The 136320-nt window shown below is 41.6% G+C and overlaps 2 protein-coding genes across 2 annotated transcripts; both read right to left on the bottom strand.

Moving 5' to 3' along the window:
• Nucleotides 1-14760: 14760 nt before the first annotated feature.
• On the bottom strand, nucleotides 14761-47872 carry LOC127052399 (cytosolic phospholipase A2 epsilon-like). Its single transcript, XM_050955997.1, has 21 exons — nucleotides 47846-47872; nucleotides 47063-47149; nucleotides 43948-44020; nucleotides 42925-43061; nucleotides 42377-42508; nucleotides 38679-38719; nucleotides 37871-37913; nucleotides 36795-36867; nucleotides 33788-33951; nucleotides 33579-33665; nucleotides 32305-32342; nucleotides 31489-31624; nucleotides 24746-24882; nucleotides 24075-24297; nucleotides 22912-23026; nucleotides 22386-22523; nucleotides 18968-19075; nucleotides 18148-18339; nucleotides 16462-16628; nucleotides 15905-16091; nucleotides 14761-14969 (listed from the first exon to the last, which is right to left on the bottom strand). The coding sequence occupies exons 1-21, from the start codon at nucleotides 47870-47872 to the stop codon at nucleotides 14761-14763; spliced, it is 2514 nt and encodes an 837-aa protein (XP_050811954.1).
• Nucleotides 47873-59134: 11262 nt separating this feature from the next.
• On the bottom strand, nucleotides 59135-98049 carry LOC127052398 (cytosolic phospholipase A2 epsilon-like). The gene is made up of 19 exons (XM_050955996.1): nucleotides 97974-98049; nucleotides 91256-91392; nucleotides 87522-87653; nucleotides 86332-86372; nucleotides 83721-83763; nucleotides 82817-82874; nucleotides 80889-81055; nucleotides 80682-80768; nucleotides 78907-78945; nucleotides 76172-76306; nucleotides 74052-74188; nucleotides 70508-70730; nucleotides 68021-68135; nucleotides 66285-66422; nucleotides 63264-63371; nucleotides 62426-62617; nucleotides 61719-61885; nucleotides 59678-59864; nucleotides 59135-59343 (listed from the first exon to the last, which is right to left on the bottom strand). Exons 1-19 carry the CDS (start codon nucleotides 98044-98046, stop codon nucleotides 59135-59137), a joined length of 2388 nt encoding a protein of 795 aa, XP_050811953.1. The 5' UTR covers nucleotides 98047-98049.
• Between the last annotated feature and the right edge of the window lie 38271 nt (nucleotides 98050-136320).

The following is a 136320-nucleotide window of genomic DNA, read 5'->3' as shown; positions in this document are numbered from 1 at the left end:
CAACTTCCAGACAAGAACTCAATCTCATGTGGGGAAAGGGTGGCACTGTGAGCTGTACAATCATAGTAATTCTTGTTCGTTGCAGCCAATTTTCTGGAGTTTTCGTTGCCTAAGTCAAAAGTTTCTCTCATCTGTGCTTTTTACTTTTGCAGGTAATCACCACCATACTCCACTAATTCCTGATTCCCCATTAAACTAAATATAAAGTAAATTGGCAAATGAGGGTCTCTCCCATACAAAAGGAGGAAATGTCTTCAGCTTTTCCATACTGGTGGCCTGGATCCTTTGGATTTTGCTTTTATCATCAGGTTGGCTTCTGGAGCTTTACATAGTTCTTCCCAAGAGATGGGTCTAAGTGTTGAAGATGCACTTGTTAGTTTATCTCCTCCCATCCATAGGGATAGCAGTTATCCCGGATATGAGCCCTTCCTCCTGGGCCTGTACTAATTTTAGTACAGCATTTACAACAGCAATAGATGTTTCCTCAGTACACTCTTCCATGAACTGACCCATATCAAATAACATGCAGGACAAAATATCAGCATTAATGTAAGATTTTGCAGGCCAGTATCTGATACAGAAATTAAAGTCAACCGACTATCCAGTCACTGCTGTCCAGCGGCATTCAGGTTAGCTGACATAAGTCAATATATCAATGGGTTATCTGTATAAACAGGAAAGGATGACACATAATATAAATAATCTCAAAATCACAGTGTAATTGCCCAATTAAAGCCAGAATCTCCAGTTTCCCAGAATGCAAATTATATCTTTTATTCTAAAAGAGAAAGGGTCCTAGAGCCACAGCCTATCACTTGGAACTTCTCTCCTGTCACAGCTCCCCACCCATGAGAAGATGCATCTCTATGTAAAATGAATGACAGGGGAAATCTGGATAGGCTATTACTAGGGGTTGTATCAAAATGTCAAGCAACTTTTCTAATATTTTCTGATGTTCCTCAGTCTAGGTGATTAGTTGGCTAGGAGGCACTTGACCTCTCTATTCTTTTTCTGCTTTCTGCAAGGCACTTTTCCCACAGATACTTTGACTGGTGATCTTATTATGAGGCAGAAAAGACAACAGGTCATACAAAAGCCTTGCCACTTTTGAAAAGTCCATAATGTACTGGCAATAATAATTTAGGAAGCCCAATACCTCCCACAACTTGCTCACATTGCAATGTTTTCTTCTCTTCCAATGTCACTACTGCAAAGGTGTCAGCTGGGTCCATTTTATATCCCTCAGCTGTTACAGTCACACCCAGATATTGGACCTCCCTTCTGAATAAAAGTCACACTTTTCAGTCTTTAGTTTTATACCATATTTTTGATATTGCTGAAAGACTTCCCAAACATGCTTTAGGTGTTCCTCAAAAGTTCTACTGGGGACCAGGGCATCATCTAAATATGGGACACAACTCTGATCTCTCAGACCATCAGGACAGTTTTCCAGACACCTCTGGAAGGTGGCAGGAGCATCCATAATCCCAAATGGAATGTGAATCCATTCATACAACCCATAGGGTGTAATAAAGGCTGTGAAGGGGTCAGCTCTCAGCACTCTGGTAGGCCTTGCCCTGGACTAGAACAAAAACCCATGACTTCCTACCATGCCATCTAACTCCTCTATGGGGAAAAGGCTGACAATCTGGCACTGTCTTTTGATTCAGTTCTCAATTGTCAATACAGAGCCATAAACTATCCTCCTTTTTCTGCATACAGACAACCAGTGAAGAATAGGAAGACCTGAACCTAATGACATATCCACAGTTCAATAAGTCTTGCAAATGGTTTAATTCCTAGTAGAAGGGGCACGGGACTGCTAGACAATCCCTCTTTATGTGCATTTTTAAACTCTCAACCTGACTTATGTCTTGATCATTGCAAAAGTACCTGACACCTCTCATAACATGCATTGGATGGCCTCCTGCTGTTCTTTACTAAAGTGATCAAGGTCAACTAGTGGTATCCTAAGGCGTTACAAGGGTGTGAATTCCCAGCTGGCTGATTTGACCTGGTGTTATTACCACTAGGAACCGTGTCACATCCAGCTCTCTTCACTTTGAACTTGGCCTGGTTCAGAGCTAGGCCTGGTACTGGCAGTGGAATTACTGTCTGGATCATCTGTTACCATCCCAGCACTGTGTGCTGGTGGCAGGGCCGGCTCCAGGCCACAGCACGCCAAGCACGTGCTTGGGGCGGCATGCTGCGGGGAGCGCTCTGCCAGTTGCCGGGAGGGTGGCAGGTGGCTCCGGTGGACCTCCCGCAGGCATGCCTGTGGAGGGTCCGCTGGTCCCGTGGATCCAGTGGAGCATCCGCAGGCACACCTGCGGGAGGTCCACCGGAGCCGCGGGATCACCAGACCCCCCCCACAGGGAAGCCTGCGGGAGGTCCACCGGAGCCCTGGGACCGGGGAGTGGCAAAGCGCTCCCCGTTGTGTGCCGCCATGCTTGGGGTGGTGAAATTGCTAGAGCCAGCCCTGGCTGGTGGAATGTAATATCCATGTTGGACTGAAATACTGATGGGAATACTAACTTTCTGCCATGACCCCTGAGGAATTCTGAGTAGCATCTCCCTAATCTCTAACCTTTCTGGTCAATAACCCCAAATCCCTGGCTCTAAAATGGTTGGTACTCCAGCAGAAAGGCAATGTATATAAGTCCAACATCTCAAGTAAATCATGTCCCCTTTTTAAATTTTGATCCCACATTTACCTATGCATGCCATACCAATGTCCGCAGACTTTGTGGCTTTTCAGAGGTGAACTAACACATTCATTTTTTTCTGATGAAATGGGAAAAGGCAGTTGACAAATGACTATAGAGGGCTAGGGGTACTGTATCAAATGGTCATTCGTGACAATACTGTTTAACATCCTCTTCAGTAACATTATATCCAGTTACAGGACTCTCCATCTCCTGAGTTGTGACCATCATGTTAGTACTGAAACTGTGTTGCAACGCACCCATTATAGGGAAGAAGGGTACAATTAGCATCTGTGAGCCTCAGGCTTTGATCTCTCTCAAGCAACTCTCTGAGCTCTCTGGCTAGTACATTAGGAAGGCTCTCCACTCACTGGCATGGCACTATGCATACCTGTGCATCAGTGTCCCACAAAGATGCTACTTAAACCCATTCAAGATACACCAAACTAGACATTTCTTTCCCACTGTGTTAGGTATCTTAGCATGCTGCTTTGGTGTCAATGAACAATTTCCTTCTATCCTTTCAATATTACAATTATACTCATGGTTACTGGTTCCCTGTCCAAGTACATCTATACCAGATTTTAACATGTCTCACTTTATTAGTCCCAGAGGTTTCTCAATTTCTTATTCATTTCTGGCAACTGTCTCTCCGTGGAAACTTTGGGGCTGGTTGATCACTCAAGATCCCTTTGGAGTGACTGGGGATAGTTTCCCTTCCAGTCCACTCCCTTTGGCCTCCTGATGAGACAACATCCAGACTAATTGTGTTCTTCACTTCCACATTGAAAGCAGGGGTTGCAAGTATTGTCCTCATCCTTCTTCTGGTAGGGAGGAGAGCCCCACCTCTGAGGTGCTCTCTTTGGGGTAAATTGGCATGGTCTCCTTCCTTCTGTCATAATGGGGTGCTCTCAGAACTACTTGGGTAGCAGTGATCTCCATTTTTAGCTAGATCGTTTAATGAAACCCAAGAGAAAATCAGTCAATTGGTAAACTATAATAATGATCAGGACAGAAACCCTTTTCTTGGGAAAGAAATTATTTTTTTCAGCATATGGAGAATAGGTAATCAACACCATTGAGAATACTTTACAATTCTTGGAACTGAAAAAGGTACCAGAATTTATTAGAGACTAGCAAATTTTGAACTGGTATTGTCCACAATGTATTCAAAAGCATGGAGGAGAGAAAGTTGAATATCAAATGGAATGTAAAAAAATATCATTGGGGCAATTAGAATCCTAGGATCTGTGACACCACATTCAAATCATGACACATGTAATTAAAAAAACCCTGTGACATGAAACAATCCTTATATGCTTTGTTCACTCTATTGCTACCTGTGTTCAATCCAGATAAAGATGTATTTGATCTGTAAGGTGTTTTTTGGTACATGATTATATTCTGTTAGGAATGTTGCTGCAATTCAAAATGGAGATTAGAAATTCAAGATGGCGCATATGTTAGGGAGGGTTTGAACTCCATCTTGGTGCCAAAACTCTGTTTCCAGGCAGAACTTGAGGGACTGAGAACTGTCTGGAAACAGTTGGGGTCAGGGCCTGTAAGTGTGTGCCTATCGGAGTGTGCCTCAGAAAGGCGCACCACAGAGAGCATATAAAGGGATTGTCAGCGGTGACGCAGGGGTTGTCCACCATCGAGACAGCCACGTCCAGGTTCTTTGTGTGGCATCGGATCAAGACTTTGGCTACTAACATCTGTCAAGGACTCTGATACTTACCTGATTCCTGTAAACCACCAAAGGATCCAGTGAAGCCTTGCCATCAGCTCAGATCTGTTGATCTCCTGCTTCAGCAGTAAGAGAACCAGATCCGCCCATGTTCCAGAGATCCTAACACGAACCATCCATTGCCAGTGTCCTCCATCTGCAGTTAGAAGAGAGACAGTAATTATTTTGGGCATTTATTAGTTCAGCCAAGGGAGAGTTTAAAGGCCTGGGCTTTATGCCCCCTTACTGGAATCTATTCTTGGGTAGTTGTATTTGTAGTGTTCCCCATAGTGAATCTTCCCCTAGTTGTAACTATTCCTTAATAAATCTTCTTTCTGTTAAGGTTATATTCTTTCTATCCTTCATTTAAATGCAACACGGGTGGGAGGCACACAGATTTCTAATTCTCCCAGTTGATAGATGCTGGTAGGAGTCGAACCTGTTGTACATGTCACCTCCTTATTATTCTACATAGAGATTTGGAGTAACTGATCAATTGGCTACTATCCAGTCCATAGGCCACCCAGAAAATGACATTTACAAGGAATGGATTCAAGTACCTCTGCTGGTACTACCTCTTGCAGATGGCTTGTTGCTCTCAAAAGGGGCATCAATGGATCTGTAGGTATGATGTCTTTGAGCAGGGGTTGGCAAACTACAGCCCGGGGGGCCACATTCATCCCTCAAGCTCTAACCGGGAAGCAGGGTCGGGGGCTTGCCCTGCTCTGCACAGCTCCCAGAAGCAGTGGCATGTCCCTCCTCCAGCTCCTCCAGCTCCACCTGGCTGCGCCACCATGTAGGATCTGGAGGGAGACTATGCCACTGCTTCTGGGAGCTGCTTGAGGTAAACGCTGCCCAGAGTCTGCACCCCGACCCTCTCCTGTGCCCCAACCCCCTGCCCCAATCCCCCTCCTACCCTCTGAACCCCTCAGTTCCAACCCAAAGCACTCTCCTATACTCCTAACCCCTCATCCTCAGCCCCACCCCAGAGCCCACACTCCCTCCAGCACCCCAACCCCCAATTTCATGAGCATTTATGGCCCCAATTCAATTTCCATACCCAGATGTGGCCCTCGGGCCAAAAACTTTGCCCACCCATCTTTGAGGTAATAACTCCACTATGTGGTCAGCTGGAAAAGTGGCAATGAATGCAACACAGATATCATGTCCAGTACAACTAAGCAAATGGAGATGTCCTATGGAACAAATAGCTTATGCAAGACAAAGATAATATTGCATAGTAACCAACCATAAAGAATTCTATCATGGTCAACATAGATGTATGGTCACAAATCCAAATTTTTGTTTTAAACCACGAGTGCCAACAATGATTGGTCACACAACAATATCTGTAATACCCACTTTTGAAAATGAAACCACTATTCTGAGTAACTCTGATTATCAGGATTTGATCAGACAAAGTACTCCAGTGTTTCATGCATATATACCACCACTAACCTTACAACTAAAACAATTATTAGAAAGAAAAGATTCACATTTCATTGAAATTAGTAATGACATGGATAAAGCAAATCAAGCAATAGTTACAATTTTAGGTAGTGTCAATTCACAAGACAGTACACCTGAAGGAACAGGAATTGGATGGAAGGGCTGGATTACTGGCCATAGTATCTTTACGATGTGCATCATCTTTGCCCTATGTTATATGGGAGGAAAACTTAGAACCCATATGTACAAGAAGTGTTAACTCCCTGCCACATATGATTCAGCCTGTTTCCTTTCCCTTGTTGTCAATTGTCACATCACCAGAAGCAGGCAGATCTAATATGAGGGAGGTATATGAGAATGTTGATACTTATGAAGAAATGTGAAACATAGGTCCACATCAGGTTCCATATGATTATAATTATGTGCCACAATGCAGAGGAGTAATTGATCTACCACTTGAAAGGATCCCTAGAGAAAAAACCATTCCCTAGTAGTACAGAATAATGGCATGCAGATAGAGTTAAGTTACATATACCCTTTACGCATAGATTTAAGTTACACAAAAGATTTGAGCAATATATCAGTTACTATTGTATTAATCATTGCTGTATACTGTCATATATATGTGACAGGGCTCTGATTGTCTAATTATCACTTGATAATGAGAAAACACTCACCCTGTCAAGGGGAGGAGATGTAACCAAAGATTTTAGTTTATTATTCATTTATTGCAGGAGGTTATGGTTAATCAACATGTTATATCATTTATATTCATTGAATATTGATTAGAGTTAATTTGTAGGATTATAAAAATATCAGTAATTAAAAGAATCGTATATTAGACATAAGTAAGACAAGCTGAAATGCAAGAAACTGTAGGATGAGGCCTGCAAGATTTCAGGCCTTGGAGACAAGAAATGCTGACATAAGTCAATAATCAAGAAATAACCCAATGCTCTAAGGCCTGACCTATACTACTATTTTAGGTCGAATTTAGCAGCATTACCTCGATTTAACCCTGGACCCATCCACATGACGAAGCCCTTTTTTTTTAACTTAAAGGGCTCTTCAAATTGATTTCTTTACTCTACCTATGATGAGGGGATTAGCGCTGAAATCGGCCTTGCCAGGTCAAATTTGGGATAGTGTGGACGCAATTCAACAGTATTGGCCTCAGGAGCTATCCCAGAGTACTCCATTGTGACCGCTCTGGACAGCGCTCTCAACTCAGATGCACTGGCCAGGTAGACAGGAAAAGTCCAGCAAACTTTTGAATTTCATTTCCTGTTTGGCCAGCGTGGCGAGCTGATCAGCACAGGTGACCATGCAGAGCTCATGCAGAGCTCATCAGCATGATGTGTACATTGCTGGGGCACATTGCCCGGCCCGTACCTTGTGAGAAGTCCATGTTCATGTCTATGTCCTCATCACACTCATCACCACGCTGCTGTCGCCGCCTCACCTGGTTTTGCTTTTACAGCTTCTAGTTCTGCATATATGCCAGGATAACGTGAGTGGTGTTTACAACGCTCATAATTGCCATGGTGATCTGAGCAGGCTCCGTGATCCCAGTGCTATAGGGTCTGTGCTGAAAATAGGCATAAAACAATTGTCTGCCATTGCTCTGATGGAGGGAGGGGTGACTGATGACATGGCTTACAGGGAATTAAAATTAACAAAAGGAGAAACACAAACAAATGTCACACAGAATGGCCCCCTCAAGGATTGAGCTCAAAACCCTGGGTTTAGCAGGCCGTTGATTTCACAAAACAAATCTGGTCAATTTCTTGTTTTGATCCACTCCACCTATCTTTTACAATTTAGGCTGACAGCAGATGGTGCAGTGCAACTGCTAGCCATCGTCATCTCCTGGGTGCTCGGCAGAAGATGCTGCATTACGATTGCTAGCTATCATTATCTGCTGGCTGCTCTCCAGAAAATGGTGCAGTATGAGTGCTAGCCATCGTCATCTTCTGGGTGCTTGGCAGAAGATGGGAATGACCTGGCTGAGTCACTCCCATGTCTGCCTAGGCGCCCCTGACCGACCTCACCGAGGTCGGCTAAAAGAGCACCCAGGAGTACGATGACGCTGGCTACCAACCATAATGCACCATCTGCTGCCAAAAGGCAACGAGATGCTGCTGTGTAGCAATGCAGTCCCAGGCCTGCCAGCACCTAGGAGACGTACAGTGACGATGAGGTGAGTGGGCTCCATGCTTGCCGTGGTATGGCATCTGCTCAGGTAACCCAGGAAAAAAAGCGCAAAACGATTCTCTGACATTGCTTTCATGGAGGGAGGGAGAGAGAGGTGGGCCTGACGACATGTACCCAGAACCACCTGCGACACTGTTTTTGCCCCATCAGGCATTGAGATCTCAACCCAGAATTCCAATGGGCAGCGGAGACTGCAGGAACTGTGGGATAGCTACTCACAACTACCCACAGTGCAATGCTCTGGAGGTCAATGCTAGTCTTGGTACTGTGGATGCCATCGCCAACTTAATGCACTTTGAGCATTTTGTGTGGGGACACGCACAATCGACTGCATAAAATCGTTTTATCTAAAAAATCTAAAAAAACGACTTCTATAACTCGATCTAATTTCGTAGTGTAGACATACCCTAAGATTATGGGAAAAGAGGTACCAACTGGTAATATTTCAAACATCTAGCCTGAAGATTCAATTTTAAATTCTAAAATGCTGTAACAGCAAATATTGTCTCCAGCATGTGTCTTAACCACAGGATAAAGGTGGTACATCAATGTTAATGTCAACCTATGCAGCCTGTAGAATTTTGGGTATCTTGTGTTTCTAGGGGATACAGACCAATAAGAAATAGAGGGTTGACAGTTTTACGTACATGCCCAGAATGTAAGTATAGACAAAATCATGTTACAAAAAAGAGTGCCCAGAGCAGGAAAACTGAGTTTCTTATGGGAAACCTCCAACAGGAATTACCCCCATATTAATCATCAATCCATGAGAGGGCCACCAGATTCTTACATCATTTAGGAGGATGTGAGTATGTGTGTAGTTATAGCTGGTACATGGATATATTTAGGAATTGTATATGCTGTGACATTTATAACTTTGTTGGTAACTTTAATAAAACTGCTAAAAGATAGTGGACCTTGTTCTTGTGATTGTATGTGTTACTTGCCTATAGTTTCATGTGTTCCTATGGGCTCTAGAGCCAGAACAAACAAATGACTCTGTTGACCTTGAAACTGTAGCTGCCAGAGCTGAAACCAGAGTAGTATAATTAACATTAAATACAATAAAAGTCTACACACTCAAGAAAGAGATCTTGGAGTCACTGTGGATAGTTCTCTGAAAACATCTGATCAATGTGTAGCAGCAGTCAAAAAAGCTAACAATGTAAGGAACCATTGGGTAAGGGAAAGGTAATGAGACAGAAAATATAATGCCATTACTAGGGCTGTCGATTTATCGCAGTTAACTCACGTGATTAACTCAAAAAATTAATCGTGATTAATCGCAGTGTTAAACAATAGAATACCAATTGAAATCTATTAAATATTTTTGGATGTTTTTCTACATTTTCAAATATATTGATTTCAGTTACACCACATAATACAAAGTGTACTGTATTCACTTCATATTATTTTTATTACAAATATTTGTACTGTAAAAATTATAAAAAATTGTATTTTTCAATTTACCTCATACAAGTACTGTAGTGCAATCTCTTTACCATGAAAGTGCAACTTACAAATGTAGATTTTTTTTTATTACAGAACTGCATTCAAAACAGAACAATGTAAAACTTTAGAGCCTACAAGGCCACTCAGTCCTACTTCTTGTTCAGCCAATCACTAAGACAAACAAATGTGTTTACATTTATGGGAGATAATGCTGCTGGCTTCTTATTTACAATGTCACCTGAAAGTGAAAACAGGCGTTCACATGGCACTTTTGTAGCCAGCATTGCAAGGTGTTTACATGTCAGATATACTAAACATTTGTATGCCCTTCATGCTTCAGCCACCATTCCAGAGGACATGCTTCCATGCTGATGATGCTTGTTTAAAAAAAAAAAGTTAATTACATTTTCAACTGAACTTCTTGGGGGAGAATAGTATGTCTCTTGCTCTGTTTTTCCTGCATTCTGCCATATATTCCATGTTATAGCAGTCTCAGCTGATGACCCAGCACATGTTGTTTGTTTTAAGAACATGTTCACTGCAGATCTAACAAAACTCAAAGAAGGTACCAATGTGAGATTTTTAAAGATAACTACAGCACTCAACCCAAGCTTTAAGAATCTGAAGATAAGGCTCTGGAATGCCTTCCAAAATCTGAGAGGGACGAGGTGTAGAGAATGCTTTCAGACGTCTTAAAAGAGCAGCACTTCAATGTGGAAACTACAGAACCCAAACGACCAAAAAAGAAAATCAGCCTTCTGCTGGTGACATCTGACTCAGATGATGAAAATAAACACGTTGGTCTGCACTCCTTTGGATCAATATTGAGTAGAACCTGTGATCAGCATGGATGCATGTCCTCTGGAATGGTGGTTGAAGCATAAAGGGACATATGAATCTTTAGTGAATCTGGCTTGTAAATATTTTGTGAAGCTGGCTACAACTATGCCATGCGAATGCCTGTTCTCACTTTTAGGTGACATTGTAAACAAGAAGCAGGCAGCATTATCTCCTGCAAATGTAAACAAACTTCTTTGTCTGCGTGACTGGCTGAACAAGAAGTAGGACAAAGTGGACTTTTAGGCTCTAAAGTTTTACATTGTTTTATTTTTGAATGCAGTTATTTTTTGTACATAATTCTACTTTTGTAAGTTCAACTTTCATGATAAAGAGACTGCACTACAATACTTGTATGAGGTGAATTGAAAAATAGTATTTCTTTTCTTTTTTACAGTGCAAATATTTGTAATAAAAATAAGGTGAACACTGTACATTTTGTGTTCTGTGTTGTAATTGAAATCAATATATTTGAAAATGTAGAAAACTTCCAAAAATATTTATATAAATGATATTCAATTATTGTTTAACAGTGTAATTAATTGCATGATTAATTGCAATTAATTTTTTTAATCGAGTGATTAATCATGATTAATTTTTTAATCGCTTGACAGCCTTAGCCATTATATAAATCTATGGTACACCCACATCTTGAATACTAAGTGCAGTTCTGGTCACCGTACCTCAAAAAAAATATTAGAATTGAAAAAGGTACAGAGAAGGTCAACAAAAATTATCAGGGATATGGAACAACTTCTGCAAGAAGAGAGATTAAAAAGACTTGGACTGTACATCTTAGAAAAGAGACAACTAATGGGGAATATGATGGAGGCCTATAAAATCATGAACTTGGTGAAGAAAGTGAGTAAGGATGCATTATTCACGTAACACAAGAATCAGAGGTCACCCAATAAAATCAGTGGGCAGCAGATTTAAAACAAACATAAGAAAGTATTTCTTCACATAATGCACAGTCAGTCTATGGAACTCTTTGTCAGGGCATGCTGTGAAGGTCAAAACTATAACTAGGTTGAAAAAAGAATTAGAAAAATTCATGAAAGACAGGTCTATCGATAGCTATTAGCCAAGATGGTCAGGAACGCAATCCCATCCCTAAAATTCTGACTGCCAGAAGCTGGGGCTGAATGCCAGGGGTGGCTTATTCAATAATTATTCTGTTCTGTTTATTCCCTCTGAAGCATCTGGCACTCATCACTGTCAGAAGACTGAATACCGGGCTTGATGAAGCCTGTCTGGCCAGTCTTATGTCATGTTCTTATCTTTGTTTCCTGTGCTCAGTATCACCACTTCCAACTGCAACTACTAGCTGTGTTGTCTTCTAAGTTCTGCTCTATGGAAGAGTTGTTTTTTAACTCCAGGGGCCAGCAGCTAACACCCCCTTGTAACTGGCTCACCAAATGTAACATGCTTCAAAACGCAAATTCTGTCCTTCAAAAACACTCTTTCATCATAACCATTCAGCACCCCCCTGTAACACAGAGCAGAGATGTAGGGGCCTGTGCAAAAACAGTGCTCCAAATCAAAGTGACTGCATCCATACCACAGCACCCCAACCAGTGAGGTAAGGGAGTGACTAAAAATTACCACCTCTGGGGAACACAGTTGGGTGTTGTCCAAAATGTTCAACCGCTGTGCACTCCTTTTTGTGTACGCCTTATAGCTGCAGGCTCTGCCAGTTCTTCAAAGCATTTCCATTGACCAACCAGCATTCCCTATGCTCCCCCTGGAAGGAGCCTGTGCTGGTTCTTCAGTCATGTCTCTATTCATGTAGGCACTAGGTGATCCAATATTCATTCCCATAACATAGCTGCAGCCATCAGAAGTCTGATGACATCGAACTCAGGGCAATGCTGAAGGGGGAGACCTACTGATTTTCAGTGAAAATGCGAGAGTTTGAGTTTGTTCTATGGTTTTGGGAGTGGTTCCCAGATTAGAACCTCCTTGTCACTGGTGCAATATAGCAGGAGGATCAAGTGACTACTGATAATCAGAGAGAGCTAGACGGAGCCAGCCAGTTTTACTGCACTAATATGTACTGCCTGCTTCTCCTCCTACTGGCAGCACTCCAGAGTTCTGTGGCAAAGCTGGTAGCTTCCTCTATTATAGTCCTGGGGAGAGAGCTAGGAAGCACAGACCATGGATGGAATAGAATACAAGAAGCAGCAGTGGTGACAATGTGACTTGGGAGAGGAAGAGATAAAGGTGTTCTACACATTTTGGACATTGTTTCTATATGGTGTCACGTCTGGGTTGAAACATAGGGCTGAGTGACGTGTTTACCCACGTCTATTTCAATGTGCTAACATTCCTAGTCACTGATGCTGCCTGGTTCTTGTGTGGGAATGATACTTGCACTGTAGCAGCTCTCAAATCTGGAATCTCACCATATACTGAAGCCCTTCCAATGCTATGATGACTTACTACATTGTGACCCATTGTGCAATATGCAGAGCTGTACACAACACATCATGTAGGTGGTGGCTAGCAAGCACAGGTTCTGCTAAGAATTACCCTGTATTACTATGCCATATTGTGTCTATATCACAAATACAGTCAATCATGCATTCCTTGTATACTTACTGAAGCAAAATGCCTGACTCTTCACAGATACTATCAATAAAAAGTAATTCCTCTGAGTGTGCCAGAACACTGCAGTCTGCTATTAACCTGAGCATATGAGTTGGGAATAGGCAGGCAGTCGAATCTAGTCATCATACCATAAACTCACACAGGGTGAAATTTACCCCTGTGCTGAAGTCCAGTAAGAGATCAATGCACCACTTTGGTCCTCAAAATCAGGCTGACCGAAAGGATTAAATTGTATTAATAACCAGACAATGAAAGACTGTATCAAATCAATGGCAAAATCTCAAAGGGAAGTCTCTCAGAAATGCATGTAAAAGAAAAGCTCTTACGTAGCTCAAGACAGATAAATATATAGGTACATCCTATTTCATGCTGGTTTTAATCACCATTGTGCCTGAAATCTCTTATTTTTCAAGGAATCGCTCTCTGGTCTGAGGATTTACAAAAGCTTGAAAGTGCTACTAAAACTCAGACATGAAAGTCAATTTCCCCTTCTTCCAATGAAGAAACACATGCTTAGGGGAGACAAATTTGAAGGAGTCAATATTTCTGGGTCTCCATCGCCAGAGCTGCAGAAAAATCAGAGCTACACACTTGAAGCTGCCATTAAACATATCGATGCCAGATTGAACAGGCCATGCTAACTAGCACTCACACGGTTTTAATGTTTTAACTCTCCAGCTCCACACAGAAGAGTAGTGATAACAAAGAATTGTCCAATTATGTGGTTTTATATGACCACCTGCTAGGTTGCTTTACACAGGTAAGGAGTGAAGAAGAAAAGGAAAGTGCACTCTAGATCAGTTTGCCTTTAAAATTACCCTTAAATACCATCAAGTCCCAGACAATGGTCAAGTCAGGATATGTGTTTATTTTAAATTCGAATTGTTGATTAAAAACATACTTAACAGATAATAACAAGGGCACCTATGTTATTTTTAAGATCAGGAGAAACATTCAGTTTATATGTTGAAAAACCAATGGGAAGTAGAAGTTCAAGATAAACTTAAGCAGATTGTGTTGCAACAACTAGGGACCAGATCCACAAAGGTACTTAGGAACTTGAACTTCAGACAAACCTAAATCCCAGTTTTAGGCTCCACTGCAATCCACAAAATCCCCACTTGGCTGCTGCCTAACCCTGTAGGCACTGAGCGGGGGATCTGCAGCAATCTCAGATCAAAAACTAGACTATCCCTTAAAGACTGCCTGTAAGTATCTAAGAGAGCGCAGTTCCTGTGTTCTCCCCATCAGAGGGATAGTAGCTGTCCTTGAGCCTTGAATGGGTTGACTGGCAAGATTCCTAGTCCTCTTCCTAACAGTGCACTTCAGCACAATAACAGTCTTACCCATGGACAATAGTTCACAGAACAGCCACTAAAACAAGGCAGAACTACTATTATTTCAAGATTAATTGAATCCAGTGTGTCCACTGTAGTTTGGACTTATATATTTTTAAACTCACTCTCTAGGTATTTAGACCATGCCACCACCACAGCAGCTCCTTGTATATGGCTACCCATGTACTGTATTTCCAACATATTGCAAATTGCACTTTTTTCTCCTAAATTAATTTTGTAGTAATGAAATTCTTTGGGGAACAAGGAAGGTCTCTATTTGGTGACCTTTGTTCATCAGGGACAGCCAGTTAATAGTGTCAAACTGGAATCCATTGAAGACTGTTGGCCAATCTTCAGAAAAGTTGTGGTTCTCCATATGCCTGAGGATACAAAAACATTCTCCCAGGAATAAAGGCACTTGGCTTGGTAACTATTTTTTATGTCGCCTTTTCCGTTCCACTGCTGTATGCAAGGCTTGAAGAATCAGGTGTTTGTTATTCAGGATGTTGTACTCAGTCAGTTTAACCAGCTGATCATAATCTTGCTCCTTGTATGTGACTGAATATGTAGAATAGGGGGAAAAGCGACTGGTGAGATCAACTTTGCCCTCCTCCATCTCTGAGCTGGAGCGCTTCACACCTGGGGAAAAAATTCAAAAGGACATTGCTGTAGTACTGGGCTTATTTCTGTCATGTATCACCGGTAATAGCTCAGAGAAGGAGATTTCTCTGTTGTAAGAGCGCTCACCCATTTAAATGCTCTGGGCATGTTTTACAAATGTTTCTGTTGCAATCCAGTAATTTGATCCCTGGATCAGGGGAATGTCAGTTGCCTGATGTGCTGAAGGGAGAGGTGTAGGTGACTATCCCTATGAGTGTCTTTTGTTATCTGCTCATAACAGCCTTAGAGAAGTCTTCACATCTGTGACTCAAGCAGGAAAGGGAAATTCTGACATGGCAAATGGCAGAATTTAAAGAAGGGGAATGGAACCAAAAGAAGAGTAAAAGCCTCAAAAGATATTTAATAAGTGAAACAGTGTCCTGTCCAATGGAAAGGCTATTCCTACTGAAAAGAGGAATAGTGATCCAGTCAGTGAATAGGTTATTTACAAGGAAAGCAAAGCTCTCATACCCATCAATGCTCAGAGTTGTGACACTGGTCTTTTTATACTTGGGACAGAGACCCAACATTAGAGACACCAAAAGAAGGAAAGAAAAGTCTGCTAAAAGAGAAGGAAGTTTGTAATTATTTTGGGTTTTCTCCTTAAATGTACATTTCCTTTGACTTAGTTTAAAGATTTTGCATTTTTATTACAACAATTTACACTAATATACAGCAAGATAACTAGGGGTATGTAACAGATGAAGGTGAATCTGGAAGTAAAACAGGATCCTATTCTTCTTAACAAGAAATATTTAGTAGAACTAAGTGAAAATGGTAAGTTAGGCAATGGAGAGGTTTGTTGTAAGGAAATGAACAAGTGGAGAAGAATGAATTAAAGAATGAAATTCAATCTGTTGATAGGCTCGCCAGGGTGGTCTTCATTGAATGCTTGGCTACCGTTGATAACTTACCAGGTGCTTTGTAACTTTGGTAGGTGTCATTCACTAATGGGAAAAATAGCAATATAGGAGCTCCGGGAGTCTCAGCATCGTCAAAGAGGTAGCACTCCTTTAGGTTTTTCCTCTCTTCTTCACTCAGCTCAACTTTGGGGAATGGGATTCCTTGTTCTGAGTAGTACTTACAGGACTGATCCAGAGGCTGGATCAAGGAAGAGAACAACATGAGAACCCAAAGAATAGGCTGAGACCAGGATTTCCTGAAGTACAGCAACTAATACTAAACTGTGCTAGGCTACCTCTTGGAAAGAATGTGGTTCAAGAAACATGCATTATATGAAAATACATGGACAGGTTTTTTAATTTTCCCTGGAGTACTCAACAAAAAACACTGAGTACCACAAAAGAAAATGGTTAGGTTACAGGTTGTGAATACAATTTTAAGATACAGCATTAAGCTAAAATACTGTGGTTCAGAATACTCAACACAGGGCTTTTAATAGGAACAATATCACTAAAAACTTAAGACAAATGACTTACTGGAGAAAACAGAATAATTTGATTTCTCTCACCAGTATCTGTGATCCTGCACTGTAATTTAAATGCAGGATAACATCCACTTTCCTCTCTGGCCTCAAAAGTGGAGGGCAGCTGGTATTGATGAAGAATCCAGTATCTACCAGGGACAAGTATTCTGTTGTTTCAGTCAGCTGGTTGGGTGATGTGTCCAGCACAGTATCTAAAAGGAAAATATTTCTTGCTATAAGGGAAATCGCAGAGGAGCAGTTTGCTGATGCTCTGATGAATACACTGTTCAAGAAAAAAGGGTATTCAGCCCCATTCCACATTTCTAATTTCATTAAACATTTGATAAACTCTTTACATCACTGTTGCTCAGCCTTAAATTAGAACAACTATTTTCTCTGATGTCAAACTCTCCATGTTCTTTCTATTCCTGGCTCATTCAAACTGTGCTAGCCACCCATTCTCCCTCTCACTTACCCCCTCTTTTTCTTTTGGATGCATTGTGTGTGTGTGTGTGTGTGTGTGTGTGTGTGTGTGTGTGTGTGTGTGTGTGTGTGTGTGTGTGTGTGTGCGCGTGTGTGTGTGTGTCTATTAAGGCAAAGTTACAAGAAAACATTAACACACTACATTGCACATTACTTGTTCAGGATCAGATTAATATTCAAAGAACTTGGCTAAAGATTCTGGCTTGGGAGCCCTTCTCCTATGAGTACACTAGAAAGGGTGACCAAATTCCTAAATACCTATCCTCTTTTTGGTGTTTCTCTCATGTACGTACTTGCTTTGAAAGCTTTTCCATTACAAGATCAATCTATATTTTACTTTACCACAGTACCATAGGAGGGGTCACACTTTTCCAATAATGTGCAATACAGTGTATATCTACACTGCAATTAAAAACCCGTGGCTGGCATGTGCCAGCTGACAGGCTCACAGGACTCAGCCTGTGGGGCTGTTTAATTGCAGTGAAGACTTCCAGGCTTGGGCTGGAGGCCGGGCTCTGGGACCCTGTGAGAGTCCCAGATCCTGGAAGTCTTCGCTACAATTAAACAGCCCCGCAGCCCAAGCCCCATTAGGCAGTACAGGTCAGCCACAAGTGTCTAACTGCAGTGTAGACATATCCACAGAATTTAGCTACTAACAGTAGAAAAATAAATTAATTTGTTGTTCTGTTTAAAATGCAGATCCTTTACTGGAGCATTAAATAAGCTAGTCACGGGTCTCTAGGAAGCCGGCATTTGGTCCTTTTGATCTGAAGTGGCACTCTCCTCTAGTGATCAAATATTTCTTCATTCTACCCACTAAGGCCCAGATGCTCAAACTCCCATTGGAGTTAGGTGCCTAGATACCTTTGAGAGTCTGGGCCTTAATGTCTCCTCTCTGTTCATAAAGACTGGGAATGCTGCCAACACACTGAGCCAAACTATGGAGATTTAATCAACTGGCTACAGCCCAAAGAGAAATGAGCTTGAATCCCATCAAATCCATGTCACTAAAGATTTTCAGCCCTGCATAGTTCAATTGATTGATCAAACAATTCTGTTTAAAAGTAGATTCAAACTTTGGCATATCAGGAAGCGGGGCGGGGGCGGGGTTTGAGGGGGAAGTGGGAATTGTTTGTTTTGTGATTAAATAAAATCCATTCATTCTCTCCCAAGTCACGCAGATCTCCTCACTATATCACAGACCTCAAATTCCTGCAAAGGATGCTGCTGAAAGGCAAGTGCTATTACCTTTCCATCTACAAAACTTGTCATTCTCTAGATAGTCATTATGCAGCTGGAGGCCTTTCAGGAAACTGTGGTACTGGGCAACTGACGTGCGCTCTGTAATGGCACCACGAAGAACACGGGAAAGGAGGCTTGCTGTGGTGAATACTTGAGTCTTCTGTTCGTGTGGCCTCAGAGGTAGGGCAGGCTCTTCCTCTGCAAAAGAAGTAAATAAAGGGTTTGCCTAGATAAATGTTTCTGAGGAGCCCCCAAAATAGCAATAATAAACAATAACAATCTCTACGCTATTAGCTTATGGTGTCCATGATGAAAGGTCTCACGAGCACCTTAACAAAAGGTAGATAAACTTTTTTTTTGATCTATTAAGACAAAATTTCTTAAGATACCCCAAGGCTGGATTAAAAACAAAGCCCTAACATCCAATAAGCCATACAACGTCACACCACCTACAAATCATAATCCTGAAAAATAAATCAAGTTGAACTGTATTTTTCAAATTAAAAATTCAGCAAATATTCATGTGTTGTTTTTGGAGTGTCTAATTAGCTGCAAACCGGGATCATTATTCTTGAATATATTTACTCTCTTACACATTCAGTGATTATTGCTAGTGATCAAAGGGCAGTCTATGAGTTATTCAGAAATTATCCCATGATGGTAGTCAATATTAGTCTTTTGAAACTGGTTCCTTCCAGGCAAGATATGATGCCTTTGCAAATTTTTAAAAATAAAACTTCAAAAAGCAAGTGCATGGTTTACACAACAAATAGTTGTGAAGCATAATGAAAAATAAATGGTAAGGCAGAGGTACAAAGTAACTTACCAATATCATTTACTCTGTCTCGGGTCCACCTCTGCCAAAAGTCCTCTGAAGTATGGGACAAATTCCAGATATATAACAGATTCAGGGAAAATAAACTACTCCACATGCCTGTGAAAGGAGAGATAGATCAGTATTGCCAATCCTAAACATTAAAAAATCATGAGTCAGGCCCTCCAAAATCATAAAAGATTGGATTAAAAATAATGAGATTTGTTTTTAAATAATAAATGTTGAGTTATTTATATTTGTTTTCTGCTTTTTAAATCTTCAGGGCATTCTTGGTGAACATTTTCAAGCTTTGCTCTAAAACCATGAGGGCTAAGAAATATTTTTTTAAATGAAAGTTGCACTTCTCACGTACTCCCATGATTCTAGGCTTCAAGAAAAAAAAACACCAAATAACTCAAGACTTGTGATAAAATCATGAGAGTGGGCCATGCTAGAGATTTTATGGGGACCTATCTGATCGAGTCTTGGGAGTATTTAATTGAAAATTGCCTTTTTATCCTTTCATCTGAAGTTGTTCCCTTATCTTCTATTTTTTGCAGGCATCTGTCTCTGCACAATTCCAAACTTCTGCTTTTAATATCTGACTTGAGGGCTTTAGATACTAAGGACCAGATTGTGTCTGGCTTTGTGTGGGTGTGCAGGTAGGATGCAAAGAATCTTCCTCTCTTGTGTATGCCTTGAAAGGGGCCAGGACAGTGCCTGTGCTCTGGGAAATGCAGGGATGCTCTTTTCTCATGTATGCTGCTCTCTCTGTAGACCAGGTCTGGTGCACCAAGGGAACAATTTTAACCATTTTTAAAGCATGGTGAAGCTTGCATAGTCATGCACAACTGAGAGCTTGAAAAGGACTTTATGATTCCTAGGGCACAATGCCCCTCCAACCCCCACCCTCCCAAGTAATTCCTCGGGCAGTGCAGTTCTTTACAGGTCTCTGCCTGAATGGTACAATTTTGCTCAACTCTAATTCAGATAGTCTGTCACAGAGAGGGTTATAGGTCATATCCATCATAAGATGGAAGCCTTCTTGTATCTCTCCAGATCACCCATTCTCTTCCTTCCTATGTCATCTTTCTTTTCTCTGTTGCTTACTGCTCTTAATTTCTCTTCCTCTTTTGAGGAGTGTATTAACTCTGCAGAATTTTGAAATATGGGCAGCACTGGTATGTCAGATTCTCAGAAGGGTCAGTTTTACTCTATTATTTTCTACATATCACTGGTGTGCCTGTGTTGCAGAGCATTACAGTTTCACTGACGGTATGAGGTTTTGTCACCTTTTGTCACACTGTTACAGCGATGGAGAGAGGTTTTTAAGGTCAGGCTTGACAAAGCCCTGGCTGGGATGATTTAGTTGGGGATTGGTCCTGCTTTGAGCAGGGGACTAGACAAGATGACCTCCTGAGGTCCCTTCCAACCCTGATATTCTATGATTCTATGATCTCACTGACTCCTTTCCTATTTCAAATGGAGTCAGACAAGGCTGTGTCCTTGCCCGTGTACTGTTCAACCTTTTCTTCACCCAAGTTCTCAACCATGCTATAAATGAGTTCAACAGAGGCATATACATCAGATACAGACACGACGGCTCAGTCTTCAATTTTATAAAGCTTAAAGCAAAAACAAGAGTAACTGAACTACTAATAAGAGAAGTACTCTTTGCAGATGATTGTGCCCTCCTAGCACACACAGAGGGAGATCTCCAGTTCAGTGTAGATTGCTTCTCTAAAGCATCAAAATTGTTTGGCCTTACAATCAGCCTAGAGAAAAATGTGGTGTTGCATCAATCATCTTCACTGCTTTGTGTGGTATCCCCTTGCATATCCATTAGTGGAATCCAACTAAAGCAAGTTGACAGTTTTACACATCTCGGCAGCAATATCTCCAATGATGGATCTCTTGATAAACGAATCACTAACAGGATACAGACAGCTTCTCAGTCATTAGGAAAGCTACATAACAAAGTCCTGAAATCCCACAACATAACCCTCTCAACAAAAATAAAACTTTATAATGCTTTTGTGCTCTCATCTCTCCTCTACGACTGTGAGACCTGGACACCATACAAATGGCATATCAAACAGCCAGAGGCCTTCCATATATGGTCTCTGCTCGCCATTATGGACAAAATAACCAACCTGGATGTTCTCCAAAAGTCAAATGCCACAAGCATCGAGACCATGCTAATAAAGCCCAACTACGCTGGGTTAGACACATCATTAGGATGCCTGAATATAGACTCCCCAGAAAAAATGTCTATGGAGAATTGGCACAAGGATACCAGAATCAAGGCCACCCCAGAAAGCACTACAAGGACAGTATCAAGAACAGTATACACTTTGGTGCAATAAAGTGGAATGATCTTGAGAAGGCTGCGTTAAATAGATCAGCAGGGCAGCACACAACACTCAGAGCTTTTCAAGCCTTCAAAGAGGACAGAAATAATCGATTGTTAGCTGCCAGGGAAAAGCAGCATACTACTGCTATAGCTACCAAGATGCTCCCCAATGACCTTTTCTGCCCTATATGCTCATGAGCATGCGCATCACACTTAGGACTTCAGAGTCACTGCAGAATCCACAAAAAGAGATAGCATGAAAACGTCATCATCGCACCGACGGAATACACACACACACACACACACACACACACACACACACACACACATATCCATCTGAGTTAAAATTCTGGATTAAGACCATGTTTAAGAGATTAAACTCAAGACGTGTGGGCTACATCTGCATTGCGAGCTCAGAGTGTGAGTCCCAGCTTAAGTACACATACTTGCAGTAGCTCTCATCTGAGCTAATGCACTGAAAACAGGACTGTAGCCACAGTAGCATGGGTAGCGGCAGCACAGGTTAGTTACCTCAAGTACAAACCTGCCTGAACCCCCTAGGTATATATTCAGGGTGGCTAGACCATGACACCGCTGCCACTGCCACTGCCCATGCCACCGTGGTGATACTATTTTTAGCATACTAACTCAGATGAGAGCTAGCATATGTGTGTTGAGCTAGGAATCACACCCCTAGTGCACAGTGTAGATTTGGCCTCTGGACAAAATCCTGGTCCAGTTGAAATAAATGGCAAAATCCTATTGACTTCACAGGGGCCAGGATTTTACTCATGGACTGGTAGCAAACTATTGTTATGCAAAAACAGTTAGAAAATTTCAGATAGAAAATGTTTAAAGTCTAGTAGTTGCCATTCACCTATTATTTTGTTTTCTGCTTTAACAATGCAAAAGAAAACACTTTATTAAATATTAATTCATATATGGTACTGGCAAAAATTCTGGCAGGTGATACTGTACCATTGCTGCCAATCACACAGCAGTGACTCACCAGTGGCCGGTTTATGTAATCAATTATGTTTTTTATTAGTTTGGCATTTTTACAGGACAATAACTCACCTTCCAAGTAGCAGATCCGGGATTCTGGGAGCCTCTTCATCAGCCGACCCATGAAAAACTCGCTTCCAAAGTCCTCAGAGCGAATGAAAGCTCCATATTTCATGAATCCAACTTCATAGGGGGTGAATTCCAGCCATTCTGCAAACAGAGCCACAAACAAAAAGACAAAAACAAAACCCCAAAAAATCTTTTACAGCAGACCCCTGGCTGAGGATAAAGAGTTATGCTGTTATCAAATGGATATAAGGCATTAGAAAAAGGTTGAACCACTGAAAGTTATTTCCGATCCAGCACAAACACCAGAAATGTAGAAACACCACAAAAACTAAAACTAGCCATTACAAAAAGCCAGCTGGTGTAAGCTGATGTAGCCCCATCGACTTCAGTGGAACTATGCCAATTTTTACCAGGCCATGGTCTGGTTTTTAATTTAGAGGGGGTTTTATGTAATCTATATGAGGTCTTACACACAATACTGAGTCACCTCCTAGATTTAAGATCAAATACATCTCTGGAATATCTTTACCTTTGAAATCCAAAGTGCTATAGTTGTCCTTGACATTGATTGCCACGTAGATGGGCAGTGGGTTCTGACCCTGATCCACTGCCTGTTGCTGATTTGAGAGTTTATGGTTGTCTTTCTGTTTTTACAAGAAAAGTAGCTAAATTAAAGGGGGTGGGGGAAAGGAACTGAAATAGGAACCTACTCACTATATCTGTACTTGGAATGCAGTAAAATGCCTGCATTTCAGCCATGTTCTCCATGGTATGACTGAATTGTGTGCAGCAGTTAATATGTCTGGGATCTTCCATATTTGCCAAAATTCCCAGGAACAGCTGACAACCATGGTGGCTGCAAGTTCTTGATAACTATATGGCACATGATTTGATGGCACTTTCAGACCAACATGATAGGAGTGGCTAAAAAGGAGAAAGAGATGCCTACAGTGGCCATTTTCATTACCACTACAAACAGTTCTTTTTCTCTCCTGCTGATAATAGCTCACCTTAACTGATCACTCTCCTTATAATGTGTATGGTAACACCCATTTTTTCATGTTCTCTGTGTGTATATCTTCCTACTGTATTTTCCACTACATGCATCTGATGATGTGCACTGTAGCCCACGAAAGCTTATGCCCAAATAAATTTGTTAATCTCTAAGATGCCACAAGTGCTCCTGTTCTTTCTACAGCATAGAGGCTCTGGAGTGGTCTAAGTTAAAAATGAGCCTAACATCCTAGTTTAATGTACAATACTGCAGCTATACACAGGATTGGGCATGCATGTATCAGGAGTAATGCAATTGCATGTGCTGTGAAAAATGAGTGGATAATAGTCTATTGTTTGCTGTTCTAAAACACTTATAATTTCATTATTTCTAAAGAAAACATCTTTAAAATATACCTACAGCACTTAACTATTACTTTTTCAAAATGTGATTTTTCCAGTAAAAAGCATCCAAAAACCTACTAGTGAAAACAGTCATTCCGCGCCCCCTGCCCTCTGCTGCATTCAGAAGAAGCATGAAAAAATATTGTCCCAAATGGGTCAGTGTCAGAAAGTTATAAGCCTCTGAAAACTGAGTGGCTTTTAAGGGAAGTGTTTCCTCAGCCATAAAGATAAGATTATTAGTGCAATATTAATCACCATAATGATTTAAGAAAGCCATGCTTTGACATACTGTACCCCATCATGTAACAAATATTCAACAATAAGCCCCCACAGATCTATAGAAGATGTCCTGTGTCCTTCTTGTTTCCGCTGACACAGCTGCTTGTTATAATACTTCATACGCTCCATGGAAAAAGAGCCCATTTTGCATTTGGTCACATGTTTTCGAGCTTCATTGATTTTCCCAGACAGATCGTGCTGTGACCAATCAGCATCTCTGTACAAATTTGCCATAGTCCTGGGAAATATATTGAAGGGGAAAAAACAAATGGAGGCTTTTTTAGAGAAGGTGCTAAATTTAACGTTTTCAATTTGAAGGGTTAATGTAAACTTCAGAAAAGGTTTCATGTCCTAAATCTAAGCTGCCTTTGAGTTCTAGATTCCCCAAAAAACATTACATTTTTTTAAAATCACAAACATTACATTTCCCCTGCCTGGTAAATTTAAAATCGCTGGCCAATTTCCCTAAAATATTTTTTTAAACATATACTTCTGTGCTGACACTAACTATCAGAATTTCCCACTCCAAAAATAAATTTTTCTGGCAAAGTTATAAATGGATCAAAAATAGGCCTTGGGTCACAATGCTGGCTATGGGGGAGCTGCTACTGGCAGCTCCATAGTATTTCTTTAGCATAGATCATTGTATCAGCAGCATAAAGAAACTCTGCTCATGTCTTCCTTACCATGTCGTGCCAGACAAGCCAGTCAGGTACATAGCACAGTCTATGACATTTAACTTCTTGAGACCCAGTAGACTGCCATATGTCGTTGTCAGTGATCTCATTCCACCACCTGTTGTCATGATTGCCACCACAGGAATCTGTTCAATACAAAGACAGCAAGTTACTGCAAAGCAAATGATATATGAACATTTAGAGAATCTGAAGTGGAACACTAGACTCAATCCAGTTCCAAATCACAACTGTAGTCTCTCTTCTGACAAGGTCAAAACTGAAACACTTACACACACTCCTGAACACTCGAGAAGTTTAGAATCTGATTTGGACCCAAACTCAGTAGCTCAGGCCCTCTCTATTTGGAATAGAGAAGGGAAGGACTTATTATAAGTACAGTTGCTTTTGATTCTACTAAAGAGTTTTTGTGGCCAAGATGGGTTGAAGGATGAGCTCTGCCTAGAACAGTGGTGGGCAACCTGCAGCCTAGTAACCTACTGGCAGGCCGCAAGACAGTTTGTTTACATTGACCGTCTGCAGGCGTGACTACCCACAGCTCCATGGCTGCAGTTTGCTGTTCTCAACCACTGGGAGCTGTGGGAAGTGGCACAGGCCGCAAGGTCATGCTGGCCACCATTTCCTGCAGCTCCCATTGGCCAGGAACGACGAACCGCGGTCACTGGGAGCTGCAGGCAGCCATGCCTGTGGATGGTCAGTGTAAACAAGCTGTCTTGCGGCCTGCCAGTGGATTACCCTGACGGGCCACATGCAGCCCACGGGCCGCAGGTTGCCCACCACTGCCTCATATGGCTGTCTCAATACATAGCTTCTAACAGTCAACCCCTTACCACTTGCCTTCTCATGGCAGAGGCATTTTTAACTGAAAGTGGGGGTGTGAAGGATGAGGGTCTGGTGCATTATGAGTGGCTTGCTCCAGGCAGATGGGACTCACTAGCCATGCAGGCAGTCCACCTAGGAGAAGGAAAAACTCCAATTTCAAACCAAGTATGTCAAGTGTGGCTAGCCAGTTTGTAAAAGTTGTGTCATTTGCACATGTTCCACAGGTCTTCATCTTCAACAAGTATATCAGTACAAAGGGTAAGCTGGTCATCCTACTTCTGGGGGACACATGTCCCATTTTTAAAGGGACAGTCCCATATTCCTGCAGGAGTCCCAACTTTTTCTTAAAAATGGGCAAATTGCCCCATATTTTCTATCTCCTCCACATCAGTACTGGTAGGTCCTGCTGCTGGACTGATCCTTGCTTGCCAGCCACCTGCCCATCAGCAGTGAGTTGGGGGTGGGGGTCCAGTGACCGATGATGGGGGCAGGTGTGCAAGGCTGGTGACGGGGCAAAGATGCAACACAAGGGGCCAACTGCTTCCCCTGCTAGTCTGTCAGGGCAGCCACTGCTGTGCGTGGGCTCTCAGCCAGCACGGCTCCAGCCTCCTGACATGCCATTTCCGGTCGGTGCTGGCTGTATGCTGCGAGCTGCAGTGGCTGGTGAGTGTGGGCAGGCACCAGGCAGTAGCCAGTTACATGTTGCCTCTGCTGCCCACCAATCAGCCCTTTACGTGCTCCCACTCTTGCTGTCCTCTCCCTGCTTTGCCCCTTTGCCCCCCCGCCCAGCCCCTCTGCTCCTCCTCAGCAGGGCACATCCCACTCCCAGCGCTGTGCGGAGAACCAGCCCCTGGTCAGAGTGCTCAGCTCACCAAGAGCCTGGCTGGCAGGCTCCTTCCTTCCCCCACAACCTCTGGCTGGACCAGTGCCTGGGGAAAGCCCAAGACCCTCTGGCCCAGGGCACTGCCCAGGAGGAGCCAAGCCCTGCATGTGCCAATGCCCTGTGCAGTGCTGGCAAGGAGAAGCCTCTCCACCCCTTAGCCAAGCTCTGGAGTGTGTGTGTGGAGGGGGGGAGCAATTTCCAGCCTGTTCCCACCCTGAACCTACAAGCTTCACAGCAGCCCTGGGAGCAGGGGCTTAGCATCTTCTTCATCCACCCACTCCCACCCTAGGTCTTGCCCCCAGGGAGCGCAGGGCTGCTCTATCCCCTAGGCACCCTCCCCTGCTGAGCCATCTCTCTGACTTGGTTCCATGAAGCCCCTGCAGTCAGATTCCCTGGGCCCTGGTGCACAGTGCATCCTTAGGGCTTAACCCCTTCCTGCCCACGCTATAGCTGGAGGCATCTGGATTATGTTGGTGGCCAGTAGCAGCCTGGAGGGGTTACCTGCCTTTTGACACTGTGCAAGCAGGAAACAACAAGGGGAGAGAAGAGATGAGCTCTGCAAAGACATTTGCCAGGTCATCCCTTCCCCCTGCTCCTCCTCCCCTGTGTCTGGAAGCAGCTCTCATCCCTTCCTTCCCACACAGCGCCGAAAGGCTGTGGCTGGTCATGTTCTGGTGTGAACCCTGGCAGAAATCTGGGGTGGGGCGGCATGTCACCCTGCGGTCCAGTCCCCCCTCCCACATGCCAGGAAAGGCGGGTCCATCATAGGGGCCCAGTCAGGCATGGAGGGCAGAAAGCGCCGGTCAGGGAGGGTTGGGTAGGTCGGTCACTCTCTCACTCCCACTATGCGAGAGAGGGGTACGGGAGGGTGGGGGGGGAGTGTCACCCCTCCACGTATTAACCATAAAGCCTTAATGATAAGAAGGTAAATAAAAAGAATCCAACTACACAGTAATTCTTTTCAACAGGAGCTCAGTCAACTTGATGTTAATTTGAATGTTTGTATTTGCATAGTTCTGACTGATTGCCATTGAACTCACTTGAGTATGAGTAATTTTACCAGGTGTTCTGTATTCACCATAGGGAAATATGGTCACCCAACCCAGAAGTGACACACAACCTCTTTGTCTGACGACTGTGGAAAATGGCCAACTTACCACATTGTGGCACATATGGCTAAATATAGCAAGCCTCAGAGTAACGTTGGTTTCCCTGAATGTGGGAACAATGAAAAGGAAACAAAAAGTAGTAGTCGAGATGATGAAGGGAAGGAGAGTGCACATTGTCTGTATACAAGAGACAAAATGGAAGGGATTGAAATCCACGTGCATCAAGGAGGCTACAAGATGATGTACAGCAGCAAAGAGGAATAAAGTAGGAATAACAGTAGCAGAAATATTACAGGATATGATAGTGGACATCCAACGAAAGAGTGACCAGCTGAGGAAAGTTAGAACAGCACTGAGTGGAAACCAAAACTTTTATGGTATATGCTGATCTGTTCCACACGTTGGCTATATGAGAGAGGAGAAGGTAGAGTTCCACATAGCATTGGGCCAAGTGATGAGCGAAGTACCACACGCTGAGTACCTGATTATCAGAGCAGATCTCAATAGATATGAGAGAACACAGTGAGAGCTATAATGACTATCAGAGGATGAAGTTTTGGTACCAGAAATGAAGCTGGTGAGGGTATCTTGGAGTTAGCCAGAGCCCATGGCCTGATTGTTGCCAATATATATTTCACAAAGAGGGAGAAGCACTTAATTATATACTGGAGCAGTGCCAACAGGTCCCAGACTGATTACTTCCTGACAAGAAGAGATCTAAAAAAATGTGAGACTGTAAAGTGATCCCAGGAGAGCAGATTGCAGAGAAACATAGGTTGCATGGAACAGACTTCTGGGTGAAAAAGGCAGTGGGCGGCGAGGGGGCGGGGGAACTAAAAGATGAGCTGTGGAACAAAGGATAAAGTGATAGAGGCCTGCAGACAGGGAAGTTAGTCTGAGATTTCTATAGAGGTCAGGCAATGACCAAATCAGCCATGATGATACCAATGAGGTTTGGAGAAAAATATCCACAGGTAATACAGAAAGCTCACAAGCTGTGTGTTGACAAATGAAAGAAGATATGGTAATGGTCTAATAATGTGCAGGAAACAGATAAGAAAAAAGGAGGGAAGGCTTAAGTGATGGCAGAAACAAGAATAGTGGACAGTTATGAGGAATACAGGCTGGTAAAGAGAAAGGTGAAAATACTGGTTGCAGAAGCTAAGGGTCAGGCACTTAAAGCTTTATATGTAGGATTATTGAGGAAGGAAGGGCAAACAGGAATATAGAGGTTAGCAAAGAACAGACAAAGAAGCACTAGGGATCTGAGAGCTGTGAAGTGTATCAAAGACAAAAATGGAAGAGTACTGGTGGAAGATAGCAAAATCATTAGGAGAGGTCAGTGGTTTTATGAGAAACTGCTCAAGGGAGAGAACCTGAGGAAATCATTGTGCTAAGTATGGGCAAACAACAACCTCACAAGAGCTATCACTGTGTTAGTGAGTCAGACAGCATTAAAGATGATGACACATGGGAAGCCAGAGGGATCAGATCATGTAGCAGTTGAGGTATTTAAATCAGGCAGTGGTGGTGATGATGAACTTCCTTAAATTAATCCTCCAAACTGAAAAAATATCCAACTAATGGGGGAAGAGCATATTGGTCTCTGTCTTCAAGCATAAAGAGCACGTGGAAGAATGTAGTAATTACTAATTGTAATGGGGAGGGGCACTCACTTCTTGCGCAAGTCCTGCTGCTGCTGCTGCAGTACCACAAGCTTTTTCTGCTGCTGTCACCTCCTGTAGCTTTGTCGACCTCACTTGGCAAGTCTTCCATGGCTTGGCCCTCCAACTGAGTCACAAAGCCCAAATGAATCCCTTCAGGGGTATTAAACTATCTAATAAATGAACAGTCTATTTGTCCTGACTCCGGTCTCCTTTAAATGAAGCCCTTTGTTTGGGTTCCTAGCTCAGCCCTGCCCCCTTTGTGGGATTTATGCTGCTTTGTTTGTGGTCGATAGGGGCAGGAGTGGCAGGAGTGGCAGGAGTAAGGCCTTGCAGTTAACACTGCTCTGTACTCCAGACACCCCTAATGAGCCAGCTAAGCTGCCTGATAGACTGACTGTAGGAGGGTGCTCTGGGCTGAGACCGAGGAGTTCAGAGGCCTGGAGGGGTATCAGGGTTGGGGCAGGGGGTTGGTTGAGGTGAGGGCTCCAGCTGGGGGTGCAGGCTCTGGTATGGGGCTGGGGATGATGGGTTTGAGGTGTAGGAGGGTGCTCCTAGTTTGAATCAAGGTGTGCGGAGTGCAGGAGAGGGATTAGGGCTGGGACTGGGGATTGGGGCATGGGACGGGGTCAGGGGTGCAGTTTCCAGGCAGCACTTACCTCAAGCAGCTCCCAGAAGCAGTGGCACATCCCCTCTCTGGCTCCTATGCGGAGACATGGCCAGATGGCTCTGCGTGCTGCCCTGTCTGGCAGTTTGGGGCAGGGGCAGTGTGCAGGCCCCACTGGCTGCCCCTACCCATAGGAGCCAGAGAGGAGACATGCTGGCTGCTTTCTGGGAGCTGCGTAGTGCAGAGTTTAGCAGGGAGCCTTCCAGCCCCGCTGTGTGGCGCCGCCAACTGAACAGTCAATGGCCCGGTCAGTGGTGCTGACCGGAGTTGCCAGGATCCCTTTTCAACCAGATATTCTGGTAAAAAACTGGACACCTGATCATCCTACCCACAGCCGCTCAGAGCTGGTCCCCGTGGTACCCCGCAGCTCCCAACCACCATAGATGGCAAAGAGACCCTGCAGCTCCCAGCCGCTGTGGGCTGAAGTTAGAGGTTTCTGGAAGTCATGGATTCCATGACTTCTGCGATCTCTGTGACACAATTGTAGCCTTTCCTATTAGTTGTCTCTTTTGTAAGATGAATGGTCCCCATCTTTTTAATATCTCCTCATATGGAAGTTGTTCCATATTGTTGTTTCCCTTCTCTGGCAATTCTCATTTATTGATTTTTTTCCAAATTCTTTTTTCCAATTCTAGTATAACTTTTCGAGATGGGATGACCAGAAGTGTACGGAGTATTCAACACTTGTGTGTACCATGGATTTATATAATGGCATTATGATATTTTCTGACTCATTATCTATCCCTTTCCTAACAGTTCCTAACATTCTGTTAGCCTTTTTGACTGCTGCTACATATTGAGCAAATGTTTTCAGAGAACTACCCACAATGACTCCAGATTCTTTCTTCAGTGATAACAGCTAATTTAGATCCCATCATTTTGTATGTACAGTTGGGATCATGTTTTCCAATGTGTATTATTTTGCATTTTTCAACGTTCAATTTCATCTGCCATTGTGTTGCCCAGTCACCCAGTTTGTGAGATCCCTTTGTAATTCTTCACAGTCTGCTTTGGACTTCACTCTTTTGTATCATCTGCAAACATTGTCACTCACTGTTTACCCCCTTTGCCAGATCATTCATGACTATGTTGAACTGCACTAGTCCCATTACAAATCTTTGGGTGACCCTGCTATTTACCTCTCTTCACTGTGAAAACTGGCCATTTCTTTCCTATGCTTTGTTTCCTATCTCTTAACCAGTTACTGATCCATGAGAGGACTTTCCTTCTTATACCAGGACTGCACAGTTTGCTTAAGAGCCTTTGTTGTGGGACCACAGGCTTTTGGTGACATGGGAGCAGGAAAGGAGGAAGCAGATTTTTGGAATACGCCACGGCTGAGGTTTATTGGGATGGGCTTTGTGTGGCAAAAGAGTCAAGTGTGTTGGAGACAGAGGAGGGGAGGGATAAGACAACTGAGTCTACTGATGTGATGGATGAGAATGCTGGTATCAGAGGGCCACCACTTGAATTGAGGGCCTCCTGACCATTCAGAAGTTTTGATAATAGTAAACGTGTCACATTAGGTGTCCAGTTGCTGAGTGGTCATTTTAGCTGAGGAGGAATAGCTGGGATTCTGTCCTACATACCTCATCATCCTGCAGGTCCTCCTCTAGCTGGAGAACCTTTTTCAGAGCAGCAGCAACATATTTCTTCCTTTTACAGAGGAAATCCTGTTCCTCTGTGCACAAGTCAAACCCTAAGCGCACGTCTAGGTCTTCTGAGCTGGAACACAGACCAGGAAAAACACAGGCACACAAATTGCATGTTGTTACGGATAGTCAATTTTAGAACTTACAGTGCAGACAATCAACCATTTCCAAACAGAGTCAATCTGACAGAAGAGTCTTTCCCACACTCCTATATAGACAAACTGATGTAACATGAACAAGAGAGAGAGAAAAGCAAGAAAAAAAAGGAGGAAATTAATTCCTATAATAATTTCTGAAGCCGCTACCAGGAGGATCCTGCTATATTTTAGACATAAGCTGATGGCTGTTATTAAAGCCCAATGCCTTTTTGAGAGCTGTAGTAGAACAAGCTTTGCTGACTGTAACTGATCAACTTTATAGCTAAACAGCATCATGATAGATTATGGATTGTGCTGAACAGGAAACCAACATAACAGGACAAATACAGATTTGAAATTGCTAACTCTGCCACTACTTCTATCACATACATGAGTCTCATTAAACTGATGAAAATATTGGGTACAGTATATGCTGTGTTCTTTTTATATATAAAGTTCCAGCTTTTAGTCTAAAGGAATTAAAAGTTGTGTGCTTTTAATGTCTTTGCATGAATTGTTGACATACAGTAAGCAGACTTTTTCTCATAAAGAGACAGGGAGAGAGCAGAATTTAGCTGACAAAATCATTAACATATAAAGAGGATGGATCTCTTACCAGTCTGTAGCCTTCACATACAAATCAAATTTTTTATCCTGAAAACCAAGAATACAAATACTTTCAGTGCCATCACATTTTTAAGGTTTCTCCTCCCTTCAGCTTTTGAGTGAGTTTTATCTTGTCTCTTTTCAGCAATGCAGACACGTACCTGAGATGCTATGTATATGGATTCAACATCACTAATTTATTCTCTGTAAAGCTGCACAGTAATTCTCAGCATTTTCCAGTGACTGTACCATTTTAAACAGATGAACTTCTTGGCAGTACTAGCTGGTCTTAGTCTCCTCCAAAGGAGACAAAGTGTGTGTGATCCATAACCCACCAAGAAGTCTGGTGCTGCCAAAGTTCCATGGTTAGTTAGAATGCCCCCACCCCCACCCCTTGGACAGGAGGAGATGAGCAGCAGTGCTCCAAGACCTAGCACAGTGATTTATCATTAAGATCAGGATGGAATGTCTAGACTGTCACTCACAAAAGCCTGAAGAGGCAAGCACTGGTTGAGAACTGGTGGAATAAATGACAGTTCAATGTGACTTGTTTGGCTAGTCATGAAAATCTCATTATAGCTATTAGCTTCTGTAGAATCCAGGATTTTTGTGAGTAGTAGTGGGTTTTCTTTTCCAAAGCTAAATTTTGGCTCTTAGCGACATCACTTAACTGTGGCCCTTTAACATGGGTTTACATAATCATAAAGCATATTGTTAATCCCCATAACATTTCAGAACCATAGAATAAATCAGGAGTTCCCAACTTCCCAGCATTTTCAGGCAATGCACCAGTGTACTGGGCCAAGAGCTCTGCTATATCAGCCATTGTCCTCCATCTTCCATTCACTTAGGCCCATGAGTTTGGAATCTTGGAACTCCCAATCCCAGGTACGTAAATACAAGATTGCATTCTGGAACAATGCAACAATGGTTCCAATGATTCTATTCTGGAGCACTATAGTTGCATGGCTACAGCTGGAGGTCCACTGTCAGAGACAACAGAACACATGGAGAGTCAGTTGACCCTTGTGGGACAGACATAGATCTGGCTCCCAAGATTCATGGAGGTGGGAAGGGGCATAGCCTTTGAAATCAAATTTCTCTAACCTCTTTCACCATAGGAATAATGCCAGAAAAACTCATTGAGGGGATTACCTTCGTTCTTCTCCTCCTCTTATCCCCTTTCCATTATTTTTTCCAAGTGAGGCAATCTAGGCCATTATTGTTACACGGGTAATAATCCAGATCAGTGTTTACTCCTAAAGACTAACAATAAGCACTCACCTCTGCTATTGTTACTTTCTCTCCTGTGGGAAGTGAATTGAGAGCCACATTTGGCGAGTCTGCCTTTGTGTTATAGGAACAGCTACGCTGAAGAAATACATACAAGTTTATATCACAAGGAGTAAAATGAAGATAGATTAATGTTGCTATCTAATGCATGTGTTTCTTTAAAGTTACTGCTAAGTTTATTAAGGCCAATGAAAACTTACAAAGGAGTAACGTGGTTTCTGCTTTGGTAGAACAACATTCAATGCTGGCTGCTTATACTTGACATAGTGAAACTTAGTGGGACATGAGGATCTAATGATGGGATCAGAGGCCAATGTAAGGTCTTGGGTCTCTTCATGGGATCCTTTCACTCTGAGGGAGATGTCTTTTCCTAAAGGAATGAGACAAAGCACACACAGAAGTTACTATTATTGGACTGGAAACATAGCATTATAAGGGTATTAAAAAAAACCCTTCATTAAACTGATTAGAAGTGTAATAACCTTAGTCCCAGTTTTGGACCTTAGCGTCCAAAATATGGGGGTTAGCATGAAAACCTCCAAGCTTAGCCACCAGCCTGGACCTGGTACCTGCTGCCACCACCCAAAAAATTAGAGTGTTTTGGGGCACTCTGGTCCCCCTGAAAAACCTTCCCTGGGGACCCCAAGACCCAAATCCCTTGAGTCTCACAACAAAGGGAAATAATCCTTTTTCCCTTCCCCCCTCCAGGTGCTCCTGGAGAGATACACAGACACAAGCTCTGTGAAACTACACAGAGAGACTCCCCCTCTCTGTTCCCAATCCTGAAAACAAAAAGTACTTTCCTATTCCCCCAGAGGGAATGCAAAGTCAGGCTAGCAATCCAACACACAGATCTCCCCTTTTTTCTTCCTCCCACCAATTCCCTGGTGAGTACAGACTCAATTTCCCTGAAGTAAAGAAAAACTCCAACAGGTCTTACAAGAAAGCTTTATATAAAAAGAAAGAAAATAAGTACAAATGTTCTCTCTGTATTAAGATGATACAACACAGGGTCAATTGCTTAAAAGAATATTGAATAAACAGCCTTATTCCAAAAGAATACAAATCAAAGCACTCCAGCACTTATATTCATGCAAATACCAAAGAAAAGAAACCATATAACTTACTATCTGATCTCTTTGTCCTTACACTTAGAAACAGAAGACTAGAAAGTAGAACTACTTCTCCAAAGCTCAGAGAAAGCAGGCAGCCAGAAAACAAAGACTCAGACACTCAAATCCCTCCACCCAAAGTTGAAAAAATCCGGTTTCCTGATTGGTCCTCTGGTCAGGTGCTTCAGGTGAAAGAGACATTAACCCTTAGCTATCTGTTTATGACAAGAAGTTCTCTACACTGAGCTCAAAGAGACCATTTATTGGTCAATATTATTCTCTTATTATATTTAGAGAAATAGGGGTTGGGTAATCAAGGAAATTTTGAGGTAGGTAATTGACCCTAGAGGTATTGATAGAAATTAGGATAAAATGAAGTTTCACAAGAAGGGGCTCAGATACATCGGGTTTTATGAGATATGAGAACCATTTATTTGCTTCTATTTGATTCCAATACAGCAAACCTATACTAATGTACCATATGTAAGGCTAAGATTTAGTCAGGGGTATTTTTGGTAAAAGTCATGGACAGGTCAGGGCAATAAATAAAAATTAACAGCCTGTCCATGACTTTTACCAAAAATATCCCTGACTAAATCTCTACTTCTGGGGCCCCACTGCTCTGAGATCCCCTGTTGGGAGGGCCTGCTCCAGTGCTGGGAGTTGACTGTCCCCCAGCTGGTGCTCCCAGGGACCACTCTTCAGATGGCCTTTGGGTGCCCCTCGGGTTGCTTCAGCCACCCCGGGAATGCTGCTGCTCGGGGGTTCCCAGGGCACCCCCAAGACTGCTGCTCAGGTGCTTCCCAAAGTCAGCCACACTGGCTGCTGTTCTGGTGGTCCCCAAAGCCAGCTGCCCTGGGTTGTTCCAGTAGTAGCTGGTGTGGCTGGACCTGGAGCAGCCCCTGGGATCGCTACTCAGATGCTGCCCAGGACTGCTGCTCAGGCAGCCCGCGAGACCAGCCGCTACTCAGGTGGTCCCTGGAGCCAGCTGCCCAGGGCTCCCTAGCAGTGGTCATTGCAGCTGTCCCCAGGGACTGCTGGAGCAGCTGTCCCCAGGTCACTCCAGGAGCAGCTAGTGCAGCCAGTGCGCTAGAGCAGCGGGCCCAGCTAAAATAACACATTTTAAAACACAACTTAACACTGAGTATAGACAAGATTTCGCACCTGTAAAATGGTCATGATCAGCCCAGGACCAAAGGTATTTAGGTTCTTGATTTCAAAGGGAGTTAGGGACCTAAATACCTTTGAGCATCTGGGTCTAAATGCTTAATGGGCTTTAAAAATATGTTAATTAAAATGTCTTAACTAACACGTGTTTTTAAACTAGCCTTTTCCCTAGTTTAGACAGGTGTGTTTGTACAATGCCTAGCACAATGGCGCACAATATAAAAATGAACAATAAATTTGAGACTAAATCTGTAAAAAGGCCTCTAAAGGAGACATTCTGAGGTAACATACAGGAAGTTTTCACTGATTTTGTAATATGTTTTTAAATAAAAAACAAAGGAAAGAATATGTAAAAACAACATGACTGCAACACCATGCTTGAGATTTTAATCACAGATAGGTCAGACAATTCTAGTTATAAAATCAATATTAATTCTACACACTTGAATATTTGCCCTAGGCAGATTTCTCTCTGATTACATTAATACCGGATAATATGATTCAATACTTGGAAAATAGTACAACACAATGTAATGTAAAGAAATTGTACTTTTTTCTATATGTTGTATTCTGAATTATTTCCCTTAAGCTATGTAAGCATTTAGTGAAAATCCTTTTGTAATGGACATCGGCTCACACAAGGAAACAAAATGAAGGTTGCTGTCAGAATCATAACTCTAACCCTTATGTGATTAAAATCTCAGCTTCAGTGTTACTTTAAAGGAGTTCACTATACAGATGTATGTGATGCAGTCCATGTAACCGATAACAGTGATTACTCATTTTAAAGTTGATTTTACGAAAGTTGAATCATGTGGAAATATTATTTTATTCCATCTATTTTTTTAATGATTCATAGAATGGCCAATTGCCACAGTAGAATCAATATCTGGTTACTTATAGCCAGTTAATGAAGCAACAATCTCACGTGATGAAGGCTTCCTCTTCTTTTCCTTCTTCTTCTCACCCACCTGAACGTCCAAACAGCAGACTTTGCGAGACTTTAACAGAGCAGAACAATAAAATAATTCATGATCAAGATTATCATGGTTTGAAGTTCTATTTCCCATCCTAGTGTATTACTACTGATGCACAGATTGAGTGCTATGGAGGCAGCATGCTCAGCCCCTAGGAAAACCAAATGTTCTACAATGACCTTGCTATTTGATTATGAATTAAACAGAATGACTGTAGGGAGCCACATATAGTCATCAGCTGTAAGAATGGATGGGTGGTTGTGACTTACAACACAGCTCCTCTGAAGAGTGTGAGGCAGGCCAAACTAACAGCATTCTCAGTATACAGGGAGGGCCACAAAGGACTAATTCAGGTGAAAAAAGCAAATAATGAGAGAAAGCTACTAAGAGAACCAGTATCTCTGGCAAGCAAAGCCCTTGTCGGAAGTCTTATTGTTATGAATGTTTAAGTGCCAGTAAATTGGGGGAATAGTATAGGAACAGAGACTATGCAGAAGCAAATTATTCCTCCACCATTTCATACAGTTTCAGAGGATGGGACTGAATAAAACTATCTGTGGAGGAGCTCACAGCTTTACAGATATCAGTGCCTCCCACTGCAGGAAACAGGGTGAGAATGCTGGCTGTGAGGCAGCTCACCACTATACCACGCCAAATTTTTGCCAGGAGCCGTAACTCTGCAATATTGTAGGAGAGCTAGCTTGGCGGATCTCACAGCTGCTCCAGTCATAGCTCTCCAAACATAATACATGGGTGGAGATGGTGTGAGGCAGATGACTAAGAGGGGAATCACATCTATTTTCAGTCTCAGCCTCTCTCTGAAGGAGTGTTCCTTGGCTTTAAAGCAGCTCATAGTTTCTCTCGTCCCACCGAGGGTTGGAGCCTCTAGCAATTAAAGTTTAATCTTTAATTAAAGATTATGCCATGTGATGAAACCTCCAGGAATACCTCCAATTGGCAAACCTCATCACACCTGCATTATGAGTATTGCTACAGGACAAGAAAGATAACAGAACATAAAGGTTACCACTAGAACTCCATTAGTCACAATGGTTTCAGAGGGATCCGAACTAGGAAGCAAAATGAAAAGTGCTTATTTAGTAACTGATGCAGTATAATTTAACAAGACACTTTTCTCCTGACTGCTATCTGGCTTATCTTAGTTTTGTGCTAAATTCTGGAAGTATTGTGTCTGAACAAAGGAATAATTCTAGAAGCTTCATGGTGCAAGTCTCCCTATACCACTTTGCCATGACACGACCATTATAGCTCATGCCATTCTAGTCATCAAGTTCTGCTAACAAAGATTTCCTACTGGGCCACACCATGTAATTGTTTTCTGACATTCACTAAAATGAGATTACAGTTGGCTTCATTGGATCAAGATTCCAAATGTAAAAGAAGGATTCCAGATAAAACACGGATGCATTCATCAAAGATCCCATTATACCATTAAGAGGACAGTATTGCCCCATTTTTATCAAAGACAAATTATGAAGCTAAAATGAAATTTGAGTTAATACCAGATGCAGGGGAAGACTGTCCCACTAATCACACCTTAATGGATATTCAGCACAGGAAAAACTTAACTAGCTTTTTTAATAACTCTTCCCCCTCTGTGAAATTCTCCTGCCTGTCCATGATTCACTGATGATTCTCCCAGAATGCTCCATTCTTTGACATTACAGATACCATAAATCTCACTGTAAATTATGCTTATTAGTAGTAGTGTCAAAGAATGATGCATTCTGGGCCAATGAAATGGATTAATTCATTAGTCTCTGAATTGTTGCTTCTGTCCCTTACAGATTCTATATCATTTGGCTTTTACTTACATATTCTCCAGTCTGAATTCCACCTCCAACTCCTCATTTCTCTGAAGAAAAAAAGTTAACGTGATTATTATACCAAAGGTTCTCAAACTATGTCCCATGCATTGATAGTGATCTGTGGAGCACTTAGTGGTGGCCCATGGATACCTGTCAGTTCACTTGGTGTTGGCTTCTCCTCCTCGCTTCTAGCTGCTTTTACACAAGCATTACAGCTGTTCATTGCTAAGAAGAGCCTGGATGTCTGTAAAAGCAGCTGTTAACAAAGAGGTGTCAGCTTGCCTTCCTCTACTGGGAACTGCTGTTACATAATAGGGGCGGGGTGAGAGGCGAGGAAGGAGATGTTGTCTGGGATCACTGCCACCAGTGGGACTGGAGTTGCAACTGATCAGTGGGAAAGGAGCTAGAGGCTGTCAACAGAAGGAAGCCTTCTAGCATATGTCTACACTGTAGCTGGGAGGTATGATTTTCAGTGTGGGTAGACAGACTCACACTAACTTGAGCTGAGCTAACATGCTAAACATAGCAGTGTGGATGTCACAGCCTGGGCTACCCATCTGACCCCAAGCCTCCCTGACCCCCTAGGTCTGAGCTTGGGTGGCTAGCTGTCATGGTATAAACCCCTACTCTGAACCTTAGCGTCCAAAAGATGGGGTACCAGCATGAATTCCTCTAAGCTCAATTACCAGCTTAGTACTTGTAGCACTGCCACCAACCAGGAATTCCAGTGCCTCATACACTCTGGTCCCCCCAAAACCTTGCCCGGGGACTCCCAAGACCCAGACCCTCTGGATCTTAACACAAGGAAAGTAAACCCTTTCCCTCACCTTTGCCTCTCCCAGGCTTCCCCTCCCTGGGTTACCCTGGAAGATCACTGTGATTCTAACTTCTTGAATCTTAAACAGAGAGGAAAATGCACCTTCCCCCCTCCTTGTCTCTCCCACTCCCAGACTCTCCCTGAGAGAGACAGTAATCCTAACACAGAGAGAAATTAGCCTCTCTCGCTCTCTTCCCTCCTTTCTCCCCACCAATTCCCTGGTGGATCCAGACCCCGTCCCCTGGGGTCTCACACCAGAATAAAAAACAATTAGGTTCTTAAACAAGAAACTTTTAATTAAAGAGAGAAAAAACAGTAAAAATTATCTTTGTAAATTTAAAATGGAATAGGTACAGGGTCTTTTAGCTATAGATACTGGGAATACCCTCCCAGCCTAAGTATACAAGTACAAATTAAAATCCTTTCAGCAAAATACAAATTTGAACTCCTTCCAGCCAAATACACATTTGCAAATAAAGAAAACAAACATAAGCCTAACTTGCTTTATCTACTTAGTACTTACTATTCTGGACATATAAGAGACTGTATCAGAGAGATTGGAGAGAAACCTGGTTGCACGTCTGGTCACTCTCAGAACCCAGAGAGAACAACCACCAAACACTAACAGCACACACAAAAATTTCTCTCCCTCAAGATTTGAAAGTATCCTGTCCCCTGATTGGTCCTCTGGTCAAGTGACAGCCTGGCTCACTGATCTTGTTAACCCTTTACAGGCAAAAAAGATATGAAGTACTTCTGTTCTATTAACTCTTAACTATCCGTTTATGACACTAGCTCAAAATGCTGCCAGTGCTGCAACTTCCACATAGCTATATTTAGCACACTAGCTTTTAACTAAGCCTATTCCTGCATTGGGAATCACACCTCCCAGCTGCAGTGTAGACCAACTGCTCTGAGGATGTGTCTATACTTCAAGCAGGAGAAGGGGGATGTGAGTCCCAGCGTGAGGAGACGTACTCTCACTAGCTCCGATTGAGCTAGCGTGCTAAAAATAGAGTGTAGCTGCGGCCTGGCCAAGATAGTATGTACATATTCAGAGCAGTTAGCCCCTCATGTATGATGATCAATGGAGTGGAGTCAGATGGCCATGTTCCCTTAAGGGACTGTTCTTGAGGGGACAACAGGAAAGGAGGATGTGCTAGGAGTTAGGCTGAAAGCAACTCAGCCACATGGACAGAGCAGTCCAGAATGTTTAATAGAGTCCTACTTGTTCAACTTAACCTGCATTCAGCTACACTCAGTGGAAATGAGATATTTCCCACTGCTCGCGCTTCCGTAGGTACATTCTCCTTTTAGTGCACTGGCTTGAACAGAGCTTGGAAAGACACCCCCAGCTTTAAGTGTAGACATACCCTGAGAAACATGCAGGGGAACAGTGGAAGAGGACAAGGTCACTTGGCAATCTGCCCAGAGCAGCAGAGTAGAATAGAGTAGAGTAATCTGGAATTAGGGCAGCATGTATGGGGCCTGGAGAAGAAGGGGATCAGCTGGCAGGAAACCATGTCCAAAGAGTGGGAGGGTCAGATGGGAAGAGAGGAGATGAATAATTGAAGAGTGAAAGGATTCTGTGTGATTAGTATAGTCTTTTTAAAAGGACAATACACTTATCACATTAAAGACAGCTAAAAACATATCTACATTCTTTCCAACTATTACTTTTGCATATAAGCAATTGTTGTAGCTCTCTAAGGCATGTTTTGGGATCAGAAATGGGATCACGACTGAGATGTTGGGAGGTGAATGTGACAGTCTCACCAACAGGTTTGGTCCATGATATGAAAAACATTAAAAACCCCTGAACAACATGATAATGCTTCCAGTTCAGAAAAGCCCTGTTGCATGTATAAACTTGACCCCAGAACAAAAAGTGCTGTTGCAAAGTTACCTTCAATTTTTTGCAGCAGATGCAGACTACCACTATTTTTTAGTCTTAAAACGCCTCCACTATACCTGACATTATTTTGCAATGCAGGAGCTGCTCTCACTGTTCGTGTCTGTGTGGGGATACTTTATATAAATACTATAGTCCTGTGCTCCTTTTGCTTTGACCTCTCTAGGCATTGTGAAAAGTACACAGAGATTCTCCACATGAACACACAAAGGATATTCTCATCTCTCCTACCTAGCCAATACTCTTTACCTTAGCACTCATAGTACCAATGCCAGTGAGGTGGCTTGGACATAAAACACCTGCTATATCTCTTGATACTAAGCTTTCCTGTTAATTGCCCCTTCACACCAGCTGTATATTACATTGCAAGTGATCATTTAGGAAACCTGTTAAAAAAAAGATACAACTTTCCAGATGTGACTTTCAAATTTGCATTCTAAATAGGAATTTATACAGCTAGTTGTCAATTTAAGTGATCGGCTGTGCAATTTAGACATCTTATTTAGGTAGCCACGTGCCAAAATTAGTGTCACAGTGTATAATTATAAGCTATGCGTGAACTAGTACTAGATACAATTGAGTATTGGTTCCAGATCTCAGAGCTACTACCTCATAATTGCTGGGTTGGTGCCAACAAGCTGTGACAGAGAACTTTGAGTGATACTCGTTGGAGGGGAGAATAATATCCAGTAGGGTCATCTTTGGTGGCAAACTCATCAAAGAGACTGCTTTGCAAAGAGCATCCCACTTTCACCAGCCTCCATTGCCCAAGAGCGCGGAGGCAAAACCCTTGAGTATAATGGAGGAAGCAACAGCAAAGAGGCCTTTCCAGCGGGTTAGAATGACAGACTACTATGGTGGGAAATCCAATACACAGGAAGGAAAACAGTAATACATTCCAAATAGTAGCGGAGGCAGAAAACCCAGGAGAGTGTGTCCCTTTCTCCCAGCCCTCCCTGTTATTTCATACATCACCTGTGGGTCAGACTTAAAGTACATGAGAACTCTTTCTCCAAGTGGAAGTTTAGCCACATCAAAGCGCACAGTAAAGAGGTGATCGTCCTGGGTAACATCATCCTCATCGTAGACACCCAGCTCCAGCACATTCTGGGAAAGGAGGAGAGTGATTTTAGAAAGTCTGCATTCTGGCTTTCACAGAGCCCAGAAAGCAGGAAATCCTGGGGAAAATCTTGTGACAAAGAGAGGGTGAAAGAGAAAGAGCGTGTATGGTGGGAGAGAGGAGGAATGAGGAAATGATGCAAAGATCTACCTTTGAAAAAACATCTTCTACCTCTAAGTAATGTGGGTTTTCCCCAGCCCAAAGCTAGGCATGTGGCTGACTGATACATTTGGCTTCCACAGCCTGGTGCAAGATGACAAACTTCTGAGTCGAGATGTGTCATTTCACATCTTTCTGCATCTCTTCCTGCCAGCCAGGAACATTACCTGCATCCTTTCTGCAGGAGAGATACCTGGCAGGAACGCTCTAGAGCACAGATTGGAGGAAGTTCTCAGGGCCTTACCTTGACCTGACTCTGGATCCTGTAGTAGAAGGTTTCATTCCAGACTGGGTCTTTGCAGTTGTTGATGGTTTTAGTCCAGAACTTTTCGGCTGAAGCTGTCGGTAGCCAGAGGGTCACATAGCAATCAGATTGGCTTACTGCATATTAAAAACAAAAACAACCTTGCTAAATGACAACACAGCAATTTATGTAATGCTAATTGGCACTAGGTGAATGAACACACTGAATAAAATTAAAGTCTTCATGTCTGTCCAACATATCCAGTCCAGTCCAAATAATAGGGACAGAGAAGAGGAGGAAATTGATTCTTCTTTGTAGAACTGCCACAAGAGCCACAATAAACACATTGTTTAAAGAAGATTTTCCATTCTATACAATGAAGCAGTCATTTTTTTAATTAAGCTTTTTATTTTATTTTTTTTTAAAAGCATGAATATTTTTTATAGCTTGTGAGAAGGAACACAGCTATATTGTACCAATTTATGCCTGGCCCTAACATATGGGCACAGTGTGGGGGAGAGCACAAGGAATCTCCCGCACCCTTGCACAACCTACATAAGGTCATCCGACGAAGTGGGTATTCACTCACGAAAGCTCATGCTCCAAAACATTTGTTAGTCTATAAGGTGCCACAAGACTCCTTGCTGCTTTTACAGATCCAGACTAACATGGCTACCCCTCTGATAATAAGGTCAGACACAGTTGCAGTCCTTGCTTTCAGTGGAGAGCAATAACTGCTTTCTCAATTTCCCTCTGAGCATGAGGAGAAGTGTGGAATAAGTGCAAGCAATTGCCCTGTCTGCTCCTCTCCACTCTGGCACTTCACCCTAGATCAGCACACAAAGTAAAAATGCTGCATCTCTTAAAAGGGTGCAGCAGTGGGTGGATTCCCTCTGGGCACTGGGGAAATCTAGGAGTCCTTATTCTTCCCTGGAGGAGTTCAGGTCCCCCTGGAGCAGAACAGCTCAGCACCATTCCCAGCACAGAACTACGTGGAACCTCTAGATCAGTAAAGTTACTCACAGGCATCTGTCTGATGGAGATTCCTCGCCCTTATGACTCTTACAGTGAGCAAGTAACAAGGAGATGATTCTGTCTGCAGAATAAACATACAAAAGGCAAGGATGAATGTTAAAATGTGGGATTTATCTATTAGATCAAAATGGTCAGGAGGAAGGGAGAAATACACCTTTACTCTGATATAATGTGGCCCAATATAACATGAATTCAGATATAAAGCGGTAAAGCAGCACTCCAGGGGAGTGGGGCTGCGCGCTCCAGTGGATCAAAGCAAGTTCGGTAGAACGTGGTTTCACCTATAATGCGGTAAGATTTTTTGGCCCTTGAGGACAGCATTGTATTGGGGTAGAGGTGTACCTAACATATGAACAACCTGCTCAGGCAACTTCTGTATGATAATAAAATGATCAGCAAATGTATTTTACTACTAATCATCTAAGCCAGGTTCTGTGATTAAAACAATATGAGACACAGATTCATACAATTAGGGGAGCTTGGTTTGGTTTCTAACTAAAGTCCAGTTGTGTTAGATTGTATAATTCAGGGCCTAGTTGGGAGCTGGATTTTTCACATAGCTTTTAGGTGAGAAAAGGGAAAATTGAAGAGGTTTTTACAAATGGTACAGTTTTAGTTCTTTGAGATTCAGCTGCCACTGGCGCAGCACATGTGGTTTGGGAGTCAGGGAAGTGGCCGCTATTCTCAGCAGAGCTCTTCTTAGTGCGTTCAAGCCTGTTACAGGCAATATTTACTGCAGGGTCCCCAAGTTGCTTCTAATCTCAATTTTGGTTCTCTCTACTTTGATACCTCCCTTATGCTACTCCCCATGGCATATTAATTCCTTTGAAGTGATGTCTTGTAACTGCATGAGAGCACTGAGCTAAGCTCTGTGATTTCAGTGTACAGAGATTTGTGAGAATCTTTCCTTTAATTTTGAATCACCTGGGTTTGGACCCTTGGAGTTCGCCCCAGAAATCTGAAGTGAAACTACCATGTTTAACCCTGTTTCACATAAAAATCCTTCATCTCCTTTACCCAGCTGTTTAATTACTTTTAACCAGACTGCATCTCCTAGGGTGAGATTTACCATTTCTCCCCCGAACTCTCACATTGCTCCCCTGATCCTTTCTTGGGGTCCTCTTCATTTCCCCCATTTTATTTATTCTTTTCATTCAGTTCACACTTTCCTTACTACTAACCCTCCATTTCAAAGGTTCCAGAAAGGAAAAAAACAAAATAGGACACAAAATTAATTGGCAGTAAATCATAACTAAAAACGTTCCAACTTAACATACTGAACATAATGCAAGTAATATACTCAAGAGATCTCAAAAGATATTGTGAGGGCTTAAATAATTAATGGACGGAATGAAACAGTCTTTACTAATGCAAATCTACCATTTAAATCAATGGCAGTTTTGCCTAAAGAACGCTTGAAGGATTTGATTCAAAGTTTATAAAGCAATTTTTGATCCGTGGATGAAAGACTCTAGGGAAGTGCAGCATTATTTTTATATTAATGTATTACATCCAGTTAATGAACAGGAGGTGGACATTTCTTAAACAATCAGTATGATGTTTGTAACTCAATATTTTGTGATCCCACCTGACAAAAAGAAGTGGTGTTTCCTAAATAGTTTAATAAATGCCATCATATTAGAGATAGATTCTCTTAATTCTACTAATTTGCCCATGGAGATTCAAGAGAAAACCAGACAAATCCTTCATGATCTGAGAAAATATTATTCAATGTTAGCATATTCCCTTTATTGCTAACAAAGTCTGTCATTTACATATATAATTTTTAATCTATTCAGCCATGCCACATTCAGAGGCTCCATAATAAAAGTGTTTTCTACAGTGGATGGACAGAGAGCAATAGGACAATTTTTTAACTCTTTTATGTACTATGGATAGGGTGACCAGACAGAAAGTGTGAAAAATCGGGACAGGGGATGGGGGATAATAGGAGCCTATATAAGAAAAAGACCCAAAAATTGTGATTGTCCCTATAAAATCAAGACATCTGGTCACCCTAACTATGGATTAACCAGCACCCACTGCAGTCAATGGCAAAACTCCCATTCACTTCAGAGATGCAGGATTAGGTCTTAAATATTAACATACATAAAATATAAATATCCAGGTTTGGTTTGTCCTGCGCCTGTACGGAGGGCTGGACTAGATGACCTCTCCAGGTCCCTTCCAGCTCTACATTTCTATGATTCTACAGTTAAGTGGCACGTCAAATAAATCAGAGCTGTGTTTAACAGATTGGTTTATAGGGCCTGATTTTCAGTCATCAACCTCCACTTAGGTAAACAAAAGCACTTTTGCAGGTACAAACAAACTTGAACAATTCCAATTTGCACCTCAGCCAAAATGGATAATCAGCACAGACACATGAACGCTGTATATTCCTCAGAGGAGATCATCAACTAATGAGACCAGTGTGGTCTCTATACCATGCCCTGGTTTAAAGCCAGGGACCAAGTGATATGCAAGGATTCTGGATGACACTAGCATCACCTTCTCAATACACTTCACCAACAAAAGGGAAGGTTAGAGACTAGATGAAAACTGGAGAGTTTGCCAGCATGAAAAGATGTCTTCTTGAGTAAAGCTGGTACCTTGACTTCCCCTGAAGGATTTAATATAATGTGTATTAATTCCCCCAGAAGTTCTGTGTTGTGATGACTTTCCCTCCAGCAGAGGTCAGAAGTAATGCTGATCCATAAAACTGGGGTTTGCACCATTTGAGAAACTGATGAGACACTGTGCCAGATTCATTGAAGGTGCAAATAGCTTCACTTCATTGATGTCAATTACCCCTCACACCAGCAGTAAATTTGTCCTCGTCTGTAGTAATACATATTTTACACTAGAAAGTTTGTTTAAACCAATCCCTTTTCAAGTAACAGAGATACTAAAAATTTTCCATGCACCAAAGCTACAAAACTTTAATATCAACAAAGAATGTTTCAAATGTTTAACATCAGCATGTTTCACTCATGAAGCTGGGATTGCTTAGCCATTAAGGATCTATTCAAATGATCAATTTCCCTCCTCCAGCATAAATAACCCTAACATGGTTTGATTTTGAAATTCTCTTTTATAGTACCTTATTGTCAACAGTCCCCTCCACTGTCCACAGATTCCTCTCCTTGGCCTCTCCCATTCCCAATGGATTAGTCTTAGCATTCAGGTCCTGAAGCAAGAGAGGGAAATGGTAACACTGAAAAGAAACTTCTCAACATCCAGTATCATTCACCATTATAAATGTGTAACTGCTATAACAAAGGCTGAAAAGCCCAAATTCAGAGCTGTAGATCACAGAGCCCCAGAATGTGGCAATGCTCATCTGGTGCACTAAGTACTACGTCATTTTGTACACCCTAGTTACTTTAATTGGTATGATTGTAGGCACAAAAACCACATCAGTGCCACTGTACGAAACAGCAGAGGATGACGGATTCTCTCAGCTGTGGCTATAAAAGGAACAGTAAACCTGCTCCCTGTAGACTCACCTGCCTTGCTTTCTACTGAATCTCAGCTACCTGCTCCCTCCCTAGGGGCTAATCTTATCACATTTTAAAATAACATTTTAAAACAAGAAAAACATGAAACACACAAAAAGCCCCAGGTGATCTGATATTTTTGTAAGTGAATCTCTCTCTCTCTCCAAAGAGGTTTCCCCCTCCTCCCAGCCTGTTGTCATTTCTCATTGAGAGTGTAAGTTCCCTGAAGCAAGGACCTTCTCCCCTGTCTGGAAAGAGCCACACACAACAATTAATGTAATAATAATTAATGACCAAGCAGGATGAACAGCACCTGCTTTGTGCTGTACACACCCCAGTGGGCTGGAATTTCAAGCAATCTTATTTTGTCGTAGGGGCTTTCTTACCTGAGGTAAACTGGCACATAATTCCATTGTGGTATCTGTAACATGCAAGTCGGATGTGACCAATGGCACTTGAATACCACATCCAACACTCTTAAGACGTATTTATAGTTTTTAAACCGGCAGAAGCAACTGAGCAGCTGTTTTATAAACTGACTCAGAGCTCCACCCCTCTCTGACTTTGCAAACAAAAAGAATTTTCCCCCATTTCCTCACCCTAGGAAGGTGAATCTTTTGGGTGACTGCAAAGGGAGAAGATTTCTCTTGCAGATGCAGTGATTGGAGGACAGGAGATGCTGAAACCACAGTTCCCTATTCTTCCCAGTGATGGGGTTTTTAGGAAATAGTAATAAATGATAACAAAATTTTTTTTTCCATTTATACTGCACTTTTCCTCTCAAAGGAATCCGAAAAAGTCCTGTGTAAACTATGCACTTAGAGCACCACTGAAACCCAAGTACCTCTGATTGTAGATAGTGATAACCAATTAGCAGACAGCATGGTAGGGCCCAAATCCCACATGAACTTGATGACAAGGAATTATCAAAGACACTGGTCTTCTGTATCTTCATGAGAGGTCAAAACAGCTGGATATAAATGATAGTCTTTGGCTAGGCTGTCATCCTAATAGCATTGGCCAAGAACAAGAAACTGCAGGCCTCTTGAGTTGAACTGCTTAAAACTGTTCTGAGTGTCCTCAAGATCCCTGACCTACATGGCTGTCCTGCTCAACTCTAGGGAGGCAGGGGTCTGTGGGGAATCAGGTCTACTCTATAAATTTACATCGGTATAACTACATCACTCAGGGGTGTGAAAAATCCACATCCCTGAACGATGCAGTTACACCGACATAACTTCCAGGGTAGACAGCACTATGTCAACAGGAGAGCTTCTCCTATCAACATAGCTACTGCATCTTGTGGAGGTGGATTAACTACGTCAAAGGTGGAAGCTCTGCCATCGGCATAAGTAATGTCTTCACTAAAGTGCTAGAGCAGTGCAGCTGCGCCACTGTAGCATTTGAAGTGTAGACCTGCCCGAACTCTATACAGTATAGAGAAATTAGTGGGGTGTAGCGAAGGGGCCCCACTCCCCCTCGCTCCTGAGGGACATAGGCCAGAGAAGGTGCGGCCACTGGCGAGGCCCCGCGGCCTGTCCCCGCCCCCCGGAAGTCAAGGGGCGGGACCGGAAGTACAAAAGCCTGGCCCCAGCGCTCAGTTAGGAGGAGGCTGCCAGAGAAGGCAGACGCTAGGGCCCGAGCTCCTGCTGGGCCCGGCCTACCACGTGCCCGGTACCCAGAGAGGTACTGGCCTGACCTCACCTGGGGCCAGTACTCAGAGGAGCAGACTGAGCGGTCGGCCTGTGGAGGAGCTGTCTGGACCTCCCGACACCCGGTACCCCGAGGAGTGGACTGGACCTCCGGACACCCGATACCCCGACGAGTGGACTGGACCTCCCGACACTGGACACCCTGAGGAACCCATGAACTGGGACTCCCCGGACTACGCTGGCAGAGGTCAGGTACCCAGTGAGGGGGAGGTTGGAAGTGGCCAGGGGGCAGCCGACCCCAGTCAGGCTGCAGGCTCACCTGAGCCGATGGCAGTATGTTTCGGTCAGGATCCCCCACTGACCACTAGCGGTGTTGACCACTACTAGGGCCCCGGGCTGGAACGCAGTGGAGTGAGAGGGCCTGCGTTCCCCCTGCCACCCCTTCAAGGGTGTCAGACTCCCCCTCCCCTGACCGGGGGAAGCTATATACTGTTCCCCTGTGCTCAGCCCCGCTGACGAGGCCTGAGCCTAGACTGTGTGTGTTGCCCCACCCTGCCCAAGGGCCTGGGCGTACTTATATGCTGTTCCCCTGTGCTCAGCCTCACTGACGAGGCCTGAGCCTAGACTGTATGTGTTGCCCCGCCCTGCCTAAGGGCCTGGGCCACTTGCTAAGTGTTGTGGGTTCACTCCGCCCCGCAGCAAGGGACGGGCCCCAAGTCGACGGAGCACAGTGGGCCGGTGTGGCTCCCCTCCGCCCGCAAGGAGGGTTGAGCCCCGGCGCCGCTCTACTACATGGGGCAGCTGGGTATCAAGGGACATTGGGGTATTTAGCAGCTTCACAAGGCATTGGGGGAAAGGAGTATCCTTTAATGTGAAAAAGGTCCTTAACCTTTTCTCCTGGCAGAATCAAAGTGGCTCCAAACTGAATTACAGAAATGCTTTAACTTGTCAGCTTGTATTGACTAAAAATTAGAGCTGGGCAAAATTCTTCATCCAAAATTTTTTTCACTGAAAAAATGCAGATTCAGGTCAACTGAAACATTTTGTGAATTCTGGCTGAATTCACTGAATTGTTTCAAAGAAAAAAATGGAAATATTTTGTTCTGACATTTTCAGAATGAAATATTTCCATTTTTCAATTCCAAACATCTTTTTGTTTAGAATTTTACTGTAATTTAATTTTTTTAAAAGGGTTAACAAAACCTGAAAGGAAAACAGAACATTTCATTTAAGGTTAAACTAAACATTGAGTTTGACCAGAAACAATATTTTTTAAATTATTTTTAAGTTCAGCCACCAAATTAAAAAAAAAACAAACAGTTATTTGCACATCTCTATTTAATATATAAATGTTTAATGTTAAGGGATTCCTCTCCACTGTGTTTGCTTGTTTGTTGCTCACTAACCTCTGCGTCTGCCATTAGCGCTTAAATCACTGAAGGAGTGATCAGGAGTTCAAGGAACAAGGTCAAGCTGATGTCTGAATTACCTGGCTCAGGAACCTCAAAGACCGGATCTTCTAACTGCTACAGACATAGTATCTGGGAACAAGGACTTAGAATCTAATTCAGAGGCCAATTTCTTCAGTATATTCCCTGCCATTGCTGTTGGGAGTTTTTTCTCTTGGCCCTGTTTGTTCACTTGGCATCAGGGAGGAGCTGAATGTTTGAAAATGACTTGTGACGACTCCAGACAATTACATGAGGTTTCCTATAATAAGGGTAGGTTATTATCTCTTTCAGTGCCTGCTCAGAACTTGAAGACAATGCCATCACTTATGCAGAGATCTGAAATTCACCAGGGTTTGCTACTCTGTAAAGAACAGAACTATGAGCCAGTTGCCAGCGTCAGCTACAACTGTGATTCCTGTTTTGCCTTTCTGGTTTGCCTGGAATGGAGCAATAGATTGAAGAATTTCCAGGCATGCAAAACTGTTTGTATATTTCCAAATTTATTGAAACATAGGTGCAGCTAGGATTACCAAGAAGTACATTACAAATCTGTTACATAAATTAGAGACAGTCTTTCCCTGCCTGCCATGCCAAATAATTTGGCAACTGGCATAGTCAACACAATATTGTAATTCTTGCTATGGGCTACATTATTTCAAAACACTGCAGAGTATAACACCTACATGCATTGTGCAATTTCTCTGTATGCAGGCTGCAATAATATAGCACTGTGAAATGCCTTTTTTATTTAGGTCACATTCTATAATCGCTCTTGCTGATAAGTAGAGAGAGTGGGAAACAGTTTTCCTGTCCCATGAATATTTTCAAAAGTTCAAAAAATTTTCCCAGCTCAAATCAGGATGAAAAAGTGAAATCTCAAAACTATACACTGACAGAAAAACATTTTTTTTTTAATTTTGGGTCAATCGAATCTTTGATTTCAATAATTTAGAAATGTTTTTGATTTTGACCCTATTTGAAACTCTTTTCAGTCTAATTAGCTTACATTTTGAAATGAAAAGTCTTGAACCAGAAAACTGAAATTGAGAAAATGTTGAAACAAAATGTCTCAACAATTCAGAAACCTTTTTTCTCAGCACTGGGAAATTTGTTGAACCCAAACTTGTTTCACAAACAGTTTTGGTTTTGATGAACTGGTGTTTCTTGACAAATTCCTGAGCAGCTCTACTAATAAGCATCATATGTATACTCCTTGTAATTCTGAATTAGGTGCAAAACAAACATCTCTCTGACATAAACATATCTTATTATATTTAAGAATATTTTATGCTTTAGGAGAGGATTTAATGGGAAGTCTATTGCTGTGGAGAATCTCTGTAGAATGGGAAGAGTGCCTTAATTTATGTTCCATAGAATGCATCAACTACAGTTGCAAAGAAGTCCAGAATAAAATCTAATTTCTAGTGTTAGGTAATGTATTTACTTAATATAGTTATCTTTAAATTTTACCCTGTTTAATCATGAATGTTGGCACCCTCAGGATGTACAGTTAGGGCCTGATTCTCTTCTGTTCTGTATCTTATGCAGTCATTATATTAGGGCAAAATGAGTAAATCAGTAGCACTTTAAGTTGGCAGCGTTCTACATCCATTTGGCAATGATATAATTGACTCTTTAATGTGCAGGGAAATAGAAAAATAGGCCCTTAGGCTATGTCTAGACTAAAATTTGTGGCCCTATTTTAACAAGAGTTAATTGATTGCTGAGTAAATTAACACAGCTACATAAACAAGTCTTGATAATCTACATACATTTGCTTTAAGACACAAACATTTGTGGTTTAGGCTAGTATACAAATGTTTGCGGAGCATCTGGACTACCATTTATAAATGTGTTAGTGAATTTCCATTAACTGGCGATCAGTTAACTGGAGTTAAATCACAATCTAGGTAAATTTCAAAGGAACATAACCTTCCTGGAGAGAGAGAGCCCCACCTGTGTCAATATTTCATTAGGTCTTCAAGATGGTTTGGCTAGACATTCAGATGCAGCCTGGCCAAACTCGCTTGAATATAGGAAACCATGTCACATATCTACCGTTAATTAAAACACAGTTTTCTGTTCCATTACAAACCTCTTCTATCAATGACTCTATCAACCCAGGGGCACTAAGTTGCCTTATCAGATGCCACACACTTGCTCAATGCACTGAATCAATGGCCTGATGGAAGTCTATAAAAAATGCTGCACAGAGCTTATTAAATTCAACCATCTTCTCAAAACGTTATCTCAAGGTGAAGATCTGATCAAGAGTGGGATGACTATGTCGAAAGCCACAGTAAGTATCCCGGCCTTTGCCACATCGACTCAGAAGCAAAGACTTCCCTTTGCCTCTAAAATTGCTATATTTATCACTCGTTTTGAACAGACCCAAAATAATACTCTTCTTCTAGTTATTGGGGGATGATATTAGTGCACCAGACTGGCTGGAAGAATCTATGCAGCCCCATCACAACAATACTCTCATTTGTCTTTAGCAACTCAAGGGTGATGTTACAAACTGCTGGTGCCTTCCCAGACTTGAGCCAATGGACTGCGATCTGAATCTCATCTTGATTGAAGGCAGGTGGCTGAATCAGAACCTCCTGCCACACTTTCAACTGGCAGAAGTCAACAATTTGAGTCAAAACAGGACCACAAATGCTAATCTCTGAGGCTTGTCTAGGCGAGGACAAAGGTATTTTATTCAGTCTATTTATCTTAGTCAAGCTAGTTTAACTCAATTGGCAATGTCATTTAACACAAATGTCAGTACAGTTTAACTTTAGCTTCATTCAAATATGTTAATTATAGCTGAGGCAGAACCTTAGGCTATAAATTGATCTGCTAAAGCTTGATTGAAAAAAGCACCTTTTTCCTAGTCTAGACCAGAGCAGAGAAGCCATCTGAGGATTTGGCATGAAACAGGAAATAAATTCTGGTTCCTGGGTTAAGCTTATTCAGAGTCAAGAGGGCAGTTCATCCCTGGCACAGTTCCAGTGGAGAGCTGCTCAATCACTGAAGAATTTGTAAATTCATATCTTAAATATTAAGGGCCAGATTTACGAAGATATTTAGGTGCCCAATTATTAGCTATACCCCAGTGGGATCTAGAAAAGCACATAAGCAGTTTAGGCACCCAACTCCCTTAGGCACTTTTGGAAATTCTACTAGCTGCCTATCTGCATCTTTAGGTACCTAAGTACCTTTGTAAATTAGGCTTTAAAAAATTACACGGTATGAGGATCAGTACTGACATCAAAGCAAGTAAAATTCAAAAAATACTGCAAAGAACTGGGTGTGCTGAAGAAGCATCTTCTGCTTACATTTTCCAGGCCCAATGCAGACCAAATGGACACTGTTTCAGAAACCCATGTCTTTACAAATACTTTACAGATGCAAGAAATAGACACGGACTTTGACTTGATGAGCTTACAGTCTAGTACTGGAGAGGGTGAGAAGAGTAGGGAAACAAACAGTAGGGAGAGATGAGTGAGGAGGTATTATAGCGATAAAAATCACCCAGCTACTCCGTTAAGGCATATGCACATCTTTGTTCAAGTCATGCCCTCCAGTAATAATAAATAGTAATTACACTGCTCTACAGCCAAAATGCTTCTGAAATAAGAGTAGTCCAACTTTACTAATTCTGGGTCACTAAGAACGAAAATGATGCTTAAAATTGTTGATTGGCTCTAGTTTTCAAGATGTGCTATTGGGTCAGTATATACGACCCTTGACTTGGGAATGGCGGAGGATAAGTGAGTTATAAAGGGAAGGGAGCTCAATTTAAACCAGAAATGACTAAAATACATCTTTGACTGGATCTATGAATAAATCTATGACGGGGTTTGGACAGTACTTGCTTTTTAGGCAAAACAATGAATGATGCAATCTGAAGCTGGTATTGCGTCATACATGATATGAATTGCATCATGTTATTCCTAGTAGTCATGGATGATGCAATCATAATGAAGCTTACGTCACTCTGCTGAACAAATTGCCCTATATCAGCCTTAGAAATCATACAGTGTTGTGCTCTCTTATTTGTCAGTGTTTGATTTGCAAAGGGACACATTTCTGTTTAGCCAAAGTGAGCAGAGATGCCTCGTACTTGTGTGAACAGTGCAGATAACTTCTGCTATGTTTGTGGTGAAGTGACTTTTGCATCACAAAAGCGCAATATAACCACTATGGTTAAGAAAGCCTATCACCTTTATTTTGGCTGCAAAATTGGAGATCAGGACAAGAGGTGGGCCCCACATATATGCTGCAACACTTGTGCAACAAATCTTCACCAGTGATTGAACAGGAAAAGGAAATCTATGCCTTTTGCAGTGCCAATGATTTGGAGAGAGCCAACAGATCATACCAGCAATTGTTACTTCTGCATGGTGCCTCCAGTTGGGAAAGGTGTGTCAAAGAAGAAAAAGTGGACTGTGCATTATCCAAACATTCCATCAGCTATACGCCCAGACCCCATGGAGAAGGACTGCCGGTTCCTGATGCACCAGAATCATTCTCACTTGAGTCAGACGAGGAAGAGGAAGAGGATGAAACTTCTGGTCCTGAACCATCAATGTCACAGGACCCACATTTTCTCCCATCCTCCTCCTCTGAACCACACCTCATAACACAAGGTGAACTGAATGACCTTGTCAGGGTTTTGGAACTACTCAAGAGTAAGGCAGAGCGGTTGGGCTCCAGACTACAGCAGTGGAATCTCCTGGCAGGCTATCAGGGCAAATGGAGCCCATTGATGCTTGGAGACTATTGCTGGACAGTGACAAGAGATGCTCCATTTAATGAATACAAGAGACAAGCCAAGAAGCACTGAGTAGACACTGAATAGGACTAAACTATGCACATAATAGTTTTTTGCCTTTTGTTTCATAATACATTTTATTTATGTAACCCTTTTGCTGATTCTTAAAGTGTTACATAAACAGGACTGGTGAAATATTATCATGTAAAGCAACCATAAACACATGAAAAGACCTAGGTTTACAATTTATGATTAAAACTCTACTATCTACACAATATACATAGACATAAAATGTAAAAATTTAAATATCTTAGAAACAGTAGCCAATCAGTTGTTTTAATTGTCATATTTGAATTCAGCACATCAAAATACATAATAAATATCAAATTTTATCTCTGAAGCAGACGACTTCTCAAAAATTGTAGACCAGTATTATTAACTGACTTCTTAAGGACACCATGGAAAAAATGAGTCTTTCAGAGGGAACAGATAGAACAAACAGAATGTAGAGGCTTAGTGGATCAGAACCAGGAAGGTAATTAAATTTGTTCCAAACTGTGATATTAACTCCTTCCTTCTTCCTTATCCCACTTGCCTCACCTCCATCTTACTGTCCATATCTCCAACCAGACAAATGTCCAGCCCCATTCAGTATAAAGAAAGGTTCAGGAACATTGGCTGTGCAGATCCCAGGGAGCTCCTGACGTTGTGAAGACATGATGTTGCTGAATCTCCTCTGGCTAATCCCTATGGAAATTCTCTTCTTCTCAGGGGCAAATATTTATATCAAATATGCTGAATCATTACAATCTTTAATTTAAATATGCAATGGGAAGGTATATATCTGAACAGCACATGGGAGTACTAGTCACACTGGGAGACAGTACACAGTATCTTATTTCATCAGGGAAAGTACTCATTTACGCTTCTTATCCATTATTATATGGTGCTGAGCACAATCCAGGCATTCAGAAAGCATACACGTATCCTTGGCAACAAGTTGGATCTGCAATAATTTGCTAGCCCAAAGCAACACTTCACTCTGTGGAAACTAGTTGTCTAACTAAATCAAACACAGGTGTAAGTGGTTGGGTTGGATTTCTGAGATCAGAACTCAATAGCACAGCCTTGCTTTTAATTAATTAATTAATGTGAGCTGATGGCATATTTTACTGCAAAGCATGGCTCCATCAAGTTAATAATGGCTCTTTATTAGCACACTCTAGCAGTGGTGGCTCTTGGTAAACTGAAATACATTATGTAATGAAATCACCATATTCTAGTAAATAGTGTAAGAGGAAAAGGAAAAGTAGGCACTACAGTTCCAGAGTGCAATGCATAGCTGTGTTGTTTACAGCAATGTTCCCCAGAATATAATGAAAATACTAACTGTGATATTTAGGGCCCCATCCTCAGCTGCTCTGAATCAGCACAGCTCCATTTAAGTCAATGCAGCTACACTATTTATACTGCTTGAGGAGTTGGTCCCATAGGGTCTACTGTCATAAGTAGATGCTCAACTAAGAACACAGTTTGTCCTTTTTAGATATCATAACACTATATGAATATATGATGATGAAGTGCAGTAAAATCCCACAAGGAGTGTAAAGCATAATCTATACTCCTTGTGCAGAGGGGAGTTAACGATGGTATACATCCTTCTGCACAAGTTACAGGCTGCAGGAAATCATTCTTCAGATTTGACTTACTGTGGATAACATTTGTAAACCATACCAAATTCAATTAAGGGGAATCACATGCCCCCAGATCAACTCACATATCAGGCTGTTCAAAAAGATAGCGGAAATCAGGGTAACTGTGGATAGTTTGTTCCTTTATTCACTATACTCATAACGAGGCTTTGTTTGTTATGCTCTTTGTCCCAATAATAGCTGTATTATTATCACAAAGAACATGATGTGATCATGAAATATGTCACTGAAGTGCATCAGTTGAATATATGAGCAGAGGCTGATTTTACCTTTTGCACATAACCCTTTATTGTGCAACATATCAAAACATTAAATATTTGCTTATAACATTTCATCCCAAGTGGTGCAAGTGCTGTGGCTAAAAACAATCAATCATTTTCTTCACAGCAAGGATTGGAGGTTCAAATGGGTGATATTTCTTATGTTGTTGATGTGGCATACAGAGCATCTTATTTCAGATTAAAGCTAGTGAGCTTACAATAGAAGGTGTTGCAGAAAAGGAACAAAAACACAGATTTATTCACAACTCCTGAGTTCTTAAAAACTGATGTCTGGACCCTGAGCCGTAGATTTGCAGCATCAGGACTTCAGGTTTATTAGTAAAGTGGGAATTACTGTCAACATATCTTGTTTGTGAAATGCAGCGGCTGCTACAGTATGTTTTGTCATTTTACAGCTAACACCAGGTGCTCTCACAGTAGTGGAAAGACACTTTCCTTTAAAAAAATACATTTTTTAATGCAGCCTCCTGGCAAGCCCTGTCAGTCTTTGATCCCACATATAGGTCTGCTATCCACCCCAAGCTACGAGTGGGATGGAGCATGCAGGTACAGAGTTTGACTCTCCAGTATGCTGCTCTACCTAGGTGTCTGATTCACCCAAATCTAAGAGGGCTCATTACACAACTAGAAGCCATTCACTCCTCTGTTTGTATGACTGTGGGGGGCATTTGTCCTTATTGTGTTTCCAGACACTTTGACACAGACCTTCAAGATAATTGCTAAACTGAAAGTAGTTTTGGGAATCAAATGCCACTTGCATGGTGTGGATACTTTGCCTTATGCAGTATATGCACCACTCCTGAGTGCATGGCTCCTGCTTAAGTGCTTTCTGGGGCCCTCTCCTGGGTTCAGTGTTACCTCAGAATTGGGAACATAACTGGTGGGAAAGAAGGGGTATCTTTATGCAGCCTTCCTACATTGCCCCCTAAAGGCAGGAGGAATAAGCCCTGCAGCAGCTGACACGTCTATCTCTGCTGCAGGTTATGTGTGAAGCTGGATCTGTATGACCAGACCAACCACAGGAGCTACAGCAGGGAAGGTAAAAGAATGGTTTAATTGGGGGCTATTACAGACACTAGCAACAGTGGAAGGGAAGGAAGAAAAGGAGCATCTCCTGTTTTCCTCACTGGCACAAGAAAGTTTGGTGTGGACTGCACTAGAGGAAGGAAAGTTGTAGGGAAGAAACCACTCATTCAACCCATCCCATTCCCCTCAGTGACTGTGTAACCCACACACCTTCTGGTGTGGTGTTCTGTCCCATCTAGTGGCACTGAGACCACTTAAAGAGAGAGCAGTTGATGAGTTTGCTCTACAGCCTTAGCTAACAGCCAGCTGGCTTTTAGCTCATGCAGTAGAAGCTCATGCACTAAACTCCAGAGGTCCCTGATTCAGTCCCACCTGCCGACAACCAGGGTCTGTCGGCATTACAAATTGCACCTATGTTGTCTTGGTTTACTTTTACATTTTAAAAGGATTTAAAATATATTTCCTATATGCCATAAATTATACTGTATTAGCTTAGCATTACTTAAACTTCATTATTAGAGTTCTGGAATAATTTTAAAGTAGTCTATAAACAGCTTTGTTGTAATTAAATTAATTAGGGAACAAAGTATGTATAAAGTCTTCACAGATGGTGAATTTTGGTTATCTAAGTCAACCACTACACAGAGATGAAAGAGAATCCACTGAGGTATCCAAGCTAAGCAGCTTCTGTGGCGTGTAATGGTCAATCATCAGCAAGCTTTGGTCCTTCCATGTGCTGGGAAATACAGAAATCTCAACCCTGAAGATATAGGCATTTGGGATGGTGTCTACTTCTTCTGTTGCCTTTTCCTTTCCACTGCTGTATGCAAGGCCTGCAGAATCAGGTGTGCATTATTCAGGATGTTGTATTCACTTAGATTTACCAGCCGGTGGTAATTCTCATCAGTGTATGTCATTGCGAATGTATTATATGGGGAAGAGCAACTAGTAACATCAACTTTGCCCCCCTCCATCTCTGAGCAGCAGCGTGTCACACCTAGGAAAAAGATTCAACAGGACATTGCTGTGGTATTGGGTTTATCACAGTTTGATGACAACATTTTACACTAATAATAAGCAGATTTGTGAGAGACAGAATGAAACATGAGACTGAAACAAGGGCTGAGCATCTCACAGCCAAGGGACAGTTGATGATACAAGTAACAATGAAAATGGTAACTTTAACCAATGGAGAGGTTCATGGAATTGAAATGACCAGTGGGGACCCAGCCAGTAGAAAGAGTCATCAAATGAGAAATGGGGATCCAGTCAGTGGGTAGACCAGACATGCTGACCCTTAGTTAAATGTTTTGCAGCTGTTAACAACTTACCAGGTGCTTTATAATATCGGAAGGTGTCATTCACGAGTGGGAAAAATACCACAATGGGGCTTCCTGGGGTTTCTGAATCTTGAAACAGGTAACACTCCTTTAGATTTTTCCTATCTTCCTCACTCAGGAAAACTTTGGGGAATGGGATTTTCTGATCTGCATAGTATTTACAGGCCTGGTCCAGAGGCTAGAGCATTACAGAAGTGAACAGTATTAGAGCCCAAAGAGATTAAGATTATAGGATACCTATATGATACTCCTGGCACACCTGTGAGGCTGCACGTAGTTTGAGACCCATGAGATTATGTTAAATAACATCTACTATGTATTGTAGTTACCCTCCCCCCCACACCGCGAGTACTCAAAACAAAATCATCACATGATACGAATAGAACTCAGTAACTGTTACAAACTGTAAATAGAGTTTTAAAGCTAGACTAATAACTTGAAATATGGATTGATAAGAATTCTTAAAACAGGGTCTTGAATAGGACCGCTCTAACAAAAGTTTAGAGTACAGTATGGAGTGTCAGGAAAGCAAAGAGGCTGCATTAAATATAATTTATGGAATTTAGTCAGAAAAAACTACATTAAGAAAATGTTTTGGATTCATGGCTAAGTGCTCAAACATCAGGAAGCAAAGTTTGGTTTGTGTATGCAACCCCATACCCTTGTATATAAGTATCATGATAACGTTTTTAATTAGATTACATTTTCATTACCTACAATACTCTGACTCAAGTAACATAATATGTCTTACTTGATTCACATTCTGAAATGCACACATCATCATCTTGTAGTATTATATACTACTCTATATATGCTAAACAAATAGAAAATAGTTTGTATCAACATACTAAAATCTCAGCATCCTTCCTAGTGAGACTCATTTTATCCCAGTGGATGCCATAAGATGAAATGATGGTTTGTCAGGCATACATACTGTGTGTCATATAACTTGAAAAGTAGGGGCATAGCTATTGTCACTCACAAAAATGTCAATAGCCTCATTTTACAAAGATGGTCAATGTAAGCACATGACATTCCCATGCAGCCCCTAACAAAGTGAATACACTTAATATAAATATGCAAATTTGCTCCTTCCCTGGGCTAAGGCTTTATAGGTAACTTGATTAACTTAACCACAAAACCTAAGATTCTGCCTAAATTCTCCCCCAAAGATAGCTTCCAGAGCTTTCCCTGTAGTATCCCTCATTCCCAGCCTGTAAAATTCTTCTGCTCCAGAGAGGCTGTCATGTCATAGATATAGCTATACACACACACACACACACACACACATTATTACACACATACACACACACACACATCTAGTTGGAAGCAGCAGAAATTACTCTTCATCTTTATTCACACTTCTAGAATCTGAGTTTAGTGTGACTTGACAGAAGATCCCTGCATTCCTATGTAGCATCTTTGAGTTTTCCACAATACTAGCCATCTTGTCTGAGCTGAAATCATAATCAATTCAGTGTATATCACAACAGGTCCCTTTTACAACTCTGATGGAAAACAGACTGATGTCTTTCAGAAGATTCAATACATTCATAAATCAACATCAGACATTTCCAGCATAATAGAGGGAATTGGAACAATTTCATTAACTGCTACACTGAAAGACTCACCATAGGTGGAATGCATCTCACAAATCTCCGCCACTAAAAGAATTCTACAACCATATCCTTTTATTTTTGTTTTTGTTTGTTTGTTTCTAAGCCCTAGTGGTCTGTGATGATGAGATCACATGAAAATGAAAGTGAGATGTTTTAATTAACGGCAATGTGTAGATCAATGGTCTAAAACAAGGATTCATACCACTACAATTGGCAGCTGAATTTTCTCTCTCCTGGAATCACCTTCCTCTTCTAATGCTTGGAAATGGAAATATAGGGATTAAAATGTAATTAATTTAATAAATTAGTTGAAATAATTAAAATAACATAATATTTCTAGCTATTAAGTATTGGAAAGTTACAGGCAAAAGACTATCACTAGAGAAAACAAATAATAAATTGATTCATCTCACCAATGTCTGCGATCCTGCACTGTAACTTAAATGCAGGATGACGTCCACTTTCCTCTCTAGCCTTAAAAGTGGTGGGCAGCTGGTATTGATGAAAAATCCAGCATCTACCATGCCAAGGAGATCTGATTGCTGACTCAGCTGGTTGGGAGACATGTCTAACACAGTATCTAAAAGGCAAATATTTTTTTTCATAAGAAAAACAATGTATGAGCAAATCTGCAACTTCTTTGAAGAAAACAGAGTTGAAAAAGAAAGGGTTCATCCCACACTGTCAATTGAATTTCATTGCCACACTACTATAGCTCAGCTTTATCCTAAAGCAGTGTTTCCCAAACTTGGGATTCCACTTGCTTAGGGAAAGCCCCTGGCGGGCCGGGCTGGTTTGTTCACTTGCCGCGTCCACAGGTCCGGCTGATCACGACTCCCACTGGCTGTGCTTGGGGTAGCAAAAAACTTAGAGCAGCCCCGACAGTACCCCAAGGAGGTAGGAGTTAAGCCCTACCAAACTAATATCACTACAGATTTTCAGCCTTGCACAATTCAGGTGATTGGTCAAACAATTGTTTTCTAAATTAGATTCAAATTTTACTATTTGTGGTGGGTTAGAAATTAATGCTCATTCCCTTTCCTCCAAGCCCAGGCCGCCTCACTAAATTCCACACCCAAAACCACCTCAAAAGATACCATTAAAAAACCAGTGCTATTACCTTTCCATCTATAAAACTTCTCATTCCCCAGGTAGTCATTATGCACCTGGAATCCCTTGAGGAAATTGTGATATTGAGCAACTGAGAGGCGATCTGTTAAAGCATCTCGAAGAGCACTGGAAAAAGGGCCTTCAGGAGTGAGCAAGTGAGTTTTCACCTCATGTGGCCTAGTAGGCAGCACGGGCTCTTCCTCTGTACCAGGGGAAACAAGGAGAGAAAAGCTTGGGTTTCGTATAATTATTTTTGGGGTGTTGTCCTTGTATTTCAGTGATGGTTGAGGCAGGTATGAGGATGATTTATTTAACCAACAACAAACAATAACTTCTAAAGTAGTCATGGTACTGTTGTTGCTGTAATATTGCCTAGTTTTATTCTCTGTGTTGGTCTCTGGTTCTGGTCTATGCATGTGCTTGTCTGTAAGATTCAACAGCAAATGTGATGCTGCATCCTTTTCTGCAGGATGTGTGGTAACTTTCAACTGCCTGATGAAGCTTAACCCTTTTTAACACACTCTGTAGTTTTAGTACTGTAGTTATCATAATTGCAGCAATATTTTCCCCTGATTTGCATCCTCCTCCTTTAAGTCCATGCATCATGGTAATTCTCTTTCAGCTGAGGAGGATCCCATCAGTGCTACTCCTAGACCAGCCAAAAGAACTTAGCACAGCAGCAAAGGCATTCCCCTGGCTCTATCTGTGGCTTCTGCAGTAAGTGTTTAGAAAAACCTTCCTGGAGAGAAGATGTTCACACTATTTGACAGGCTTCACATGTCAGACAGGCATGAATCTCCAATTTAAACATGAATGAAAGACAAAGTTGAGGTATACAAATGTCTCACCAATATCAACTATTCTGTCTCGAGTCCACCTGTGCCAGAAGTCCTCTGAACTGTTGGACAAACTCCAGATGTATAACAGGTTCAGAGAAAATACACTGCTCCACATGCCTGTGAAGGGAAAAAGATTTTATGGAAACTAATCTAGTGAACGTTTGGAAGCATCTAACTGAAAACTGCCTTTTGCCTTCCCCATCAACTTTTTCAATTTTCTTCAGTTAATTTTTGAGGGAGCTTGAAAAGCACAATTCATACATTCCTAAACCTTCAAGTTTTAATATATTTGACACTTCAAAGGTGCTGACTTTAACTAATTAAAGAAGTCAACCACAGGGAGTGTTATATCTCTAACTTACCACAAGTAATGTTGCACTCGAAACAAAGGAAGTGATGGGAGAGAAATCCAGGTGTAGAAATACTCTCTCAGGAAGCTGAATAGAGCTTTATTGCAATAAGCCTGAGATCATCCCATCCACTTACCTTTTCTGGTGGTTCCCTAACTTCACTGAGCAGGGCTCTCCTGTCTGTACAAAAGTCGTCCCAGCCTTGAGTTGCCCTGAATCCCCTTTGAATGGGAATTCTCTGGTTATCCAACAGTTTACCCTATCAAAAGGAAAAGTCCCCCTGGTATGTTGAAGGGTTCTGCCATCTCCCCAAACCCTCCTCATCCCCTTACATTCCAGCCACTCTTTTTTTCCTTCTAAGATCAACTTTTCTGCCCACACCCTCTCTCATACTTCTCAGACTCACACTTTTGGCATCTCAGATGGGAGCTGCTCTGAACAGCTCTCTCAAATGGTCCCATTTGGAACCAAATCTACCATTTTAACTTTACCTTTGAGCGAAACACTCCATATGACTTAGTTTTAAACATGTTTTTAGGATATGTAGGCTAAGGCCTTACTACTTCCCAAGGAAGAGAAGATGGGAGTCAGCATGTGCATAGAATGTATTACAGTCTCATTTTTAATACTGCTGATAAACCCATATCTCCATTAGCTGCATGCTGGCTAGAGACACAAGGTCAAAGCTAAACTTGGCTGTGTCCTGAGAACTCAGAATGTCCTGAACTTCAGACTCTTTTTTTCTCAAATAACTCCATTCTAATGAGTAGCTTGAGGGTACTGGAATGAGGAAACTGGGGAAGGCGACTCTGATGTAGTGGGGGACAAAAGATGAAGATCCTGGAAGGGGAGCCTGGGATGAGGATCCAGAGGGAGTGATGGCTGGGACTGGCCAGGTGCAGAGCCTGGGACAAAGATTCAGGAATGAGGTAGGGAAGAAGAGACAGGACTGAGACAGGGACAGGACAGACATGTATGTGTGACCAGTAGAGAACATTCCCTTCCAGACCAGGAATAGAACCCAATATTCCTGAGTCTTATCACTATCTGCCATCAGCAAATATCTATGAAACCCCTCTTGCAAAGTATATGTCTCATCCTCCGCTAATGGCTGGTTCACATAAAGGATGACAACCTACTACTGCTACAAGTTATTCCCTTAGCTCAAGCGACAGAGGTTTGAATGGTGGTCCTAAAGTTTCCAGCACTGCTGATGACCCAGGTGGTAGTCAATATGACATCCTATGATGGATTTACTGCTTTTTCTTTTGCTTTTTTACATGATGACATAATATTTTTTCCACAGAACCCTGCCTCATGTAATGCACAGGATGAACTTGCTGAGGGAATGAATCAGAGTCATGTAGCGAAGGAATCCATGTCTTTTCTGGTGCAGAAATTGAAAGGTGAGTAGTGAACGAGGTAGAGTATTGCAGAATGAGAAGGGATGGTCTCCTGTATAAGGCAATTGAATGCTGTTCTGGAGAATTGTATTCTCTCATTGCCTCTGCCACAAAGTTCCTGTATGATGTTGGGCAAGTTACTTAAAGCAAACTATTCACACCTAATCACTAATTGTGTGTGCCTCATTTTCTGGGCGCCTGACTTGAGACTCTTGCATCTGATTTGCGGAAGCATTGAGCACACACAGCTGCATCTGAAGTCACTGGAAATTGCTTTCAACACATGAAGTGCTATCTAATGGTAACTACTCTGAAAAATCAGGCACTAGATATCTCAAATTGGGTTCTAAAGCACTCAAATACTTCAGAGATAAGCATCACAGAAAAGCCCATGAGTTCATTAATAATCCTGTATCCAGAGCAGAGTTTGAATGGTGTGCAGTAAATAAGGCCTGGAGCCAGACATTGAACAATGAGGAGAAAACAAAATATTGAATAGTTGCTCATTGAGTGAGCACCATCCACTCTACAGACTGTTGGAGGAACAGATCCTGTGGAAAAATAGTATGGAAACATGTCATTAAAGACTCTATCATAATTAGAGTGGGGTGAAATTTTTCATTTTAAACTTTTTTTCACCAAAATATGCAGAGTCCAGTCAACTGAAACATTTCACAGACTCATGTCAAATTTGCTGAATTGTTTCTGTAAAAGACAAAATACCGAAAAAATCTAAATCTACTGTTTTGACATTTTTTAAATGAAAAGTTACAATTTTTCTATTCAAAATGACTTATTTTGAATTTAATTTACTTTTTTTAAAATAACCAAAATCAAAATGAAATGTTTCATTTTGAGTTAAGTGAAATGTTTCATGGTACCTGAAAAAAGTGTTTTGACTTTTTTGTTTCACCAAAAAATGTGAAAAATATTTGGTTTGGTTTTGATTTTTCTGTTCAGCCACTGAACCAAAAAATCAGCTTGTGTACAATTTTATCACATTGCATATGAACAAGGAGGCCAAATTATAGTTGCACAGAAACTTTCGTTGTGGCATTTCCAAACTTTTGATTACTTTATTTTGCAATCTTAACATTCCTTTAGCATACTTATTTGGATGAGATAGATAGATCGATCGATAGATCAATAGATAGATAGATCTATCTCATGGCAGGCACTATGCTAGTACTGAATGTTACAGACCAACAAATACCCACTTCCTGATTATGGTTTTGTGTTATTACAGTAGGTTGACATTTCGCAGGACAATACATCACCATGAAGGTAACAAATCCGGTTTTCGGGGAGCCTCCTTAACAACCGTCCCATAAAGAACTCGCTTCCGAAATCCTCCGTGCGAACAAATGCTCCATATTTCAGGAATCCCACCTCATAAGGAGTGAACTCAACCCATTCTGCAAACAGACCCACACAAAAGACATTTAGAAACGTCTCCCAAATGACTGGAAAGAGAGAAACTGCTACTAAATGAATCAAAGAGTTTGAGATGGAATAAGCCTTCTGTTTTCTATCTGATCTTTGCAAAAAATAATTTACAAACCACCATCTAGATTGGACATTAGGAAACACTATTTCATTAGGAGGGTGGTGAAGCACTGGAATGGGTTACCTAGGGAGGTGGTGGAATCTCCATCCTTAGAGGTTTTTAAGGCCTGGCTTGACAAAGCCTTGGCTGGGATGATTTAGTTGATGCTGATTTAGTTGACCAGAGGATTGGACAAGATGACTTCCTGAGGTCTCTTCCAACCCTAATATTCTATGATTCTATGATCTTCTGGGCCAGATTTTCAAAGTTAGCTGCATGAAGCTGAATTTATGATTTTTTGTCTCTTTTATATGTGAAGTTACCTTATATGCAAGTTAGGCAACTAACTTGGCATACGCACACACAAATACATTGTTTTGTGTGTGTACATTTGGCCTGATTCTGCTTTCACTTTCACTGGTTTTACACCAGAGTAACTTCCCTGGCATCAGTGGAGTTAGCAGAATCAGGCCTATTGTGCGCATAAATTAGGTTTATACAAATGTATATGTGCAACTCTCTGTGTTTAATCTAGAACGTCTGTTTCAAAGTAAATGATTTGATTCCATATATGTGACACTGATGATCATGAAGGCAGATATTTTCTCTTTCACTAGCAGGGATGTTCTTTTCAAATCCAGTGCAGAGGTCTTTTTACAACACTGTGAAGAAAGCCCAGGGCTGAAAGAACATGGGGAAATAATGTTCTTTTCATCCAAGAGGGTGTCGTACTTCCAATTCAGCACTGAAAGGAAGCCTAGTACTTGATTTGCTTTTTTCTCTTCTTGGCTGAAGAGAAAAATACTGAAGTAGTGATGAGCAAAATTCAGTGAAGTCCTCTTGGGTCATGAAAACAGCATTTATTTCTCAAAATATTTCCAGTGGTTTCTTCTTCCAATCAGGCCAGATCATATTCTGAGAACAGCCTGTCTTATGATATTTCTACACTTATACTTCTAATTCTGATCAGAATCCTGAAATTTGGAATCCCCAAAACTCTCCTTAGCTGTCTCTTTGGGTATATCTACACAACAACCATGAGGCACAACTGCAGCACATGCAGGCATACCCGAACTAGCTTTGATCATGCAACGTCACTGAAAATAGTAGTGTAGTCCTGGCGGCATGGTGGTGGCATGGGCTAGCCACCCAAGTATAATCCTGCACAGGGCCCTATGTACGTACTCAGGTGGCTAGCCCATGCTATACTGCCTATGTTGCCATGGCTACCCTGCTATTTTTACCAATCTAGCCCCATTATAGCTAGTTAGGATATGTCAACATGTACTGTCCTGATTGCAGGGCAGACATATCCTCTGCAAATGTTTGTACAGCACAAATGGGGCTGCGATCTCTAAGCGCTTCCAGAGCGCAAAGAACAACCAACAACTGAACAGGCGTGCCTATGACAAAACCCAAACCATGGTAGATTTATAACCAAACACATCGCTTGAACATCATTGTTACCTTTGAAATCTAGAGTGCTATATTTGTCCCGGACATTGACTGCCACATAGATGGGCAACGGGTTCTGACCCTCTTTCACCGCTTCCCGCTGGTCTGAGAGTTTCTGGTTCTCTTTCTGTTTTTAAGAAAAATAGTTACCTGAGAATGTATGAAATGACACAGGAACTCTCTACTGAGAACTAGATTGCAGCATTTATGCCCCAGCCCTGTACGCAGGGTGGCACAGAGCCATGCCACCCCAGGAGAAACACTGGCAATGATTGTTCCTCAGGCAGATACAATCCCCCCCGGGCTACTCAATGCACACAGGCGTACACAGTCTGCACTTCCTGATGTTTCAGCTTTGTTTTATGAGCTGGTACAAGGAATGGAAGGAAGGGAAGAGCCACAATCCTGTCATCTCCCCAACTCCTTTCAGACAGTTTGTTCCCCCGGGTTGGAGTGGGGAGAAAATAGTCCTTACTTTTCTCTGACTGAAGGAGTTGCTATCGAGGGAGACCTTTCAGTGGTCATGTAAGGGGATGGTGAGTAGGTTTCTTCCATAACCCCATCACCCAGTGACTGCATAAGGGCCATCATAATCTGGTGCCTTGTCTGGTTTTAGAATATTATAGTGAAATACCTGAATCCCAACCAAGTTCTTCTCTATAAGGCTGTATTTGTAACAAGGAGATCTGGCTGTCTGGGATATTCCAAAGTCCCATGAACAGCAGACAGCTTTGATAGCTGCATGTCCTTGAAGATTATGGACAGTTTGACAGTTAAATAAACATGGTAAAGATTATTCAAAAGGAGGAAAAATTGGCTAAAGTATGCAGAAGATTTCATATGGATCTAGCATAAGACAGAGCCACCTAAACAATATACATGCTAGTTTAATGAACAACATTCCATAAACAAACACACACGTATATATTATAGTGTAGAAAGAGCACTGTATTTCAGGGCATCACTTACCATTATAGTATAAAACTAACCTATTTGCTGTTCTGAAATATGTATCATTTAATTATTTCTAAAAGAAAAAAAATCTACAAAATATAGTAGTATGCTTCATATAGTAGACCTTTTTGCAAGTTTCAGAAATGCTGGTTTTGAGTCATCTAAGCACAAAAACAGCATAGATAATCTTTAACTGGTAAAAAGTGTCATTATTTCACATTTGGCTATCTCAAGCCTGGGCAAAAAAACATTTTATGCTATTCTAGTGTAAAATGTAGGCTTGCACTTAGAACAAGCATAGACAACTTCACCCACTAATAGTATTCTGATGAGTGTTTCCTCAATTACAGTTATAGCAGTGCTGATGCAACCCTAATTTCCATACTGATCTTAAAAAGCATGCTTTACTTATTAAAATCTTGTGATAACCTGCAGCTGTATGAAATGCAACACAGAAAAAGCATCAATGACGTTGCACATGCCCACGTTCACTCACCTCTCTCTTAAGGTTGAGATGACATTACAGTGTACTTCATAGATAATTGTGAGCTATAAGACAAAACCCTGTGGCCATTCTACAGCTTTCGAAGATACATTCTCAATTTAAAAATCAGAATATTCCCAATAATCCCAAATGGGGGTCACAAGCTATTGTGGTGGAATTTCATGGCTCCTATGGTCAAGACTGAATTTGGAGAGTGACCGCTCCTTTGCAGGTGCAATATCCACTCGCAAAATTTGCACTCACACTTTTGTACCTATAATTAAAGTGTGGATGCAAAACAGGGACATACATCTCTAGCTGTGAGACTCTGGTTGTAGGTTAGGAGGTGCTACTGCTACTGCTAATGATACCTTGCTGTTACACAGGATTTTCATAGAAATGAAAATATTGTGATCTGCATCGCCAACACTTTTTGCACGTGCAAACTTCATCTGCAAAAAAGAGGCCTGGCCTCCAGTTTAACATCACAAAGTAGTTAAGGACCTGCTGCACTTTCAGTGTTCCTGCAGCCAAAATACAATTTATTTAATGTATCAAAGGGGTGTCCAAACTGGTTCATGAGTCGCATGAAGCTCTCTTACAGTTAAAGTGCAGGTTGCGGAGCCCCCCATGCACACCCCATTCTCCACCTACCAGACTGGGGTGGAGCTCAGGGCTTCTGCCCTGCGGAGAAGGGGGTCTTGGGACTTCAGCCCGGTGGGGAGTGCCTTCCAGAGCTCTGGGCTTCACCAGGAGTGCAGCTGAAGCCCCTGTCAGATGTGCCCCATGGAGCTGAAGCCTCTCTCCAACTGGTGTGCCCTGGCTCTCGAACTTCTGAAGATTGCCATATGTGGCTCAGAGGGTCAGTAAGTTTGGCCACCCCAATATATGGTATCATTTTATACCAAACCATTCCAAAACTAATTTGATTCCAATAGAATTTCCTGATGCAGATATCTCTACAGCACCACAGGGCATGCAATCTCTCCTCAGATTTATTGCTCCTAATTTTTATAGTAAAAGCATCTGCAGCTCACTGAGAAAATAAATAGATACTGTACCCCATCATGCAGCATATATTCAATGATCAGCCCCCACAGATCTATAAATGATGTCCTGTATCCCTCTTGTTTACGCTGACACAGCTGCTGGTTAAAATATTTCATGCGCTCCATAGAGAAACAACTCATCTTGCATTTGGTCGCACATTTCTGGGCTTCATGGATTTTCTCATCTAGATCCTTCTGTGACCAATACGCATCTTTATACAAGTTTGACATGGTCCTGGGGAAGGGTAATATAGAAAGAAAAACATTAACATAAACAAAAAATAATCTACAAAAATTCTGTTCTTTTTTAGAGTGTCAGTTTTAAGTGTTTCTTGCAGTTTGCGCACTACTCAGTTTTTTTTAGCAGTTTGTGGGGGGAAATATCATTTCAGGTTTCTATGAGTGTTCTATAAAAGGACCATGAGAGTAAATTTTTTTCTAGTGTTTGAGATTTTCTTTTTCCAACAACTGCAGCATTTTAAAGAGTGAAATTAATAGGTGTGAATCTTTAGTTTGCATAGATTGGATAATTTATTGTAGAGAGCTGAAATTTTATTTTCTATGTTTATTTTTCATGATGAATATATGTTCGTTTCGACTGATGACAGTATCCTGGCATCACATTATAGTCAGCATCAATTTTACGGCACCCCTTAGAATATGGCTCTCTGTTCTGGATGCATTGCCTAATGCTTAGCAACCCCTTTGATCTTGCTGGCCTTGTGAGAGGAAAAGGAGAGATGAAATGTAGTCTTGTGGTGAAAGTGATAAGACATAACCAATGTGGGTTCAAATCCTGGCTTTACTACTGGGTTTGTGTGTGACAGTGGGCAATTCATTTCTGTACCAAATGTGATGCCAATTTTTAAAAAGATCTCCAGAGGTGATCCCGGCAATTACAGGCCGGTAAGCCTGACTTCAGTATCTGGCAACTGGATGAAACTATAGTAAAGAACAGAATTGTCAGAAACATCGATGAAAATAATTTGTTGAGGAAGAGTCAACATGTTTTTTGTAAAGGGATATCATGCTTTATCAATCTACTAGAATTCTTTGAGGTGGTCAACAAGTATGTGGAGAAAGGGGATCCAGTGGATACAGTGTACTTAGACTTTCAGAAACCCTTTAACAAGGTCTCACACCAAAGGCTCTTAAGCAAAGTAAGCTATCATGGGGTAAGAGGGAAGGTTCTCTCATGGATCAGTAACTAGTTAAAAGATAGGAAACAAAGGGTAGTAATAAATTGTCAGTTTTCAGAATGGAGAGGTAAATAGTGATGTCCCCCAGAGGTCTGTACTGGTATCAGTACTAGTCAACATATTCATAAATAATCTGGAAAAAGGAGTAAACAGTGATGTGGCAAAATTCACAGCTGATACAAAACTATTCAAGATAGTTAAGTCCAAAGCAGACTGCGAAGGGCTACAAAGGGATCTCACAAAATTGGGTAATAGGGCAACAAAATGGCAGATGAAATTCAATGTTGACAAATGCAAAATAACACACATTAGGAAACATAATCCAAACTATATATATAAAATGATGGAGTCTGAATTAGCTGTTACCACTCAACAAAGAGATCTTGTAGTCATTGTAGATAGTTCTCTGAAAATAACCACTCAATGTGCAGCAGCAATCAAAAAAGCTAGCAAAATGTTGGGAATAATTAAGAAGGGGATAGATAATAAGACAGAAAATATCATATTGCCTCTATACAGACCCATGGTATGTCCACATCTTGAATACGGTGTGCAGATGTGGTCACCCCATCTCGAAAAAGATATATGGGAATTGAAAAAGGTTCAGAAAGTCAACAAAAATTATTAGGGGAATGGAACAGCTTCCACATGAGGAGAGATTAATAAGATTGGGACTTTTCATCTTGGAAAAGAGATGACTAAGGGGAGATATGATAGAGGTCTATAAAATCATGATTGATGTGGAGAAAGTAAATAAGAAAGTGTTATTTATTCCTTCTCATTACACAAGAACCAGGTGTCACCAAATGAAATTAATAGGCAGCAGGTTTAAAACAAACAAAACAAAATATTTCTTCACATAACATACAGTCAGCCTGTGGAACTCTTTGCCAAAGGATATTGTGAAGGCTGTAGGATTCAAAAAAGAACTAGGTAAGTTCATGGAGGATAGGACCATCAATAGTTATTGGCCAGGATGGGCAGCGATGGCATCCCTAGCCTCTGTTTGCCAGAAGCTGGGAATGGGTGATGGAGATGGATCACTTGATGATTATCTGTTCTGTTCATTCCCTTTGGGGCATCTGGCATTGGACACTTTTGGAAGACAGGATACTGGGGTAGATGGATGACTGTTCTTATGTTCGAGCCACAGCCCCTTGCTTTTCTTTTATCACATGCAGTCCTATTGTTAGGAGCATGTGGCATGATTACATTACCCTAATGCCACTGCTTATTAGAGTCTCTCATCTTCCTGCTCTTTAATATAAGCTTGGGGAGGTTCAGAGCCACAGTCTGAGCCCAAGGTGTGAGGAAAAAAGTTATGAACCATAACATTTTTATGTCACATAATTTTTGGGGGGGAGGAGTCACTATATCGCAGAACCCCCTACTTCGAATTACCTCAAATTTGGATAATTAATTCTTCTCTGGATCCTCATGTTAGACAACAATTTTTAAGACAATTAGAATAAGCATGTGAATTTTAGAGCACTTAGAAAAATCAGCTGTTAAACCATGCTGATTAAACTTTCTAGTGCAGGCTACACCTAAGCTAGTCTCAACCTTAACTACAGTGGTGGTAACACCTCACTTTAAGACCATCATTTATCTTATTACTACCCACTCTGGGCCAAAGGCTGCCAGACAGACCGACCAATGTTTAGGGTGAAATGGAACTGCACTGCCCCAGGGAACTCTGGGAGGGATAGTTGATCCCATCTCAAATGTATGGCATACAGGACAAATATGCACACTGCACTGCCATGCTTCCATTATACAGTCAACCAGCCCCACCTCGTAACAGTGGAAGTCCCGACCAGCAACAGACAACAGTGGAAAAGGGTTTGGACCCAAAGCTATAAACAACAACAAATCCCTAACAACAGTGCTTAAACACTACCCATTTTCTTCAGATACAGCTGGTGCAACTTATTAAAGGATTTTAACTGCAGTAGATAGAAAGCTGGAAGATGTAATAAGTCATTTTGAGTAAGAGGCAGATAAAGAAATGTTAGACAAAGTCAAACTTTCAAATTAAGGTAATATTTAATGACCTGTAACTGAAAAGCAGTTTGTTAGATTTTCTTCAAGCTTTGCAGAATCTCCACAGCCATTCTGGCAATTTTCAGACCAAACCAAAATGTCAAGACAACTTATGGGGAAGGGCTAAAATCAGGTTTTATAATGGAAGTTGGTTATACTCTTACCTATGGAGGCTCTCCATAATAGAAATAGAATTACAATCTTTATGATGGAGAGCTGCTATTACCATCTCCATGATATTTTTTTTACCAGAGCTCTTTATATCAACATCTTACAGAAAGATTAAATAAAAACTCTGATTGAGTCCTGCTTACCATGTTGTGCCAGACAAACCACTCATGTATGTTGCACAGTCTAAGACATTTAATTTCTTGAGACCCAATAGACTTCCATATGTCGTTGTAAATGATCTCATTCCACCACCTGTTGTCATGATGGCCACCACTGGAATCTTTTCAACACAAAGACAGAAAGATGGTGCAAACCAAGCACACATGATTACTCAGAACTGGAAATGGACCGGAAATGGAACACTGGACCCAGTTCAGTTCCAAAATGTCATAGTTAAGGCCTCTCTGTTTATTAGATCAGAACTGGAATGGCAAATCCAAATACATCTTTCCTTGGGGTAAGTTTGGAATCAGATATGGATGCAAACCCAGTGGGTCAACCCTGCCTCTATAGAGAAGGGCAGGAATCATGGTAAGTTCAGGTGCTTTCATTAATGCAAGAAATGTAGTATTCACCCCCAGCCATTTCATTTCCATATTGCTTCATTCTATTCTATTCCCCCTTTCTTTTTTTTTAAATCTCCTTATCAACCTGTGAGAAAATTCAAAAATTGTTGTTTAATCACCCCTGACAGGGACCTTTTTTTAAATTTTTTTCAGGATCATTAAGTTACTTAAACGAACTGAAATTTTGCTTTTGGAATTCACAAGCTTGCAACAGAGGGCAGGTGTTTTAAAAAATATTCACTGGAGAGGTTAACCGAGCCCCTTGAAGGGGTTTATCACTCACTCCACAATTGATGGAATTCAAGAAATGCATTAAATACTTGCTAATTAGTTTAGTTAATGTGCATGGATATTTATCATTCAAGACTACTTATGGTCCAGAATGGAACATACAGGTACGAGCCCCAGAACTGGAGATGGTGTACACCAGCGGTAGGCAACCTATGGCATGTGTGCCGAAGGCGGCACGCAAGCTGATTTTCAGTGGCACTCGCACTGCCTGAGTCTTGGCCACTGGTCCAGGGGACTCTGCATTTTAATTTAATTTTAAATGAAGTTTCTTAAGCATTTAAAAAACCTTATTTACTTTATGTACAACAGTAATTTAGTTATACATTATAGACTTATAGAAAGAGATCTACTAAAAACATTAAAATGTATTACTGGCAGGTGAAACCTTAAATTAGAGTGAATAAATGAAGACTCAGCACACCACGTCTGAAAGGCTGCCGACCCCTAGTGTACACATTACAAAATGGCCAGACCTATGAGACACACATACGGTGCTCCTTCCTCATAAAGACTTCACTGTGCTGCCCCTGCAGCACTGGGACCCCTTGCTGGGCAGTTAGACACCAGGCTAGGAGTTATATGAGTCTCACATGTGCCGCTGCAGTGTACAAGCTCCTGAGACACACATTGCATTTAGATACAGTAGTCTTTAATTAGCTAAGTAATTGAGGTCTTTGCAATTGACCTAGAATTCAGGAGTTCCGAAACTGGTACTCGTACCACCGGTGACACGTAAGCTTAATGTTCCATCCATTCACTTCACAACAATTTTTTAAGAAGCTAGTATGTGAATCAATACAGTTTGGGAGCCGCACATAGTGTAGTCATCTTAGCCATATGGAAATGGAGGAAACCTTCTCCAGACCCCTGAAAGGCAACTATCTAACCCAGCTTTCAAGTTTACCTCCCAAACGGCTGAGAGGATACACCTGTCCAGAAAAAGTGTCAACAACAATAATTTTTATACTTATGAAAACATAACTTAAGAGTCTTTTGGAACAGAAACACGTAGCTGCAGGGTGACAGGTTACAGAGGGGTAGCCATGTTAGTCTGTATCAGCAAAAACAACGAGGTGTCCTTGTGGCACTTTAGAGTCCAACAAATGTATTTGGGCATAAGCTTTTGTGGGCTAGAACCCACTTCATCAGATGCATGCAGTGGAAAATACAGTAGCAGGTATATATATATATATGCATCTGATGAAGTAGGTTCCAGCCCATGAAAGCTTATGTCCAAATACATTTGTTAGTCTCTAAGGTGCCACAAGGACTCCTCGTTGTTTTAGGTACAGGGGTTGCACATGCTTCAGCTATTATTTGTTTATTAGCCACAGTTGCTGTCCAGTTTGTTGAGCACTCACGCAAGAGAAGGAGAGAGTGGACACTCAGGATTTCACTTCACATACCTCATGGTCCTGCAGGTCCTCTTCTAGATGGAGAACGTTTTTCAGGGCAGCAGCAACATATTTCTTTCTTTTGCACAGAAAATCCTTCTCCTCTGCACACAGGTCATACCCTAAGCGCACATCTAGGTCTTGTGGACAGGAACAATGACTAGGAAAATCACATGCATTCTTATTACATATTAATATTGCTAGTCAATTTCAGGACTTACACCACAGAAAACCCTAAACATATGTATAGACAGAACTTTTCCATACTCCTATATAATCAGGTTGATATAACATAATAAGCAGAGAAGAGGATGATGTCAGTATTAGCTGATATTTTAATTTTATTTTCTACAATCAGCTAAAGTTATATATTGCAATTTAATGAAGTGGAACTTCTGCTTTACCTCTAAGGTTAAAAACCTAAAGGGCCATATTTTCATAGGAGCCTCCTGAATGATGACTGCAAAATTGGTGGAGTGTCATCACCCTCTTGTGGCTATCACAGAATTATATTTACATTTTTAACATCTCTGAAGTATATGTAATCATAACGCCCTCTACTGGCCGCAGTCTATGCAGGGTACAGGGTTTAATCCTGGCCCTATTGAAGTAAATTGGAGTTTTGTCATTGATTTCAATAGGGCCAGGATTTCACTCTAGAAACTCCAAACTTCCTACTCAAGCATGGCTTTTCAAAGCTAAGCACTAGTAGATTTCTTTCATGTCTAGTTTTAGTCACAAATTGCAAAGCACAATCTTATTCAAGGAGGAAGATTATGGTCATGTCAAATTTAAGTTTTAAAAACAAAACTGTTTTTAAAGTTATCCAAGTGCAAAGATGAAAAGTGCATAGAAAACATTTTTTTCCTTCACCAAGATAACTCAGAAACAGCTATGTGGATTTTCTTCAGCACTTCAAATGAAATTAACATTTGGACTAAAGGCTTGAAAAATCTAACAACAAAATATTAGTTACAAGCAGAATCCTGTGTAGTCTGCGACAGTCTGGACCTCAATTATTCAGCACAACTTTCTTATTTCACTGCTAAATTCTACATTGGAATAGCAATTTCTGCTGCATTATGAAATGAATAAGAGGTTTCTATTGCAATAGACAATTTTAGAAGTTCACTGCACTGACTGTAATATTCATTTAAATATTTAATGCAATACAAACTCATTTTGAATTTATGTTGTGCTGGTGCAGAGTTTGGTACTGGTGTGCCATGCAGATCAGGAGTCATGCAGCACTACACTATTTTTCATTTTATATTAACATAGATTTTGATGGTGATTAGTAGGATTATCCTTTCCTCATCAGATGCAGAACCCCATATCTAGCTGCACCAGCAATATTAAGGAAAATCCTGTCCCTAGCTCAGTGGCTGCAGATGGCCATTGGTACAATGCTACTTGTAAGGTACTGCGGCATGGAGAAGATGAGATCTGTGGACTCTATACAGGGACTCTGAGCTGCTGTGCATCCTAAGGACTGGCTCACAGAGCAAAGAATGTGGGCAGGACAGGGCTAGGCTGGAGGCAGTGGACTCATCACTATTCAGATCCCACCAGAACATTCATGATGGAATGCGGGGGGAAGAGAACAGTGTGACACCAACAGATCTCGATTGTGTTCGAGATCGAACCAGGGACTTCTGGAGCTTACTGTGTGAGCCTCTACTGCATGAGCTAAAAGCCATATGGCTGTTAGCTAAGGCTGTAGAAGACTCATTCATCTCTCTCTAAGTAGTCTCGGTGCCACAAGATGGGACAGAACACCACACCCAGAAGGTGTGTGGGTTACAACAGCATGAGCTATGACAGCCTTAGAAGAGTACTGGTAAGCAAGGAGCAGCTACTTTACACTGCTGAACCAGGGTCTGGAGCAGAGAGATCATTCCTTTTTCCCATTCACAGAACCCAGCTACTTGGGCTTGGTGCAGTTGGGAAGGGTTTGCCCCTTAGTGATTATATTTAGTGAACTCAGTAATACAGGGCTGTTATTGGTGCTGTGACTGGAAGATAAATTAATAAGCAGATGTAACACTAAATTGAACTGCTTGGTATAGTGGGTATATAATTTTTAAGTGCTTTGAAATTAGTTACACATTCTAAAAGAAAGTTATAGATAAGTTTATTGTTTGGCAGCCCGAGGTATTTTCATCAGCTTGAGCAGCAGAAACTAGTCATTTCTGGTAGACAAATGGATCAAGATGGCGGTGGTGGTGAGGGACTCCCCTATAAAAATCATGAGCTAATCTGCAGTGACTGCTGTAAAGCCTTTTTTTAATGCAGAAAAAGGATAAACATTGCTGTATTGTGATTGATTAAGGCCATGCTTCAGGAAGGCACTGAAGTACATGTTTAAGCCTCTCCCTGTTCGGGAAAGGATTTAAGAATGTATTTAACTTTAAGTAGGTACTTTAGTGCTCTCCTGAATAGGGATGCTTTCTTGAGTTGGGACCTTAATCTGCCCATGCTATATATTACATAAGATTATGGATAACCTTAAGGAAGTGAGCAACATATCAATCAGTGTGTGCACAAATTGTTAGCTACCCTGTCTAATGTAGTTTCTATCTAATGTCCAGTGTCTTATATTGGGTATGTGTTGTGCATTCTTTTAAAAAATACATTCTAGTTTTCAATCAAAAAATGTTTGTTTTTTTACAAATGCAGAAAGTGGCATGGGCAAAGCTTGGCTGACAATGTCACTAGCATCCAAAGAAACAGGAGAAGAGCTCTTACCAGTCTTCTGCCTTCACATGTAAATCAAATCTTTTCTCCTGAAAAACAAGAATGTAACTACGAAGGTACAGTCATAGTTTTAAGCTTTCCTTCCTTTCCTTCAGCCTTGAGAGTGAGCTTTATTTGCTCCCCAACAAGGCACAGTAGCCACAAAATTGAGTCTCCCAATAATCCAAGAGACAAATAGCTTCAAAACCACTAATTTATTTGTAATAGAATTTATTCTTAGTAGCTCAGTATTTCCCAAAGGTTTCAGATAACTGTACCAATTTACCTGACTGTGACCTCAGGTACCAGCCAGTTCCCTCCAGTGCCCATTCAATTATGTAAACCATCAAAAACGCAATGAAGAGTGAAATCTTGGAGCTCCCAGATTCAGTCTCATAACTGCAAGATTTTGCCTAGAAACAGTCAAAGATCTATTGTGTATTAGACAGTGCACTAGTGAAAATAAGATATACCAGGACCCAGCAGAAAGGCTCATGATTAAGACAGAAAATGGAAGCCTAGCGTATGAGTCTCAAAAGCCTGAAGTATCAGAACTGGAGCTTGTTTCTGTGCTTAGGAAGCATATTGGATGCCAGGTTGTTGCAAAAAGCTTTGCCAAACTGAGAAAATTTGATTTTTTCTTAGAAGTAATATTTTGGGGGGGAATTGAAGTGCTTGTGCCCACATTTATGTAGGCAAAGCAATTAACTGCACATGCTAACCATGCTAATTGGTATTTGCACACACATCTTCTACCTGGACATGCAGTGGACAGGTTTCTGTGTGCAAATATGTGTAAGCCTGTTGCATGTGAAACTTAGCCTCTATTGTTTAAAAATGCAGTTGTTACAGTCCTTATAATATTCTTTGTGTGTCTGTATTTTTTTTTTGTTTAGTACAATGTGCTGTACATATGGTTGACATCAATACATCCTTCTGAGACAGAGAAAGCTAGATGGATAGCACTGATGGCAAGCCAGACATTATAAACTGCACCAAGAAACTCCTCTTCATCATAGGTCACCTTCTGAAGCAAAAGGACAATGGTTGCCTCAAAATCTATGAAGGCAGACTGGCCAGCTTACTGTACAGCTGAGGAGCTGCCCTGAGAGGCAGAGTTGGGGAGGGCAAGGGAGTGCAGCTGGGGAATTAAGGAGTCAGAATACATACAGGCTGGGGAATTGGGGCTCCCTGCTGTCCAGCCTGCCTCTCCTCTTTTTAAAGGACAGTTCAAGACACATTTGCACAACACCAGTATTTTTTTAATAGCATTGGCCCAGATTGTCTTTTGGAGATCTGGACGCTGAAAAGACAATGCTGTGGCATCATCCACCTTCACTGGCCCCACAAAATGTCCCTTTACAGATGCTTCTCAGTGCAGAAGGGGGTCAACAAACTGTTTATGGGAGGTGGAGATGGAGCAAGGGAGGTATTACGCTCAGTAACACCCTTCTCTGCTCTGAACTCAGCTGTATTATCTATCTCTGTATCCTCTGTTATCATGTGCAAGGTGACCCAGCCAAACAACAGCATGGCCTTTAGCAGTGCCTATGCTGCTATGGAAAAAGGAGCCAAAGAAGCGGTAGCCATGCCTGCAGCACAGATCCCAGCTCCATGCAGAAAGAAGCAGTTCCTTTCTCCAAGGAGAAATTCATAGTTTTTTTTCCCTCTTAGTACCCTCCTGCAGATTTTTTCTGTAGGAGGGGATAATCTAGCCCTTTATTCTTACATTATAATTTTTAAATAGGTCATTGTTAATTCCTAAAGCCTGGCAGCCGGCACTCACCTCTGCTATTGTTACTCTCTCTCCCATGGGGAGTGAATTCAGCATCACAACTGGGGAGCCTGTGTTTATAGAGTAGGTACAGGTACGCTGGGGGCAAAAAAAAAGTTTATTTGCACAAAAAGGAAAGGGTTACCCCGTTCCCCCATCAAAATAGATCATGTTATCTACTTATTACTATTATGTTTATAAAGGACAGTTATAACATACAGCATTGTAACGCTTCTTCTTCGGTAGCATAACGTTCAGTGTTGGCTCCATATACTTGACATAGTGGAACTTGGTAGGAAATGAAGGGCTAATGATAGCATCAGGGCCCAGTGTAAGATCCTGTGTTCCTTCATAGGAACCTTTCACCGTGAGGGAAAGGTCTTTCCCTGAAGGAAAAAGAAAAAGCACACAGAGAACCTTATTTTTATCTGACTGCAAAACTATGCTTACGTGATCAAATTTAAGAAAACACTTAGGAGTTTTCTATATTGCATTCAAAGAGTCCATCTAATAAGCCAAGAAAAACATAATCCCTCTAGAAAAAAACCTACTACTTAGCTAAACAAAATGAAACCTAATGTATACAAGTGTGACAGAACTAATGCTCATGAAAAATAACTACCATGCTTTTTCATGCTAAAAAAGGGGACATGGTAGTTAATTCCGGTTCATAGGTCTAGCTCATCTACTAAGATATTAATACTAAATGTGATCTGCATAAAATAGTCAACTTCTGTACATAGTAATAAGCATCTGTATGATACGCTAAACAATATCTTCAAGCTTTTCCGCAGCACACTGTATTTTATTGCCTTTGTTCCATAATTGTAATGTATGAAATAGGCTTACATTTTCAAAAGTGATGCCTGATTTTTGGGTACCCAATTTGAGACACCTTGAGGGATCCTGACTTTTAGGAAGTACTGAGCACCTGCCCACTGAAAATCAGGTCCTTGTCAGATGTCTTCAGTTTAACATTAATATCACCATCACTTTTAAAAATGTAGGCCATACAATACAGAGCAATTTATTCAATATGACGTGGAGACATCAAAAATATTTGAATCAAAGGGATTAAAATAATCAAGCAAGATTTTTGACAGATGATATGCATAGGTAGGATGTAGCTGAAATTAGGATGAGAAGGAGATTTGTATTGAAGGGAACAGGAGTACTTGTGGCACCTTAGAGACTAACACATTTATTTCAGCATAAGTAAATTTGTTAGTCTCTAAGGTGCCACAAGTACTACTGTTCTTTTTGTGGATACAGACTAACACGGCTGCTACTCTGAAACCTGTATTGAAGGGGTTCATACACATGGGGTTTTAAATAAAATTTTTTGTGCACTATACTCCAGTGAAGTAAATTTCTACTATAGCATTTTATATTATACACACTAACCAAGAGTTCTTGTTAAATGAGCTCATAGACTTGTTTCTTTCGTTCCATTTGTTTTATGTTTAGTTCCTTCACAGACAATAATAATAATAATAATAATAATAATAATCTTCCTTATAGTTCTTGCATGGGTTATTATAGCATCATAATGCTGACTGCTCAGCACATCTGAAAATTGTTCTGGCACTAAATCTGGATTTAGAAACCTAACTTTATGGGTTTTGTTTGTTTGTGTGTTTGGTCTGCCCCAATTCTACACATGGCATGTATGCTCTACAATGGATTTGTTTATTGCATGATCTCATAATACTGGATAAATTAATACAATACAAAGACTCTGAATTCTTTCTATTATTAAAGATGCAAAAATTTAGGGCTCTGAATTATTTCCTGTTTGCTAATGAAAACCATGTTGTAATATACATCAGCTAATTCAAGGGACCAAAGTTAAGGCTGCTATCATAGAGACATAACTCTGAATGTCCTGACACTTGTGCGATTAAAATCTTCTCTTTAGAGTTGTTTTAATGTAGTCTATTTGCATACAGCCACATAGATGTATGTGATGGAGTCAATGTAATCCATAACAGAGATCACACATCTTTCTGTAGTTGTTAAAAAGTTCAAATCATTTGAAAATATTATTTTATTCCATGCATTTATTGTAATGATCTATAGAACACATATCACTATAGCAGTGTAAGTATCTAGTTATTAACAGCCAGTTAATAAAGCAGTAACCTCACTTGATTTATGCTGCTTCTTCTCATCCACCTGAACTTCCAAACAGCAAAGTGCACGAGACTATAACAGAGAAGAAGAATAAAACAACTCATCACAGAGAATGTCTCAGTTTGAGATTCCATTCCCCATCCTAATCTATTACTATCTGAGCTGACTGTGGGGTTTGAACACTGTGCAGGCAGCACTCTCAGTCCCTGGAAGAGCTAATTGCCTGGCACTGCTCAGCACTGAGCCCTCTAGTCAATGATGAGTGAAAGTGAAAGGCTCTGGAGGAATCATTTCTAGTCATCAGTGGGGGCCGATGACAAACTAAATGGTGTCTAGAGTTAAGTGTGTGAGGATGCAAAATGGCAGCACTTTTAGGGTCCTAACAGGGATACAGAAGACCAAACAAGGGAAAAACATAATTAGAAAAATCTACTGAAAGCACAGGAGTCATTGGTGGAAACAGCCCTTGTCTAAAATGTTATTATTAATGTTTAGGTGGCAGTAGTTCCTCTGTCACTGTATGAAATTGTGGTGGACTGATGTCTGGGAGGAGCTGACAGCTACACCTATCTCAGCGTCTCCCACTGTAAGGAATGGGGTGGGTGAACTGGCTATGAGGAGGTTCACAGTTAGACCACTTCCAGTTTTTGCGAGTAGGAGTGACTGTGTACATTTTTGGAGGAATGCTGGCTTGAGGGAACTCACAGCTACTCAAATCACAGCCTTTCCTATCATGGGACACTCTAAGATATACACTCTAAGAAGCAGAGAAATCATAGTTACTTCATTCCCAGCCCATCTCAACAGGAAAGAGAGGGTGTTGGCCTGCTGACTGTGGAGCTGCTCACAACTACTCTAGTCCCACCTATATTACCAGTATTGCTATAGGACAGGAAAGATCATAGAACAAAAAGTTACCACTAGTGCTCCATTAGTTACGATGGCTTCAGGAGGGCCTGAACTAGGAAACAAAATGAAAAATACATATTTCATGGCTAGGTTAAATCAAGTGACCACTCTTTTCCCCCTGGATGTTTATCTTGCTTGTCATTCATATGGAAGTGTGGGAGTGATAGCGAAGACCAGGTAACAAGAGTAATTGTGGCAGACATGTGATGCAAAGTTCCTCACAATGCTTGCTTTGACTATGACTACAGTTCCTGTTATTCTTGTTCTTCTAAGCAGAGCTTTACCATTGTGCCAGAACTGACTGATATGAAGAAATCACAATTTCAAAACAATTTTGATCATGCTTGATAATGGGACTAAATAGTTTTTCACAGTGCTATCACAGTCCCATAACCATGTAAATTGGACTCTTAGTTTAGCCAGTTAAACTCCACCTCTCAGGACAGGCCATGTTGTCAAGTACATTTAATCCACCAACATTATGCTAGTCCACTAGGATATACATGCTGAGAAGTGTCTTGATTCTAAGTGTGACACTACACCCCCGTATTCTTCATAGAGATATTGTTATGATGTGATTATGGCATAACTAAGATCTATTTGGGGCAAGATAAGGCATGTGAGATATCATTGGAAAAGTTGTGATTTACTGAATATGATTCTCCTATTTGTATGCATGTATCATTTCTGTATCTAAAGTTAGGAATATTGACTGTGTATCAATTACAAGTGGGTTCACATCCGGGGAATGCCCACCAGCCAGAATGCAATCAGTCTAGAGCAGTGGTTTTCAAACTTTTTTTCTGGCGACCTAGTTAAAGAAAATTGTTGATGCCCATGACCCAACAGAGCTGGGGATGAGGGGTTTGGGGTAGGAGGGGGCTCAGGGCTGGGGCAGAGGGTTGGGGTGGGGAGAGGGCTGCAGAGTGAGTCCAGGAATGAGGGGTTCAGGGTGTGGGAGGGGGCTCTGGGTTTGGGGGGGGCTCAAGGCTGGGGCAGGGGGTTGGGGTGCAGGAGGGGGTCAGGGATCTGGACTGGGGGGTGCAGGCTCTGGGGTGGGGCCAGGGATGAGGGGTTTGGGGTGCAGGAAGGGGCTTGGGGGGGAGCTCAGGGCTGGGGCAGGGGATTGGGGCATCGGTTTACCTTGGTGGGCTCCCAGTTAGCAGCACAGTGGGGGTGCTAAGGGAGCTTCCTGCCTGTCCTGGTGCTGTAGACCACTCTGTGCCCTGAAAGCGGCCAGCAGCAGGTCCATCTGCCAGGCACAGGCACCGCCCCCCAAAGCCCATTAGCAGGGAACCAGCCCATGGAACTGGGAAGCCAGTGCTTGGGGTGCGGGCAGCACGCGGAGCGCCATGGCCCCCCCACCTGGGAGCTGGACTTGCTGCTGACCACTTCAAGGGAGTAGCGTGGTGTCAGAACAGGTAGGGACTAGGCTGCCTTAGCTGAGCAGCTCCGCCGACGGGACTTTTAATGGCCTGGTCGGTAGTGTTGACCAGAGCTGTCATGACCCAGTGCCTTACGTTCTGCAACCCAGTATTGGGTCTGGTCCCACAGTTCGAAAACCACTGATCTAGTTGGCTCGCTGTGAGGAAAAGCCATTAGACAGAACAATAGGCCTTTGAAGATGCTAATCTCCCACCTTCCTGGGAAGGTTTCCTGAGGATGTTACAACTAGGCCATGGCTACACTGGCGCTTTACAGCGCTGCAACTTTCGCGCTCAGGGGTGTGAAAAAAACACCCCCCTGAGCGCTGCAAGATACCGCCATAGAGGATGTGGAATACATGCAGCGCTGGGAGAGCTCTCTCCCAGCGCTGGTGCTGTGACCACACTCGAAACTTCAAAGCGCTGCCACGGCAGCACTTTGAAGTGCAAGTGTAGCCATACTCCTAGCCTTTGAGTTATGACTGAAAGGTCCTGTGATCAAGTCACCTGGTACTGGAATCCATCCTGGAATACCAGTGTTTTTCCACTGACTGGCATGGGAACTAAGTTTGGAAACAAAGGTTTCCTGCCATATGCAAAGCTATTTAAGGTAGGAGAGTGACCTCAATGTGACTCACCTGTCATATGGAGATCTATGGATGAAAAAAGCTATGTTGTATTATTTATTTATGGTTATTATTAATTATTATTATTATTCAATTTAGTATATAGGGGAGAACATTTCTGGGACTGAAGCAGTGCTGTGGGTGGGAATCAAAGGATTCTCAGCTTTGTGAGTATGAATTAGGATGAAAAATTAACCAAGCAATTTGATTTACAAGTACAAGTCAAAAGATTTTCCACCACATCTGAGCTTGAGCATGCATGAAAAGATTGATACAAATAAGTCTTCCGAAGAGTATAACTAGGCCACAAATTGATGTTGTGCAGAGACTCGCCAATGCCAGGAAGAATTTTTTTACATTAAAGGTGATCAGATAATAGAACAAATGCCCAGATTCTGCTGACACAGATAAGCTGTATACATGATTCCAGTAGGGAATTTACTAGAGTTCTGAATGCAATGGGTCTGGCAAATTCCTTTGGAGGCAGCAATTATAATAAGCAGGTTTCCAGTTGCTGGTTTATTACTCTCTGAATTTTTGCATCTTCTAATTAATTTGTATTTCACTTACATGCTCTCCAACGTAAATTCTACCTCTAGTTCCTCCTGTGCCTAAAAATAAAAAAACAGAAATGAGTGAAGTCACTGTATGCTATTCTCTCCCCACAGGGTTAGTCCTCTAGTATGCAATAGAGGAAGAAGTGGGTGAAATTTAATGGCCTGTGAAATACAGAGGGTCAGATGAGATGTTCTAATGGTCCCTTCTGGCCTAAAACTCTATGAAGCTTCTGCAAATTAACCCACATATTTGTTTTTTGTTGTAAAGTCAGTCACTTTACAGTTTGCTTCATCTTCTAGGGTCTTAATTTTTTTATGTTCTTGACGTTATTCTACTACCCAGTAGCTGCTCTTGCTATTAATATGGGCGGGTTAACAGGGTTATATGTCCTGTTACCTCATCTCTTTGACCTGTCTGAGGGATGTTAAAAAACAACTTGCTATTACTGAATGATTAAGGGACATTGTTAACTCTCCTGTGAATGTTACTTATATTTGCATCAACAGCACCAATATGCCAGCAATATTGTTAAAACATAAATACAATGGCCAGATGTCTAGATGCTAAGCTTTCCTGCTGTATGCCACTCCATTTCAGCTATATGTAATATTGTAATTTAATCATTAAGAATTTTTTTGTGAACTACAGAGCCCAGTCTTCTAAATATGGATACTTAAATATATTTAGATCCTGCATTTACCTTTCAAATATGAATTCATGTTTTTAAATGCAAATTTAAGTGACCAAATGTGGGATTTAGAAATCGCATTCAAATGTCAGTATTTGAAAATTGTGCCCGAGTATATAATTTTTAGCTGAGTTTAGACTAGCACCAGATCTAGATGTTACAGTCACACAGTTACTGGGACAATGGAAAACTTGGACAACAGATCTCTGATTACAGCCATTGGAGTTGACAGTCTCTGGGAGGTTCGTTCTTGGTGGGAAGACCAGGAGAAAGGCATATGATGCCAAAAGCATCATACGTTTGCCATGCTCCACTGGCCAAGTACACTGAGGCCAAATTGCTCTGTATAAAGGTGAAGCAATTTTACTGTGTAGTAGCCGAGGCATACTGGAGGTATAGCTGGCCAATCCATGACATAGGAAAGAAAAATAGTAGTAGTAGTATGAGTAGCTGGCAGGAAACCAAGGCGAATGTGTCTTTCTCACCCAGCCCTGCCTACTACTTGAGACCTCACCTTTGGGTCAGTCTTAAAGTATATGAGAACTCTTTCTCCAAGTGGAAGTTTAGCTACATCGAAGTACACAGTGAAGAGGTGATCGTCCTGGGTAACGACATCTTCATCGTAGACTCTCAGCTCCAGCACGTTCTGGGAAGGGAGATGAGGGGGTTTAGCAATCCTACATTCTGGCTTTCACAGAGCCCAGGAAGCAGGGATTCCTGGGGACAGTCTATTTTTACCTTGTGCAAGGAGAGGAAGAAAAGTGAAGGGATACGGAAATTTTGCAAATATCCACCTTTGAAGAAATCTATTCTAAATCTAAGTAATACAGTTTCTTCCCCAGTTCAATTTAAATGCTATAAGTTAGGTATGTGAGTGAATGATACATTCTGTTTCCACAGCATAAGTAATAAACCAGGCCCCTCCAATGAATTGTCACATATTGCACTCTATGACAGCCAGGAACCTAATTGTCATGCCTTGTGTAGGAAAGATATCATGAGAGAGACAATGGAAAAACTGAAGGAAACTAGAAAATTCGTTAGAAGCCAAATCCCAGCTGCTCCTACATTCCTTGTTGTACAGGGAGAAATGATCGGTGGATCGCATGATGATGGGTACACTGGCCACATGCCAAATCTTCACTGCAAGGGCCTGTACAGGGCCCCATGACCCCACAAATCCTGCTCCTGTGCAGTATAAATATCCCAGTTTCATTGCATATGGGACTTTTCACTTTGTGGAAGAGGGGGAACGATTTGCCTCTAAGTTACAGGCCACGTATATTGGGCTCCATTTTGCTCCCGTTGACATCAATGCAAATGATGCTATTGACTTCAGTGTGATCAGGGGCAGGACCGCTATGGGTAGCCTGTAACTAAAGAGCAAAACCTGTCCTCTAGCACAAAGCTCAGGGTCACAAACTTGGTCGAATTGATACAGCCTCACTGAGCAGGCAGGTGAACACTGCCTATGAATTGTGTAGCAGTGGTTACCATAAGAATTCATTTATTGTCAAATTACATTGGGTGGTAGAGTGATTCAAAGCAAATGCCATGTAATCTATAATAAGAATATGTGGTTTATTTTCTACACAGCAGCATGCAAGTAACATAGTAATTACTATGGTAAAGTATCTACCATATGGAATTCTAATGCTGTATGTGGGGATTTTATATTATTATGCCTAATTGCACAGCAATACCAAGTAAATCTTTTGTTGTCGCATATAAGGAAATTATATTTACATGACATTTGTATGCTGAAAAATAAATACTTTTAACTAAAGAAATAGTCCAAATATCCTGCAGTTTACCCAGCACTTTAGCTTGATACCAAGCTGCTAACAAAGGCTTTAACCTAAACTATAACATTTTTGACTTGTAAATGTTTAGTATTTTTAACCTGATCTTTAACCTTAACTTTACATTTTCCAGGTTTTCATATATTTATTTCTTAATAACTCAATGCCCTGGCAGTTAATTAATATAATATTTAACTAGTTAATGTTTATAAAGCACTTTGAACATAAGAAGTGGCATATAACTTTTAAGCGTTATTGTTACTATTCTAACAATGTAGTTTTACTATCACTTACTTGAAGTGTCATTACTACCTTAGCTGTTTTTTAAAGATTTGGGTCTTAGAATCCCTTTGGTCATTTAATAAATATTTAAAAACACTAATATGCAAAAAAAAATTGTAGATCATTATTTTCTTCTGACAGAGTAATTTTATTAAGATTATAGATATGGTATGAAGATGAGTACAATGAGATAACATATAGCATAGCATTTGGCAATCGTAAATTCATTGAATCACTGCAGTTCAGCTGACAGAACTTACCAATGCTGCTGGCTTCTCCAGCAAGAGTATTCTATGACAGCAAAATGTATATGGGAAATTAAATTCATTGTAGAAAATTAGGTTCCTTATGTGACACTAGCCACTGGCCTCTCTATCCCAATACAACCAGCTTTCCCACGATAACCCTTCTTCTGGCTTACATATTCGTCAGTTTAGTTGTAATGCACACAATTCACCAATTCAGGCCTCCCGGTTCAGCTTCACAGCTGAATGGAGTGCATTGTGTTCTGAGACTGAATCACTCTGATGGCAGATAGAACAGCAAAGTAAAAATCCATGAGGAATCTCAATGCTTTAATGGTTCAAAATTTGTCAGGTATTGAGTAGATAAAACATTGCTGTATATAACATCCACTAAAGAATCAGTCAATTCAGTAGTAGTTAGTAGAGCTGGTTGGGAATTCTTCATCAAAATGTGTTTGGGGGTTTGTTGGTTTGGTGTTTTTTTTGTTTTTGTTTTTTATGGAAAATGCAGTTTCCACAAAATCAAAACTTTTCTGGAAAAATTTAGATTTAGCTGGAGTTTTGCATGTTCTTTTAGGAAAAATCTAAATGAAATGTTTAATTCAACATTAATCTGTATTTGCCTGAGGTGCTGCAATGCCTCATAGGATTTCTAGTTTGGGTGCCTTGCACCTCTATTCTCCTCTATGGACTGGACTTCCTGGTTAGGCTCCATCTCCCATGATGTTCTGAAAACTCACTCTGGTTGAACAAGCATGATACATAAGGGGAGATGCAGTCCAGCTGGGGCTTTTGGCCCTTTTAGGAGAATGGGGGCATGAGACACCAAAATTACTACTCCCATAAGGCACTGCAGTAGCTCAGGGTGACACAGACTAATGTTGAGCCAAGCTGAAGCAACATGTTTTTGATTTCGTTCAACAAACTGAAGTGAAACATTTTGCTGTGGAAATGTGCAAATGTTTCATTTCAACATTTCCGAACTAAGTTTTTTTGGAACTTTCTATGCCACAACATATTGATTTCCCCCTTCCCTCCCCCAATTTGGAATGAAAAGAAATTTCGGCATATGAGAATTGCCTGTGGCTATCTGGCTGTTTTCTGGCTATCTGCCTAAAGAGAAATCAGCGAAACAAATTAGTCCTTCGCAGGCTGCAATGACACAATAATCCATCATTCAAAGCTGCTTTTATACATCAAATCAGAGAGAAGAGGAATGAGCCCTGAGGGACATCACAGACAACAACTTACACCAACACTGGGAAAATACTAAGGAATCAGTTTATTTAAAGAGAATAGATTTCAGTTGATTGCCTGTTTCACCCTATAAAGATTTTTCTTCCATCCTGTTAAGAACCCTGAATGGCTATTATCTTCTGAACACTAGGGTCTCTGGAGGTTAGCTTCCATCAATTGACTATGAATAGGGTTTGAATAATTAGTACTTTAACCATGATGGGGAGGTAGCTGAAAAAGTTACATAAAATTCTGAATATTTACCAGCACTTATTCCTAGAATCACTGAATTTGTTATGATGATACATTGTTTCCCTCCATGTTACACAGAACATGTTGTCATTCAGTGCCTGTAGGGGTTGTGTGGTAATGAAGTTTAAGAATAAGCCTGAATTTTGTGGCTCCTGTTTACTAGTGTAGTTTCCATTAACACAGAAAAATAACAATTTCTTTATTAAGAATGAATTTTAGCTATCTTAATTCACTCCAGACACTTAAAATATGAATTCTCCAAACCAATAGTTATCAAAAATGAGAAAGTGACCTCAAAAGAGTTTTATTGGGGGTATTTTAATCATCTAGTGTTTTAAACTGCAGGTTGTAGAAGACTTGAAAATCCTACTTCTGCCTAAGTGGTAACAGTTCTCCAGGCTGCTGAAAGAGGGGAATTCTCAGTTTCTTACCTTGATCTGACTCTGGATCCTGAAGTAGAATGTTTCATTCCACACTGGGTTTCTGCAGTCGTTGACACTTTTGGTGTGGATCTTTTCACATGTAGCTGTTGGCAACGACAGGCTGATGTAGCAATCAGAATGGCTTACTGTATAAAAAGAGGTACAGTATAACTGTTAATGTATTAAAACTCCCCATCTTAAGTGGCACTGAAGAAATTAGTGCACTGCACTAAAATTAAGTTGTATTTATTTAAAGACAGAGATTAGGGTAATTTATATATAAAACACTTCTCAGGTTCTCAGCAGCGGGCCTGTGCCTTAATTTGATTCTCATGTGCATATGAATTATGACACAGTCTTTAATTTCATGATCACATACTATTTTCCCGCAGAACTCCTGCCACCACTATATTGTCTGAGTGCTTCACAAAATTGAATTAATTTATTCTAACATCACCTCTGTGTGATTAAGGGATGCTATTATCCCCATTTTACAGATGGGGAACTGAGGCACACAGAGATTGAAGTAAAAGTGTCCCAATTGGATGCCCAATTTGAAATGCCCAGGAGCTGGTTTTTCATAGTACTTAGAATTATATAGCACTTTATATGTCCAGAGCACAGCTTTCATTGACTTCAGTTGCAGCAAGGTAGAATGGCCCATTAACTCACAGGAAAATGATAAAAGACAAACACCGTATCACCTATGGATTCACACTTTTCACAAAGCGATCACTCCGACCTATCAGTCCTCATCCTCAAAGGAAACCTGCACAACACTTTCAAAAGACAAGCCTGGAAGCTTAAATTATTTATTCTACTAGACACTGATAATCATGGTCTGAATTTAGACACTGGAATTATGGTTTATTACAATAATCTGTAACCCACTAGCCCCCTCTTTTTGTCCTACAACTGCAGAGGTTTCAACTGGCCACTCTATCTTGAATGATCCCTTACAATATGTGCTAACTACTTATGCTAAACAATTTGTTCCACTTTGCATTTTGCAGTGATGCTGGGAGCAACTTTCCCAGACCTGAAGAAGAGCTGTATATGGCTCAAAACTGTGTCTCTCACCAATGGAAGTTCATCCAATAAAAGTTACTACCACACCCACCTTGTCTCCCTTATAATTAAGAAGTTTCTCCTAATTTCTAAGGGCATGTCTACACAGCTGCTCTGCTATAGTGCAGTCATGAAGACACTCTAAACCAACCGGAAAGACCTCTCTCTCGTCGGCTTAGTTAATCCACCTCCCCAAGAGGAGGCAGCTATGTCAGCAGGAGAGCACAGTACACACGGATTGTTAGGCTGGTATAACTATGTCACTCAGGGTGTGTAGATTTTTCACTCCCCTGAGAGACGTAGTTATTCATAGATTCATAGACTCTAGGCCCGGAAGGGACCTTGAGAGGTCATCAAGTCCAGTCCCCTACCCTCATGGCAGGACCAAATACTGTTTAGATCATCCCTGATAAACATTTATCTAACCTACTCTTAAATATCTCCGGAGATGGAGATTTCACAACCTCCCTAGGCAATTTATTCCAGTGTTTAACCACCCTGACACTTAGGAACTTTTTCCTAATGTCCAACCTAAACCTCCCTTGCTGCAGTTTGAGCCCATTGCTTCTTGTTCCATCCTTAGAGGCTAAGGTGAACAAGTTTTCTCCCACCTCCTTATGACACCCTTTTAGATACCTGAAAACTGCTATCATGTCCCCTCTCAGTCTTCTCTTTTTTAAACTAAACTAACCCAATTCTTTCAGCCTTCCTTCATCGGTCATGTTCTCTAGACCTTTAATCATTCTTGTTGCTGTTCTCTGGACCCTCTCCAATTTCTCCACATCTTTCTTGAAATGCATTGCCCAGAACTGGACACAATACTCCAGTTGAGGCCTGACCAGCGCAGAGCAGAGCGGAAGAATGACTTCTCGTGTCTTGCTTATAGGCCTATAGTGTAGACCAGTACGGGAGCAAGTGACTATGAAACAAGCCTCTCTCCCTGCTGGCTCCCACCCCTATGGGCTCCCCACATTAGTGTCAGGAACTCCCACCGACTACTCCCCCCAATGCACTGGGCACCCCCTGTCACCTTTGCCCTGTGAGTATCTGGGCCTAGAGACATGTCACCACCTGGAGATGAACTCCAGGGCACAAAGCCCCACCTACTTCACCTGCCAGACAGAGCCTTTCCTGCCCCATGGCCAGTAAAAGGAAACAGGACCTGTTTCTGATGGGTCCGTGTCTCAGTGATTGGGATTGACTCTTTTCTGGCTTCCAGCCCCTGTGTCACACCTCTGTGACAGGAAAGATGATGATTTGGGGAGGGGATTATGTACAATTACTATTGACTCTGGTGTCCTTTAGGTAATAGCAACCCATTTTTGACTGCGGGAAAGAACCTTTTCTGAGACAATGGAAAAAGCCTTGGGAAAAAAACACGTTGGAAAAACTGCTGGGAGCCTACAATCCCCAGGAATTCACACTGAAGCCCCTTATATCAAGGGTAACTCTTCAAGTCAAAATATAGTAAACTGTTTTTATTTAAAAAGAAGTTTTCTTTTTGTAATGTGAATTAAAGATAATGGTTTTATAAACAATAAACTCTTACTTTTCTCTCTGTGTTGTTTTTTTCCTGTCCTCCTATCCCTCAGTATTAACCCAGAAAACTGTGACATTAATTTTTGCCCTGATTTTCACCCATTTTTTGAATTAAACATTGATAAATTCCCAGGAAATTTAAAAACAATAAAAACCAGAAATTAAGGGCCTTAAATATAGACAATAGGTTTGAGCTAACTAGAAAAACTGTGCATTTAAAATCAGACTGGTAGCCGTGTTAGTCTGTATCTGTAAAAGCCCGTGTATCTGACAAAGTTGGCATTCACCCACGAAAGCTCATGCTCCAAAATGTCTGTTAGTCTACAAGGTGCCAAAGGATTCTTTGCTGCTTGTGCATTTAAAAGTTTCACTTTGATACTATTTTGCAACCTCTTCCCATAACCTTATTGTATTATACCAGTTGATACGCATAAGAGTTTAAAAGAGCCCTTGATGAAACACTTCTGATTTAATGTGCCAGCATTGCTGTTTCATAATCCCAGAGAAAGTGCAGAATACTACAGTATGGAAACATAAAATTTGGTCTTTTGAGTGACTCCATGCTGCTTCCAGATCCATGCTGCAATCTTCTATGTGCAAAGCATGTCTTTTTAATCTGGGTAGTAATTCAGTTCTTGGTCAATATGACCAGTATTTGACAAAACTCTTCTATAGAAAATGAGACACATTGCCCACAGTAGTTTTAGCAACATGCATATCATGTTAGGATTTACCTATCTTTGTAGAGATGCAGCTTGGTACTATGTTTTTCTTTGGTATCTTCAGACCGGTTATATTGGCCTTATTAAATTTGTTGGCTATGTACTGGAGAGTCCTCTGAAATATACAATAATCTGCCCCACCACTGTGTTACTTGCACCCTGGCTCATGTATTTTTTTTCCTGAGTGTGGCCTGGCAGGCAATGCTGTCTTTATTCTTGTACTCTGTACTTATGTGTATGCTGGTAGTTTCTGTGCTACGCAATATACTGGAATATTTCAGTTGCTGAGGAAGTAGGGGAGCCAAACTGGGTCCCACGACCATGCCATCTTGCATCCATACTGTAATCAAAACACTGTAAACAGGATCATATCCCCTACATCCTTTTATCTACGCTAGCATAGCTGCACTGATTCAAAAAGAAGGTTCTAGTTACAGACCATCTATATTTTAAAATAGTTTCCCAGATATAGATAAGAGACAAATTTAGGCCTCATGTCCTGCATGCAAAAGGCAAGGTCTTTTCGCCTCCCTGTTTCATATCACATTCCATCACTCTCTGTTCCACAAGAATTTTTAAAAGATGCCATGTACATAGTAATATATAGCTGCCCCATTATGAGATTGCTAGATAAGCATTTGAAAATAAAGAGAATTCACCTTTGGGTCAGCAGCCATTGATATCCAATAATAATATTAACATTAGCTTTGGGGGTAATAGTTTTAGAAAGAACTTTGTTATTCATTTAATGTAAATGGATCAGAATCAAGATTAGAGGTAAAAACAGGAAAAAATAGAGTTGCCTTCTACTATCATCAAGAAAAACATATTGCAAGTACAGATGCAAAGAGCAGTGGTGATGTGGAAAGTAATGCAAGCTAGGCTGCCTTACACTTACAGACTTCCTGAGCCTAAATTTTCAAAAGAGGCCGTTGATTTGGGGTATCTCCATTTTTTAGTGTCCACCTTAGGCCTGATTTTCAGAGCTGCTGAAGCACCCCTTATCTCTGGAGCTGCAGGTACTCAGCACCTCTGAAAATCAGACCAAACATGTCTCAAGCTAGGCACCAAACTCGGTACCTATTTTGAAAATGTGAGTCTCTTGTAACTATTTCACCCATTTACCAATGCATAAGAGAGCATGGAGGGGATTTAAAGTGATTTACGTGAAATGTCAAGGAAATGGAGGAAGGTGTAAGGTGCCAGTTAAATTAGAGATGATCTGCTTGCACTCATGCTCTCGTATTAGTTTCTTTTTGCTGCATGCCTCTCTTCCAGCCCCACCTATGTGAGAGTTATACAATTTATACTCTGACTCAGTGGGCCAAATTCAAAAGTAATCTTGCAGAGCAGGAGCACAAGTTACATACAGGTAAGTGGGTGTGATGATGAGACAGTCTAAGTAAACAAAAACTACTTAATCTACGAGAGCCCACACTGCTATAATATGCATATTGAGGGGCCTGAAAAAAGTACAAATTACACCAATTTTGATTCCCACTGGACTCCCTCAGATTTACCTCTGAATTCAAGCCTATGCCCATGTACAGCATCAGAGACATTGCAGATAGATATTGCAAGGTTTAGTTTGAAGAACCAGAGAGCTAAGCACACCCAAGAAGGATAAAGTATATGAGAGTGTTCAGATTCCAAGCACAAACCACATGTAGGCATGAAGCCAAGACAGAAAACATGTGATTAAAAAGCACAGACCTTTGGAAGAAAGAGACTGTACAGGCATATCTTCAGCTCCGGCTCTGCTCAGCACAAAGTGGCCTGAAAGTTTCCCCAAAGGAACAACCAAGGGCTCTGGGCATAAAGCCAGAGTACGCAGCGCTACAGCACCTGCTCCCTCACCACTCTTTAGAAAAGGCACCTCAGGGACACACAAGCAGGTCAGGGGCATGGTCAGGATGAGAGGGTGAGGGTCAGAGTGCACAGTGCTCTGTCGAAACCTGAGCTGGTATAATTGTTCTTATGGGACCCCTGCAGCCAGCTTAATTTAGGCCATGTCTACATAGCTCAGTGGTTTGAGCATTGGTCTGCTAAACCCAGGGTTGTGAATTGAATCCTTGAGGGGGCCATTTAGGAATCTGGGGGCACACAAAAAAAACAGCTGGGGATTGGTCCTGTCTCTCAGGGATGTGAAAAGACATCCTGCTGAGCAGCATAAGTATCAGTGTGCACAGTGCTATGTCAGTGGGAGAGCTTCTCCTGCCAACATAGCCACTGCAGCTTGGTGGGGGTGGTTTAATTATGTCAACAGAAGAGGTCTCTCCCTTCAGCACAGAGTGGCCACACAGTAAGGTGTAAGGTCTCTAGCGTAGACATAACATTAGATACTTTTGGGCAGCCCCAGAGTCAGGGGAGATAGCCAGGTGGCTTAGAACCACCTTCTCCTGTGCCTGGGGCAGCTGAGGATTTGGCCTGCTATTTCATGCATGTATGGAGGAATAGTAGTAGCAAGTTATTGATCACGAGCTCGAGGTGGTCAGCTGCAATAAACTGTTGCCAAAACAAGCTTTGGACCTGATCCAATGCCCAAATGGAGTGAATGGAAAGGCTCCCATTGATTTTAATAGACATTGGACCAGGCCCTTTATGTTTTATATGGTTGTTTTATTTTGACCTAAGAGTCTAATGCATTTTTTTTAAATGTCAAAAATACAAGGAAAGAGCTGTCTCATTAGATCTCAAAGTAAATAAGCCCCAAAGTAAATAAGCATCTTAGCAAACTTTATGAAGTGCATCTAAACTCATAGGTCAAGATGATTCTCTTAAGTGTATTGGAGAAAAATATGTTGCCAGATGGGCATGAAAATACTGCTTTTTTAAAACTAAGCTTGTCCAAAATGCATGGACTGCATGGACTACTATCTCAATGCACTCCAGAAACTGCCCTGTCAGTTGAAGACAGTACAGAAACATTTGTCCTTAAAACCAGTCACAGCAATCTCAACCCAGGTGTAGCTCCATTTATTTCAATGATATAATAACAAAGATGCATTTGGCCCGTCATGTTTTATTGATATGAGATGCTGGATTATTTCAGAAACACATGGTTTATGATATTGATATATATGTAAAAGAAAAACTAGTACCTTTTCATTCCTGGTAAACAATACACCTTGTGACACTTAATTTGTTTTGAACAATATGTTGTCTTTCTTGCTACACATGGAAGGTCATTTGACTAGTTATACTTGCACAATAACATAAATACTAGTTCTCAGGTCATGCTCTGATAACCAAATATACTGCGATACTGTAGATGTTTATGTATACCCTAGTAATATCAATTACTTCCTTTTTTTGACTTATGGCGTTTGCAGTGTTCAGTTGTGCACTGATTACTTTCAGAAGTAGGAACAATTTCTAGGAAGAGTAGAGACACTCACTTGTATCTGCCCGACGGAGATTTCTCATTCGTATTATTCTTACAGCGAGCAAGTAACAAGGAGATAATTCCATCTGTAGAAGAACGATATATGAAAGAAAGGTTACATTTAAAAGCGTGATACCTAACAAATGAAGAACCTAATCAAGTATTGTATAACAATTAACATATTTTTGCTGAACATTTTATCAATCATTTTCTACACTGATATACAGAGATTCACAAGATCAGGGATCATCATCACGAATCATGATTTTATTCCTTTATTTATTTATTGTTAACGAAAGTGCAACTGTGTTTTTCCAAAAAATTCAGGGCATACTTGTGAGTTTAGGTTTTTTCACTGAGTTTTTTAGAGGAAAGAAGGAAAAATTGCAGGGTTGGTGGGTTTTTTTAGTTTTTTGTTTGTTTGTTTGTTTGTTTTTAACAAATAGTACATTTTAATTCTATGGAACCAGTTGCCAACAGTTGCAGTACACGGAGTTGGTCTTCTCAAATACAGGAGTCAGGAAAGTGGCAGGTATTCTCAGCAAAGCTCTTTTTAGTGTGTTGGAGCCTTCTAGAGGGCAAAACTTACTCCATGGTCCCCAGGTTGGTTCTATCCTCAAATTAGGTACTTTGATACCTTCTTTGTGCTACCCACCATGGTGCATTTATTGCTTTGAAGTAATTTGTTGTAAGTGCATTGTAGACTTGAGCTAAACTCAATGGTGAGTGTACAGAAGTTTGTGAGAATCTTTCCTTCAGTTCTGAGTCACATGGGTTTGTGCTGCTTGAGATTCTGTGTGAATTTTACATTCAAACAAACCAGAATATCAAAATGAAACTCAAATAAAACCAGCAAGTTTAACTCTGTTTAACATAACAATTATGCCAACACAGAGGTGTAAGTTTTAGCTCAAGCAGAACTAGCTCTCAACAAGCTACCACACTATAAATAGAAGTGTTAAATGCAATGGCTCAAGCTGAGGGATGGGGTAGCTGCCCAAGTACAATCCCTCTGAAATCCTAGGTATGTACTTGGAATGGCTAGCCCATCCCACTGCTTGTGCTGCCATAAGAACGGCCCTACTGGGTCAGACCAAAGGTCCACCTAGCCCAGTATCCTGTCTTCCGACAGCGGCCAATGCCAGGTGTCCCAGAGGGAATGAACAGAACAGGTAATCATCAAGTGATTCATCCTCTGTTGCTCATTCCCAGCTTCTGGCAAACAGAGGCTAGGGACGCCCTTTCTGCCCCTCCTGGCTAATAGCCATCCTATCCTCTATAAACTTATCTAGTTCTTTTTTGAACCCTGTTATGGTCTTGGCCTTCACAACATCCTTTGTCAAAGAGTTCCACAGTTTGACTGTGCATTGTGTGAAGAAATACTTCCTGTCATTTGTCTTAAACCTGCTGCCTATTAATTTCATTTGGTGACTCCTAGTTCTTGTGTTATGAGAAGGAGTAAATGACACTTCCCTATCTACTTTCTCTATACCAGTCATGATTATATAGACCTCAATCATCTCTCTCCTTAGCAATCTCTTTTCCAAGATGAAAAGTCCCAGTCTTATTAGTCTGTCCTCATATGGAAGCTGTTCCATACCCCTAATAATTTTTGTTGCCCTTTTCTGAACCTTTTGCAATTCCAATATATATTTTTTGAGATGGGGGGACCACATCTGCACACAGTATTCAAGATGTGGGCGTACCATGGATTTATACAGAGGCAACATCATATTTTCTGTTCTATTATCTATCCCTTTCTTGGTTACACTTCTATTTTTAGCATGCTATCTATATCAGAGCTAACATGGATAAGTCTATACAGGCTGGAAATAACCTCTGCAACTCCGGTGTAGACATACTCTGAGAATCTGGGCTGTAGGCTCCACCAGTTGCACTACAGCAGGAAACCCAGTACTCCATGCACTCCGTTTTCAGGCTTTAGTCATTTAAAGGACAAGAAAAAATAAGAAAATAAGAAGGAAGGTAACAATATTGCTCATAATATGGCCTTCGGTGCTCTGAAACCCTCACCATAAAAAGCTCTTCTAGCTTAATAGGGTGTTTGTAGCATCCCTATGTGATTTGAAGTCTCCTCCCAACGCACTATCACTAATAGGTAAATCCCAAACTCCTAAAAAGCTAATTGAGAGGGTTTTTTTGTTGGGAACTATTCCTGGTCTTCAAAACCTCAACGTTTCCCTTTGTCTCCTATCCTTCTTTCTATTAGGAGAAGGCAATTTGTAGTCACCATATATCCTAAATGCCTAATTCCACCAAATACCAAGACCCAGAAATTCAGTTGAGGAGTATTTCTGGGAGACTTTATGGCTAGAGGAGTTAGGTTCATCAATCCTATTGAAATCAGTGGGGTTATGGTGCCCAGCTCCCTTAAGCTCCTTTGAAAATCCCAGCCATAGGGTATGGCTACACTTACAGTTGTACAGCGCTGGGAGTTACAGCTGTCTTCGTACAGCTATGTAGGGAAAGCGCTGCAGTGCGGCCACACTGACAGCTACCAGCGCTGCAGTGTGGCCACATTTGCAGCATTTGCAGAGCTGTTGGGAGTGGTGCATTGTGGGCAGCTATCCCAGCATTCAAGTGGCTGCAACGTGCTTTTCAAAAGAGGGGGGGTGGGTGGAGTGTGATAGGGAGCGTGGAGGAGACAGAGAGAGTGGATTTTTGGAGCTGACACTGTTCTCAGCTCCCTGCCTTGCAAGTTCTAAGGACTGGAAGATACACAGCACCTACCTTCAATCATTTTAAAAGTTTTGACCCCTTCCCCCACCCCTCTCTTATTCACTAAATGCAAATTATGCACTCCTAAATAGCCTTCAGACCACATAAGCAGCTGCTCAACACGGACTCCCCTCTCTCCTCAAGCAAACAGCAGTGAACTTTCCAAAGCAATTCCCCTGCCTCCGCTCGTCGCTCGCTGGAGCAAAGAGCAGCTGTGTTTGTTTTTTTAGATAAGTAGCTCCGGGGAGCTCGGGGAGCTCGGAGTTCAGACCTTCTTCCAGTTTGTTGTGGACAGGAATTCTGGGATACCTCCTAATACCCTGGAGGCCAATAACAGCGCTTTTAGTGGCCACACTCGATGAGCAGCGCTGCATCACCAGCGCTGCAATCATTACACCCCAAGCAGACCAGGTGTACAGCCAGCGCTGCAGCCAGGGAGTTGCAGCACTGGATGTGCCTTGCAGGTGTGGACAGTTACTAAGTTGCAGTGCTGTAAACCCATCACCAGCTCTGCAACTCTCCAGTGTAGCCAAGCCCATAGTCTTTTATCAAGCCAGTCTCCAATACATTGCTGCTACTGACAATACTACATGATGACAGGATAATATGATTTTCTTTTTTCTAAAATAAGATGTTTCCTGATGGTGTATTTGCATATGCTGCGTATAGTCAAGTCATCCTGGAAAAATGCTACTGTGACAAAGCCCATGAACAATTCAGTATTTCCTGTGACCAAGACACTTGGTGACAAGGCCCACTCACAGATGCTGCTGTTTCCTCATACTCCTAGGAACCCTTCCTCCAACAGTGAGCATATACATCCAAATCCTAGACGAGCATTCCTTAAACTGAATTCTGCTACTTTGCCTATGTAAACTCAAAGAAAAGCAATTTCAAGTCCATTCTAATCTGCATAACACATCATTAACACTACAATTATATCATGCTTCACTTATTGGTAACAAATAGAAGAGCTTTTTTATATATATTTATATAATGATGGAGTCAAAATTTGGAGGGTCCCAAACAGAATTCTAAAGTGGAATGAACAAGGGAGTGATGTACAATACTTTAATTACCTTGCCATCAAACTTAAGTTGCACTTGAGATAAAACAGAAACATTTATTCTTTGAGTGATTTACTACTAATTGTCAAGCCATCTTCATTTGAATTCCTGCAAAATAGCATGCACAAGCACATAACCCTGCATAATGTAGATGCAAGAAACATTGCATGTACCAAAGCCAATCTGACAGCTAAGTACATATATTCACATTTTAGAATTTGCATGCAAACACCATGCAATTTAACTGGGTACACATCCATTTGAAAATGTAGGCTATTAAATGCACTATGCACAAAATCTAATGAAAACTATATTAAATCTATTATTTTTAGGAAAAAGAATAGGACAGTCCCCCAAATGAAAACAAAAACGCTCTTCCGTGTGCAAAATAACTGAGCGAAAAGAAGAGCTTTGCACAATGTGCTAAATGTCAACAGACTAGAGTTTCGTTATACAAATGGGGAAGGAAACTCCTTAGTAAAGGACCCTCCATTATGAAAGTTCTGCCACAAGTCTTCAACTGTTTAAATCTAGGGACTGTTAGCCTGAATGCCACTGCTGACCTTAATTTTTATTGTAGTATATGGGGAAAGGAATGGTCAGGACCAAAATAATATACTTCTTCATTAAAGATCAAAGTCAGCACCTTGAGTTGTGCCCAGAAGCAAATAGGAACCCTGTGCTGGTCCTGGAATATGATATAATATGCTTCCATACAACTGATTCTGTGTAACAGGCAAGCAGCTGCATTCAGTTGTAAGTCCTCATATACTTCAGTGATGAGCAGCAGATAAAAACTTATAGTTGAGAGAAAGGAAAAGAGAAGACAGAAGATTAAACAGGCAAAGAATATAGATGTTCTTCAAGTGTAGCACTACATACAACACACTGCACTGTCCCAGTGTAGAAGTCACAAAGACCAATTACTGTGACAAGGTCTGGCTCTGCAAGAAGAAACTCCAAACATGTCATCAGAGAACAGAGGACTATTTCTACCAAACTGGATGCAAACTAGACAAGAGTCTTCTAAAAACAGAGGGTTCACTGGATTTTAAAATAAAACCTTTACAAATTCCTTGTCGGGTGAAGAAGTATATTGAATGCAATCCTTCCTCACCCTTCATTAGTGTCTGATCATGTAAGGATCTAAGGGCACTCTATGCGTTGGCATCATGCTATTCCCTTTGCCAGTCAATTATCCAAGTGACATGATACACAGAGCTAACATATACAAACCACCTACATTAAGATTATGAGTTTACAGCATTTACACCAAAAGCTTAGTATGGTGACAAAGCATCATGTTTAAAGCTTGTCTACATGAGAAAGTGGCATCAGTTTAAGTTAAGGCTTAATTTAAACTGTGCAAAAGGCTATGTGGACTTTGTTATATCTGCTTAGGCAGAACCAATGCATGCTTCTCATGTAGGCATGGCGTGTGTATAAGAGGCTATGTCTGCACTATGATGTAGGTGTGAGATTCTGAACTCACCTACATGTACTCGAGCAAGCTCTCTTCTCAACTAGAGCACTAAAAATATTAGTTTGGCTGAAGTAACATAGGCATCAGTGGCACAAGCTAGCTGCCCCAAGTACAAACCCACCTAAACCCTGTGGTACATATTTGGAGTCATTAGCCCATGCCACTGCCTGTGCTATGTGGCTACGCTACTACTTTTAGCACAACTGCTCAGATAAGAGCTAGCACAAATATGTCTACATGAGTTGGGAATCACATCCCTAGTTCATAGTGTAGACATACCCAGAGAAACTAATTCACAAAACTAATCATAAAGCTATGTTTTATAGTGCACATTTATAATACTCCAGATGCAAAGAAGGGAAGATGATAGAAGGGATTGCTAGAAGGACAGAGTTAGGATACTTTAACTGCAAATGTCCTTGTGGCCCAGCAATCTCTTGGTGCCAATTGGCAGAGGATCTGGGCTGCATAAGTGTTACAAAGAGCCCCTGTTTCTGGTATGTGTGTATGGATAATATGTAATGAGTTATGCATATGTACTGAAAATTATGTTCTTAAGGTCTGTGACTTGGGGCTGGCCACCAAACAGTGAGAACAGGTTTATTTCAGCCAGAAGATGTTTATCTATCAGTCTGCCTACATGTGAATTGAGTATTGTATACTCACAATGAATGCCTAAGTACAGACCGAGCCAAATGCTAATCAAGTGATTGCAAAGTCCTCAGCAGAGATCCTAGATAGGAAAACACAAGCAGTGGGTGGTTATCCTGTTTGCAGGCAAGACAATGGCTTTTTGGACTATCAATGTAGAGACAGAGGGTATGTCTGCACTACGGGATTATTCCGATTTTACATAAACCAGTTTTGTAAAACAGATTGTATAAAGTCGAGTGCACGCGGCCACACAAAGCACAATAATTTGGCGGTGTGCGTTCATGTACCGAGGCTAGAGTCGATTTCCGGAGCATTGTATTGTGGGTAGCTATCCCGTAGCTATCTTATAGTTCCTGCAGTCTCCCCTGCCCATTGGAATTCTGGGTTGAGATCCCAATGCAAAAACAGTGTTGCGGGTGATTCTGGGTAAATGTCGTCACTCAATCCTTCCTCTGTGAAAGCAACGGCAGACAATCATTTCAAGCCCTTTTTCCCTGGATTGCCCTGGCAGATACCATAGCATGGCCACCATGAAGCCTTTTTTGCCTTTTGTCACTGTCACCGTATGTGTACTGGATGCTGCTGACAGACACGGTACTGCAGTGCTACACAGCAGCATTCATTTGCCTTTTCAAGGTAGCAGAGAAGGTTACCAGCCCTATTTCACCATCTGCTGCTTTGGAAATTGGCAATGATGGTTACTAGTTCTATTGTACCGTCTGCTGCTGTCATGGGTGCTCCTGGCTGGCCTCACTGAGGTCAGCCGGGGGCTCATGGAGAAAAATGGGAATGACTCCCCAGGTCATTCTCTTCTTTATGTTTTGTCTAAAAATAGAGTCAGTCCTGCCTAGAATATGGGGCAAATATACTAGAGAACCAGAGAACACAGCCGCTCTGGGTCAGAGCCCCAGATATCCCTCAGAAATGATGAGCTGCATGCCCTTCTAGGGGGTGCCCCTGCAACAACCCCACGTGTTGCTTCCCTCCTCCCATACCCCTCTGTGGCAGTTATCCCCCCAATTTGTGTGATGAAGTAATAATGCAGGAATAAGAAACAATGACTTTTTAGTGAGATAAAATGAGGAGGAGGCAGCCTCCAGCTGCTATGATAGTCCAGGCAGGACATTAAAGGGTGGAGGGGACTGGAGTGCAGCCTCCCACTGCTATAATAGTCCAGTCAGGACATTAAAGGGTGGGAGGGAGAGGAGCACAGCCTCCCGCTGCTATGATAGTCCAGAATCTCCATTAGACATGACAGGGTGGGGGAAGAGGAGCTCAGCCTCCAGCTGCTATGATGAGGACGGTTACCAGCCCTATTGTACCTTCTGCCAGGAGTGATTCTCCAGGAGACAAAGCTTAAAGAAGGGAATGACTGGGAGTCATTCCCATTTATGTCCATGCGCCCCTGGCCGACCTCACAGAGGCCAGCCAGGAGCACTCACAGGATAATTATAAGGATGGCTATCAGTCATATTGCACCGTCTGCCATCGCGGAGGGGAGCGGATGCTGCTGTTTAGCGCTGCAGCACCCCATCTACTAGCAGCATCCAGCAGACATACGGTGACATTGAAAAGAGGCGAGAAACAATTTTTTTCTCTTTTCTTTGACGGCGGGGGGATAAATTGATGACATATACCCTGAACCACTTTGATCCTTCAGGCATTGGGAGCTCAGCCAAGAATGCAAATGCTTTTCGGGAACTGTGGGATAGCTGGAGTCCTCAGTCCCCCCTCCCTCCCTTCATGAGCATCCATTTGATTCTTTGGCTTTCTGTTACGCTTGTCACACAACACTGTGTTGAGTCCCTGCTGTGGCCTCTGTCTATCATAGCCTGGAGATTTTTTCAAATGCATTGGCATTTCGTCTTCTGGAACGGAGCTCTAATAGAACAGATTTGTCGCCCCATACAGCGATCAGATCCAGTATCTCCCATACGGTCCATGCTGGAGCTCTTCTTGGATTTGGGACTGCATGGCCATCTATGCTGATCAGTGCTCCACGCTGGGCAAACTGGAAATGAAATTCAAAAGTTCATGGGGCTTTTCCCCTTTTTCCCTGTCTACCTGGCCAGTGCATGCAAGTCCAGATTGCTGTCCAGAGCGGTCACAATGGTGCACTGTGGGATAGCTCCTGGAGGCCAAAACCATCCAATTGTGGCCACACTAACCCTAATTCAAAATGGCAATACCGATTTGAGCACTACTCCCCTCGTCAGGGAGGAGTACTGAGATTGATATTATGAGCCCTTTATATCGAAATAAAGGGCTTTGTTGTGTGGACAGGTGCAGGGTTAATTCAGTTTAAAGCTGCTAAATTCGGTATAAACCCGTAGTGTAGACCAGACCAGAGAGATAAACTCTGTATCTTTCCACTGTGGAGTCAAGAAGACAGCATGCAACTTTCATGAATGGAAGGTCACAGCCTGACTATAAGACACTGGACAGATATTGAATGCGCTTTGGATCTGTATGACATGACAATGTCTTGTTAGTTAAGTTCAGGTTCAACTATGCATCTCATGATTTTATTTTATATGTAACTCTTTGTTTCTAATATTTTATTTGCTATCATTTGACTATTTGTCTTTGTTAAATAAACATATTTGCTTTGTTTATGAACAAATCTAGGTGTTGTGTTATGCAGAGCTGTGTTCTTCAGCGTACTGGTAAGCTGCAGTGTACTATTCCTTCGGGAACAGAGGATCTGGGAATTCTGTGAGTGTCCAATGGATCTGGGGCTGGGCACTCCGGAGAGACACTCTGAGCACCAGAGTATGCCTATTGTTAACCTGTTAAGAGCAAGCAGGACCTGCGGACGCTTGGAAGGCCGTGATTGTGCTGCCAGAGGCTCTGGGTAACCATCACAGTCCATGCTTTCAGATTTTGGGGTATCATCAGTTTAATTCTAAATGATTTTAATCTAGTTTAGATCTGCTATGGAGAAGGTTTAGTTCGACCTTCTCCATTGCAGTCTATAGAATTTCACTTCAGGGTTCCCAATCATGCCCAATAACATGATGTTGAACTATAGCATATTTTTTAGAAAAACATTCAATCTTGATTTAAAGATATCAAATGATGGCAAATCCACCACATCCTTTGGTAATTTGTTCCAGTGGTTAATTACCCTTATATTTATACTTTGCATTGCACTTGCAAATACCCTGGTAAAAATTTGTGCCTTAAGCAAACTTTCATTGTTGTAATTGATTGATGTCATTTTGAACAAACCATCTGGTTATTACAGCTGGTCAAACTATTTGCAGTGAATTCAGTACCCTTTTTTGATTCAGGAGTTATATGCAAACAAATCCAGATGTGTGTGCATGTTCATTTATTAGCATACATATAGGCTAAAATTCTTCAGTGAAATTATCAATTTGCTCTGAGTATTCATTAGTTGTATTGCATGATTGGTTATCAAAATCAAATGGCATTATTTCTGCTCCACAATTCGATGTCTCCAGCTTTTTAAACAGTAGAATGACAAAATTCCAGCGTAACTTCAGATAATCATTTGTGAAAATTCCAGAATTCATAAATATTTTCATTACTATCAGCTGACCAACCACATAATGAACAACTTGTGGTTCACAAGAAACCAAACTGATATTTCCAGTCACAAATCAGGGTTTTGTTATTCAAATAGCTCTCTAGTACAATAGCTGTATTGCAACATTTAAGAGCACAGATTTGCTCAGACTTTTTAATGGCATAGAACGTGGAAACAAATGTCTCTAGATTTCTAGGGTCCTCAGTTGTGTTCTATTTTGGATACCATTGATGAATCTAAATTAGATCTTCATTTAAATCCCCCCTTATTCAGTTTTGAGCTGACTACAGCTGACTACCGTACAGACAGAGAGCAAACAGTGTAACAGAGGGTATGTCAACACTTTCAGCCGGGGGTGTGATTCCCTGCTTGAGGAGACATACCAGTGCTAGCTCTGACCAAGCTCGTGTGCTGAAAACAGAGTGTAGCTGCAGCGGAACGGGCTAGCTGCCCCAAGTACATATCTGTCCAAGACATGTTCTCAGGCCAGCTAGTCCCTCCTGCCACTTGTACTGCAAAAACTACACTCTATTTTTAGCACATTAGCTCAATTAGAGATAATATGGGTATGTCTCCTCACCCTGGGAATCGCACCCCAACAGAACTCTCACCAGTGCCACTGACAGCTAATAAGTACAAAAATGGATCCATTACTGACTTCCTAGGAATCCCAGAAGCAATACTGATGTATCCAAAACTCCTTCCTCCCTCTGAAGCCCTTTGTTATGCTGGTTTTCCTTCCAGAATAGCTGAGGGTGAGCAAATATCCTGGAAATCAGGGTTTAAGCACACAAAAGACCTTTAACCACCATGTCATGAAAGTAATACATGTGGTCAGAGGTGACTCTATTGAAGCTGATGAGGTGGTGTCTACTTACACCACTGCTGAATGTGACTCTGAGTCAGTGACAAGAAATATTTTAGAGACGAAATTCCATCTTTTATAAGTAATGAAGGTAACGAGAGAAGGGACATTTTCCAAGCATAAAATCTAGGGTGAGTAGATGTCCCGATTTTATAGAGACAGTCCTGATTTTGTGGTCTTTTTCTTATATAAGCTCCTATTACCCCCAACCGCCGTCCCGATTTTTCATATTTGCTGTCTGGTCACCCTAATCAAATCAAATGCAAAGAGAAATACAGACAGCAATTCTGAAATTCCCAAAATTAAACAAGAAGGTTCAAATGCTAAACCCAAGGGAGTTTCACCCATGAAACTCGAACTGCTGCTATCATTAGTTGTCAATTTAAACTGATGCTCCATTATGTCCCAACCTTTCCTCCCTCCAGCTACACGAGCTTGGTTTTGAAATCCTCTCATTTACAGTACCTTAAATTCAGTATTCCCCTGTGCTGCACAGTGAATCCCATGCTCGGTTTTGACATTTCCCAAAGGATGTGTTTTAATGTTTCGATCCTGAAAAGAGAAGTGGGGAAATAAAAACATTGTTGAGCTTTATCATGAGATCATAGTTGCAGTAACCCAGGCTGAACCCTCAAATTAGAATGGCTGTTCATTCTAACCTACTATGTTTCAATACTAACACTGGTGTCCCTACTACCAGGTCATTTTGCACTCACATGTTTTAATTGGCATAACTGGGGTGCAAGATGGGTACGAAACCCCATGTAGGTGCCACCCTTTTCTATGAAACAATGGAGGAAGATTCCTCTCAGCTGTGGGACATCAAAGCAGCAGCAAACCTGCTTCCTATAGACTAACCCTGTAATAAAGTTTTGCTTTTCTATCTCAAATCTCAGTTCTGTGCTTCCTACCTCCTCTGCTTATATTTAAAATAAAAACAAAAACTATGAAAAATGCAAAACAAAACAACACAGATGATCTGAATTCTTAATCTCTCTCTCTCTTCTTTCGTTTCCCTTCCTTTTATTTCCCCATCGCCTGCTACCATGTCTCATTCAGACATCAAGGATGAAATCTTAGCTGCACTGAAGTCAACGTAAATTTTGCCATTGATTTCAGTGAAGCCAGGATTTCACTCTTCAGGCTGAGACATATTGTCGCGCTTCCTGTCAGGAAAGAATCATGCACAGCAGCTGGCACATAAATACTATAATAAAGCAGGACTCGTATTACCTGCTCTGTGCTGTACACATCTGAATTGAAACCTTAAACAAATTTGGTGTTAGGGCTTTCTTACCTGAGGTGAACTGGCACATGATGCCATTTTGGTCTCTCTTGCAAGCAAGTCATATGTTACTACTGGCACATGAGCTGGCAGTGGCTCCTGAAACATGTTTGCAGACTTTACACTGGCAGGTGTCAGTGAGAAGTTGTTTTATAAATGGACTTACTTAAAGCTCCACCCAGCTCATTTCTGCAAGGAAAGATGGCCCCTCCCAGCCTCCTCCCACTACTATAGAGTGTGATTGAACGCACTGGATGACTGTAAACTGGGGAGATTTATTTTGCAGCTGTATTGGGCAGTAGAGCCGGTAGGAAATTTTCCAATGGAATTTTTTAAATTGTAAAATGCTGACTCATCAAAATTGAAATGTTCTAGAGAAACATCTTGTTTTCAGTAAAATTTGGACAGAAATCATGCAGGTTTTGAAGGGAAATCTACCTGGTTCCTGCAATCTAAGCTGTCTCCTCTGCAGCCAACTTGGTGGGCTGCCAATGGAACTGGGACCTTCCGGGGATATATCTCCTTCAGTAAGTGGCAGCCTGCAGCAGTAAATCCCAGAGTCTGGGTTGAAAGATTCAGGCTTGGGCTCGGGCTCTTAAAAATAGAGATGCAAATGTATCAGCTCGGGCTGGAGCTCAGGTTCGGAAGCCTAGGGAGGGGCTGGGCTTCCGAGCCCCAGCTCCAGCCCAAGCCTGAGCCCAAGCACGCACCTATGCAACTATTTTTAGCATCATAGTGCAAGCCCTGCAAGCCCAATTCTATGGACCAAGGCACTGAGACTCATTGCTGCAAGCTGCCATTTGCCGTGTAGACATACCCTTGAGGTCCCGTTCCTTGGACTTGCAGGTGCCTGGCTTCTCAGCATCCCACGAGGTGGGCATCTGGAGCCCCTGGCAGGTTGAGAGCCTGGGAAACATTTCAGAAAGATCAATTCAAAAGGGTTTTTTTTTTGCTTTTTTTTCCAAATCCAATTTCAGAACCCCTCATTCCACAGGGAATATTTAAAATTTTGAGTTTTCATTCTGATGTGGAAAGAAAATATCTCCAACATTTTCGAATGTCCACAAAATGGGAATTCCAGGTTCCAAGCAGCTCTAGTGGGCAAGGGAGACCAGACCAAAAGGGTCCCCCATTCTTTGTAAAGCACTTTTAATCTAACAAGATCCTAAAAACCTTCTCTCTCTGTCTGTACAACAAAATGCAGATTTCTTTGTTGTGGAGAGAGTTAAAGTACATCGCCGCCCTAGTACTCTCAGTAGAAGAGAGGAAATGTAGGCTGATATATTTGGTCAAATCCCCACTAGACCAAAAGGGCAGGGAAATGAATAACATCTAAGCAGACAGAAGCTCACTTTTTAATGTCTCCACAGAAAGGCAATGTGGTAGGAGCAGGTTTTACAAAGCAGGAATTATTATTATTATTTTTGCAGGAGGCCTGTCAGGTAAAGTAAATTACATTAAAAAATTAAGCTATATGCAGTTTCAGGTTTATTTTACAGAGTTCTTCTTCAACCAAAAGAACACAAACAAAAAGATCCACCACAATCTCTGGGCACATATTTAAAAAAAAAAAAAAAAAAAAAGCCACCTTCACAGCCAGAACTCTCTATTAACCCAATACAGTTCTTCTGCTTCTAGAGCTTCTTGTCCTGGCATCTAGGCAGGCATGCATATCTACATACATAGCTCTCGCTTTCCAGTATCAAAGTAGCCAAGCCATCCCCCTGTTTAAGCTTCAGAGTGCTCTAGGTTCAGCTGCACCTTATTGTCTCAGCTCATGGACACTCCCGGCAGCACCTGCAAGAACTCCTGCTGGAACTGAACTCAAAAACAAATTTGACTTTGTGGGGCTTCCCTACAGGAGCACTACAAAGAAAGAGTACCCTCTGACTGTGGAGCACCTTCCAGGGGGAAACAAAAGACCTGTACTCCTATTATAGACAGCTGTCCAGGTATCCCCAGGTTGGTCAGTCCAGTAGAATGTCAGTGCACATAGCAACATAAACACTGAAACTCTGGTGAGCTGGCTAGCCTGTCCACTGTGTTAAAATCAGTGGGAGCTGGGTATCTAGGAGCTTTTGAAAATCCCAGTAGGTGCCTATCTGCATCTTTAGGTGCCTAAATACCTTTAAAAACCTGGCCCTACAGCCCTGGCCCTGACATAAGTAAATGAAGCATACAGGTTGAGTGTCACATCCATCACAGCTAAGATCACACAAAAACCCTGGTTGCAGTCCTAGTACAGGGGCAATTAAATAGGCCAGACAAGGGTATGGCCATGTCCTTCATAGTTAGGACAGCACACTCACATATCACTTGCAAGTACTGTGTGTAAATATGATGAGAGAAAATTAATTTTAAATCTTCCCCCAGCTTTTAATTTACAATATACACTTTCTAGCAGTTATGTCTGAGACAAAGCCTGACTAGAGATTTGGTAAAGGAATGGGTTTTAAATGTCCCCAAAATTCCCAAATCCTAGTGATCCACCAGGTCCTAACTGCACAAGATGCTTCTACTCTCTCCCTGGAAGAATTAAAGACTCAGGTGGCATGTGCGATACCTCTGAGGCTACGTCTACACTTGGAGATGGGGGTTCCCAGTTTGAGTAGATACGCTCATGCTAAAAACAGAAGTGTACCCATGGGCTCACAGGCAGGGCAAGAGACAGCAAGGGCTACCCGCTCTGAGTACAGACCCAGTGGATGCGTACTCAGGGTGCCCGTGCCACCATAGCTACCCTACTATAAGCTAGTGCTAGTATGTCTACTCGAGCTGGGAATCACACCCCTAGCTCCAAGTGCAGATATAGCCTAAGAGAGAGTGAGGGGCAGGGTGACTTTAAGCCACCTTAACACCTTCCTGATTCTGCACTGGGCTTGGCTGTGGCCTCTGGCGAAATTTAGATATCTCTGAAGGTCTGTCTAAGTTATGGCAGCCTGTCTGCAGCTCCCTAAAATACTGCCACTGTGCCTGTGACATACTCCTGCACCCAGCCCCACACTCACTATGCTTCCAGTGACAGGACTTAGAAGCTGGATCTCAGAAGGAGATAACGATAAGAACAAAGAGCAAGTGCAGGCTATGAGTGAATTTTGCAAGAAACAAATAGGTTGAAATACATTTGAATGTTAACAGTCATTGAATACTCTTCAGTAAAGAACACACTGGTAAAAATCCAAGTCTGTTCACAAATGCTGCCTGAAAAGAAAAAAGATGAAATTCTCTAAATATTAGTTTGCCACAAATAGTTCCCTCATCTCTAATATATTTTCGTTTTCTTCATGTCTTGTATTATTACCATTTATCATTTGTAACTTTTAAGAACAATAGCAATTTGTTTTAAAAGATATGTAAATATTTCTGTTTGCTCCCCAGACTTGCTGAGCACCAGCAGCTCCTGTTGACTTTAATGAGTGTTGTGGAAACTCAACACCTTTGAAAATCAGGCCTGATCCAAAGCTTATTGAAGCCCATTCAAATCTTTCCATTGACTACAATTAGCTTTGGATCAGGCCCTTAATGACTATCCCTCAGCATCCAACCAAGAGTGTAAGCCCAATCCAGCAAAGCACTTAAGAACATCTGAACTTTAAATTCAAATGTAGTCCTGTTGCTTAAATGCTTTGCCAGATTGGAGGTTTAATAGTCTTCTCACTGTTTCCTCAAACACAAGAATATTGAATAATTATAAATAAAGAGGCAGAGCTTATCCACAGCACTGAGTTTATGCAGTTTCCTTGGATTCTTGTCTATATCTTGTAAAACTGGCTTTTCTAGCCCTTCCAGGAAGCCTGAAAAAGACATTATAAACCAGCATCACATCTTTACCTTGGACTCTGTTAATATCATTGATGTCAACGTATAAAATGCTGCAGAAGTATTTTCGACACTTCTAGAATGACCTCTCTCATTATTTCTAATGCAGATAGAATCTCAATTAAAAAATCCTTTAAATTATTAACACCATTCCAGAACTCTCTTCACTTGCTTCATTTGCCTCTGTCATACTGAATCTTGTTCTTTTTAAAGTATATATGTTTACCTATAAATACAGAGATCAAAGTGTATCCACAACAAACACGTGGATATACAGATTTTAGATATGACTGATACCAACCCAGAAGTATAAAAATATTTGATGCAACACCATTGCTGCACCAAATAACCTTCCCTGTATATAATTATCATTCCTAAAACCTGTACATCTACTTGTACATTCTCCTCCATATTTATATGTAAATAAGCAAGACTGGTGCAGTTGTATATATTAGGTACATGAAATTTTGGTGTACAATTGTTATATTCACAAGTGTTATTTATTCAGTACACAAATAAGAGTAACAAAATTAATGATGTAGTATGTTGCTTTATCTCAAGGATATTTGTGTTTGTTTTTGTTTTGTTTGTATTATAATTACTGCAGTGCATTGACTTTAGCAGAACACTTCTCAAATGGGTTTTGGGGCAGTCTAATCTAAACTGTGATCTATGCCCTATCTTGTATTTCTCATATTTTGTTTCTCTAAATCATCACTGTAGGGTTCACTCTCATGAGTCTTATGCCGATAGGTTCATCTGCTGCTATTGTTAGTATACTCTATAAATATTTTTGTTATGTTGTGAATTTGCAGAAGGGGCTTCAAGACCATAATAGGCTGTAGTTTTTGATGAATGTGTGACCAAAATGCATGGATCGGTGAAGAGACCCCGAAAATGTTTTGTGGCCTACTTGCTCATACCATCTCTAGGAGAAGCTTGAGTTGTTTAAGATGTAACTGCACACTATGACGCACAAGAACAAACCATGTTATACAATTGCAAAGTAGCCCAACAAAATAGAAGAAATATACACTAGGGAAGAGGTCACAGCTTGGATTAGACAGTACCAAGATTGGTGGGAGAAGTGCTGGACTTTAGCCAAATGAACATCGGGAATTGTGATTTTGAAGAAACAAACAACAATTTACCTTGAGTAAAAACAACATGCTATTGTATGTGCAAATATGTCAGTTTCCTAGCTGTATAGTGAAGGACCTTATGAGGTTGCACCATTTCCTTACAATAAGAAAGGGAAAAATCAGAGGGAAAAACAAGAGAAGCTAAGAATGTTTATTAGCTGGGAGAGAGGATGATACAGCAAGCAACAACCAAGTGCAAAATGCCCAGTTTAGGGGAGCAAGGACTTGTCTCTTCCAAATGTATAGAGTTAATTACCAGAAAGGCAAGCTGGGAAAGGTTGATGATCCTATACTGGAGACCTTAATTTTCCACTTCTGACTCTATGCTCTCTCACATATCTATTTTCCTCCCCAGCCCATCTCAACCCCTTATTATTTCCCTCCATTGCCAAGTCTCCTCCATAACTCTCTTTTTCAGTTGTCTTCAGGAATTGGTTATCCTTTCCCCCTCCTTCAGGTCTCTTTCCATTCTCCACTCCATATCATTTTCTCCCTTGGGTCTTCCAAGTCTCTCTCCCTCTCTTTTTCCCCTTGCTTCTCCAAGGCAGTGGGAAACCCAGAATGTGCAAGTCTGAACAATGCGAGAGATGTCGATGATCAAACGGTAGATTTGGAGTCATGCGCAGAGGTAACAAATGTCATCACTAGAGTGGATGAGATCATTCAGAGATAGGATATGGTGTAAGGAAAGAAAAAGGCCCTGCACAGAACCCTATGGGATATTAGTAAAAAGGAAGAGAATTAGGTGTTGAAGGGCAAGTTGAAGATAAGAAATCTGAGGTAGCAAGAGACTTCAAAGAATGTGGGCAAAGAGGAGGAGGGAGACTGAGTGGTAGTTGGAGAGGGTTTTCTAAAGACAGGCAAGAGTATGGAATGTTTGAGGAGAGGAAAAAAAGCCACATGAGGGAGAGAAATTAAGGATGAGTAATAGGGGAAGGATGATAAATGGTGTGAGGGAGATCAGGATGTGCGAGAAGATGTTACCTGTTAATCCACATACCAGAAGTTGAGAATGGGGAAGCTGCTTCTGCTGGAAGTGAGGCACTCTGCCCTCCCATTGGTCATTCTCGCTCAGGTCCCACTTTGGGGTATTATATGCAGAGAGATCGTTTTTCATTATTAAAACTTTTAGTGTGAAAACATAATGTATTGTTTCCGATGGCTTCTGTAAGGGTGTCACAAATTCCAAATGATGCCACAGACGGGCTCAGAGCTGGGTGCTGAGAAACTTATGGCCCACCTCACTCTTACTGTTAATAGCCTTTCCATCATCACTCTTTTCAGTATAGAACAACAAGGATGGAAGCAAAATGATACTATGAACCATTGCAGACATAACTATAGTTTCTTTATTTTCGTCCTAATGAGTGGCACCACAGACCTCTTGGGAGAGCATCTGCATTCCCAGGCATTTCAAGGTGTCCAAAATCTCATTGGTGGGTTGTTGTTTTTTAGCTTCTTAGATGGTGCTTCCGCATGCTGAGTTCCACAGTTCTTTTGTGTAATGCTGTTCCTGCATCCATTTTGCCCTGGGGGTGTGACGTTATTGATATAAACTGGGACCATATAGAACATGGTTTGCAACCAAGGTCCTGTAGTGGCACCAAATCCTATGTAAAGGGGGTCATATAAGGTGTCTAAGACCAGGTGATGGGTTATTGGTTATGATTATGCTGTCTGTATGTCTGTATCATTTTGTAGTTGAAGTTATAAGTATTGGCTGTATACTGTCTGTATTTCAAATTGGTGCTGTAGCTCTGGGTAACACCCCAGAGAAATTGGTGTTAGCTTTGCTTAGCCTGCTTGATGGCCCATTAAGGACCATCAGCTACACAACTGACCCATTGAGAGGAGGCAGATAAGCCTTGTAACTCAGCAAAGTATGCAGGGACTTGCCCATGTGACTCCAAACTCCATTTTGCTGTAATTTTCCACAGTAAGAACAAAGAAGAACAAAGGTGTTCTTACACCTGGAAGTGCCTATATAAGGCTGATGCCTCATCTCCATCTTGTCTTCAATCCTGCTTCCTACCTCTGGAGGGACTTTGCTACAAACTGAAGCTCTACACAAAGGACTGATGACCCATCCCAGCGGGGGATGTTCTCCAGAGACTTGATTTGAACCTGCAGTTTACTATCAGAGGGGTAGCCGTATTAGTCTGGATCTGTAAAAGCAGCAAAGAATCCTGTGGCACCTTATAGACTAACAGACGTTTTGGAGCATGAGCTTTCATGGGTGAATACCCACTTCGTCAGATGCATGTCTGCTGCATTGTCAGATGCATTACTGCATTACGTCAGATGCATTACTGCATCACTGCTACAAGCCTGAACTAAGAACTTTGCCATTACTGTATGTAATTGATTCCATTTAACCAATTCTAGCTCTCATCTCTATCTTTTTCCTTTTATGAATAAACCTTTAGATTTTAGATTTAAAAAAAAGTAAAAGTTGTCACTGTAATTTAGATGGTAAATATTACAGGGTCTTTCAGCTTATAGACACTAGAGATGAGTCTTCCCCCCAGCACAAATACATATTAAAATAATTCCAGCAAAATACACATTTGCAAATAAAGAAAACAATCAAAAAGACTAAACCGCCTTCTGCTGTTACTTACTATTTGAATAGAAAATTAGAGAGCCTGTAGGTACATCTGGTTACCCTCTCAGAACCCAAAGAGAACAAAGCAAAACCCAAAAAACACAAACAAAGGCTTTCCTCCACCGAGATTTGAAAGTATTTTGTCTCCTGATTGGTCCTCTGGTCAGGTGTTTCAGGTTCACTGTTTGTTAACCCTTTACAGGTAAAAGAGACATTAACCCTTAACTATCTGTTTATGACAAATGCTCTCATGCTATAATAGGAAATTCTGGGGAAATGCATGCTAATTCCTTCACTCACATGCAGATAATTAATTTATAAGGAGAGGCTAGGACCACATAAGATTCAAAATGTGTTAGTGATTAATTAATTTGCATTCATATTTACAGTTCCAGCCACCCTAGTAACTATGTGTTTTAATTAAAAAAAAACACTACAACAAATTAATAAGGGTGTTATTTGTAATTTATGATATTAACAATGCTGCACTAAAACTGCCAAAAGGATACATTTTGAAAAGTGACTTAGGTACTTAGGAGCATAAGTCCCATTGACTTTAAATGAGATTTAAACTCCCAAGTTAAGAGCCTAAGCTCTGCCACCCTATGAGGCGGGGGAGTCCCAGATCTTAGGCTCCAGCCAAGGCCTGAACATCTACACAGCAATTTTTAGCCCGGAGCCCAAGCCCCACGAGCCTGAGTCAGCTGACCTGAACCAGCCATGGCTTTTTATCCCCGTGTAGATGTACCCTTAGTCTTCAGTAAGTTCTATTTAAAACTTTAAAACCCACTAACTATACTAATTCTGAGCCCAGATCTAATCTAGGGTCAGATAATGAACATGGCATCGAAGTATGATTGGCCTCTAAATCTCTAAAGGAAAAAAGTCAAGATATTATCAAGGACATCTAGGCAAGTTATTGCATCCCTCTCACTATCCTAATATATGTAGCTTCCTAAAGGCGAGAGCACAGGATCAGAAATTAGGAAGCAAAGCATGACATCATGAACAATGGATCCAGAATAAATTACCAACAGAAGGGATACAACCAGCCATTTCAAGGTTCTGGAAAGAGGGAGAGCTTAGGGAGATGGCCAGTTATCTAGGCCAGAAGTAATGAAAATGAACATTTTAAAAGGTTGACGTTACTTCTGTTCTATTCAGAACAGAACCCAGCACCACGATACCTGGGCACTTACGAACTGGTATTGCTAATGAAAATCTTTTTCACTTGGAATCAGCTTCCGCATCTTGTGTGTAGAAATGGGAAGTCAATGATTCTGGCTCCTAAAGGGCTAAAGGTCTATAAGACCGTGGTCATTATTGAAGAAAGCAAAGAACAACATGACCGCTCTCACTGATGCCTGTGATCCTAAAGAACAGTTTAAATGTAGGACAATATGCACTTTCCTCTCTGTCCTCATGAACGGTGGGTGGTTGATATCAGTGTACTTTGAAATATCTAGCAGTGACAAGATCCCTTCTTTTTCCGCCAGCTGTTTGGGGAAAGTGTCTAGCACAGTATATAACAGGCAAATATTTCTTGCACTAAGTGAACCCTGCAAGAACAGTAGATGTTCTTCTTCTCTAATGAGAGGAAAATTCACCTCCTCATTTCCAACCGGTCCTTGATACACCAAGATATATCACTGAAGTTCAGCCTTGACTTAGAGAAGAAAAACCTCTCTGAGGTAGGAAACTGTTCATTCACTTGTAGATTTTCTCACATTGCTTCCACCCATTCTTGACCTGCCGGGCCTCTCTTTCCTGAAGTGAAAGGAGATTCTATGTATCCAGTTAGACTCTTCCCTCTTTTCAGGAAAAACTGAATTATTCCAAAACAGTTGTTGTTTTGCCAATTAAATTGAAACCCAGTGGAAAAGTGATTGCCACCTAATAAGCCAGTTATAACAAGGATTTTCAATTCTGTGCAACTCACTTGACTAACCAACAATTTTAGAACAAGGTGTTTTTTAAAAAAGAGGTGCCTAAAGGTAGGCTCCCAAATCCTTAGTTAGGTATCAAATGAAGTCAATGGGAGCTGTTGTATATTAATCATTTCTGAAAATTGGGTCACTTACTTAAACACCTAATTAATGATTTAGGAGCCAAGCTTTAGACACTCATTTTTAAACATCTACGGGGTGGGGGGCAATTCACTTCAGTAAATTATCTTCAATTTTTTAACTCTGGACTTAAAAAAAATGCAGGTCACCTCACTAAACAACAGAACCCAAACCATCTCAACAATAGAATTAAAATCAAGAGGGCTTACCTTTTGATAGCTGCAGCTAAAAGCTTTGTTCTCTTGGTATTCGCACAGCTGGAAGTCCTCTAGGAAACTGTGGAACTGTGAAACTGTTACATATTCTGTTAAGACCTCTCAGACAATACCAGTAAGTTTACATGCAGAAATAACCACACGAGTATTCAACTCATGTGGCCTTCCAGGAAGAAGCGGTTCTTCCTTTGCAGAAGAATAGAGGAAATAGTAAAATCATTTGCTGACTATATTCATGGTTTGATATGGTCCTTTGTAGTAGCAATAATACATTTAAAATGTCTGGATACCCAAGATCAATGTCTTCTGGTAACCATAACAAAAGGAACGTAAATCACAATAAAGTGAGACAACACATGTCCAAATAAAGCCTCGATGCAGAGCAAAAAGAAAAGCAACTTCCAACAAAACAAACTTAGACTGGAAACAAACATCTTAAACCTCAACTGGAAAGAAGCAACACTTGCACAGTAATCTATTGTATGATAACCGAAATTATTTGATATTCTGTGCTGCATTTGCAGATGGTGTAAATCAGTGCAATTCCACTTGAATTAGTAGGGCTGAGAAACTGGCCCTATGTCTCCCAAAATTATTTCAAATTGTCTTGGATAGGAACACTGGCAAAAGGATTGACAAACTGCAAAGGAGCAAAGAGAATGGGTTATGCTAAATGGCAAAGTTTCGACTTGGGAAGGTGTCTCATGACATTTTACTGTCAGTTGCAGTCTTATGTAATGTCTTAATTAATGATTTGGAGGAAGTAGTAAATAGCACTTTAATTCAATTCATAGAGGATACAAACATGGGAAGGAAAGTGGGGAACACAAAGGGACCTTGAAAGATTAAAAATCAGAGCAGAAAATAAAAATGGTATTCAACACAGAAATTTACAAGCCTCCCATTGACACTAGTTAAAAGAATTGCTTTGCCAGGGTAACCACAGTCCAAGGTACTGAAATATCTATTACAGTTCTTCGGCTCTTCAGCAAGGACCGTGGAAAATATAATCTATTTAAGCAACATTAGTGGTAATATATATCTATTTAAGCAACATTGCATCTGTAGACAAACAGTTTCATACATAAATTCCAAGGGAGGGATAAACCTAGAAAACAGTATTGCCAAAAAGGGTCTAATGGACGATAGCACAAAACCAATTAGACAGGAAGTGCAACTTTGAGCTATATATGCAGAGATGTATTGGACACTGAGCACCCTTCCTCTGTAGTGGGATTTAAAAATCCTCCATAAAGATTTTATCCAGTTGACGGGACAGATGGCCATGCAGCACTCATGTAAAAATCCATAAAAAGGTACAGAAGAAATAGACATAAAACCAAACAAGTATCATTCACTTAGTCTCTGATGCACCTCTGCCAGAAGTTCTCTGAAATGTTGGGTGAATGCCAGATATCTGACAGATTATAAGAATAGACATTTCTCCACATGCCTTTGTAGTGGGAGAGACTGGAGAGAGACCAATTTGGAGCTAGTCTTGGAAATATTTTAATGGAAAAACTTATTTTTGTCTTTCCCCCATGAACTTGTTTAATACCATTCAAATTTTTGCAGGGCTCTGGTGAGCACAATTTCAAGGTTGCCAATTTTTTGCTGAAGATGCACCATCTCAACAGGCATTTTCCAAATGTCGCAAGTTTTTGTCTCACAGGGGAATCTGAATTTTTCTGAATGTTGCACAGATTTACAAAATTACAAAACTAAAAAAGCAACACTTTTCTCCCTCTTCCCCAAGAACTCACCACCAGTCTTCAAGCATATTACAAATCAAAATTTCCCACCTGCCACATTCCCTCCCTTAAAACAACCATCCCAGGCAGTGATTTTACACAGGCTGTGGATTTGGCCTTCTAAGTGTAAAATCTCTGACCCCGAGCATTTTGGAGAATATGGACACTTATAGTACTGCCAAGGGAGAAGAGGAAGATATGCCTCAGGAGAGCATTACAGTTTATCAGTGGTCAGCTTTAGCTGCTCGTCTGACCTATGTGAGTCAGCCATTTTGGAATTTGCATTCAGTGTTCACTCTGTCATAGGCCTGGTCTACACCACAAAGTTGCAGCGCTGGTGAGGGAGTTATAGCTCTGCAACTTAGGAGGTGTACACATCTGCAGGGCATCACCAGCGCTGCAACTCCCTGTTTGCAGCGCTGGCCGTACACCCGTTGAAACTCGGGTGTAGAGGATCCAGCGCTGGTGATCCAGCGCTGGTCATCAGGTGTAAACACTCACCAGCGTTCTTCTTGACCTCCGTGGAATAAACAGGTATCCCAGCATACCAGAGGAAGCCTCTCTGGTAATCAAGCAGGTCTCCTTCCCCGCGGTTTGCAGGGGGGTTCGGGGAACGCGAGAACAAACCGCGGGGAAGGAGACCTGCTTGGGGGGGGGTGTTCGGAACACTAGAGCAAACCGCGGGGAAGGAGACCTGCTTCCCCGCGGTTTGCTCTCTCGTTCCCCTAACCCCCCTTGAAGCCGCCCAACAGCGCTGCAGTGTGGCCACATCTAACACCACTTGCAGCGCTGGTTGCTGTAAGTGTGACCACTCTGCAGCACTGGCCCTATACAGCTGTACTAATACAGCTGTAACAACCAGCGCTGCAAAATTGTAGATGTAGCCATACTGGCTGAGAGTAGAAACTGTTTCTGCTGCTCACTCAATTAAGTAAAGCAGGTGCAACTTGACTGACTTGCAGCAGACCTTCTATGCCCATGGTGAATTTGGCCTTGAAAGTCTCTACTAGCGAATGCTTCACACTGTCAAATACTCCAAAGAAACATTTTATAATTTAGTAACAACCTGAAATTCTTCCTTATGAATCCTGTTTATTTACAGGAGGAGCGAGAAGCAAGGAAAGCAAGCCAGGGGTGCCCTGCGGCACAGCAGTGAGACTGGAGGTAGGTTGAAAAACTTTGGAAGATCAACACAACAGTGCTCTTCTGTGCACTCAGCTTTGCAATCAGACTGCATTTGGGGATGAGTGATGGCTGTGCTTTGTCAACCCCAGCACAGCTCTCTCTCTCTCTCTCTCTCTCTTTTCAATGTTTAGCCAGGCAGTCGGCCGTAGCGATCATTTGCCATTTGGTCCATTCCTGAGCAAACACGAATGCTTCAGTCTGAGAGTCCACCATCGGAACAGACTTGGTATGCCTCTGGGCCGCCTCCACCTTTCGGTTGGTGGATCCCTAAGCACAGCTCCCTGAGTTTAAGAGACAGCTGGGCTGGCTTAATTCTGAATTATTTCACAAAGTTCACATTACAAGCACTTATGTAGAATCCTGTCTGTAGCAAACATCTCCATGTAGTGGCTGATTGCCATCAAAGGAACACAGCTGTGTGGTCCTGAGCTGTGTGCCCCACTCACTATGTCTAGTGGCAGTACAGTGTATTCAGAACTGCTTGCCCTGTATGAGGAAAGCTGCAGTGATGTTGACAAGAAGCCAGATAGCACTCTCCCTCACCCTCTTTCCTGCTCCTCCTCCTCTTCCTTGTCATGCTCTTTCCCTGTTTATGATAGTGCTATCCTTTTGTCTCTCCTTCTTAGGGACTAGTAGCAGCAGCAGCAGCAGTGCCATTCTTGCCTGTAAATCTCATTTTGTCACTGCCAGCAGCTGCCCAAGTCAGGCTGTGAACATGGAATTGATCTGTGCTTATTACAAAAATGTAAAAAGTGAAAATCAGTGTAAACAGCTAATGTCACAGTTGTCTGGTTTCAGAGTAGCAGTCGTGTTAGTCTGTATTAGCAAAAAGAACAGGAGTACTTGTGGCACCTTAGAGACTAATACATTTATTTGAGCATAAGCTTTCGTGAGCTACAGCCCACTTCATCAGATTCATGGAATGGAACATATAGTAAGAAGTATATATACATACAGAGAATATGAAAAGTGGAAGTAGCCATACCAACTGTAAGAGGCTAATTAATTAAGATGAGCTATTATCAGCAGGAGGACTTCTGTAGTGATAATCAAGATGGCCCATTTTAGACAGTTGACAAGAAGGTGTGAGGATACTTAACATGGGGAAATAGATTCCATATGTGTAATGACCCAGCCACTCCCAGTCTCTCTTCAAACCCAGTTAATGGGATCTAGTTTGCATATTAATTCAAGCTCAGCAGTATGTCATTGGAGCCTGTTTTTGAAGCTTTTCTGTTGCAAAATTGCCACCTTTAAGTCTGTGGCCTGGTCTACACTACGCGTTTAAACCGATTTTAGCAGCGTTAAACCGATTTAACGCTGCACCCGTCCACACAACGAGGCCCTTTATATCGATATAAAGGGTTCTTTAAACCGGTTTCTGTACTCCTCCCCGATGAGAGGAGTAGCGCTGAAATCGGTATTACCATATCAGATTAGGGTTAGTGTGTCCGCAAATCGACGGTATTGACCTCCAGGCGGTATCCCACAGTGCACCATTGTGACTGCTCTGGACAGCAATCCGAACTCAGATGCACTGGCCAGGTAAACAGGAAAAGCCCTGCGAACTTTTGAATTTCATTTCCTGTTTGCCCAGCGTGGAGCTCTGATCAGCACGGGTGGCGAAGCAGTCCCAAATCCAAAAAGAGCTCCAGCATGGGCCGTACGGGAGATACTGGATCTGATTGCTGTATGAGGAGACAAATCTATTCTATCACAGCTCCGTTACAGAAGACGAAATGAGAAAGCATTTGAAAAAATCTCCAGGCTATGATAGACAGAGGCCACAGCACAGTGCTGCATGACAAGCGTAACGGAAAGCCAAAGAATCAAATGGACGCTCACGGAGGGAGGGAGGGGGTCCTGAGGACTCCAGCTATCCCACAGTCCCCGCAGTCTCTGAAAATCATTTGCATTCTTGGCTGAGCTCCCAATGCCTGTAGGGTCAAACATATTGTCCAGGGTGTTTCAGGGTATATGTTGTCAATTTACACCCCCTCTTCCCCATGAAAGAAAAGGGGAAAAAATCGTTTCTTGACTTTTTTTATATGTCACCCTATGTCTACTGCATGCTGCTGGTAGACGAGGTGCTGCGGCAATGAATAGCAGCATCCTCTCCCCTTCTCTCCTCGGTGGCAGATGGTACAATATGACTGCTATCCATCGTCATCATCAGCCCGTGAGTGCTCCTGGCTGGCCTCAAGTGAGGTCGGCCAGGGGCGCCTGGGTAGAAATAGGAATGACTCCTGGTCATTCCCAGTAGATGGTACTGAACGGCTGGTAACCGTTCTTATCATAGCAACTGGGTGCTGAGTTCCATCAGCCCCGCCCCCCCCCCCCCCCCGCTTTCATATTTAAAGAAAAGATTCTGTACTGCCTGGACTATCATAGCAGCTGCATGCTGGGCTCCTCATCCACCCACCATTTAATGTCCTGCCTGGACTATCATAGCAGCTGGAGGCTGCCTCCCCCTCATTTTATCTCACTAAAAAGTCAGTGTTTCTTATTCCTGCATTCTTTATTACTTCATCACACAAATGGGGGACACTGCCAGGGTAGCCCAGAAAGGCTGGGGGAGAAGGGAATCAACGGGTGGGATTGTTGCAGGGGCACCCCCCTTGAATGGCATGCAGCTCATCATTTCTGCGGGATCTGACACAGAGCGACTGTGCTCTCTGGTACACTGGTTCTCTAGTACACTTGCCCCATATTCTAGGCAGGACTGACTCTATTTTTAGATAAACCATAAAGGAGGGATTGACTCTGGGAGTCACTCTCATTTTTGTCTTTGCGCCCCTGGCCGACCTCAGCTAAAGCCAGCCAGGAGCACCCATGATAGCAGCAGACGGTATAGAATGACTGATAACCGTCATCTCATCACTAATTTACAATGGCACAGCAGACAGTACAGAACAGCTGGTAACCATCTCTGCTACCTTGCAATGGCAAATGAATGCTGCTGTGTAGCACTGCAGTACCGCCTCTGTCAGCGGCATCCAGTACACATACGGTGACAGTGACAAAAGGCAAAACAGGCTCCATGGTTGCCATGCTATGACATCTGCCAGGGCAATCCAGGGAAAAAGGGCGCAAAATGATTGTCTGCCGTTGCTTTCACGGAGGAAGGATTGAGTGATGACATTTACCCAGAATCACCTGCGACACTGTTTTTGCACCATCATGCATTGGGATCTCAACCCAGAATTCCAATGGGCGAGGGAGACTGTGGGAACTATGGGATAGCTACGGGATAGCTACCCACAGTGCAACGCTCTGGAAATCGACGCTAGCCTCGGTACATGGACACACACCGCCAAATTAATGTGCTTAATGTGGCCGCGTGCACTCGACTTAATACAATCTGTTTTACAAAACTGGTTTATGTAAAATCGGAATAATCCCATAGTGTAGACATACCCTGTTACTGAGTGACCAGAGAGGTTGAAGTGTTCTCCTACTGGTTTTTGAATGTTATGATTCCTGATGTCAGATTTGTGTCTATTTATTTTTTTGCATAGAGACTGTCCGGTTTGGCCATGTACATTAGCCTCTTACAGTTGGTATGGCTACTTCCACTTCATGTTCTCTGTATGTATGTATATCTTCTCACTATATGTTCCATTCTGTGCACCTGATGAAGTTTGCTGTAGCCCACGAAAGCTTATGCTCAAATAAATTTGTTAGTCTCTAAGGTGCCACAAGTACTCCTGTTCTTTTTACAGTTTTCTGGTAAATATTGGGTTTAGTATTGGCGAACTGAGGGACAGAACAGCATTTCAGTACTTCTGACATGGCAGCTTAGTACCCTGGACAGCCCATCTCGCCTTCCAGAGCAGGCCTGGAAGCAGAAGAGGTGGAGGAGGTGAGGGCAATATCTCATCATGCTTCCTTCTCCACCACTTCTGCTTCCTGGAGCCACTGTCTTTCCTTCCAGAGCAGGGAGTCAGGTCCAGGGGATCCCCCTGGGGTTTGCCCTGGTTACCAAGCCACCATCTTTCCTTCTAGAGTTGGGAGCAGGGTTCAGGGAGTTCCAGCACTTCCAAGTGAAAAACTGGTAACGACCAAATAATTGCTTGTCAAAAACTCAGGAAATTTTCAGTAAAAAAAAAAAAAAAAATCAGTAAAATCTGAAAACGAAGGCCTTAGACATAGACTCCAGAAGAAATACCAGGCCACCTCCTTTGGCTCTGAATGGAATCACTAGTGAGGGGACCAGAACTGTGTAATGCAGCACACTTGAACCCAGAGAAAGAGCATCCTCACTCAGCTAATTCTGCCCTGTTATGCATGTAGCCAGACTTCCATACCTAGATTCCTGGAGCTGGGAATTGAAGATCCAAGGATGGATCTACACAACTTGCAAATCTTGTAAGGGTAAGGCTACTCAGACAGTTAATCACTGTCTTTGCGTTACTGAATTTTGTACAGAAAACTGAAGGCGTTGAACAATTTTATTATCAAGTGGGCCAGCAAATATGGGAACAAATGGGAAGGATCATGGAGGCAGCAGGGACAGAATTCGGTGAGTCTATCTGAGGCCTTAGAGGTTATGGGTGGGACATCCATGACCTTGGCAATATATCCAGTGGTAGCATGGAATCTAGTGCACGTGACAAAGTCATAGAGTTTAAGGCTAGAAGGGACCACCAGACCATCTAGTCTGACCTCCTGCATATCACAGGCCACCAACTCCACCCAGCACCCACATACTTATCCCAACAACACAAATTAGATCAAAGTATTACAGTTCACAGGAAACTAAACTATTATGTCTTGTCTTGTTATGTCTGTCAGCTTAGAAAGCACCAGCCACAAGAGTGATTGGCCAGAGCTCAGTATTTCCATACTTACTGAACACATCTGCTTTCTGCTGAGCATGTATTGAAGGCATACCTGTGAGACGGAGAACTCCCATCCCCATATGGGAGTTCTCTGCCTCACAGAGCTCAAGAGTCACAATCCTGGCTTATATTAGCACACTATTGTAATGCTTCTCTTGTCATCCAGTTAACTTACAACTGTTCTCCCACAGAGGATAATTAGAACTGAAGGGGATGCAGCATCCCCCATACTGGACTATGAGCCTCTACTATTTCTCAAGGTCCACCTCCCTCTTTTGGCTTTTAAATATCAACTTTGGGTTTTCACTGAGTTCTTTAAGTGTCATTCCTAGCCCACATTGTGCTGTGCCCAATGCCCACTCAAGACAGAATATGTCTATCTGCTGATATTTCAGCCTTTGCATTCATGAAGGGGCGTAGTGCAAAAGAAGGCAGTGCCCCACTCATTGTGAAATACTGTAAAAAGCAAACCAATACAGTCCCAGGACTGGCTGACTTCTTCTCTCCTTTCTGTCTGCAATTGTGATGCTGGGGCAAGTTACATGTCTTTTAGTTCATCCCACTCATGAGGTACGTACGTGCTGAATTTCTTCTGTCTGACTGCCAATGCAGTGCTGCCTGCTGCCCATCTTCTAGCCACTTCCAGTCATACTTCTGTCACTGTTGTGCCATCCTTACTCTGGGTGCCCCCTGCATCTTTGCCACTATTCTCATGAAGGAGACACTTGTAATTTATAAAAATAGAACAGTGCTCACTTCTCTTGCACTTTGTCTTTTCTTGTGCCTTCTCACTCCCCTGCCCACCATCCCTCAGTTTTAGCCCTTTTAGTTCCAGATTTAAGTTTCTCCTAAGATTCCTGAATATCTTTCTAATAATGGCATTCCCGGAGACCTGATCATTATCTGAATATTAAGATATTCACACTTCTATAGTGCCTGCTTTCACGGATGGAGCCCTGTTACATTTTACCTGTAATATAAGCTGTCACATGAGTGTTATAACCCTGAACTGTCATAAGGTGGCAGCTGTCCCCTGTCTCGCTGCCTCATCTACTCTCTCTCCAAAACTGATTTGGAAATCTCTCCCACCCCAATTTCTTTCCTATGCCTCTTAATTTCTCTGTCCTATTTGCCATTCATTTCTGTAAGAGTTTTGTATGCAATGTGTATGAAAATCAGTTGCATTTTTAAAGACCATTACTGTTGTGCTTAATCATGCTGATGTGTATTCATTCACCTGCACTTTAATGCTAAATAGCTACTAGTCAGGGTTAGAAATTGGCATTATGAGGACTATAATGTAAGTAAGTGTCTTAAATCCATAGACCTGGGATATGAAAAGGTGTGGTAGCAACTCACGTTATGCAATATCAAATCAAGCAGAGCTGCGCTGAAATAGAGAAGCTGCCTTTCATGTTTTACTGGCAGTTGCCTGCTTTACCAGATGCCAAAACACAACTGATTTCATCACAGTAGCAAGATTAAAAATGCAAATGAATCATCATAAGATTATGCAAAATATTGTCAGTAAATAGAGAAACTACTCAAAATTTCCATATTTTGTAACAGTTTCAACGATTTTTTGTTTTAAAATACAGTAGGCCCATTCTGAGTTAAGCTTGACTTTGAAATTCAATGTTCCAAAATTGACTGATTATGTTTCAGATGTGAAAATACATTAAGTGAGGGGGGGTCTTGGGGAGGGGGAGAAACAAACTTCATAGGTCAGAATTGTTTGAAAAGATGAGTGAAAAATGTTGTTTAAGAAGTAGTTTAAATATTTTTCACCATTTAGCACAGCCTTAAGCACTATTTGCAAAAACTTTCATGACATTTCAAATGTTTGAGATTTTTAAAGTTTATGCAGCTTTTAAAAAAAACTATACAGGTTTCATGAAAACTTTTGGCAACAATACTTAATCTACATATTGATCATTTTTGAGCGGCTCTATAAATTAGTACTAGTGAAGGGGCCAGACTCCTTGCCTCTTGAACATGGATCAGTGGGCAGGGCTGCCTTGCATGCCACTCACATAAGGCTATAGCCCCTTCCCTGTACAATTGCCAGAGCTGATTGAAAGCAGGGAAACAGGCTACATCACCCTCTACTCATGGACACCCACTTACCATCAGTAAATAGACAAGAAGAATTTTCAATATAACTTTCCGATTCCTTTGTTAAAGATTCAAGTCAGGAAATGAAAAATATCAAACTTCTCATAATAGTGTTGACTTAAATCTGGTCTACACATAGAGTTGCACTGATTTAACTAAAGATGTGATGTTAAACCAGTTTAATTAAAACTTGTCAACTTTGTGTGTGGCACCTACATTTTCAGTTTGTTATATATTGCAGAGTTCTGTATTGACAAAGCACAACTGCCTCAGAGAAACTGTCACTGGAAAAACTAGGTTTCGGCAGGTAGGGAGGCGTGGGTTGGAGCTGTTGGAAAGTGAGAAGGTGTGGTAGGCAGTTTGGAACTGTGACATAAACTCTTTAGTTTGATGTTGTCTGCTTAAAATGGTCAGTATTAACAATGCTATTATTAGTATTACTATTGTTAATATTATTAATAATGACATTTAAAAGTCACCTATATACAGTATTTCAGAGTTAGTACCTCATCACCTTGAGATAAATAGAGCAGTTCATACCTCTCAAAGCTATCATTTCAGGCTGTCTGAAGACTCGGGGCTAGTCTACACATATAGTTGTTTCTGATTAACTCCACGTGTAGACACTTCTATTCCAGATTATAAGTGTCACACATTAGGAGTTGAGCAAATCATTGATTTTTTTCAGTTCAGTTGCCAAATTGGAGGGACGGGGCAATGGGACAGGAAAAAAGTCTTTTAGAACTGAAAGTGTTTTTTTGGTTTTGTTTTAAGGTTTTCTTGCCACAGCAAGAAACAGAATTTTTTTGCTTTGGATAAAAACAAAAAACACACTACACAAATGCAAAACAAAACAAAAAATCCAAAATGAAACCAAATGTATCTTATCTTTCATTTGGTTTAGTTTTCATGGTGGTTTTTGATCCAAATCAATTTTTTTCAGTTTCTCATTTTGTTTTGGGTTTTTTCACACTTTAAAAAAACTAAATATAGTTAAGTATCAGAGGGGTAGCCATGTTAGTCTGGATCTGTAAAAGCAGCAAAGAGTCCTGTGGCACCTTATAGACTAACAGACGTATTGGAGCATGAGCTTTCGTGGGTGAATACCCACTTCATTGGTTGCATGTAGTGGAAATTTCCAGGGACAGTATATATATGCAAACAAGAAGCAACATAGTTAAATTCCTAAATGAAAGCTAATAGGTAGAATTAGCAAGTTTTTAAGAGTCACCTCTGTAGTTATCAATATACAGTGCAGTCAAATATTTCACTTGTCAAAGATCTAGCAAGTGCTCTTATAAGTCTTCAAATGGCTCGAAAGTTTAATTATTGTTTCACAGGCATTTCTGCAGGCCAAGAAAAGAAATACAAGATAAGAAGATATTTCTTATTGGGTCTGTAACTACTGTTTGCCAAATACTACTTCTCTCACTTCACTTCAAATCTTTCCACAGCAGATATTACTTTGCTGATTGCTAAACTGATTTCTGCTGTAGCTTCCCATGTTAATACTGATTTAACAACAGGAGAAGTTCTTTATCAAGAATCTTTGTGTCTCTTCCTCAATTTGCCTCTTGGTCTTTTCCCATTCCATGATTTCTTTGGGAGCCTATTATCCATGTGAAGATGCAGCTGTGCTTCCATAGAGATTTCTTCAAGTTGTTTGAGCAATCCTTTTGTACATGATTTTATCTGGCCATTTTATGTGAATAATAGCTTGAAGCAGCCATTGGTGAAATATTTTCCAGTTCCTCAATGTACAGGTGCTAACTTGCCTGTATTTTGTAAAGAAAGGCAAGAATGACTATAGTATGGCAAACATAGACCTTGGTAATGTTTGGAGTGATATTCTGCTGTGTCTAACCCAGATGGAACATTTTTCAGAATGAAAATAGGTAGTGAGAAATTCCAAAATGTTGCAGGGGGGGGCGGATTCTGTTTTAGAATAAAAAGTAAAAGTTTTGAAATTTCCTGTGGCAGGAAATTAAAAAAAAATCATTTTGAAATAATCAAAAGGAAATTACCCCTGGGAGCCCAAGCTCCAAGACTCCTGGCAGAGCAGTGGCTCCCAGGGCTTCCACATTTCCAACTCCACAGCAGGACATTCCAAGGCCAGAACAGACCACTATGACCATCTAATCTGACCTCCTGTGTAGAACTTCACCAAAATAATTCTTAGAGCAGATCTTTTAGAAAAAAATCCAATCTTGATTTAAAAATGATGGCAAATCCATCACAACCCTTGGTGAATTGTTCCAGTGGTTAATTATCCTCACTGGTAAAAATGTACGTCTTATTTCCAGTCTGAATTTGTCTAGCTTCAGTTTCCAGCCATTGGATCGTGTTATACCTTCCCCTGCTAGATTGAAGAGTCTGTTATCAAATATTTGCTCCCCATACAGGTACTTCTAGAGTCTAGACTGTAATCAAGTCACTCTTTAACCTTCTCTTTGTTAAGCTAAATAGGCTGTTTTCTAATCCTTTAATCATTCTTGTGGCTCTTCTCTGAACCCTCTCCAGTTCTTTTCAACATCCCCTTCGAATTCCAGAAGTGGTCACATCAATGCCAAATACAGAAGTAAAATAACTTCTCTACTCCCACTCAATATTCACTTGTTTAGGCATCCAAGGATCACATGAGTCCTTTTAGCCACAGAATAGCACGCAGAGCTATGTTCAGCTGCTTATCCACCACAACTTCCAGACCTTTTTCAGAGTCATTGCTTCCCCAGGTGGAGTCCCCCATTCTGTAAGTATGGCCTACATTCTTTCTTCCTAGATGTATATATTTTGTCATATGAAAAAGTATATTATTTGCTTGTGACCGGCTTACCAAGCAAACCAGATACTCTGTAGCAGTGACTTGTCCACTTCATTATTTAACATTCCCCCAATTTTTGTATCACCTGCAAACATCATCAGTGACGGTTTCATGTTTTCTGTCAGGTCATTAATAAAAACATTAAATAGAGCAGGGCCAAGAATAGATCCCTGCAGGAACCCACTAGAAACACACTCATTCAGTGATGATTCTGTTTACGATTACATTTTAAGATTTATCAGCTAGCCAACTTTTAATCCATTTAATGTGTGCCATGTTAATTTTATATCTTTTTTTTAAAAATCAGAATGTCCATAGAGTACCAATTCAAATGCCTTCCAGAAGTCTAAGTATATTACATCAACACAACATCAGGCAAACTGTAATCTCATCAAAAACAATATCAGGTTAGTTTGAGAGAATCTGTTATGCAGGATTGGATCTAGGCACCAGCAAACCAAGCACGTGCTTGGGGGAGCACAATTTCAGGGGTGGCATTCCAGGTGCTCTCGGAGGGTTTTTTTGTTTTGTTTTTTGTTTTTTTGTTTTTTTGCTTTGGCAGTTGCGCTCTCGGATATGCATAAACCTATGTTGACTGGTATTAATTACATTGCCATCTTTTAATTTTTGATTAATAGAGTCCTGTATCAGACATTCCATTTTCTTCCCCAGGATCAATGTCAGACTATCAGGCCTATGATTACCCAGGTCATCCCATCTACTGTGTTTAAATATTAGCACAACATGAGCTTCTTCCAGTCTTCTGGAACTTTCCCAGTGTTCCAAGGCTTATTGAAAAATCAACATTTATGGTGCAGTGAGCTCCTCGGCCAGCTCTTGTAAAACTATTGGATGCAAGTTATCTGGGCCTGCTGATTTTAAAACGTCTAACTTTAGTAGTTGCTGTTTAACATCCTCCTAATATACTAATGGAATGGAAAGTGTGTTGTCATCATCATATGATATGAGGCTGGAAGCCCTGGAACTCCTGGAGCCTCTGACCCTGGGGTAGACCGCATGGCCACTTGCCATGGACCCTGGAGTCTCAAATCAAAGGGAATCTACCAGGCAGGCTGCCGAGAAGCCAGGCAGGTCAGCTGGCAGGACATCTAGTGGGTTTAAAAACCTGCCTGTGTTCCATTGGAAGAGCCACTGAAGTCTTCACATTCCCAGAAAAGAGTTTAATTTCAATGAATCAGCATTTTCAGATGAAAAAATGTTCCCACTGGAAAGTTTCTGAACAGCTCTAAAAACAGGTCTTATATAACTGTAGATAACAATACTTTGATCAACAAGATTCTCATATTCCATGGTTATAAGGCACATCATTTTTTGAGCATCAGAGGCAAAGTCATTGCCTCTCTGTCCTCAGTACTTCCTATTACACTTTATCTAACATCAATTATACAAAGTTAAAATAAAATATGAATTTATGTAGTTACAGCCTTCTGAAAATGCTCAAGAAGCAGCTCAGACGAGAGAGAATACACATCAATATCTACCACAGATCCTATTTTGTAAGAGCTGAAGCCTTGAATCTCAACATTGTCCAGGAAAAAAACCCAGCTCCATACACAAGCCGACTGTCTTAAAAACAGCAAATCAGAGATGTACATGCAAGTTACACTGCAGCAAGACTGACTGGATAGTTTATATATTCAGCCCAGCTTCAGCTAACTGTTGCACCAGTTCCCAAATATACGCCACTAAGTATATGTATGGGAGACAGGCTTTGTCATGGAGATATATTACCGCTTACACAATCAGATCTGCAAATAGGAGGCAATAAGCAAGTACAGTTACCAGGCACAAAAGTCAGGAGGCAAGTCTATGAAAGGGCTGTTGTCACCCAGCAAGGGACTTGTTGGAAACCAATTGTCTAATGTTCCTACAACTTTCGCACTAACATAAACAGCTGTGGTTAACAGCACAGTACATTCTTGCCATGCAGTGAGGCACTCACATAACATGACCACTTAGCACAGAGTTCTACAGGATGATAGACCATTAGTACCGGAGGCCTGTGTCAGCAACCAGTGCATAAATGTGTGCATATTCAATTCCTATTACACACACATACACAAACACACACCCTTGCTAGTAAGTCCATCTGGAATTACCATGCTAACATCACCAATGAGTACATGGACTCCACAGAAAACAAAAAGATGACCAGTGAAAAGGAATAGTCACAGTAGTGGGCCTAGAACTTAGGCACCTAAGCCAGCTTATTAGCAAAAAGAGGTTTCCATCTGTGAGTCGCAAGAGAAGCTAAGTGTCCCCAGATAGCCTGGAGATAGGCGCCTATCTCCACAAGAGGGGCTCAGCTTAGGACGTAGCCCTCTTACCAGTGTCTCTCATTGACTAGTTTAGGTGGCTTCCCTACTACTGTGCTGAGTATTGTGGATCACTCTAAGGTGCAAAGAGTCCTGTGGTACCTTGTAGACTAACAGACGTATAGGAGCATGAGCTTTCGTGAGTGAATACCCAGTTCGTCGGCTGCATCTCTAAGGTGCCTAAGTCATCTCTTGTGAAAATGAGAAAGGCACATGCCTCACTCCACACAAAGTGGTGGTGGTGGTGCCAATGTCCATCTTGTAACTTTTAGGTCAGTGTCTAGAGCAGTGCTTCTCAAAGCCGGTCTGCTGCTTGTTCAGAGAAAGTCCCTGGCAGGCCGGGCCAGTTTGTTTACCTGCCGTGTCGGCAGGTTTGGCCGATCGCCGCTCCCACTGGCTGCGGTTTGCCGTCCCAGGCCAATGGGGGCTGTGGGAAGTGGCGCGGGCCGCGGGATGTGTTGGCCGCCCTTCCCACAGCTCCCATTGGCCTGGAGCAGTGAACCGCAGCCAGTGGGAGCCACGATCAGCCGAACCTGCAGAAGCAGCAGGTAAACAAACTGGCCCTGCCTGCCAGGGGCTTTCCCTGAACAAGCAGCAGCCTGACTTTGAGAAGCACTGATCTAGAGCACTCACCTGCGATATGGAAGACATTGGTTCCATTCCCTCCTCAGCCTGATGGGGAGAAAGGAATTCACGAGCATCGACTTTCCAAAGTGCTGGGGGGTGCTCAACTTTCAGCTCAGCCCCACACTCCACCCCTTCCCCCAAGGCCCCACCCCCACCTCATCTTTTCCCACCCCACCTCTTCCCACCCTTGCATCTTCCCTTCCCCGCCCTGCCTCTTCCCACGCCATTCTACCCTCTCTCCCCGAGCGCACTGTGTTATCGCTCCTTCCCCTACTCCCAGAGCCTCCTGCACATCGTGAAACAGCTGATTGCAGTGGGGGAGATGCGCAGGGAGGAAGGAGGAAGCCCTGATTGGCGGAGTCCACTGGCAAGCAGGAGGTGCAGGGAGGAGGGAGAGATTCTGATAGGGGGACTGCCAGTGGGTGCTGAGCACCCACCATTTTTTTTCCTGTGGGTGCTCCAGCCCCACAGCAGAGCTCTAATCACTGGGCTGTGGGATATTCTGATTTGGGGGTGGAGGGGCTCCCTGAATCGCTCCTGTTAATACTGTTTTGCTATGAATAAATAGTAAAAGAGTGATTGGCTCCCAGAAGTTGTAGTTCAGTTGCCTCATGTCCTCATTCTCCTTTATGGGCCTGGTTCCTCAGCCAGACTGCATCTCCCATGATACTCCACAGCGGCTCAGTAGGAGGGTAAATCATGGGAGCTGTAGCCTGGCAGGAAGCCTGGCCAATCGAGGAGAATGGAGGCATGAGGCACTGCAGTGGCATTTCTCAGTTGAAATTTTCAGTTTTCAGACAAAAGTTTTCAGCTTTCAAGTTTTTGCCAAAAAGTCAAAATATTCTGTGCGGACAAAAAGGCCATCTTCTGACCAGCTCCGCTTCCAAGTGACATTTGAGGCTGCATGGGTGGATACTTGTCAATTGCTGGAAATGGACCATTTTCATTACCACTACAAACAGGTCTTTTTCTTTTCTGCTTATAATAGCTCACCTTAACTGATCACTCTCCTTATAGTGTGTATGGTAACACCCATTGTTTCATGTTCTCTGTGTGTGTATATATATATATATATATATCTTCCTAATGTATTTTCCACTGCATGCATCCGATGAAGCGGGCTGTAGCCCACAAAAGCTTATGCTCAAATAAATTTGTTAGTCTCTAAGGTACCACAAGTGCTCCTGTTCT

This window comes from Gopherus flavomarginatus, chromosome 5, assembly GCF_025201925.1.
Source record: "Gopherus flavomarginatus isolate rGopFla2 chromosome 5, rGopFla2.mat.asm, whole genome shotgun sequence".
Classification (NCBI taxonomy): Eukaryota; Metazoa; Chordata; order Testudines; family Testudinidae; genus Gopherus; species Gopherus flavomarginatus.
Note: the sequence above shows the minus strand (reverse complement) of the source record. Positions and strands in the feature narration are given on the sequence as shown.

Bases quoted from the DNA above. Each gene is read 5' to 3' on its own strand.
- LOC127052399 (XM_050955997.1), bottom strand. From the start codon at position 47,872: ATGGAATTATGTGCCAGTTTACCTCAG. The intron at 33,952-36,794 runs GTGAGATTGTTG...CTTTAGGAAAAG, and splicing joins GAAGAGGAAGCCTTCATCAC to ACATCTCCCTCAGAGTGAAA. The intron at 24,298-24,745 runs GTAAGGAAGACA...TATATTTCCCAG, and splicing joins GGCTTGTCTGGCACGACATG to GACTATGGCAAATTTGTACA.
- LOC127052398 (XM_050955996.1), bottom strand. From the start codon at position 98,046: ATGGAATTATCTCCTTGTTACTTGCTCGCTGTAAGAATAATACGAATG. The intron at 86,373-87,521 runs GTGAGGTCTCAA...TTTTATTTTTAG, and splicing joins ACTTTAAGACTGACCCAAAG to GCACAGGAGGAACTAGAGGT. The intron at 68,136-70,507 runs GTACAGTATCTA...TCTTAAAAACAG, and splicing joins AATATATGCTGCATGATGGG to AAAGAGAACCAGAAACTCTC.